Source organism: Fundulus heteroclitus, chromosome 21 (genome assembly GCF_011125445.2).
Source record: "Fundulus heteroclitus isolate FHET01 chromosome 21, MU-UCD_Fhet_4.1, whole genome shotgun sequence".
NCBI lineage: Eukaryota > Metazoa > Chordata > Actinopteri > Cyprinodontiformes > Fundulidae > Fundulus > Fundulus heteroclitus.
The window spans coordinates 10,046,912-10,164,408 of record NC_046381.1 but is presented as its reverse complement, the minus strand read 5'-3'; the positions used below and the strand labels follow the sequence as shown (position 1 = coordinate 10,164,408).

Below are 117,497 nucleotides of genomic sequence, written 5' to 3'. Positions count from 1 at the left end.
TAAAAACACAAGATATGAGCTTACAGTCACATTTTCATAGCACCATTCTTGCAGAAGGTGAGGAGTCCAAAGGAGTACAAACAGTGTATTTGCACAGAGTTAATAAAACATATTGCAACAGTTATTTGACACTTGTTGTGTCTCCATTGCCTGAGAGCTCCCATCTGGCCTGTAAAAAGTAGCATTGTGTATTTCAGCGAAATGTTTTCGATCAAACTAAATGAAAACTGTTTGGTTCCACCAGCTGTTCATAGGTCTACGGCAAAGGTTGGCCATAAATCTTTGCTTAAACATTTTTGAAAACTAACTTTACAAAACTTACCATTTTTTCAAATAAATTTGCAGTTTAGTCACAGGAAAAACTGGAAAAAACACTTTTCCAAGAAGCAAATTATATTTGCATGTGCTCATTTAACATACTTGTATGTGAAGTTTTTTGTGTTTGAAATTCAAATGCAAAATACAAATATGCTAAATGTGCATTTTTTTTTTAATTAAAAGCAGAGTTGTCCACAGTTACTAGCTTCTAAAAAGGCTTTAAATAAATTCTCGTTTAACAAGGTCTGAGGATACAAGAGATGTGTCCATTTCTTATGCTCTCTTCTCTTCAACTAACTTTTTTTTTCTCTAGGATTAAGGCCTGGGGATGGACAAGGTTGAATTGCCATCTGGTATGTCCATGTTGATAGGGCCAGATGTTGTAATTAATGACACATTTTTGGGGTTTAGTGGTAGAGTTCACAAGATTTCTATATAAAACCTGTTTTTTTTTTCTCAAAGTTTTCATGATGCAGTTCCCACAGTATGATGAATCCTCCAGCGTACATAACAGCAGGCATAAGGTAACCTGACCCTAGCCAGATTGGTATCGCTCCGCCTAGCTTCGCCTAGCTTCACTCTGGAGCTAGGTGGAACGAAATACATCTGGTCAGGTTAGGCATAAGGTGCTTGTTCCACATATTCCTGGAGTGTTTGTTAAACTCACACTCAGATCTAGGCTCATTTCATAAAGCACATAAATTTCAGTCCCTGTAAAGTAGGGGTTGTCAAACCTTTTAGTACATGGGCCAAAATTGTCAAGTCAAAGGAGCTCAAGGGCCAAAAATTTAATTATTTTAAACCAAAAAAATTAAGTACATTTTTTGCCTGCTCTACAAAATGCGACGATTTTAAATAAATACATTTTTTGGGCCAACTTCCTTCTGAGGCTGCTTGCTATATGTTATGGGGTTACAGCGTTTCACTTCCTCTTCCTCTCCCTCCACTGTGGCTGTGGCAAGGACGTGTTAGCAACCAAATAATCACAAACTCTGATAACTTCTGCATTTGAAACGATATTTCAGCGGCGAGTCTTTGGCTTTATATGGTTATTTATTCGTGGGTTAGTGGCAACCATTTATTTTTGCTTCTAAGTGGTTTTAAACCGCTGATGCTGCCACCATTCAGAACTCCATAACATTTGGAAATTATAGCCTGCTGCTTGTGTTTGGAGTCTGACCAAACAAATGATTTTCTGCTTTTGCTCTTGACTTGTTTAAGTCATTTCATGAGCTAAATGGAAGGTAATAATTGAAAGAATTATTGAGTAACCTATTGAGTTACTTTCGATACTTTAGTTTGTTTTTGTAAAACAATGGCTTGTTTTGTACACGGGAACTCAATTGAAATTAATGTACCTACATATTATGATTGTTGCGCAACATTTTTCAACTTTTGATTTATGCTTGAGTATTTGGGTAAGTACTTTAATATGTTGAGTTCTGGCTTGAACTTAAATGCACTTAATGTTTTTTTCGTAAAATACAATTGAGCTTACTGAGCTATTTAAATGAAATTGATTGGATTAATTATTCAATGATCTTCTTGGTTGTATGTTGCATTGATGAAATATTGTTAATTGATGCATTTGTTAGAATTACCTTAATTTGTTATTGAACATAAATATTTGGTAAACACTAATATTTGTGGTTAAAGGATAAAAAAAGCTAAATAAAAATGCTCATTTGTCTTTTCCCTACACTTTTTAGGTCAGTTTTTTTTTTTTTTTTTTTTTTTTTGGACCGAAACAATTCAAGTGAAGATGGCGAGCTACCCTGCACTACCTGTGTGGTAATCACTGAACCTGTTTGGTGTTGCACTCCGGAGTCTTAGAGGGGGATTCACATTTTTGGGACTGTTTATTTTTCCTTGTGTTTGAACAGCTTCCATCAAGTGGATGTTGGACAGTTTTCCCCCTTACCTCCTTCTCATTAAATGGATTGCAAATTTTCTTGGGGAGGAATTTTGAAAATCAAATATAAGAAAAGAATGCATGTTCGCAAAAAAAATCAAACTTTTGTTATGTTTTTTCCCTTTAATTTGGTTGTTAATCTTTAATATATTTTCAATTAAAATCTTATTTTTTGTGTCCTTGTTTTCATCTACACATCTGGCTCCTTTAAAGAAACATTCTCTGAGGCTGCTGAATGGTAATCTTTTATAACATAAGGAAGCTGTAGTCAGTTTACACTCCAAGCACCTTGCAAAATCATTGTAGATCTGAAGTTAGTGTTTTTCTCATTTGTTGTATTAAAAGATGGTCATCCAGTCTAGCAATATAAGAACAATATTTGGGTCAGTTGTTCTTTGAAAACACTTGCTGTAATTAGACAATTTTAATAATTAAATTCAAAGCAGATTTGAATGCACTAAAGTCTGCATTTGAGTAACTAAGTGTCATTGGATAGATGTTACAATGACATTAAAGAGAATGTAAAAAGTCTGTTTATTAAAAGATGAATAGTTTGTGTTGTACTTAACAGTTTCAATTGTAGGATTTTAACGTTTCCGTAATAATTTTGCCCTAATTAAAAACTAAAATCATCCATCAGCTTCAGCCGCCCGTGCTGGTGGACCAAATCGATCTTGGTGGTATTTGCATTGGTGGTATCAAAAGAACATCCTCTCTGTGTTAAATACTCTGAGTTTGGTCATGAAGTTAAAGTAGACAAATGCCAGACAAACCAACAGATTCTTCATCAGATAGAGGACGGGTGTGACGAAGCCGAAGATTGCTATGAGACCGACGCGGACAAAGAAGAAGGGTAAGTCCTGCAGAGCGACCCCTAAAGAAGAGAGAAGAGGGGTATTGGGCATGACCACCACACGCAGGCAGGACACAAAGCTGAAGATGTAGATGGGAAAGACCCAGCCGGAGTAGTAGACCAAAGGATGTCCTGCCACCCTCACCATCTCCACCGTATCCATCCAGAACATAAAGCTGTCCACAAACACGTCTGCCCGGGCGTCACTGACACACAGGAACCTCAGAGGACCCGTGTTGGTGTATGGAGATACATAATAAGCTGGACCGCTCATTATTGGTGAGTTTAGTTCAGAGGTCTCCGGTACTCGGGGAACTGCTCCGTTGGTCTCTGCACGCATTCCTGCTCTGGAGTGGTTTCTGTCGTTCAGATGACTTGCTCCGGGCTGAAGAGTATTGGGCGCAGCTTGCCCGTGCATAGGTGGCCGAGACGTAGATGGGCCGGGCACAGCTGACCCCGACATGGCTCGCCCTGACACACCTGGTCCTGACACGGCCGGAGCAACTGGGGAGGCTGGTGTTAGTGGTTCCACGTGAGTTAGGACAGTAGAGGGGATTTCAGCATTTCTTCTCATTTCATTGGCTGCAAAGAAAAAAATGCCAAATAAAGAAACAGTCTTGGAAAAGAAGTCTCAACCAAAAGCCTTATGGTTGAAAAGGAAAATTAAAAACATGGTTATCTCACTGACAAATAAAGGCTCTACATCATAAATATAAAAAAAATGGATGTGATGAAGTTAAATAACCAGTTGATCCTCCAGCAAAACATGATCTGGAAAAGCCTAGCCAAACACTGGGGTAGAAGCTTTTTTTCCCTTGTTGGTCAATAAGCTTGATCAAGAAAGATGCATCTCCCCCATAATTCTATGAAACATGACCTTGTTCAGTGCCCAACTCCATTTCCTACTGTTCTGCTGCTCTGGGTACCCAGGAATTATGTTGTTTATGAAAACTAATTAGTTCCTAATCACCTAATGAGGTGAATTCATCCTGTATCCTATACAGAACCCCCTACCCACAAACACAAACAACCACACACTCTTTTGTGCTTGGGCTGTGTTGTTCTTTAGATCATATACTATATTTCTCTTCCTACAGAGACAGAGGGTCTAGTCTGCCACAAAGCTTGATTTTGGTCTCATCTGACCACAGCAGTTTTTCCTAAATTGCATCTGTATCATATAGATGTTCACTGGCAAACTTCATCCAGACGTTTTTATAGCAGGGGAATTGAACAGCTATCAATTTTAGCAAGGTGCATCATCAATTACTTGTGCTATGAAAACAACCAGGTTTGGCGTTTTTTTTGTAAAAAAAAAAATTGTAAATGCAAACCCAGATCAGACACGGTCCTATCTAACTGATTTAAAACAATTGGGTAATGCTTTATGTTTGTCCGACCAAACTGGGGCATGTGTTCATCAAAACAATGGGCTAAAATAACTACCTTCTAACTTCAATGTCACTTTGGGAAAAGTTCGCCTACTTGGAGTTTCACAGACAGCAAGAAAAACGTAATCATTTCCATCGACAGTATTTCATTTCTCTGAGGGAGCTTCACAGTGTAACCGGTCATCGTTGATTAAACTACCTTCTCATGGAGCTGTCTACCCCTTCAAGGTTTCACATGTGGCCATTCAATTGAATGAAAAGATGGGCTCAGAAATGATTTACATTAAAAGATGGCTCTCCTTCAGTCATCTGCCATGACGGTTACTAACAATTATCAAGTGTTTCGACACCTTAACCGTAACACTCTCCTGATGTCGAGTCAGCAGTGGTGGCCAGCCACTACTCACTTCCTCCTGGCTGCCAGCTCAACTCCTCCCTCCTGTTCCATAGCCAACAAGAGGCTCTCTCTGCTGACTCGCCCAATCTTCACACTGCTCGTCTTTACTCACTTCCTATCAACCCCACTGCTGTCACACCTTCCAGGCTGAATGAGCTGGGAATCCTCTCTGATCTCCACTGGGTACTACTATTTCTGCCAACCCTTGTTCCTGCAGTCCTGAACCAGATCTTTGTAATGATCTGAATTCTTCATAAAGGCCTCCTCATACCCCTCTTCCCATGGCACCGTTAACTCGATCAGAATGATCTTCCTTGCCTCAGTAGAGTACAATACTGCATTGGGTCTTAAAGTGGTCTGAGAATTGAATCCTTCTTGTTAAATCAACCCTAAGCTCCCATGAGTGGTCTGTCTGCAGGAGGCTTATTGTGTTTTTTGGGGTGCTGATAGCTTTTCTCGCTCCTTGATGGATGTTATCTGAGGAGGCTTGATGTTGTAAGGACGCTTCTTTTTCTTTCCTGCACCAAGGTGTCTGTGAGCACTGCCACTTTGTAATGGCGCCACTACTCTGAGACAGGGCTGTCTTACATCCTGTCAAGATTTGTGCCATGGTTTTTTTGGCCCACAGAGCCACATGTTGGACCATCTCTCCTACCCCATCTATGCAGATTCACAGACGTTGGAAGGGCACCATAGAAAACCCTCAGCAGGAAGCAGATCCGGAAAGGCTCAAGTCTCCATTTATCAGCCCATTCAAGCCTCCTCTTGTGAAGTTCCTATCCTGTCCATGCCCCCTGAGATCCTAGCTCTACAGCTTTTGCCTTGCTCTGCTCTTTTTCTACGTTCCTTACTTCTGCCTGTACCAGGGTTCTCTTTTCCATTGGGTTGGCTTTCTCCCAGCTTTGGGGATGGGTCATTCCCAGTCTCTCCTTTCCTGTACATGGAAACCCAATGATATACTTAAGATTGAGGTTTCCTTCTGCCTTACCTATTAAGTCTGAGGCCTCCCTGATCTTGTTTTTATTCCTGCGTCCCTGATCTTGGCGTCTCATGAATCCCTAAAGGTCAGGTAGTTGTATCACCTCTGATCTGATGTACAATCTAACAGATATGAAACTTGGATGAATCCCCAACCACCTCTTGAGATAGTTGATCTTACGCTCCACACGTTCAACTACAGTGAATGTGAGTTTAAACGCTGTCATCATCCACAACAATTTGGGAAGCAAACCATGTTGGTATAGCCATGCTTTGAATTTGCCTGGGTGACCTGATTTTTCAATATTCTTCAACCAGATCTCTGCTTGCCTCTCAGTGCTGCGGACATTGTTGGTCTCCCAATTACTCATCATGCCACCTTCCAAGGTACTTTATTGCATATTTATTGGATATTATTGCAGTACTGTGGTTTAAGACAGGATATACAGCTGTGACAAAAGCAAGAGTGGCTGAGCCCACATGGCAGCACAGGAGTAGTGTAGCTGCTGCTATCACATGTTTTGTAAGAATCCACGATTTCTTCTTTGATAGTAAAACAGCAAGAAGTGCCTTGACTAGCTTACCTTGTTGTGGTATCTCACAACGCCTGGTGCTTACGTTTTAACTTGATACAGTGGTTGGCTAAAACCAACTTTTGGTAGGTGGACACCAGATGTTGCTTTGCCCAATCAGCTCAGAGAGTCCTGCTGAATGTTCCTCCTTTCTCCAAACAGATTCAAATGGAGCAGTCCCAGATTGATGATGTGCAGAACTAGAGTGCTACACATTATCAGTCTGGGTGGCCTGGTTAGGGTTAACGTTGTTATTGTCAAATTGTCCATGTAGTTCCTATTTGCTGGTTGTTGGATCGCAGAATCCATCTACGGCCCTCTGGTTTCCCCTCTTGAGATGCTGCCATTGTGTGATATAATCCTTGGCCTTAAACCGAACCCTGAGCCCTTCCAGGTAGTTGCTTATCATTGCTTTGATGCGACCTGTTAATCACTGTGGATTGTTTTAAAGCTTTTTTTAATTTTACTATTATTAAATAAAATCATTCATAAAAGAAAGACTTTGACACATGGTCACGTGTGTTCTAACGGGACTTCTTTTCATAATAACATTTTAGGTTTACGATTTTTATTATTAAAAATTATTATTTTTATTTATTATTTATTTTTATTTTAATACTTTAAGGCATCAGCATAGGATAAAAGACCGACTAATCTAAGGTTTAGCCCAAAACTATACTTAAATTACTTTCACTATATCAAACAGTCTTTTTCTAAAGACAATAATTTATTTGTTATTCACATTTTATTAAAAAAATCCTTTATATTATTCTAAATAACTAATAGAAAAGAATACTTGTATTATAGCACACCTGTCTTTATAATTGCTCTAAATTTTATTTTATGTTTTAAATGGGGTTCTGAGGGTATATTTTTGGAAATGAGCTCAAAGTCTTTGAGATTGAAAGCCCTCCCTACCATCACCCTAATCTTTAGCTCCCTCCACAGATTCACCGTTAAATTCAAGCCAGGATTCTGTCTGGGCCGCCTTAAAATAATAACATTACTTATAGTCTGAAGAAACATGCTGGTAACATTTAAAGATTACTCTGTAATGGAGATTTACGAGGTGCTTGACGAAAGGGGATATATGGGTATGATATTTAAACTCCAAGTGTTCATGGTCACTGGTGTCTTTGTTTTTGATGTTTGAAACATCCAAAAATAAAGAATTATGCAGTGAGTAGGGCAAAGTACACCCAGGACAGGTAACCAGTCTATCACTGGGCAACATGGAGACCAACAGTCGTGTATATATACACAATCATTCCTAAAGCAATTACAGACCAGCTGTCCTCCTCATGCACCAAAAAAATGCAGGAATTCCTGCCATCTTCTTGTCTCAAGGCAGCCATGCTTACAATGGACCACCATTCAGTCCAACTGAGGACATGTTAAAGAAAACACTTGTAAATGAGGAATAAAAGCATTGAAAAAAATCCTCCAACATAAATAGGAGTCACCCCAGAATTGAAACATGACTGGGTATTAAAGGAGCTGGTTTTGCTCTCACCCTGTCCGGTCAGTCTGCAGTGCCGGATCCTCTCCATGACATCAAGGCAGATTAAGGAGAAGAAGACCAAAGACACGGGGAGCTCCGTAAACGTGTCGTGTTTCAGTTTGTTGTTTATCTGAACCTGGACAAACAGTGAGACAAAAAAAAAAAACAATGAGTTACGGTTAGAGTTAGGGACCTGGCTACAGTCCGCCATTTTAGGTGAACAAGAATGACCGTCGTGTGCTACATCATATCTCATGCAGCTCTGGTATTTGCTTGAGTCAGTAGTTCACACCAATGGGACACAGAACAAAGCTGACAGAGATGTCCATCTTAGCAGAATTTACGGCGCTTTTGGAAAAGACACCGGATGGGACAAGGGCCACCGGGTCACCTCGGACTTTTGAGAAAACGACACAAAACGGCAAATCGGGCATGGACTGTAGCCAACAAGGAAGTAAGAATGCGCCTCATGGACAGATGATTTGACAGCGTGGCCAGGAAGAGGAACCAAGCTGCTTATCAGTAGCTTCTTATCCATTAGGTTGGATATTCCTCCCCTGTGAACTAGAGGATTCTCACTAATCGTCACCTTTGCTCCACTTAAAAGGCCCTCAGACCTACACAGATGTATGTTTTTACCTCTGAGCTGGCGATGAGAAAGGCAAAGCAGGGTAACGTGGACAGGATTACATATACCAGGGCCACAGGCCTCCTGAGAGGAGGAGGACAACAAAAGATAAGAGAGCAGGACAAAGGCAGTCACGGGAGTTGCTAACTCATGATATTTACATGAACTCAAAAGCAGTGACAGGCCTGTTTTGACTCACACCAGCTCGTCCTGTTCCAGTCAGAGCAGCACTTGGGATCCAAACTGACGACCAAAAACAGTCCGGGCACCAGAGACTTACCACTTCTTCCTCCCGACGATGAACTTCTTCTTCGCAAACACCATGTACTTCAGGGGCACCCACACCAGCAGGGCCGTGGAGGTGACGTACGCGATGGACGAAGCCACGATCAGCCAGTAGGCCGTGCTGGTGTCACCGGGGGGCTGCGCAGACGCTTTGACCGTTGCCACGATGACGGCGAATCTCTGCATCACGATGAAGAGCGGCACGCACAGGCCCGCGAACTGCAGCACCTCGCAGAGGGCGAACTTTATTGTGCTCCCCGATCCCATCCTGTGACAGGTCGCAATAAGAGGAGCAAAGGAGGGAGACGGCGGGGGGCTGTCGGCGCAGTGAGGCGACCCCTGCCCCTCCGAGGGCTGGTCAGGCCTCGGACTGCGGCATTGTCTGCCTCCACTAGCATTTTCCACACATCGCAGTCTGAGCTCTCTGCTCTACCAACTGCTTACACTGCACTAGGCATTGTGTACCGCCAGAGTGATGGTGATGTGACTGGCTTGTTTTATATATATATATATATATATATATATATATATATATATATAGAAACTAAACAAAGTTAATCAATTCAGAGATAGGCTTTCATTGATCTCACGTTGGAGAAATTCACTTGTCACATCGGCTCAATATTCAATCAATAGTCAGAAGAAGGTGCCAAGAGTAGGAAAAGGTGCATCAGTTATATGTAGTGTATCTTCATTTACACAGTGGATCAAAAAAGAAAATGAGAAAAAAATAAGGGGTTGTTAGAAACCCCTTTTAGTCCGCTTTTGTTTTTCCTTCGTTTCGGATCGCCCTGAGTGGGTAGTTTTTTGTTTAATTTTGGCCCGCCATCCGTACCACCCTCCACCCACCCTAGGTTGGTTGTTGTTTAGCTTGTTAGGCCGTCCGGAGACCGGCCTTGAGGGGGGGGAAGGGGGGGTAATGTCATGGTTTAGTTTTGATTCGGCTTTTGTTGCCATTGGTTTTCGGGTTTTCCACCTTGTTTTAGTTAGGGTTTGACTTTATTTATTGTTTTTAGTTTCTCCTTCCCCTCACTTCAGCCTTCCCTTCCACTGCAGTTAGTCACACCTGCCAGCCACTAATTAGCCAGACTCATTTCACCTGCCAGCCTCCCTACTTAAGCCTCACTCTGGTGTCACTCCTTTGCCGGTCCGTCGTCATTCTACACCCTCTCCATGCCAGTCCCTCTGTAAATCTTTGTATTCTGCTGCCCGTTCCTAGAGAAGCTTTGCTTTTTGTCCAGATACTTCCTGTAAACTGCTAACCTGACAAGCTGCTTTGGAGAAGCTCTGCTCTGTGCCCTGGTGTATCCTGTGAACAGCTAACCTGACTAGCCACTCTGAGAAAGCTCAGATCTATGCCACGCCACCCAGCTTTACCGGACTCTCTCTCTCCAGCCCCCGCAGTCATCATCTGCTCCAGTCCTGAGAAGTCTCAGGTTTTCACCCTCCACAACTCACCTTCTTAAATAAACTCTCCTTAACTGTGCTCAGTTTGTGTGGTCGTGCTTGGGTTCATGAAGACAACTTCTGACAATACATATATATATATATATATATATATATATATATATATATATATATATATATATATATATATATATATATATATATATATATATATACATATATATATATACATACATACATACATTGGTTATTATGTGCAATAACCAATTATTATTCTTGCACATTAAAGGATGTGCTGGTTATGCGACTAAAGCAAAAGATTAAATATCTTTGTAATCACCTGGAGACATCAGTGGAGTGGAGACCTATGTAGTAATTTTGGTAGTTTGCTTTAATCCACGAATACCAATTCAACAACAGCAAAAAGTCACCAAAACAACAACAGAAAGACAGGTTCTCTTCATCAATGCACTGCCATCTAGTGGCAAAATCACATTCATGTAAAACCAACAGCATTGACCTAAGAAACATCAGTCTTCAAGACATGTTTTCACAAACTCATTGCAGATATTTCTGTCTCTCACTGGACTTGAGGAGTCTGTGTTTCAATGAAAGTATTTTTTTTTCTAAATTGTACAACTTGGAGTCTAAACAGCACCATGTTGAATGGGCCCGACTGTGCTACTTTCTCTCCACGATGCACATGTGAATCTTTTGTGCATGAATGCCAAAATAAACTTCCTAATTTAATTTTAAATTCTGATATGAACATATGTTCAACAGTGAGGAGGACACAGTCGTGGAGAAAGAACAGACAGCTGGATGGCAGACAGGAGGAATGGAGTGAATGACTCTGAGCCTTTAATCTTAGTGTTTCTATAATCTCGTGTGTAACAACATACAGTATAACACACAGAGGCATTAAGAGTACCAGCTCCATCTGATATGATGCTACGTCTCTGCCCACCCCTATTATTCTTTACTTTTCAGTATAAATCAAGCAGTAAAATTTAGGCCTCCGAGGTTTGCTAGACAGAACATTAGTGAACAAACAGAATCAGGAAGACCAGCAGAGATGTGAGGGATAAGTTTATGCATATGTTTAAAGCCTGGTTTGATTACAGAAAATATTTCTCAAGCTAAACATCTCACAGAGATCTGTTCAATGCATCATCTGAAAACAAAATGAGGATGGTGTCCACGTGCAAACAGATATCCACTACTCAGATGTAAGAATTTGTTGACAAGGCAACAATTAGTTTTGCACTCCACAAATTTGGCCTTTATGAGAGAGCAAGAGGATATAAATTGCTGAAAGAACTGGAGCTCTCAGTTCATAGCCCTTCATGGCCCATTTTAGGAATACTGCAAACATGTGAAAATAATGTGATTTGGTCAAATGAGACAAACATTTAACTTATTGATCTACTGTACAGCAGGGACTGGGAAGCCGGTCGGAGCTGATGGGAAGATGAATGGAGCACAATACCGGGAGCCGAGGTCCATCTTCCAGCAGTAAAACCACCCTGAACATACAGTCAGAAATATAACAATAAGGTGCCGAAATACAATTTAATGTCCAGACCTGAATCTGATTTTGGGTCTTTGGCAAGAGAAAGGCACTGTTGCTTACAGACACTCTCCAAACCAATCTGAGCTTTTCTCAAAACAGAACAATAGGCAAATTCCAAAAAAAGTAAAAAACAAAGCAACTGGACTGGTTTTTCGTAGTTGAAGATGTTTTGCTTCCTCTCCGGGAAGCTTTCTCAATTCAAAAAGTCTGGAGTAATGTGGAGTAACAAGCTTTATACTACTGCCAAAACAAAGGCATTGTAATGGCTTAGATAACATGGAAATTCAACCGAAACAGGTCCACCCATTAGTAATGGGCGGTCGTTAAAGCCATTAAACCAGCAGATTGAACCGAAACTGGTCCAGTTCTCTGTAACAAGGAGTCGTTAGGGTTGTTATTGGCCTGTCTTAAAGGAGCAATGTTTTTATCACTCGCATGAGGGTGAGAATTGAGGTGAAAAACTTACAACACAGCTATAGGATTAATTCCGGTCAATCATCACCTCAATCAGCACCTCAATTGCCAGGCCAATAACAACCCTAACAACTCCTCGTTACAGAAGAGTGGACCAGTTTTGGTTCAATCTGCTGGTTAATGGCTTTAACGACCGCCCATTACAAAGGGGTGGACCTGTTTTGGATGAATTTGCATGTTATCTAAGCCATTACAAGGCCTTTGTTAGGCAGTAGTATAGAGCTTGGTACTCCACATTACTCCAGACTTTTTGAATCGAGAAAGCTCCCCAGAGAGGAAGGGAAACATTTTCAACTACGAAAAACAAGTCCAGCAACAATAGGCAAAATTATTTCCAATAGTTTTGGAAAACTATAATTTTTCCATCTGAAGAATATTTTTGAAAGGCACTGTATTTGAAAAAAAAATGTATAACCGCCGTTATTTCTGGTCTCGGCTGGCCTTAAAAGGATTTGCAAGAAGGCTACTGCAGGTAAAATACTGACTGCTCATAACCGACCGACTGAAGCTCTCAAAAGAGAAAAATGTGAAGCATCCCTTTACGTTATTAAAATCCGATTTCAATTACACGTCCTGGGGCCCGCCAGCAGGCCTCGCACTTGTCCCAGAGAGAAAGCCTGCGACAGAGAGGGGGGTCTCTGTGGGTGGATAGATGGATGGATGACCCCACTGCTCCCCACCCCAGCTGTCAGCTCCCTTCCTGACTTGCCCACCCTGCCCCCGGTGCCATGGCGTCCAGCGAGGAGGACGGCACGGTGGAGGAGAAGGAAAACAACAACAAGAAGAGAACGAAAAGTGCCCTCATAACCGCATGGCTCACTTTCTACAACATCGCCATGACAGCCGGGTATGTCCCTTTATTCCACCCCCTCTCTTCCTGCCGCCGCCTATTAATAAGAAAGCCGGATAAGTTTGCCGCTCCCTGAAAAACCTGTAAGCGTGTGTTGCTGTTTATAGGACTGAGCCTGTGTGTGTCAGCCTGAAAGTGCCTGTTCAGCTCGAAGGATTTAGCAGCTGCTTGGCTGCTGGTGTTCATAGAAAAAACATTTTTGCGGAGAAGGGTTTTTTCAGAGGAAAAGACGAGTTTAATAAAAAGCCAGCGGGGAGGTTTTGGAGTCGGGGGTCAGGGAAAAAAAATGAATGAACAGCGGCTGGTTTGAAGTGGCAGGCTGGTGCTGGAGCCGTGTCCAAATAGGGCCGACTGCATGCTGTCCGCGTCAAGGCCCACTGCGAGTCCCACAGTCGCAGCGATAAGTATAGCCGGACTGAGCTGCGGCTGCTGACACTGGACCCCAGTCTGGGACGGCAAAGTGCTCAATGAGCAGATTTTTTTTTTTTAAAAACAACACAACATCTGTCCAACTCAAGTAGGCTGTGGTGTATTTACAATCTGTCGAAGCACTAAAAGCAAACAATAATATTAGTTATTAGGTTATAAGACCAAAATAGTCTCTCAAAATAGCAGGGGACTTCCTGAAAAGTGTTTTTTTTTTGTTTTTAATCCACTCAGGTCATGTTTGTGGTTGCATAGTGCCTGTAGAACCACAAACGTGCATGTATTTCACATGGATCTTGTAAGACAGACCAGAGGTCAGAAATATTTACAGTCCAAAGAACAGGGCTGTAGATTGTATCACACATATTGCTGTACGCAGGTCGTATATCACAAAGGACTGCCGGTAATTCAGACTACCTATTCTAGCCATATATTTTTTATCATTAGTTGTTTAATTCAGTAAAAAAAAAAGTTTTAGAAGGTAGCGAAGTGTCATGGTGGTCAAGTCATCATGAAACTACATGTTTCAATTCCAAAATAACAAATGTTGCTGTGAAGCACGTTTTTAAGGAAAGAAAAAAACTTTTGTTGAGATGGAAATATTAAATTACAGATTATATCCCTAGAGGGCAGATTGACTACTCACATCAATGTTTGCTTTGAACCCAATGCAAAAAGTCAATAACACAAGTGATATAGTGTTGCCACATATATATATATATATATATATATATATATATATATATATATATATATATATATATATATATATATATATATATATATATCTTTTTTCCCAATATCAAAAGGTCCATTTTTGTGTGTAAGTCAGTCTCACTATTTAGTCAGGTACTGGCAGCTTCATGGTGTGGGGATGCAGATGGTCTTGGCGAAGCAAATCCTAGTATGGATTTTCTCTTGTAGATATATAAACCTTTTTTTCAGGGGAGAATTTGGATTAAAACCACTGTGAGAAGATGGCCGCAGGAAGCTGAAGAGGCTCTATGGAGTTGGTTTGACGCTGTAGGAGATATCTCCTGCCCATAGGCATCAGCATCTATTATGTAATAATCAATAATGTTTTAACAAACCTGGACAACAATATTTTGGGTTAGGCAAGTAGTGTTTCAATTTAAACTGAATTTGAGTCACATTACTCTCAGAATACATGGTATTTTTCAATAAATGTTCACTGTCAAAGTTTTAACTCAAAACTAGAAAACATATACAGTAAAAGTAAATGTGCAGAAGGATCCAATTTCTATTCAAAACAGAGGAGCAAGAATTATTTCAATTATTGGTAAAATACTACATTATATGAATGATAATATAAGAAATAAAATAAATAATAAATAAAATTGATTCTACTAAAAATAAAATCATTGGCATCCCCCCTAACATGATTACCTTATCCTCAGTAAGTGAGGCAGCGTTGGAGGAATCTTTAGAACCTGATCGTTGAGTGTTTGAACCGTTTAGTAGAGCTTTCTGAGTGATCTAAAATTTTAGCCTCATCTAAACCTATAACTTGTATGTTAGACCTAATCCCAACCAAGTCATTTAAGGAGGTATTCCCATTGATTATTGCCCCTGTTTTAGACATCATTAATCTATCCTTAGTAAATGGATATGTACCACAGGCTTTTAAAGTAGCTGTTCTTAAACCTTTCATTAAGACACCTTCCCTTGATCAAGATGACTTAATAAATTACAGACCTATATCTAATCTTCCCTTCTTATCTAACATTCTTGAGAAAATAGTTGCCAGTCAACTGTGTGAAGATTTACCCAGTAAAGGCTTCAAGCATTTTGCATGAAATGTCCCCTTTAAGCGGAGAGACAGAGAGAGTTAGAATAAAGCATATACTTTACATTTCCTCCATGTTAAAAAAAGTATTCCTTAACAAGAGTTGATCAGCATACAGTCTTCTTAGACTAAACTGCTTGAATTTTGTTGCATAAGTGGAATAGCTGGTTTTTCCCATCATTCAATGTGAATTTTTTGTCATTGGTCCCTTTAGAAATATTTTAATTGTTGTATCTGCTGTATGGGTTGCATAGTTGCTGTTTGTTAAAACATGTAGACGCTGATCTGGAATAAAGATTTAGCTTTAGTGATACAAGCCTAATTTTTACCATCCCTGAGTCCACCCCAGCTTTTAAATTAAAAACAGCACCAGGTTAGTCGTCTTTGCATTTTTTATTTTACTAGACATATAACGAAATAAGTTTGTACAAAACAAATCCAATACAAATTTATTGCACTATTAATCTACTCTATCAAAAGCCTTTAAGACTTGAGTCTTTTATTTATTTTTTTTGTTAAGCTTAAAACATAAAATTACACCAGATAAATCAACACTATGTTTTTCCATCTTGGTTTTAAAATAAGTAGCATTAATGTCTGACATGATATTTAGGAGACGAAAAGTGAAAATATGCATTGATAAGAACTAATTATTTTACTGTAAGTGTAACAAGATGAACCAGAGTTTGATCAACAGTTATGCAATTAAAACACTACTTAGTCTTGTCCATTGGTTATGGTTCCTATGAGGTAAAATAGACCTAATTATACCCCTTAATTAGTCCTTTACTAATGAACAGTTGAGTTTTCAATTGATATATTACTGAAACACCCACAAACTAAATGTTACAGAGTAGGAAAGTAAGCAACAGATAATCAGACAGAAAATCAGTGTGTCCTTCTTAGGCCTTACAGATGTTACATCCAGCTAAGTTTGAGTCATCTTTGCTCATAGCAGCTATTTTACACGTTGTGGTGGCATTGGTAGGTTCATGGACCAGAAAAAGCATCTGATTTTTCAGCGTTAGTCACTCATCAAGCTTGCTAGAGTACAACTGTGTGGAATCCTGTAGGAAATCTTCACGAGAGGGTTGATGCCACTTTGATTTCCCCACCACATCACGCAGTGTGATGAAGCACCTTTATTTGTCCAGCATTGTTTGATGAATTTGAAAAACAGAGTGACTTACTGTTGAGAGCAGGGATCAGCTACCTTTGAGAAATCGCGAGCTACTGTATTGGGTCTGTGTCATACGGATGGCTACCTGGACTGACCTTTGAACTAGAAGAGTCAGAGCACACCTTAACTTTATGTAATATAAACATGTTTTAATGCATTTACCATTTTAAATCTATGTAAGTACAAGTATTAGTAAAAAGAAAGAGCAACTAAATAATATAACATTTTAGATGCAGCCCAATGGACGGTTGTGCTACTTTTTGAACAGGCTTGAGGGCACCATATATGGTTCTTGGGGGCTACCTGGTGCCCACGGGCCCCATGTTGATGACCCCTGGTTTATAGAATCCTCACAGCATCATGATACCACCATCATGATACACAGTGGAGAGCTGTGATCATTTCCACCACTCGTAGTGTTTTTCATCTAGTTAAAAAGGTTCAGTTCTGGTTGTTTTAATGTGATAAGCCCCTTCATTGGGTTTGTATTCACCGGTATGTTTTGTCGCAGATGATCGTTCCTTTTCCCTGTAACCACATGCTCGCTCATTACGAGGGATTGCTGCAAAGTCAGTGACTCAACGCAATCGGCAAATGGCATTGTAAAATGAATTTGACTGCACCATATGATAGGATTGATCTGGAATTTGTATGCATTTAAATGAATCTGTCTATGTGTTTGGATTGCTTTGATTAAATGCGTCTGGAAGTAAATTGGATCTTTGGTCTGGTAACGTGTATTTGTGAATTGGTGCTATACATATATGTCATCTTGGCTGACTTGAGAAAGTTATTAAAACAGGGTCACTTAGTGCTTTAATATTTACTTAACAGTGTTTTAATAAAGCAATTATCTGTTTAATACGTCTTGATAGACTTTATTCTGACTTTTTTTTGTAAACTAACACATTTTGATTCACATCACCCGATCATAAAACAGTCCTTACTGCGACAACCATGTGGGACCTTATTTCTTATTGTAGATGTTTAAAAATGCTGTCTGTTGTAAACAGATTGTCGACTCTTTGAAGTTTGCACAGGATTAATTGCTTTGGGTTTCTATTTTTCCTGCAGGTGGCTGGTTCTGGCAATCACAATGATGCGCTTCTACATCCAAAAAGGCTCCCATAAAGGTCTCTACAGGAGTATAGCAAGGACGCTCAAGTTTTTCCAGACCTTCGCATTAGTTGAGGTAAGTTGCAACAAAAAGGTTTGATTTACTAAATAAAAGAGATGGTTAACTCTAATTGTTATCCTCTCTGTCACCCAGGTGGTACATTGTGCCGTTGGTATGTGAAGATCGACTTCCTTTTCTCTATTATCGGTTTGATCCCATTTGATACCTTCCAGTATCTGCCCAGGACTTGACTTTCTTTCCTCTGGCTCTGCTGCAGGAATTGTGAGGACTTCTGTGATTGTAACTGGGGTTCAAGTATGTTCAAGGATTTACATGGTTTGGTTCATCACCAGTAGCATCAGACAGGTAAATAGCACGCAGATTCTTTCCAACCAATAGAGAAAAAATTTAATTTCAAAGGCTTCTGTTTGCTATCACATCAAACGTAAGCAAAGAAGCAGCACTCCTTTTTCAAAACCTCTGCAACTCACTCTTTAAGCTTTCTTTGAGGAAGACTAAAATAATAGAGAAGTTGCATGAAATGAAAAATAATTAAGCTCCTTTCTGAACCTTTTGAAGGTGTTTAAGATAATGTTTCTACTTTTTCATTGTATGTGTTAAAATAAAACATTGTTTCATATATTCATTCATATCATAGTGGCAAACATACGGAAAATCACAACTTGTGCCGTGATTGTCCGAGGAGCTCGCTCTATGAGGACATTTTAATCCAATTGTTTCATGGCGCTTTCTTTTGCAGTATAATGAGAATTAACCCCACCCTCATGGCTGTCAAACAATATTATGCAATATATCACTTTTTCCCAGGAAAAAGGAGTTAAATGTCTTACGCTTTTGGCTCCAGACAAATATAGAACGAATATCAGCAAAATTGCTAAGTTTCAGTTGCTCATTGCAAAGAATGTCGTTTTGCAGCAACTTTTTGTAGCAACTGTGGCTCAGTTGGTAGAATATTCGTTTTGAAAACTGAAGGTTGTGGGTTTTGTTGCAGGTTCCAGTTGTTGCTGAGCAAGGCACTTACCCCCTGAGTTGACTGCTGATGCGTGTTTGAATGTTTTGCAGCTGAATGAATGCAGCTATAGCGTTAGGTGGTTAGCAGCAGTATGACTATAAAAGTGCTAAATAAATTCTATCCAATTTAACAATCCAGCTGATGTTGAGATGGCTATTTAATTAGGCTGTCTGCTCAGATTGGCACGCTTGGAGGCGAGCATCGTGACCCACGTGCAGGAATTCTGCAGGAGGCAATGAATCTGTGAATGTCTGGGCCAAGGGGGGTTTACTTAAAAGTTAAGGGAGGAATGTGAGAAAGGAGGAGGAATCGGTGAGCGGAGCAAATGGTTGATGTGATTTTGATTAAAGTTCACAGCAGGTAATTCATATTGGTTATGGAGATGAAGTTGGAGCCAGGGATGGTTTTCAGAGACCAGGTTGAGGGTCCGTGTGGTGACTGGACAGCGCCTGACAAGTGCTGGAGCGTTATGGGACGGAAAGGTTAAGCTGGAGATTAGAGAAGGTTGAGCATCGAGGTCGCCACTTGGGAAGGTTATGAAATAAAGAGACTTGGCCTAGAGGAAGTCTAGACTTGAGAATCCAGCGGGGATCAAAGGCAGGGAATCCAGGACGAAGCTCGAAAGCTAACCTTGGAGAAGAAGATCGAAAATGTTAAAAAACTCAGTAGCATAGAGAAGTACAGCAGATAATTCTGATGAAAGCTGGAGGCACCACACAGGTTGACCCTCAACCATTGAATGATCAGCACCTAGCTCCTCTTATGCACCCACCGATGAGCCAGGCAGAAAGCAGGTACTGCTCAGCTCCACCCTGCCGCTGCAAGGGAGAGAGAAAAACATCACAAACACAACACACCCAGATCCCTCACTCAGAATTTGCAGCCAGCTTCTTCCAGAGGTCTTCAACTCCAGTCCTAGAGAGCTACTGTCCTGCAGGTTCTAGATGTATCTCTGCTCCGACACACCTGAATCAAATGAATGGCTCTTTACCAGGCCTTTACCAAACTTGATGGCACGCTGACGTGGTAATTCATTCATTTGATTCAGCTGCGTTGGAGCAGGCATGTATCTAAAAGTTTCAGGGCAGTAGCTCTCAAAGACCGGAGCCAGAGACCTCTGTTTGAAAAGACTTGCATATCTCAAATGACTAATTCTGGCTTTAAAACAGGGTTATGTTAATGAGAGACATGGGTGGAGCTCCTTTTGTTTCCACAACACACCTGATTGTGTTTGCTAAGCATTATATTACTGGAGGCCCTTTCTCAGGCATCTCCATAAAAAGGACTTTAATCTGTACTTCTAAGTGTATAATGGAGACTTTTACTGTAACTTTTGGTATCTATCTCCAGCTGTCATTGGGCGAGAGGCGTTGTACACCCTGGACAGCTCCACAATCCATCACAGGGCAATACAGGACAAACGAGCACCTAAGGGCCATTTAGAGAAAACAATTGCGCTAACAGTCATGTTTTTGGACTGTGGGAGGAACCTGGAGTACCCAGAGAGAACCCACGTATGCACAAAGAGAACATGCAAACTCCATGCAGAAGGACTCCAGGCCCGGGATTCAAACCCAAGGCAACAGTGCTACCAGCTGCACCACCGAGCAGTAGGATACGGACATAAATACAGTTAATGACTGGGAAATTTCCAATTGATTCTCAGCACTTCCAAATCCAGAATGTTTTATGACCGACAGAGTAGGACTACTTGATTCAGGGTTCCTATCCCACTGGGGATGGTCAGGAATTTCTTTTTGGTAATTTCCAGGTCTGGATTGGCACAAAAAATCTAACAGTTTCATGTCCTACTTAACTCCAGGGTGTGCTCATTATGCCTTATATCACCAATTATGGCTAAATATTCAGATGATTTGGTTCAGCTCACCAGCTGATTTCTCAGTGCAGGTATATATTTGGATGTAAATTAACGGGAATTTAACAGTTTTTTTTCTTTCTTTTAGAATTAGTATTAGTATTTGCCGCCAGTATGCTTAGAAGATATTTTGAAAGGCCAGCATTAACCGCTGTACAGAAAGTTAACCTGTAAACCTGTCTTGTTGAAGATCCAGAATGAAGAAAGCGTAATCCTGTTCCTGGTCGTATGGACGGTGACGGAGATTACCAGATATTCTTACTACACATTCAACCTGCTCCACCACCTGCCGTACTTCATCAAATGGGCCAGGTGGAGACGCCGTCAGCGCCGTTGGCTCTAACGATCTAACATTATTGGGCTGCATACTTTTTGCAAGCATGCCGGACTGATTTGGTAATTTTACCTTTCGGTGTGTTTTAGTCATCAGCCATTTCTCACAGAGACAATGCATGTGTGTTTTTTTTTTTATTATCATGGCATTTCAACTGGACTTTTCTGTCTCTTGGGAACTAACTGCTGACATTAGATAAACTGCATGTGTTTTAAGTTGAACCGTGACCACTTGTGCAACCTAAAATGCAGGAGCACTCCCAGTTGCAGGGGGAAGTCATGCTTTCCTTCTGCCAAATGTAACCAGTCGTGACGTGGTGATCTGCCCTCACTGTAGCTCACATGAAACCAGAGACGTCTGAGGGAACATCAGACGGTGACATTAGTGTTTTGACACCGATAGCCGTCCAAACACGTATATCTTACAGCCCAGAGAGAGAGAGCCATCAACCATCTGGAACAAAAGTCTACCAAACAGGTTCATACCCCTTGAACCTTTCCATATTTTATTATGTCACGGCTACATACTTTAATGTATTTATGTTGCATTTTATGTATTAGAGCAACACACAAAAAAAGTGCAAAGGCGTGCAGTGGCAGCATCATCCTGTGGGTTGATCTTTATTTACCTGTTTTTGTTTAGATTTAAAAAAAAAAAAGCATTTCAGTTATTGCATTTCATTATTTACACACTTTTTTACGATGACCTGTCATTATTTGGGGCTGGAAGACGTCTTTGCAATCAGGATAATCTTTAGCTCTTTCCACATATTGTCAATCATATTCAAGTTAGTGTTCCGTCTTGGCCACATCAAAAGATTAAAGGGGAACATATCATGTTTTTCAATTATTCCTTTTCGTATTGAAATAATTCAGTGGTGGTCAATATAAAGTGGAACTGCAATGCTTTTGTTGAAATTCCTCTTTAATTTACCCCACTCTTTACCCTTTTTCTGAGGTGCGTCTGAGAGCAACTGGTTTTGGTGCTGTCTCTTTAAATCTAAAGGAGGCACTTCACACCCCGCCCCCCTCCAGGTCACAGGCCATTCCGCTTCACCCTGATTGGCCATTTTTGTAGTACGCTGGGAGACAGATAATGAACACCCGATGACTTATCCGCTTGTAGCATTGACTTCATTCAGCTTGGACTACCAAGAAATTAAAACGCCGGATACAGAAGACTAGTAAGCTCGAAGTCCATGACCTTTAGCAGCTCCACAGCAACTACTGTGATGTAATTGTCCAAAAGTCATAATAGAAAACAGAGAAAACTTATCAACTTTTAAAGTATAACCCAGACAGAATACAAAGCTAATCACGTACCTCCGGGAGAGATTATGTTAACATTTTCTGAATTCCCAGAGACTCCAAGTGCACAAAAAATTTATTTAAGGGCTAAAATAGTGGATTTTGCATGATATATTCCCTTCCAATAAAATTTACCTAAATCTGCCAGGTGTATATATCCTTTTGGGCTTAAATGTATCTGGAGACTTGAAGCTGTATTTGCAGGAAAAAGTTGCTTGGATCTACAGACCATTGTTGTAGAGGGGCCGAATGCAAATATGTGTCTCACTTTTCTGATTTCTTTTTGTTAAAATGTTGAAAACCATGTATCCTTTTGCTTTCACTTTGCAGTTATGCACTACTTTGTTTGGAGACCTTACTTTTACTCTTCGTTCCGCCCTTCACAGTCCTATTTGCGAGAACTCCCTGCTTCATTGTTTTTACATCATGAGCCCATCCGACTCTTTGCCTCCATTTTCGATCTGGCCACAACCTTGATTCTCTCACTCTGAGAGACGCTCTCCTCTCCTCCTCCCTCGGCCACCCACTCGCTTCACGTCTGTAAGCGTGGAAGAGCCAGGCCCCCGGAGGAGGGCTCATGTTCAGCTGCTCCCGTTTTTAAGACCTTCTGTTTTGGTCATGGAATGTTCAGCCGACGTTTCTCTCACATCCGCAGAGACGCTCCCCCGAGTCTTTGCTGCCGTCTCCACTGATCTCTGCTGTCCTGGGTCGGGCCGCGTTGTACTAGAGTGCACTGAAGTTGGAACATCGGCTTACAAACATACATAGCGGCAGGACGAGAAACATATCAGCAGCTTTTCCCTGTTTCTGACCACCTGAGTCTTGTAGACGAGTTTTAAACCACCGTTAATGTATCTATATTTTGCTTTCAAAGGACCCAAATTTATCGTTGGGTCTTAATCAATAGTCCTTCGGGTTTTCTAAAAGTTCTTTGTTTCGGACCATCGAACTTTATTGTGCAGCGTGTGCTTAAAAATGAAGTGAGTGGAATTTGGGAAGACAATAGAAGTCAAGTATTGATAACAGATGACGTGTCTTGTGAAACAATTTGTTAGTTGTGTATCTTTTCTCTTTTGACATGTTACATCCCAGAACGTCATTGTATTCTGGCAGAGTTGGATAAGATAGGCTGACACAAAGAAGCACATGATTGGTAATGTGGAACAAAAATGATACACAGTTTTACTGTGTGCCAAGAATTTGTATTCAGCCTTCCTGAGTCGAAGCTTTGCAGAAACACGTGAATGTTATGCCGGCTCCAGTCTTTTTGGCAGGTTTCCGCCAGCTTTGCACATCTAGAGAAAGACTTATTTTTCCATGATTTGCACAATCTTGTTATAGCTTCTCGGTTGGATTTTGCTCGGGACTTTGACTAGGCCATTCCCACACATGAATATGCTTTGATCTCAACCACTGTACTGGAGCTTTGGCTTTACATCTAGGTTTTCTGTCCTTCTGAAAGGTGACGCTCAGCCTGAGTCTCAAGTTTCTTTCTTCAGCCAACAGCTTTTCTTCTGGAATTGCTCTGTATTTCCCTCTATCTGTCTTGACATCAACTCCAAGAAGTTGTTCTGTCTCTGCCAAGGAAAAGAATAGGCACACCATGCTGCTGCCACCACCTCGTTTCAGTTCTGTGTTCGGAAGAATGTGCAATATTTCGATATCTGCCACACTTAGTGTTTTGCATGTTGGCCAAGATGTTCAATGATGGTCTTATCTGACCAAAGCACCTTCGTCCTTCAAACTTTCAATGTTTATCTGGACTTCTTTAAAGCTTTCTTTTTGCCACCTTTACCTAAAGATCCTGTCCGTGGAGTGTACTAATGTTTGCTGCTTTATTTGTTGAAGTTGGAGGGGTTTGTATACCTTCACAAGGCAGTGTATAAAAGTCATCTATTTACACCCAACAGATTAATCATTTTTCACTAAATCATCTTTTGTATTACAAATTTCTAGCTGTCATTTGTTTGGACGTTCCTTTAGTATACTGATGTAGTGTTAATCTTTTCTGCTTTTCATTGATTTAACTAAATAACTGTGTACAAATACTTTCTTAGTGAGCGGCTAAGGGGGAAAAAAAGCTTAAAATGCAGTTTTTTAACAGTATGCTTTCCAATTTCTGCCCAGCAGTGTCAAACTGCTGATTTGCAGCAGCAGTTTTAAAAGCCCTTTGTGTAAATTCAAGTGTTACCATGTTAAATACTCAAAGTGCATCCAGTCACAGTGGGGTTATTGTTGTGAACTGTTGTCTGAGGTCAAATTACAGCCACAGTCTGATCCGGCGGCTTGAGTCGCTATAAAACTGTGCCAAAACCAAATCTCTGTCCTGCAGCTTCCTGTTGAGCTGCTGGTCGGTTCATGTGGGGCACAAATTCTATTCATTATGCTAAAATATATTAACTTAACAGCTTTTTTTTACATATATTCTGACCTGGCATGTCGATAAGTACTACACCAATAATCAAACCTTGGTTATATTTACCCTTGTTGCTGAACTTGTACCGCTGTCTCGTATAACATTTTCTGTCTAAATGCAAACAGAAATGTCTGAGATCTGAAAGGTGTTGTTTACACTCTGTTATGTTTTCTTGAAACTACACGTCCAGAGGACAAACATTGAGGAAAACAGTTTTTTGCAGCTCTTCCATGCAAACAAACCAGTTTTTGGATCAATTTGGATGGAAAAAATAAAACCAAATTGCAACGTATTTAGTATATTGGGCTTAAAGTTACGCATTTCTACAATCTTCCACAGTTTGAAGCTGCTGGTTATAGTAGGTTTGAACTATTGTCTGTTTTTTTGTGAGGATTTGGGGATTATTGGCTCCTTTTTCTGTTAACAGTGACATTCAAATATTGTAGGATGAGGTTGTTGATCCAATGTCAGCTTTGGTGGTAGACAGCAATGTTGAACTCTGTATAGTCGACATTACGATGATCAGGCAACATTTTACGGCTATGGACAGAGGTAGTGAATTAGATGGATTATATCATCATTGTAGTAACTGAATGTGGGATCTTTTGGGTAGAAATTGAACATTTCGTCCTCAAAGTTGCCGTGTAAGATACATAAGGATCTGAGTGAATGTGACAAGGGTCAAATTGTGGTAACTAGCCAATTCCAAAGTTGCTTCCTCTGTGGAGCTTGCATGGTCTCTTGGGGTCAGCATCTCTCTAAACTAGTCCAAAGAAGGAACAGTGATGAAGAGGAGACTGGGCTCTGAGAGGCCATGGATTATTAATGCACACTGTATGGCGATGCATAAACACTGACCCATGCTCTCTTCGCAAAGCACCAACACTGGGCTCAGGAACATCAGAAAAGGAAGACAGGTAGCCTGGTCTGAAGAATGATATTTTTCCCACATCAGGGACAAATAGGTTAAAATGTGTTGACTTGTGCTCCAAATTCCCCTGATCTCAAGCTAATGTGCTGGACAAACACCAGCAAATGTATTATCATACAGAACCGCTGCAAATATATTTGTGCCATTGACCTTGGAATACATTCAGGGGTCTAGACGAGTCCATGCCTCATCATGTCAGAGAAGGTTTGGTGGCAAAAAGTGGAAAAACACTTGTATCATAATTCTATGCCTGATCTCAGAGAATGACTGCTTTCAGTGATCTCTGCCGGGCCAGGTAAACTCAGCGTCTCCAGTTGCCAGATCACTGACGGGAGTATATAACTTGGAGTTAGGTTCTCAGAGGCCAGCGTGTTTCCCTCAACTCCTTGATCCACTAGCTGACTTAATACACAGCTAGTTCAAGCTTAGATAAACATTGGCTGTTCTCCATCCCCGCTAAACATAGCTGCATCTCAATTGGAGAGAGAGAAACCGTGGTGGATATCCATACTGTCATGGAATAAGGAATGTGTTGGGAGCAAAAGGATGGTACATGAATTGATCAAAATGAAAAAAAAAAACAGAGAGATTAACCCAAAGTCACAGAAAAAGTGAAACAGAGAAACTGATGCGGCTGGCTAATCAAGATTTGCTGTAACGTCAATGCATGTCTGACAGTGTCGCGGCATGCCCCTTATGAGAAGACAGATGACGTCCTGGGGTATCGCCTCCCAGGTTCTGACCAGCCCGTCGCTGAGCTCCTGGTCAATCTGAGGTGCAACCTGGTAGCGTTGGCATGATGGCACAAACATCTCTGGAACATGATGCTTCAGAGATGTTTGATTGGACTTAGGTCAGAGGAGCATGGAGGCCAGTCAGTGGTATCAAGGAACTGCCTGAATACTCTTGACACATCAGGCCGGGCATTATCATGTACCAGGACTCACTACACCAGCAAAGGGTCAAACAATGGCTCTAAGCGTTTCATCCTCATACCTAACGGCAGTCAGGGTGCCATTGTTTATCATGTACAGGTCTAGACCATCATGCTGGACAAAGTTGCAGGCAACATAACGTTCACAGCAGCTTCTCCAGACCCTTTCACTTCTGTCACATGAGCTCAGGGTGAAACTGCTCTCTTCTGCCCTGAACCTTTCATCTCCGGCAAATAATGGCTCCACAGTGCCGGGCATTTAGCACAGGGCCTTCTAAAGGGCGTTGGACCCTCAGACCCCCCTTTCTGAGGTCTGTTTCTAGTGATTGGGTCAGAGAGTTTCTTTATTGGTTTCGAGCAGTATTCAATGCACACTATTGTTACTTACAAAGGACATTTTTTCTAGGTAACCTTAAATTTCCAGTTCCACAAATAATCAATTCTTTAATTATAATAATTTCAAAGAAGTGTGTCTAATTTGGTATATTTCGAACATTCCCTTAGTTTGACCTTCCATTAAAAGGCTCTGGAAAGTTTTTTTTGACGGTTTCAGCCTATTGGAAAAGCCTTGTTTAATATAGCTGACTAATCTGATTTTTTTTTTATCAAAAAGCCATCAACAGCATGCAAGTGTGTTCACATCTGACTGTGTGCTTTCCTTACTGTGTTCAATTGCATTTCTCTGCAACTTAAGACACTAACTGAGAGACGTCCTGCTGTTTTCCTGTTCTGCAGATACAACTTCTTCATCGTTTTGTACCCGCTGGGAGTCGTCGGAGAGCTGTTCACCATATACGCCGCTCTGCCATTCGTACGCAGGTCTGGGATGTACTCAATGAGGCTCCCCAATAAATATAACGTGTCCTTCGACTACTACTATTTCCTCATCATCGTCATGCTGTCCTACATCCCACGTAAGGAAATTTTTTTTTTTGCTTTTTATGCCCTGCACCTGCTGGTTTGTAAATGTCGCAAAAGCATGTGACCTCGGAAAAATCTCCACATAAAATCTATTTAAACTGAACAAGACGCACCTAAAGGTTTTCTTGTTGCAATAGCAGCAAAGATTGCTCTACTAGGTTGTTTTATTGACAACTTGTAAAGCTTCTAGGATCATTAGCACTGCTTAGGAGCCATGTTGAACCCATTACTGACAGTAGGCATTATTAATACTAACAAAGGCTGCTGTATACATTGGATCACACTCGTCATTGCAATATCAGTGTATTGCCAGGCCGCAATTGCAAAAAGTACTGTTTGGATGCAGTTTTTTTGGCAAGTTCTTGTATTTCAAATGTCATGCCTATTGATAATACGTTTGCTGAAAGTAGTGGGGTCATTGTCTAGTGATAACGGAAGTCGAGAAAAATTCAGCATTAGCATCGCAATTACATGTTTTCCGTGCAAAACATGTCTAGCAGCACTAGCATAAACGTGTTTTTCAACACACTCTAGAAATGTCTGGAATTTTATTTCAACATTTTCCAGGTCTGGATAATTGTGGAAAAAAACAAAAGGCAGAATAGAAAAATCTGTTTTCTTTTGACCTTTCCCATCATCTAAATATTGTTTCCTTCTTGCATCCTTTCTTTCTTCTAGTCTTTCTTGTGTCCTCCTTTGTTTTCTTGTATCCTTCCCTGTATCCTTTCTCATATCTTTCCTGCTGTCCATCCATGTGTCTTTCCTTCCCGTAAGCTTTCATTCCTTTCTTCCTCCCTCGTGTTCTTTTTTTTATTTCTCAAACCAATCCTTCCTTATGTCCTTCCTTCTTCTAAGTGTTGTTTGTTCCTTCCTTGTGTTATTTTTGTCTGTCTGGCATCCTACGTCTTTCCTTCTTAATTTCTTTTTTCTTTGTTCTTTCTTTCTTTCTTTCTTTCTTTCTTTCTTTCTTTCTTTCTTTCTTTCTTTCTTTCTTTCTTTCTTTCTTTCTTTCGCTCTGCAGTTTTTGTTCTTCTTCCATTGTTGTGTTCTTTTTTTTGTTCCTTCAACTCTCAGATTTTTGTCAGCTCCATATTTAACCTCCTCCCGCCACCCCTGTAGTTTATGGTTATATTCTAAAAATGGGACCAAGGGTTAGTAGCTCTGGAAGTTTGAGTCCGGACATGAAACATGTGTAATAAACCTGATTAATGCAGACCCCATCAGCTGCTCCTCTGGTGACCACCACACAGAACGGGGGGACAGCACCACCGTCAGACGGGACAGAGCAGTTACATTTAAAAATAATGACTCAGGGTTATTACAAACGTGTATCTGTTTAAACAAGTTTTGAACTGGGAAGCGTTCAGCTCCTGAAATTGAATGAATTGGATTGGCTGTGCTGTTTTGGCAAGATGAAGTTGTATTACCATGACTTGGCTTCATGTGACATAGAGTCATGGGCAAAACTCATTACATTGCCTTGCAAAAATATATACACCCCTTGAACTTTGACACAATTTGTCACGTTCAAACCGCAAACATCAATCTGTTTGTGATCGACCAACACAAAATAAAGTATAATTATGAAGTGGAAGGAAAATGATGGTGTGTGATTTTTCTTTTTTACAAAGAAAAATCCAAACAATGGTGCACTTTTCGTTTCAGCCTTCTTTACTTCACAACCCCTAAATAACATTGAGAGGATCATTTTTTTTTTTTTTTTACAGCTGGGGGTATCCAAACTTTTTGTCACGTGGGCCAAAAATGTTAAAAGTGTTTGAGGAGAAAAAAACATTAAAAAAGGGAGAAAAAAAATGAAATAACCTAAAATCGTATTTTTTTTATTTTTTTTTTACCTGCTACACATAATGTGATCATGCAACATTTTATTTAAACAAATGAATCAGATTTTTTGTAGGAAACTGATGCACAAATCATTGGAGGTCCAAAACTTAAAAAGCGCTTTGCACATTTGCCTTATTAAACGATGGTCATCCAGTTTGCAAATTGTTTTGCTAACTTGATGACCGTCTTGATTGGGAAAAAAATAAAAAAATAAAAATGTTGTCTATTGCCAGAATTAAAAGTATAATTTGGGTCACTCTGTCAATTTCATTAAATGAGTTAAAAGCTGATTTTTGTGCACCCAAGCTTACTTTTGAGTAAATGTCATTAGATAGATGGAGTTCTATTTGCTGTGAAATTAAACATAATTCAAAAGGTGTGGTAATTAAAAGATGAAAGATTTATGTTGTATCTTATATTTTCAATTGCAAAAAAGTTTTAATCTGTCTGTGATACTTTTGGTCTCATTTAAAATAAAAAGGGATCCATCTGTATCAACTGCCCCAGCTGGGGGGCCAAATCATTGTTGAATTACAGCTGTGAACAACACAAGACCGGTCCAGGGGCCGCAAATCGCTAACAGGCACCACTTTGGACACCCTAGCTCTAGAGTCAAATGTGAGGTATTCTGTCCATAATTAGTTCATGAAACAAGACAATGATCTCAAGCAGAGTAGCAGACCTGCAATGGTATGTCTGAAAAGGAAAGTGATCCGTGTGTTGCAACAACCCTGTCAGGGTCCAGACCTCAACCTGATTGAAAGGCTGTGGAGCGACCCTAAGCAAGCTGTGCAGGAACAAATGTGCGCTTACCATAATGAGCCCTAGTAAAGAAGAGCAGGCCAAAATTCCTCCACAAAAAGGAGACAGCTTTACAGAAAACTACTACTTCTGGTCATTGCTTATTTTGGTGGGTTCACAGGTTAGTTTTTCATGTAATAGTTGACAAATATTAAACTTTATTTTTCCTATGAGTGTAACAGAGCAGTGTTGCACAAAGATACTCAATCTGCTAATTAGATGTAAAAAAATTAAATAAATAAATTTGTGGAATATCTTGTTATAGTACCCCATTTTTCGGACAATAAGGTGCACCGGATTATAAGGCGCTCTAAATATTCTTCCCAATTGAGTAATATCACTCCGCCCCTTCACGTCCACAGCTCTCTATCCGTCTCTGCCAGGAGGACAGAGTAGCTGGACTACACTGCCCTGTTTCTAACATACGACCAAAATAAACGTAACTTTTATATTTAATTAACTTGCTAGGTTTATTGTTGCTATATAGCGCCTAAAGCCTCCCACATATTCGGGCGTATTGTGTGCATACTGTGGACTCTGTGCTGACTCTCCATTTTACCCTTCATAGTCGAGCGTATTATTGCCTACATTTCTTGTGGCAAATTCCTACAATTCCCACACTTTCTGCCAGCAGGACGAAGCGGTGGAACGGATGGTATAATGTGTGATTGTCTAGCTGAGCCCCTAGAGACGTTTCTTTTCCAGCAGGCTGCCACCTGTCAGGGAGAACAGGGAGGGACTTTGATGCCACGCGTCCTTGTGACCGCCTGCCTGGAGCAGCTCAGTGTATCAAGCTCAGTGTCACATAGAAAACAGTTCGATGTGAAGACTTCTTGCCGCAGAGAAGTCGTAAAAATTTAGCTGTGCACGTACCTGTACGCGCGGACCTCTGCGGAGTGAACTACGCCCGAGTATGTGGGGTCTTCGCATTAATGCGCTTCTAGTTTCGACATTACAGTCAGGCAGTCTTGTAGACATCTCAGGGGTCCCCTGCATTAAGAATGTTAAATTTGCTAGAGCCCCATAAAAAACCTCACCAGCTTTTATTCACGGACAAAAAGGGAGACAAAATGTGAAACCGTGGTACAGTTGTATGTGTTCAGCCAAACTGAGTATGGAATGGTATGTCCTTTAAGCTTTGCACATCTGCAGATGAAAATTTATGCACATATGTCTCAGGAAAAAGGCTCGAGCTCTGTCAGATGGGATGGAGAGCATCTGTCAATGTCAGTGTTCAAGTCTTGCCACATATTCCCACTTGATTCGGCTGCCGTGACACATAAAAAAGCCACTTCTATCGAAACGATTAGTGTGGCGCTGGTTGTATGTTTAGAGTCATGTTTCTGTTGGGAGGGTAAATTTTGCCCCGGTTTAAACTCTTCTGCAGCATATTAAAGATTTTCTTTCAGCATTGCTCTGTATTTAACTCCATCCATTCTCCTTAAGCTCTGATTAGCTTCCTCTGCCATTGCTGAACAAAAATACCCCCACAGCACAATGCTGCCAGTGTTGTGTTTCGCTATGAAGGTGCTATCTTCAGGGTGATTTTCTGTATTATTTCAGCCCATAGCATATTAATATGTTGGACATAAAGTTCAATGTTGCCTTATCTGACTACAGAAACTTCTTCCACACGGAACATCTCTTGTAATCCTCACCACTCTTCCACACATGCTAGATTTGTGCAAGACAAACAACATTATCCTGTTGACAAATCCTGTCACCCGAGCTGTGGATCTCTGCAGCTCCTCCAGTGTTGCCACAGCCCGCTCTGCTGCTTCTCTGTTTAGCTCCCTTCCTGCTCAGCCTGTCTCTGTAGGGGGACAGTTGGACTTGGTCGATTTGTTGTGTCACATTATTTTAAATCAATTAGGTGCATTGGAGACAGAAAACCTGAAAAGAAATTTCACGACAAAAGGAAAGAAAAACTTTTGCAAGGCACTGCATTGATTCAGACGCTACTAGTTTCGTATTATATCAGCCCTTGTGGCAACAATTCTTCGTGGTTTCATCTCCGATCTGTCTGTTTTTTTTTCTTTCTTCTCACAGTCTTTCCTCAGCTCTACCTGCACATGCTGCGGCAGCGGAGGAGGGTGCTCCACGGCGAAGTCATAGTGGAGAAGGATGACTAGACGCGCACCGCCTCATCCATTTGAGCCAGCCTCCTCCCACATCTCACGTAAAAAAACCCTCCGCACCACCCACTCCACCCCACCCCGCACCACATCTCACCTTTTCTTTTTGGCTGCCGGCCTTCTTAACCGCCCAGGACCCGAAGAGGAGCTGATGACCCGCCTGGCGAGCAGCGCCAACGATGAAAACCGGGATAAACTCCCATCTGAAAGGTTATTTGGCAAGATGTTTACAGTTCTGGAGTCGTACCTCAGCTCTGAGAGGTCCGGATTCCTTCCTCCGCCCGTCTCTTTGCACCGAAGAGAAACTGAGCCCACATCGCTTGCGTCGCGACATGAACCACGAGAAGACACGTGGAGGGAAGATTGTACGTTGTGCGCTCTGAATTGTCCCCCCCCTCGGCCCGACAAATTGGTTTTATAAGCAACGTGGCTGCACAGATCACGGTTTAAATTATTTTTTTTAAGTCAAAACCTCAACAATAAATATACATTTAGACAAATGTGCTGCTGCTTTTGTGTATATTTGTTTTACTTTTTTCGTGTAAATTATGCAACGTGAAATCTTAAGCCACACGCCGTCTCACTTCGAGCAAGCACGGCTCCAACTTAAACTCTGTCCGCTTTTGGCTCAAGCTAGCGCCTTGTTTTAATACTTTGATGTTTACCGTGTCCACCAGACTTTCTAGGAGTCTTTTGCAGCAACAAAAGTGTGTGAAACGGCATTTTTTTTTTTTTTTTAGCTTTCTGTCCGCGCTCTGAGTCGCCGTTCTGCGTCCCGTTTGTGTGTTTTGACTTGTCAATACTCATAGGAAGGTAGTTTATTTTAAAGGTGCTATTGTTAAGATCTTTTCAATCTTCTGTGCAGCTGAAGGAGTGACTGTGATTGGAGTTGACCCAAAGCAGGAAAGCAGGATGTGAAATGACTCGAGAAGAAATGTCGGTCAATGACCTGTATGGACTGTGGTTAAAATCGAGGAGGATCAACACTTTTGCTTATCATCTGGGTAAAAAAAAACAAAAGAAAAGAGAGAGAATAAACAGCAAATGTTAAATCCAAATGAAAGATATTTCAACAACAACAACAAAAAAATGTGAAACTAAGTTTTTGTGCAAAACAAAATAAACTCGATTCTTCAACAGCGAAGAGAGTTTGTGATGAACTTCGGCTGATATGGGAAGAAATCAAACAGCTCTTAAAAGTCTGATGGATTTATTGGTGAGGTTTTCCTTCATTGTTCTTAATTTAAACCTGAGTGCAGAAAAAAAGCACATTTTCTACAAGTAGGAAGGCACAACATGTGTTATATCGATATTGAAAAGTCCTGCAGATGCACCAATCGATTGGCCAGAAATATGAATCACCCTGGTTCAATCGGCTCTGGTTTCTGATTAACAGAGTGAATATTTAAAAAAGGATTTCTCCCCTGTTCATTAATAGTATTAAAATTAAGAGTGTGAACATTTTTTGGTCCATGAATGAATCATCCAAAAGCATGTAGAAGTGCATCTCAGTAAATACGAATGTAAGACAGAACTTGAAACTTTCCTATGTGGATTCATTATAGACAGAGTGAATTATTTCAGCCAACTATTTTTAGTCAAATATGATGATAATGGTTTAAATAAGGCCTTTTTTATAGAGAAATATAAAACCTACACATCCATGGGGAGGACTGCTAAGGACAGCGGTCCTGCAGAGAGTAACTTGCATTCTTCACATGGAGTTTAAGCAACAAAGGATCATTGCTAAAGAAACCAGCTGTTTAGTGGAAAGTTTAGTGGAAGGAAAAACTAGTGGAAAGAAGTGCAGAAGCAACAAGGATCACCAGAGCCTACAGAGGACTCAACAGCAAAGCTTGCCGAGATGTGGACACCAGAGCCAAAAATGCAGATCAAATCTACCCGGGATCCCTGAACACCTCAGAGAGCTGAGAACAGAGGACTGAGTGCAGAACTGTACAGAACAGGGACATGCATTTTTTATATTTTGAGTTTTTGTCCATTATAAGTCATAACGATAAGCTGTACGCCATTAAAATGAATGGAAAGGGATGAAGAAACTTTCTGCAATGAATCTGTATGAGTTTCCCTTTCTTAACTAAATTACTGAAATAAATGTAGGTTTTTATCACATTCTAATTTATTGGGATGCAACTTCACCATGATGCTCTTGCTTTTTAGTTTTATAAAAACCAGATAAAGATTTGGTGCAGCCTTGAGGCCTAAGTTAGAATAATATGGTAATTTCTTCCTATTATGATCAATACTGCAAGCTCTATCATAGATTCCGCAGCATCTTTCTCTTGCATGAGCTATGATCCTCAGAACCACAATCGGCTGGTGAGACCTCAAGGAAAACCTGAAAATGCTGCCAGTCAAAAAAAAAAGGCTTGATTGATGCATCTCTAATATAAAAAAAATCTGATTGTGACATTTTCCTAAGATTATGTGTACCTTCATTATATTTCTGTTTAAGTGTAAATAGTACATACACATTCATGAGGTTAGATACACGTTTCATTGAAGATAGCATGTCTGCTGGGTGCTTTCTCTGCCCATCTTTTTGCACATTGTAATCTCTGAAATATACAAAATTACAGTCCTTTTGACCTTTAGAGCCCTTATACTTCCCTATAAAACTTGGCTAATGAAACAAACATTCAGGTGTTTAGTTGTACAGGTACAGGTATATAACATGTTTTATATATTCCAAAAAAAAAAAGAAAAAAAAGTCGCTGATTTTTAACAGTTTGTCCTCCATCTGGATGTCCTGCTTTATTGCACTTGTTGGTAAGGATGCGCTGGCCTCACCCTGGAGGATGCAGTTTCAGAAAGCTGTTTGCTGCTGCAGCCCCTGGACTCCCTTTTAAATTGTCCCTTCCTCCACTCCATCCAGACTGTCCACGAGACCTGGCAGCGAAGCAGAGCCGCACGGACGAAGCAGAGCTGCTCACTGGGCTCCTTCCTTTAACACGATGCTATGATCTTGCTGTAAAAAAAAAAAATAAAAAAAATAAATAAAAACGAATGAATAAGCTTTTAAATTACTGCTGAAGTACAAGCTGAGACGAAAACGAACATGCAGACAGCGAAGCAGACTTACAGGCCTCTGGTTCCTTCTCACAGATATAGCTAATTAGATCTTCACAGATGAAATCGTTCCACAGCCCTTCGTGGATGAGACCGGCGCAGTCTTCCCCCGACTCATGGCCGTGGTTCCAGTTGTCAGGCTGGCCGGGCTTCCACTTCCTGCAGGGGGCAATCACACATTGCATTTACTGATTCACTGTGACTGTGCAGTGAGAGGCTGGTAGAACAGAAAAGTTATTTACTTTGTAACAGAGGAACATTTTTGCACTTTGCATTGGGAGTGGTGAAAAGGATTTCATGTCGCTATGTTTAACTTTCGAGCATTCGTTTATTCTTCTTATATATAGAAAAATAAGCCATCCCGTATTTCTTAAATGCTGCATGCGCTTCTGTTTGTGGGTTATCTAAAAAATATAGACTTTATGAAGGAAAGTGGAAATAAAAGGCTAAAAATGTGCGCAGTGAAAACCTTTCGGTTTGATATATTAAAATGTATTATTAGGAGTTATATGACTATTTGAATATAAATGACAGTATATTGTCAAATGCAAGCAACAAGTCTATGTAAATATTTACTAAGACCAGACAGGAATAAGCAAATGAAATACTGCCCGGAGAATTACTAATCAAAACTACTTTCAACTATTTCGAGAGTTTCTGGCTCATTAACAGTATTTTCAGTTCAGTTTTATTAATATAAAACACATTCACAACACACGTCATCTCAAGGCACTTTACAAAGTCGAGATTCTATCGAACGTTTAAAAAGGTATCAGCGGCGGTTTAAAACTTTTGCACATTACAATGTATGGAGTGAAACCTACCTAAAGCAGAACTTTAGGTCAGAAGATCACTTTTTATATCAAGTTAGAACTATCGGAACCAATGTTTTGATATAAATAATGTTAATTGCCTTGTAAAGATATTTAAAACTTTAAACACACACGCCTATTTGAACATGACTATGATTACTAAAACACATTACAGTAACAAAGAAAAACATGATGATGAAAACAAAGATTAAAAAAAAAACTCTCTCTGAATGATTTAACACTCACGTGAAAGCAGGAAGACTCCCGTCCACCCAGCGCCACACATTCTCCTCTTCCCTGTCCGTCAGGCCCATCCAGAAGTAGCCTTTTCCAGCTATTTGACTCTCCAGCCATTTCTGAAGAAGGAGAGAAAAGGAAAAAAAAAAGCAGCCAGAGTCACAAGTTGAACTCACAACAGCAGCACTGACTGTTTTCCCATCAGCTGACCATATTTTCAGCTCACCTGCTCCTCTTGGTCATTTATGATCAGCAACGTCGCTGATTTTGATTCACAGTCTGCCTTTGAATCGTTAAAACTGAAAAGGCCTTTGGAAAAAAAGTAGCACTTGTTTTTGTATTTCCCCCAACCATCAGGGCAACCTGCAAAATATCAAACAAATTCAGAATTACTCCATGAGAAAAGGCACCAGATTGTTCGCTGATGGCGAACCACGAGGGTTTTGTTTGCAGCAATAATAAACAGCACATGATAGATGGCTTAATTTCTCTGTCCAGCTACTTAGAATATGGTTTCATCATTTACATTCAATTCAGTTTATTTATGAAGTGGCAATGACAAAAAGATGCCATTCTGAGGTGAATTACTAAGCAAACTATAAAACTATATAAAAATTATTTTTATATAGAGATATGTGTAATAGATTAAATCCAGTCATGCTGACAGATTCAAAGTCAACTACACACATTAATTTGATACCAGTTACGAAACAATGCAGTCAAATTCAGTTTATTATACCAAATGGAGATTTTTTCTTTTTCGTAGACTTCATTGATCCACTGAGCTTAAAGCTATCAATGCTCCAGAAGGGACATGTAGCGATAGTGGACAGCTGACCACATGGCAGCATTAACCTCTGCATGCTGAGCGTGTAGATGGTGAAAGACAAGGGCTGTGTTGAAAAAAAAAATACATTTTCCAGTTCTGAATCAATTCTCCTATTAATTCCTAATGGTTGATTCATGTAACCAAATATTGTTATTTTTTTTAAATGCATTTTCCACTGTGAACTTAAATGTGTTCCAGTTCACACTCCACTCCGGAAGGTGAATTTGTTTTGTGATGTTTTTAATAATGCACCAGGTTAGTGTCCAAATAGCAGCTGCAGAAATCTCTAGTGTCTCTGTTTTCTACCCTGGATCTGTTTGGGTTTTCTGCACCACAACTTGTTCGTGAAAACAATTGTCTCAACATCCAGGGAGAGGTTTTGGTCCTTACAGCCGCCATTAGCTACCATTACTTTATTAATTTACTGTTTAATATTAATATAATACTAGCATTACGGCTGGGCAATATATTGAGTTTTTAAAAATATCGCGATTTAAAAATATATATATATATAAGATGAGACTATATTGTTTATATCGAGATGGTTTTTGTTGCATCTTTTATGTATTGGAGTAGGTTCTGTTTTAGCTGTTTCTCATATTTTTCTACAGCTGTTTGTTAAAAAATGTTGATTCAGGGATGCCTTTCTATAATTACTTTATGAATAGAAAAACATATCGAGATAAATATCGTATATCGGCATTCAGCTTCGAGATATTCTTTTTTTGTCCATATCGCCCAGCCCTAACTAGTATCGATATGTTCTTTAACTACACATGTCATATAATTCAGATCACAGCTAAAACTAATTTTTAATACCCGCAAACCAATTTGAGATCGCATCAAAAAGAATCGATTCTAAATCTTGAGACTTGGAATCGTATTGATTCTTGACATTTAAATCGATACGCAGCCCTATGGAAGACCTGAACAAATATCCCTCTGCACATCCTAGCTCACGTCCAATGTGCAGGGTGAGTTTGCAGCAAGTCACTCCAGGAAAGATCTACTGTTATTCGTTATCTGCCTGCTGCTTCAGACAATTAAATCACATTTGGAAACATACAAAGAGGCGAGTTGTACCTGGCAATGACGGTGTTGGAGGAACTGCCTCGTCCTGTTGTGACACGGGTGGAAGAGGCACTATAGGATCATGAATTGGGATTCCTGGTAGCCCCGGTGGTCCCACAGGCCCCGGGGGCCCCACTGGACCAGGCTGTCCCCTTGGGCCTTGTTCCCCAGCTGGTCCAATTGGTCCGCGGAGGCCTGGTGGGCCTTGCAGTCCAGGCACACCGGGCTGGCCATCTCTTCCAGGTAGACCGGCAGGCCCTGGCTCTCCTTTCGCTCCTGGAGGTCCAGCTCTGCCTCCCGACCCTCGCGAGCCTTTAGATCCTGGAATTCCAGGTACACCCGGGAGGCCCTTTAACCCTGGGAGACCAGGCGGTCCCGGTGAACCCTGCCCTCCTCTGGATCCCCTCATTCCCGGTGGTCCTTTTTCTCCCTTCTCTCCCTTTGATCCCGTCTGACCAGGTGGTCCTTGAGGTCCTCTGTCCCCTCTGGGTCCTCTCGGACCAGGCGGGCCTTCAGATTTAAAAGGTTGTGCTTAATTGTTGAAAAACTCAAAAGTAGATCAAAAAAAGGCTTCTTATACTATTATTTCGTTTAGGATGTTTAAACAGTTTTCACCACCCAGTTAATTACTCACCCTGTAAAATAGTGAAGTTCGTTATCAGCTGCGAGTGCTTCGTGTCCACCAGCTTCATCTCCTCCATGACGATAGAGAGGCTGGTGACCTCCTTGTCCAAACGAGCTGCCAGCTCCTCCTGCTGCATCCTCAGACCGGACGCATCCGTCCTCACGTCCGTCACGCTGTCGTTAAGGTTCTGCAGGACGTCCGAGTGACGGCCGATGGTCTCGGAACAGCTGCGCAAGTCATTCAGGTTCTGGTTTATGGCTCCCAGAAGCTGCGTGGTGAAGCTCATGTTGCCCGTCACGCGGTCCATAGCGTCCTCCAGCTCGTCCACCTGCGTCTCCACCCGGTCGAATCTGGCGGAGGTGAGGTTGCTGAAGTCCCTCTGCTGGTCCATGATGCCCCTTAGGGTCTGGTCGTGAGCCTCGGCCAAGCTGCTGGTGTTCTGCAGCTGGCTGCTCATAGACGTCAGCTGTGCCCCCACATCCTCCAGGCTGTCGTTGTTGGCTTTAGCCAGAGCCGAGGCGTTGCTGGCCACCACTTGCAGGTTCTCCATCTTCCCGCGGAGCCACTCCGCGTCGGAGCGGGTCTGCCGGGCGGTCTGCTCCAGGCTCTGAAAGTCATTGCGCATCTTGTGTATCGCCTGGCTGGTTTCATCGACCGACCGCTGCAGGGCAGCAATGAGGCCTCGCTGCTGGGCTTGAGTGAGGTTCAGATTGCTGATGCTGAGCAGCGCCTGGTTTTGCAGCTTCACCTGCTGCTGGAGCTCCCTCTGCAGCCTGGCCGTGTCCTCCTGCAGTCCGGCGATGACGCTGCCGTAGGACCGCAGGGTGCCGTTCATTGAGCGCAGGGCGGCTGTGTTGCTGCTGAGCAGTCCCTGAGTGGCGCCATGGCTGCTCTGAATCTCTGAGTCGACGCTCTGCAGCTGATTCAGCTTGACCTGATTGCCGCGGACGTGTTCCTGCACCGCCGACAGCTGCCTCTGCAGAGCCGAGAGGCTGCTCTTGAAAGCCTGGATCTCTGTGGTGGTGTTCTCCGACTTCTCTTCCGTTTGGTCGTCTGAAAATGGACGTTTGCACAGACAACTGCAGAAATCGCTCACTTTTGTATGCTCACGTAACCTCTCAATAGAGACGTACCAAGTTTTTTTAGATCCGTCTCGACCGCGATTATCTTGCCGCCGTAGTTCGCGATACCTTCGGACACGCTGTCGACTCTTTGCACCACTGAAAAGAAAGCAGAAGCGGCAACGCAAAGGTCGCCGTTACAATCTGATCAAATTGCTTTCAACAGACTAAAGAGAAGATGGCAGGAGGGCCTCCAGCAACAGACATCATCATATGAAGGAGCTCAGAGAAGGAACCAATGAAAATATCTTATTATTGCTGCAGAAATCCATCTGCATGTCTCGTAGTCATGTAATAAGGGTAGACTTTGTTAAAGTAATACCTTGGATTACACACAAGGGGTGTTGTAAATGGAGTTGGGAATTGTGCAACACATGTAGGAAAAGACAAAGAGACGGAGAAGCAATGATTCGGCAGAAATACTGGGTGGTCAGCGAGCTGGACCGAGGCTGGGGCCGCATGGAGGGACATAGGCCAGGGCTCTGGGGGAAAGGGACTAAAAAAAAGGGGGGGGGGGGTCTTCGGTAAACAGACAGATCAAAGACAACCCGCTGGAGACAGACACTGTTGCGGGAAGGCTCTTCGCGCCCCCACAGGCGACACCAGCGTTCATTTCCTCTGGAATGTGTCTGGGATTCCAGGGAAGCAGCCCACTTCTACCACCAGCTTCTCCAGGGGGGACACTTCCTCCAACTGGGAACAGCATGGGATCCTCTACTGGGAGACTGTTTACCCCAGCAGCTAAGAAAACCGTAAGGTCCAAAAGCCTTTTACCAAGACGGGATGATGCTGATGCATGCATAGCTCAACAATTTTATTTGTGGTCCCACAGACACTAATGTTGTCCTGCGGTGCATAGGGTTAATTGTTGTTGGGTTTTTTTTGTTCTCAAATGAGCTAAGACTAGTTCTTCCTAATCTTTTAAAGCATATTTTAAATTGCTGTTCTTCAAATTAAATGCACAGCGTATATCGTGGTCCATACAACCATGTTTAAATAATATAATTAATGACATATATCATTATTTATACATAATGTTTGTATGTGTTCAATTTATAATTTCACTGAATTGTTGGAAATAAATCATTCATTCATTAAATGTTAGTTTTCATTGATGGAAAAACATAGATCATGGTACATGATTTAGAAAAATACGTCCACCTTTAACGTTTTCTCCGTCCTGTGGAATTCGGAAAAAAGACAAATCTGTTTGATCAAAAACATGCAAGAGGAAATGTAAAAAGCTGCAAGTGATTGTGTGAGCAAATTTAAGCTAATCTATGGTTTGTTGTACTTTATGAAATTTCAAAATTTTGTGATTTTGTGTACAAAATCTTTCCCAATACCCGTCTGTTTTAATCCAGTCCATTTTCCTAGAAAGCTGATGGTTAAAAAACGTGTTTAATTTTTCAGCATCACAGCGACTTCAAGTATATGTCCAAATCAACAAAAGAATAACTTGAATTCAGACCATCATAGAGGCAAGTATTAGCAAAATAACAGCACATGTATTCTGTTTTTTCTTGTAAAGTGTCATGAGATCAACATTTTAATGAATATGTTATATCTAAATAAACAGCTTTGATTTGCATGAAGGACCACTTTCTCAGCTGATTAGATTTATTTCTTTTTATCAGGATTTGTAGCATTTATTGATGATGATGATGCTACAAATGTAGTTTTTATGGATTCAGTTTCAGTCAAAAGTTCTGACAATTTTTTTTTTTTTTTTACCACATTATAATACATTTATGTGAGGAAAGATGACAGAATAAATTTAGAGTGATGTAAATAAACTGGCTAAGCCCAGGTTGCAAACACTGCCCGATGACCACATCAACATGCAATTAGGTGGTTAGAATCGTGATTTATATACATTTTTAACCTGTTTATTTGACAAATTTGATACATAACCAGCTGCGGTGAACCTGGCTCAGAATCTCAAGGAGGGGAAACATGAACATGAAGGAATTCACTTAATTTGGGGTAAACTGAACTTAGAGCAACTTATCTTTCAGGGGGAACTGGCACAACACTGCAGATGAGGTTACTTTAAAGACGGTTAGGCCTAAGCAAGAAAAGCTCAAATACCTGATATAACTAGGGCCAAAATTATGCGTACACCTCAGAGATTTACATTAAAAGTAATATTTTATTTTGACCAACATGTTATTCCTGACTGGAAGTAATGTTGACATTTAGGAGTGGCCGAGCCAAAGTCCTGACTTAAATCTAATAGAGAATCTGAGGAGGGAACCAAAAATTAGGGTGATGGTAAGGGGGCCTCCCAATCTCAGTCACTTAGATCTCGTCACTAATGATGAATTGTGAACATACCAGTGGAAACATGCAAAAAGATGGCCAGCATTTAAGGGTCTGATTGCTGTAGTGCCAATAAATATCTTTCCCCATTGATTATTGAGAAGGGTACAATTAATTTGAAGTCCCATTATTTTATAAAATGTAACAAAAAAAAACATAAATTATCTTTTTTTTTAAACTGATACTCCCCTTCAATGTTTTATCATCTTTTTTTCATTTTCTACCTGAGACAAACTTATTGGCAGAATAAAAATAATGTTGCATCTAAGCAGCAAGAGGTGTAAATAATTTACAATAATAATAATTTATAGGTAATAATTGGACTTAACTGTAACTGTAGTAAAAAATATTTTCTGATAACTAACTCTTTATACAACACTGGTGTTTATTATATTTCAGTTTATACAGGTGAAACTCTGATCAAACACATTAGATCTTGCTTCCAAACCTTTGGCTAGTAGTGCCCATGACATCATTGCCCATATGTGGTATTGATAACACCGTTTTAATAGGATGTCCCTCTTAAGGCTCTTTTTGGCGTTTAAATACACTAATCTGCCAAAAATAAGTAAAGAAAGCTTATAATTTGATTGATTTTATACTTTTTTTTAGCTGTCGTGGTTCTGCTTTTGCTGCCGCTTGATGGGTACAATTAGAGGATGACGTACTTTGTTGCCTCAAATGTAATATTCCCGTCAACCTTGTTGTAAAAGTGAGAGCCCAAACATATCATCACAGTTCTCACCATGCTGCCACGAGCTCTGCTGTTCAGTGAGCTCATGTTTACAACGAGACCTCCTGTTAGCAGCTCTCTCTAGCGACCTTCGCCGCAGCCAAGTATGACATGAACGTTCTGTAGCAATGCTTCTTCATACGCTGTAACTCATGACTGGAAATTATGACTTACAAAAATAATAGCAGGAATGGTCTGATGGAATCTATCATTTCAGCGACTCACTGTGCATCACAGCCTTATTGGAAATACAACATTTTAACCCTGATGAATCTGCAATGGAAACTGAGGTGTAGATTCTACAATCCATTTGCCAGAATTGGACAATATGCAACAATCAGACGTGACATTATGACCACCCTCACTGGTGTGTGGCTATGCAGCCCTGTGCAAAACAAACTGTGATGCCATATGTATCTTCTGACACCTTTCTACCAAAACTATCATTCATGTCTGCAGTCATCTGAGCGATATTAGCTCTTCTGCTGGGTCTTGACACATGGGCCAGTTAAGGAGTCCATAACCTTATCAATGGGCCACCACTGTTTCCTCCTTGGCTTTTAATTGATATTGATCAGTGCAGACTATTCCCTTCACTTTTCTATAGTCATACTGTGCTGCTGACTTGTAATTCAGCAAAGTCCAATCAAATGAGTAGGGACAGTATGAAACTTCACAGTTTTCTGGATTTAGTCATTACCACACTGGTGTCACTCATTCTTTTTACAGTTAGAAATCAACAAACGGCTCCAATATAATGATCAGAAGTAGTTCTAGAGGTTATATTTAAAAACGTCATCAAACAAATAATGAATGTCTCAAAAAATAAAAAATAAATAATGTTTTGTGTTTTCTTATGGGTTTAAGTAGATTAGTTCTGAGCAGTCATTATCTTACATGCAGTATTCAGGCCTCTCTGAGTGATGGAGGTCTGAAAAAGAAGGGACTAATTGGCACTGAGAAGTAAATCATATCGGTTTAACAAAAAATGCCTATTTTGGGATAGCTTTTTTTTTACTGTAAAAATAAATCAGTTTATTTTTTTATCTAAAAGGTGGAGTTTTCAATGTTTCTTTCCCAATCGGTGCCTTCATTCTTTTCTCTCAATCTCCAGTTGAAGCAGCCTTTTATTGAGCCTGGTTCTATTGAAGGCTTCTTCCTTTCAATAGGGAGGTCTGGATTTCTGCTGTTGCCACATGATCCCTCAGCATGAGGGGCTGGTGTTAAGCCAACAACTCCATGCAATCAGCTGCATCAAACAAATTTTATTGTCAGACAAAGATAGCGTAAATAACTATAAAATGCAATTTTCAAACGATAACTGTATTTATTAAAGGAACAGAGCTATCAAATCCAAGTTGGTCCTATGGGACAAAGTAATTTCGCCCTAAACCTATAACTCCTTGTGTCATCCATGGCGAGAACAGCAACTATCAAGTATATGAGATAAAGTTGCTGTATTATTTTAATTCACTCCCACTTTGGTCTCAGGAATCCCAGGAATATGTTCCTTTATGTCCTTTTAGGTCAGCAGTGCTTTTGGCGTTAGAACTCTCGCATGGATGCTGATTTTGCACAGTCTCTTTCGTATTCTTGAATCATGAGCACTAACCCTGAGGCCTCTGATGCCTGGAGTGTTTTAGATGTTGTTCTAGGCCACAGATGACCAGTTCACCATCAAGAGCCAGGATAAAATCCAGCAGCACATAGAGCTATTCTGTGTGGCGGTGGAGAGGGGGGCGAGGTTACGGTGGACGTGTGTGCTGTGCTAACAAGCGAAAATGACTTGTGCTATGTAAGGACAGGACTTTCTCGATTAACTAGACTCCCCCTTGTGGGTCGACTGAACTGCAGTAAAGATGGCTGAAGAAGTAGAACACAGGCCTAAGTTAAGAGTTTTTCAAAATTAATATTTTTCCAAAATAAAACATACCCCATAAGCTGTAGTTAAAATAAGAACCTTTAGGGATCAGCCAAGTTGCAGCAAGACACACAGGACAAGGCAAAAGAACCACATGTGGCTCGTATGTGACATTTGTGATGAAATTTAGATGATCTCCTAGAGTAATTTCCATTCCATCTTGTCTCCATTTGCTGACAAATGTTGTTACTGTGAGTTCCTGGAGTTCAAAATGTCTTTCCAGACTGATAGCTATTCTTTGAATTTTATTAGATTCATGATGCATTCCCTTTTGAGATCGTTTGGCCTTCTTCATGTTGTCGTGGCAGGTTATTCTTGATTCTGCAAGTTAGGCAGTAATCAGTCGAAGAAAAACTTTAATATCAGTTATTAATGATTTACCGAGACTACAATTATACTTTTACATAGGTCCACCTTGTTTAATCCCCCCTTTTAAAACTTTTTTTACTTTCAGTCTGGTTATCTTTGTCTGATTTTAACATCTTTTTGATGATCTGAAACATTCAACATGAAAGAAAAGAATCTGTTTACAGTTCCGTATTTCCTAATGGTTAACATTGCTTTAGGATGGTCTTCCTATCCAAGTTGTCTAAAAACTTCAGTTGAATTGCGTTAAAATCCCCACAAATAAACAGGGTTCTCTCCTGCATTTTTGTGGTGACGAAAAAATGCTAGACCTCCACACTTCAGTCAAACCGATCTCTATTGCTACAAACCAGAAGAAGTAATTGAATTCTTGTAATTTGGGTGAACAGACCCTTTAAACCTCAGCTTCAAGAGACTGCCTGTCTTCTCTCTTTCTTTTATTCAGCCCCTTTGTCTCCACCCCACAACCTTCCTCTAGTATTTTTCCATCACCCCCCCAAGCACACACCTCTGGAGAACCTCTTAAAGGCTTTGTTGGGCTGAACTTCCCGATTCCGTTTTTTTTTTTTTTTTTCTTTCCCAGTTCAGAAATCGGTTGTGTAGTCTTTCCAAGTTTGAACTCTTAATGTCCCCGCTGCAGTTGTGCTAAACATTCCCACATGTCCCCTCATTATTTCAATTGGTGTAAATGGTATGAACTAAACATGTTTTAGAGTTATCTCCGCGCCTTGACTGCCTGCACAACGCCGGTTCCCTGAGCTTTGAGCAAAGTCAGTCTTTCTTGTTCCACGCTGCATGTTGTCATGCAGGCCTAATTGTTGCCAGATGGGCAGTGGGTGAACTGAGTGCAGCTCTGGCAGAACCCACTAAAATCGGGTTTTTACTTCGTGCTGCTGAAGCGCTGCTCTGTCAGGGGAACCACAGTTCAAACACACTCCAACCTCCAGATGGTTATGTTAGCGAGATACCCCTCTATGCGCTTAACATCTGTCCATCCCTGACCCATGCAAGCCGTATCAGAGCGGCTCCTCTGTTTCGGTGCAGTTGGACCTCAAGTATGGCTGGAATTCACAGACCTCCACAACAGATGTAAGCAAAAAGTTCAGTATGCTTACAGTATCAATACTATTGTCTGGGATGTTCACTGTGTTACACATCAAAGCACAAGATTCAGTGTTTCATAAGTGACGTCATCAGTATTTAATGTTTGTTTTTTTTCTGCATGCTCTGCTGCCTTGTACTTGCTGTCTTTTTCAAGTTATTTGAATATTTCGCCACAAAAAGTTCAAACATCTTCCTACAAAACTTGCTCTTGTTTTTAGGTCATATTTTACTAGCTTATTTAATTTGATCTGGATGCTTTAATTATTGGTATAGTTGCTGTGTTACTTTTTTTTTTACTAAAACATGTCTCTCTCTTTCTCTCGTAAATTAGATATTGGATCTTAATGAGAAAACCTATAAATAAAAGCTTAAATAAAAATCCATATACCTGACGTGAAAAGGAATGCATCTATCTTAAGATGCAAGCCCCAAAAAACAATAGAAAAGGGGGTGAAAATGGGAAACATGATATGCACTCTTCAGAGATGAGAAAGCTTATCTCACCTTTATATCCGAGGGCAGCGACAGCGATGGTGAGGAGGGTGCACAGCACATAGAGCAGAGCTATGGAGGTCTTCAGTGCCCATTCCTTCTTACACTTTGTGCATTTGGTGCCTTCCTGGATCCCTGGGTGAGAACAGTGGAAACCGCATGATTTATTGTGTTTTATACTGGAGCAGAAATGTTTGACGTGCACATATTGTTGGAGTTTGAAGGTCCCTCGGGGGTTCTGGAAGTTCCACATCTGGATAAACAGCCCTGGGGTCTACATTAAAGAGAGCGACGGTTCCCTCTGGGGCTGGGTGGTAAAGGCGAAAGGCGACACGAAAAAAACAGCCCTCCCCACTGTCTTGTTTACACTCAGTAACATGCTTGTTTCCCTGAACTCACTTTTCACCCAGCAAACTCTCCTTAACTTTAGAGTACTTTTTTTTTTTTGTCCAGCACAAACTCTTGTCCTTTCGCTTTGTTGCGGCATCAGAGTCAAACCAAGGCTCTTCGGCTTATTGGGACACTAGTGGAATATTCCTTTTCGAGGATATTTTTCATAACAGATGAGTGGCAAGATCCATAGTGCTGCCGGGAACACAGCTGTATTTCATTTTCAATTCAGGAAGTGTGCATCTGTGTAAGTGGAAAGGTTGGGAGGGCAGTGTGTGTGTGTGTGTGTGTGTGTGTGTTCTGGCTTTTGTGCACCTGGAATAGCACTTCCTGCCAATTCTTAGATGTACTATAAAGATATCCTTGTCATTCAACATTTAAAAAGAGTCCAAAACTGATCAAGAGGAGCCAGGCTGCCAGGATACAAACCGCACAAACCATTCAGTGCCATCACACATCTATTAAACAGCGTTGAGGTTGCGCTTAAATAGATAACACTTGCAGCGCTGACTGGATTTGCCACATACCACTGGGAGTTTAAATGCCAAAGTTAATAGCAGGACTTGTCCTTATAGGTATAAAGGGACTCTTAATGGTTACTGAGAGTCAGGACTCAGTTAAGTACCCATTCCAGCTGGACGGGAAGTGAAACTTTATGGTGAAAAGTCAGGGGTTGGAGCTGGGAGACACGGAGACAACTTTTTTTGCACATAAATCTTCTGCTGAAGATAACGGCACCTTACCCAACAAACACAGTAGTTGATTTAATGTTCATTTTATTATTCTCTTGTGCAAACTTCAATGTTTGTTGTTTAAGTAATATTTTCTTCTGTTATTGGATAATATGGTGTCACAGACACTGATAACCAATTTATAACTTCTTATGAGGTCAAGGAATTTTTCAGCAACATCAGCTGTTTAAATCTAAAATGATTTAAATCTAACTTCAAAGGGTTCCAACAGATTATACATTGTTATTGTCTATTAAACAAAAACAAAGCAGAAAGTGTAAAGGCCATGCTCATGGAAAGTGCAAAATAATTTGAGGGCAACATCTCTGACTCTACAGGCATCAGCTAGGATGCTAAATGCTAAAATTTGTTGAAGGGAGCATTAAAAAAGTCTGAACAAGTACAGCTAATTTGGAAGGGTAGCCAGTAATAAAATATCTCTCTCTCTCTTTAAAAAGAATGTGAATTAATCACAAGTCTTCTGAAAGAATGTCTTTTGGATAATAAGACCAAAAGTACAGAAGTGTAACCATAATGCACACCTGGCTTGGATACCAAAACATCTTATAGCATCTCATTGTAAAGCACAATAGAGGATGCCTGTTGGGCTTTCATTTGCGGACTAACAACCTGGGCACCTAGCTGTCTCTGGGTTGACCAAGGACTGCTTACCAGGTTATTCTTGAGTCAAACATGAAATCATCTGTCTGACAGCCAAAGATTTACCCAAACGGGGACATCACCAGAACAATGAACCCAAACACATCAGACCAACTGAACTGCTGTGGTGAGACCATGAGAGAGCTGTGGATAGATGAATGTTGGCAAACCTCAACTGAAACAACATCATAAAAATGAGCCAAAATGTGTCTTTCCTTATGTCAGAAAAGAAAAAAGCAGAGCTAAAGCTTCTGCCACTTATAAAGACATTGAAGCCATATTAGTTTGTTTTAGTTATCTTAAAGCAGGACCGTGTAACTTTTAGCCGATAGGGAGCACTGTAACCTTCAGATTTAGTCCCACTGAAGGCCACTGGAAACATTGCATTGTCGCAAAATTAAACAGTCTCCCTCTGTGTTTTGGAATATGATAGCAGACCACTTTGGACCAGCAGGTTGAGAAGTCATCAAGTTACTTGTAAAGGCAAGGCCACATTCCTCCTTCTAGATTATCCCCAGAGTCGGCCATTGAAGCGGAGATGGAGAAGACGAAGCAGAGCCAGGGGGAGAGGGAGAGGGAGGGGAGCTCTAGGAACCATGAAAGAGAAGGACGGAGCAAACACATGCTTAATCATCTGATTATGAAAGGCTGCAGGAACTTCAACAGAGGAGAAGAGCTGACATGGAGGTTTGTAAACTATATTTACTGCATTTTATAATAAGAACCAGGTCCATGACAATCTTTGACTCGGGGATGAGAAAAGTAGAAGCATGTAAGGTTAGCTCCCGTATTTAAGGGGAGCTCAGACTGCTGTCAAGCGGTCACATGACCCATTCAGAGCCAGATCTCAAAAGTGTTTTTGAGAATAGTAGTGTGCACAGGGCATCCATACGCACCAAGTGCTGTATATTGACCAGAAAAATTATTTAATATATCCCAAATTAAGCTAATACTTTGGTTAAAACTTAAATGGGGCTAATTTAAGGTTATAAAATGTAATGATTTTGTTTTAGTACACAGCCATAGAGCCGAAAGACGACATACTTACTGTGACTGCGGTAACTACTGACAAGCTTTACTTTTTATTTATTTATTTAACCTTTATTTGACCAGGAAAAGTCTCATTGAGATTAAAAAAATCTCTTTTACAAGAGCATCCTGGCCAAGACAGGGAGCAGGGTTACATGTCAGTTACAAACATTCATCCGCACATCCAAAATAAACAGTTACAAACCAGTGAAAGTATCAAATCTCAGAGGCAACAGATTTTGCAATACAATAAAAAAGAATCAGTTAAAACAACTACATGCATATGTGAAAGCATCTCTCTCATTTAAAAGACTTTGTCAGTTTGTTCTTACTTGTAAACACAGGCTGAAGAGCTTGTGGAAGGGAATGTTAAAAATGATGAGACAAAATTCCCAGAAACAGAAAGAAGTTCAGAAAGTAGAGCTATCCACTAGATAGTGTGGATTTATGCCATCCTTATGCATTGCCGCTCATCTCAGTCAAGTCTTTGTCGTAAAGCCCCGTTTTGCTGCAACATTTATCAGCAATTGTCTTCTACTAAGAAGACCGTAGAAAATGATATGTTGAATGTTGTAAATGATGGTTCTTCAAGAGAAATCAGAATTGGCTAAACACCGGCAACAGCCTTTACAAAGCTCAAGCAGCAAATCACTGAAAATAAGCAATTACATTTTGGCCACCAGATAGTCTGATGATTGAATATTAGCATTGGCAATGGAAGAACTCATATCAGTCGATCTCTAATGTAAAAGACCCTATGTCTGATCTGTTAATGCAGAAACATGATGGTATAATGAACTATGATACTCCAATGCAGCTTTATAAATAAAATTATTGCCATTCTCCACAATTCCTTTTTACAACCCTGTTTTTCTCTGTTTCCACATTGTAAACATAAGCTCTTCCTCTTTGTGTTCCCGTATTCAAATAAATAAAAAATAGAAATGAATGACTGAAAGGCAATTATTTCATTTTTGGCCAGTATCCCTGATTGTAAACCAGCTCATTAAGGTTTGTTGCCAATTACATCGGAAACAGTTTCTAAAGGCGAGGGCAGGTTTTAATGTACTTTAGGCTCTTCTATAGAAACATCTGCTGCAGATGTGGGTGTGGGGCGAGTAACTCAGCAGAAACATTGGCTGCGAGCAGAAAAGTGGGACTCTGGGAATACAGCCACAAAAAAAATACCTTCATTTCTAAATCATTCATAACTGCTGCTTTGTTTGAGGAGTTACTGCACGCTTCACAGTGATGCATGCATATCGTTTCATCACCTCACAGAAATCAAAGTGCCTCTGTCCAAAGTTGCTGTTTCAGAGTAAATAATCTGACAGTGTTTGTTAAATCTGCTGGAGAAAAACTATACAGAAAACCTTTGCAAGGTTATAAATGAGCTTTAGATGCTGAGTAAAAAGATGGATACTTTAGTATGAAAGTCAAGTATAGGCAACATACAGGTAACTTGTGAATAATAATTAGTAACGCCAGAGATAAGGTCACATTACCAAGAGCTGGAAAATAAGAACAAGTAGAGGATATTTGTGAAAAGGTAACAGCATTATCTCTTAATAGGAAATACTAACTAGTAAAACCAACAGTCAAGAGATCTATTTTAAATCTGGATTAGCTGCAGAGGTCCAAAGCGGAGGCAGGAGAATTTGATAAAAGGACGACTTTAACCCTCTCAACGGGTCTGGGCCTTATGGAAGCCATTGTTGAAAGAAAACCATAAGATGGTCTGCTTTTCAGTTTGCCACAAGACATGTAGGGGACACAACAAACATGTGGAACAAGAACAGACCGGCGTCATGGTGAAACATGGTGGAGGTAGCATCTCCTGGGCGGGTGCTTTTATTCACTAGGAACAGGAAAGCTCTTCAGTGTTGATGGGAGAATCCTGGAAGAAACTTTCCAACAGGAGAACAGCCCTAAACGTACAGCCAGAGCTACAATGGAATGAGTCTCGTCACTTCCTCCATGTGCCATCAGGTTCTAATGGAGACATGAAATGATCAGTTTCCGGATGTGTTCAATGAATTTAATTCAGGTGTGTTGATCCACGAGACATCCAAAATATCTAGGACACCGGCTCTGGAGGACTTGAGTTGGCCACCCCTTGTTCAAGGCATAATTGTAGCCCAGTTTATACTTAAATGTGTTTGAGAACATGTGGCAAGGTTTTTTTTTATTTTAAAAAAGGGACTATGCTTCAGATATTTAAAGGAACAATAAGTAATAATAATGACACCTAGTGGTTAAAATTGGAAAAACACATACACAGTGCCTTTCATGGAGACCATTTACTTAACAGTCCAAAGTAAGTGTGAAGCTCAACTGAATTTTAACTTACACAAGACAGGTCTATGATGTTGTATTCTCTTCTATTTCTGGTCTGCTTCCCTTACCGGCTTCCATGTTTGCAGGCTGCTGCTCTTTTGTCAAAATAAAATACCAATTGTTGCACTCTGTTTGGGAACCCCGGGAACTTTCATATGATTGGCTCAAGAACCAGGAAGTAAACACGGGCTACACTCTGAACCAAAGTAGTTCTGGACCGTACCTCTAGGTTTGAAAGGAGAAAAACGTGACTAAGACATTGTTGGTGAAGAGGACTGACTGTTTATAAGGAATGCTACTTCCTTCCCAGGTGAAAAATGAGAATGACTTAGGTTGAATTTGCAGTAAATATCTTACTTATAGCAGGAGAAATGTTTTAAAAAAAAAAAAAAAAAAAAAAAGATTTAGGCTCTGTTTGCAAAGCCCAAAAGACTTTCCCCTATAATTGCAGCAGAATGTTTTTGTACGCAGTTTTGAGTCACTGGGACTGAATCTGTATGCTACAGTTTTTAGCTTTTCTCTTGAAGAAAGATTTATTTTCCTTCCACTTCACAACTATACACAACTTTATGTTAGTCTATCACATAAAATCCCCCCAAAACTACATTCAGATTTTTCGGTGGCATTGTGACAAAATGTGAAAAACTGACAATGTTTTACGTGGCACTTTGTTTGTCCAAGGTTTGATTCCAGGTATAAAGTTATGTATAGCTAGCTTATATGAAAAAAACATTTTGAAGTGACCCATTCCCAGCAGTCATTTATTTATGTTTTTATAATTTCTCAGGAAAGGAGAATAAAAAGCCTGAGAGAGGCTGTGAGAAACCTCTGCAGTTATTTAGCGTTGTCATAACAGCTGACGCTGACCTGTCTTCTCTCACCTTGGCCTGAACAGGCAGATGCAATCAGAGCACACTGACCACGACTAGAAAAACAACCGTGGATGATGTGGCCACAGGCTGACAGCCACACTTTTACTCCACGGAGAAAAAGAAAGCAAAGCTTTGGAAATAAAAGGTCTTTCCAAAATGAGGACACTGTAAGAGTTGGTTCTGAAACGTTACTAACCTCATTTTGTCACTGCGTTCTTTGGTTTTAATTGACTCACTGTTTTTGTAAAACCACAATGTTGGAATGATTCATTATCCACCTTTGTGATGTCAAAGTGGCTCCAACCCCAAGTCATTCATCAGCCTAATTTCCTAAAACAAAGGTCTACCCAAACATCAACCCTATGAAATGCCAAAATAAAGTCCATGAGGTTACAATGATACACGAGCCTCTTACATTTAAAGACTGTGTTTATTTACGGTAAACAGCAGCAGGAACACTATAGAAACCAAGGAAGAACACAAAGCTGTGTGTTGCTTGGGTCACAGAAACTGTGATTTGGACTAAACACTTTCCAGAAAGCAGAGAGCAAATCTACTAGGAGAGTAGTAAAGAAAATTACACCTGGCACCAAACAGAAAGAGCAGTTTAACACAAGCTGCAGCGGTGGAAGAAGGGTTTATGACTGAAGTGGAGGTAACGACAGCTGAGGGATGTAAAACTGATGGATGCATGATTAAATGTCTATGGTTTTTACCATTTCTAAGCAGTATTTGAAAGAAACAATAACAACGTTTTATGAATTTTGTCTTCCCACTCCATTTTGAGTCCATTTGACTTCCGGTTATGCACAGAAGCAGTACGTAATGCATAGATACGCTTTGTATGACTTGGATGGAGTTTGCCCGTACTGTATACATGTTGCAGTATAGATCTGTGTACATTCATGTAATTTTAGTTGGTTTCTTTTTGTCATTTTCTTTTCGTCAGTATGGGATGCACTCTGCACAGCTGGAGATAGGCACCAGCACCCCTTGCGATCCCACAAGGGATAGACGTGTTAGAAAATGGATGGATGGATGGATGGATGGATGGATGGATGGATGGATGGATGGATGGATGGATGGATGGATGGATGGATGGATGGATGGGATGCACGCTGCATAAGTGTGTGCATCATGTGCCATATATGTGTATATTGTCTATGTATGGTTCGAAATAAATTACCCTAACCAAACTTCTATAGCTCCATTCTACTTTCATTTTCTGTCTAAACCTCTCATTAGATCAATATGGATATTTCCATTCATTGTGGGCATGAATAGTATAATAACTTTGGACTTTTAAAGACAAATTTCAACCATTAGATACTATTGTTAAAACAAGAATTAGGTAAAAATGTTTATATTAACTGCGGCTCTTCTCTCAGCCGTACAAGTTCAGAATTACAGATACAGGCTCAAACATATGTATACCTTTTGCAGCCATCACCAACATTTGGACATGATTCTAGTTAAAGATTTGGGCGCGCTTGTGGTGCAGCAGGTAGCGTGACCCAACTACAGAGGCCTTAGTCCTCGACGCGGTCGACCCAGGTTCGAATCTGACCTGTGGACCTTTGGCGCATGTCTCTCCCCCTCTTCCACCCCCTTCCTGTCAGCCTACTTTCAGAAAAAGCAAGCCACTAGAGCCACAGAAAATCCAGAAAAAAAAGGAAAAAAAGAAAGATTTGACCAGTGGTCTAATCAGAAAAAGAAGAACCCACCTAAATTAGTTGGTTTCCCAGGACAACGTAGACTTGTAAACTATTATTTTTATTTTCATCACAGGTGAGATCAGGAGCCTTTCCACAAGATTAGCCTGAATTTATCCATTTCATTTATGGGGGTTTATTGAGCTGCAGGGACACCTGACAGTGCCTAGGTGTCCACCGTATGACTAAGTCCATGACCCTTTGATTGAAGCTGTTCAAATACAACCCAAGGAACACCACGGCTTGTCTATGGGCAGACTTTGCCTAAAGGAATCTTTTCCAGTAATGATGCTTGCACTTCTAAGGATTTTTGTTCTTTTACATCTGTCACAGCACATTGACAGTGTTTCTGTTGAAGTTTCACAAAATGTGCAGAAGAAAACCTTTGACACTTAACAACAAATCTGTTAAGGTAGGCATTCAACATAGCATATAGCCAGAGCGTAGCACTTTTCATGCACAGTAACTCGATAATCCTGACATCTCAAATTACTAGCTCCTTTACCAACATGCAAGTATATTGTCTGACTTAATGGTTAACTTTAAAGGCCAATTAAAAATAAATCTTTGTTTGTAATGACAGAACATATAAATCACACAAGTCAAGGGATTTATACCCTCACAACCTTTCATGACAGTGCAGCCATTAGCATGGGGATTGAATAGGAATAAAAAAAATTGCCCATGATGAAACAAGTAAAAAAGTTAATATTGGAAGGATGTTTACAGAATACAAAACTGAAAAGTGAAATCTGCATAGTAATAAGCCATCTGGAGTCAATATTCAGTATAAAACCCTTTTCTGCATGTATACCTGCAAGTTGTTTTAGGCGTACCTTACCAAGCTTGTACATCTAAAGCTTGACATTTTGAGCCATTTGCCACTGCAAAAAATACTCAAGCGCAGTAAGATTGGATGGGGAGGGTCTGTAAATGTCAGCTTAGAGCATTGTCCCATATTCCCAACTAGATTTAGACCTAGGGCACTGTCATGATGGCATGTCAGGTAGTGTTCAGGTGACCCTGGGAATTGGCTTTAAAAGGAAGATCCATCCACCTGTTCTCAGTTCAGATATCACCCCTCTAATGTCACAAGCTCTGATTCCCCGTTTGTCAACCTACGTTCACCTCAGGTGCCGTAATGGCTTTTTTCTCTGCCATCCCGGTCATGTCTCCAGTCCTTTTGTAACAGATTCCATTACAAATCCACTTTTAGCGCTCTCGGTGTTACAAAAGCAAACCACACGCTTCTTCCTACCCACTGCCAGGTCATTACCCTGTTTGGGTCCGGCCAGCGTGCCATACGCGTGCTTCTTTCTCAGTAGTGTGTGCCTTGAATCTCACTGACAAAACCTGAATATGCTTTGCTTTAAACCATCCCATTGTAAATCTGACTGTCCGTTTACGATCCTGGACCCTATTCTCAAGTGTTTTGCAGCCTCTATCAGGTTTTCTTCAAGGATCATCCTTAGTTTGGGTTAATTCATCTTCTGCTCAATAATGGCCGGCTTCCCTGTCCCTGCTGAAGATAGGCAAGTTGGAGGGGTGGTGGTGAGGATATTGAAAGTCCACTTCAATTCCAGTCTGAATCTTTTATTTTATAGTTTCCACTTTAAGAAAGCCCAGTTCTACCCTTATCCTTTGGAAGCAGTATTGTCTATTTGCTCATTCATTGTATTCTCTATTTGCTCATTTAAGTTATTGTGCTCTGCTCCCAAGAAAATTTTTAGATGAGTCATCTAGTGATGAGTCATCTAAAATTGTGTAATACATAGATCTTGCACAAAGCCCTGCCAAATCCCAGCGTGTTTGTTTCCTGTTGTTATTTCTCAAAGAGCTGTAATATTTCAAACCATCTGTCCTTCATTACTCAGATGTTTTACAGGATCTCTGACATACTGTAATCTGGGCCAAGTTGTTTTACAGTCAGAAGGTACATGAAGGCCCAGTAAATGAGTCATCTACAGCTCAAATTTCTCAGTGGGATGTTAAAGTATTTTGCACAAGATCCTATGTACCCCCCAGGTCCTTGGGTGAGTTTATTCCCAAACAAAACATTTCCGTAGTCCAAATTGCCCCCTAAATTAGCATATTTACTGAGAAAATTATATAGTTTTATATCTTGAGACACAAATCAAAAACCAACTGTGTTCCTGGGAGTGTTTTGCTCTAATGGAGGCAGCAAATGGAAATGTTGTGCATCCATGCTAAACACCATCCACTGGCAATACATTTCTCTCTCGCAGTGGAGGTCCTGGCTTTGAGGATACTTCCCTCGAATAACCGTTTAACGGCATGGGAAATACATCACATCCTTTCACATACCCACTGTGCTCACTTCCAGGTTGTACCTGGAAAGTGACGCCACCAGACAAAGGGCAGAAATGAGGCCAATGTTCAAGGGCTCTCTCTGAGTTCATCAGATAGTTTTGCTGCTTTAGAAAACCAACACCATCCCAGCGTCTTGTGTGGGCTGGTTCAGGCTCGGTCTCTTGTATTACATGTGATGGAAAACATACGCCTCCATTACATGAGACAGTCAAACATTAAGCCCATGTCTGTCAGTAAATGAGGGAGGAGAAGAGGTGAAGACTGGGGAGCTAAGTTGAGTTACAAAAGGATGAACTTGGGAAAAAAGTTAAAAAAAATAGAGAAGGAAAGCAAATAAAGATGTAAGAGCTGGAGAGAGAAACAGATGATGGACAAACTGTAAAATCCATTCACTTCTGTGCAAAACCTTAGCCAAGAATCTCTCCAGCACACAGCCACAAGACAGAATGACCTTATGAAAACTGAAAAATGAAGAAAAACGTGGCGCCTCTCTGATAGATCTGTCAGTGTGCCTCAAACAACAGAGCCAACAAAGGTACTGTGCAGTAAAAGTGTGAAGCAATCAAGGTTGCAACATTGTACAAGTCCTCCAAAACCTAGATCCTAAATGAGTTGTTCCTGTCTGGCTGTGAATTATGTAATAGAGCATGGGGACAGCGATTGTCTACAGTTTTTGAGCCGCCAACGTAGGGAGACAGAGAGTAGGTGTTATGGGTGGGTGGTACAGGCAACCTCCTAATATAACCAACATCACTGCGGTTGCCTGCTAATTTATTATTGCCACATTCATTATACAGTATGTGTGTGTTATCACAAGAAACGACCGAATCGAATAGTTGCTTCATAAAAGATTTGTTTGTCTTTGTTTAAAAACTAAATCAATTCCTGGCGCATCTATCAGACCTTAATAGATTTATAAAATATGACAATTGATAAATATTAGACATGTTGTGAAAATTAGTACATTGCCTTTTACCCTTTAATTTTAAGTGAGCAGAGCCGTTGTAGCTCTTGCATGAACTGTGACAATCACTCTGTTAATTGAAGTAGATTTGATAAAATGCTATCTAGATTTCCTTAAATGAAACAAAATAAAAACAGAAAAAATGCTACTAAGGCCTGATGGGCCACTGGGCTTTACTTTGCATTATTCAAAGATAGAGACTTGCATCAAAATTGATACAGGCTGACCCAATTCCATCTGCCCAAATTGTTGCACTTCTTCCAGCAGGAGCTCACAGAGACACCCAGCCTGTCTCCTTCAAGCAACCACTCACCTGACCGAAATAACAAGCTCCTGCTGGGAGTTTTAAGTCTGCTCACATGTAGAGAACAGCCAGAAGAAAACATGCAACCCTCTTTATAGACAGATAAGCACAAAAACATTGTTTGCAGAAACTTTCCCAAGCAGACATACAAGAGAAACAAAATGCTGAACAGCGCTATATGCTAAGCTAACAGTACAGGGGACATACAGAGAAACAAAATGCTGAACAGCGCTATATGCTAAGCTAACAGTATGACATGGAGGTTTGAGAGCAATACAAAGAGGTTGGTAAAGCTCCTGTATCTGCAACAGTGAAGTAGCAAACATCCCAGGCAACATAAGCTAACGCTAGCTGTTATTAGCTTGACTGACATGGACAGCCTTCTAACCGGGTTCTCTTGGTCTGAACTCCCCCTTCATGATGCACAGTGCAGCACCATGGCAAGCTCCGCCCTGTTATGGTGTGGATAAATCAAACAAAATGTTCATCAGCTGACAGCTTAGTTGAATAATAAATAGTGAAGCAACAAAACAACAAACCAGCACAGCCTCCCCACACCGACTCAATCTACTCCAATACTCCTCCCTTTAGCTATGAAGGGACTAGAAGCAAATGTTCCAGATAAAAAGTAGGGACCCAAATTAACCTACTCTGCTGCAAATTATCAGACAACATGGGATGAATTTCCACTGTTATGCTGATGACACTCAGCTATCTTTATCCATAAATCAATTACTTTGCTTTCAGGCATGTCTTGATGACATCAAAACCTGGATGACTATATATTTCCTGCTTTTTAAATTCTGACAAAACAGATGACGTAATCTTTGGACCAGAGTCCAAAGATTACATCATTCGCTATAACCATATAACATAGAAAGGATTCCTGGATCAATGTGTGCTTCTGTGCTTTTTACTGCATCTTTTCTTTTTCTTTACTTTTATCTAACGGACAGTCTGTTTTTGTATTAGTTGAGTTGTTAAAGATATATGTTAAAACACATTTTGTAGATCTGAAAAACCCAGCACTTAAACAATGGTGTTTACACTGACATCCACTACTTGTATCTAGTTCAACTTACTTCATTAGAAGTGTACAAATTTAAAGGCCTAGAAAGCCATACCTTTTTGTCAATCTTGTATATTAAAAAATATCTTAAGACATCCCAACCCCTTCATAGAATTGTAAAAACTTCAGGGACCGGGTCGAGTGTTACAAGGGTGGAGTAAATGGGAGACTGTATTATGATTGCTATCATAATAAGGTTGTATCTCACCTTACCAATTAGATCATTCCTCTGTAAGCTTCTACAAGTTACAGAACATATTTTTGTTCTAACTTTTCTGAATAGCTTATCTAAACATTTGGGAATAAAAAGAGAAGACAATTGTGCAACATTGTTTATTGCCTCATGGTGGCAGTTTAGTGTGGATGATATGACTCACCGTCATGGGTGCCATCTGTTAGAGAACAGCACAATCACTCAAAAAATGACGTTATACGTCAATTACGCCACCCAAAAGGCTTTTGATAGCTTATTTGCAATTCATTTTAAATTATGTTGGTCCCCTCACTGTGTTGTGTACAAATAGGCACTGGATGAAACCATAAACATTTGCAACACTGCTGGCTAATGATGCTAAAGTTTGTATCTAATTTCCAGTTTCCAATCCACTGTATTCCTGTAAGTGCTGCTTGAGGAGTTTGAAGTTTTGGAAAGCTTTGATGCAACGATTTTGGTAACTTTGGATCTCTAATAGCTTAAGACTACACTGAGTCATTCAGAAGTCTGTAAGTTGAAATATATGCTTTTAAGGAATACAGCAAGGGGCGTATCCCATAGTGAAACATTGAAAGAAAATGCTATGAGTGAAAATTTAGGGGAGACAATAATGCCATGGACAAAAAGTCAGCTCTACAATTATCTTTCCGTGGATTAGCGCTGTAATGTACAAAGCCTTGGCCAAACGTTTCTGTCTAACCTATAAAAACGGCATAAAGCAGCATTACAAGACATCCTGCAGGATAAAGCCAGTTTTGTCTTGTTGTTATAAGGGTGGTGTACAGTAGGCTTATCACAGCTTTTTTGGCTCCTGTTGAGAAAGGCTGCTGAAGTTGACCTGAGGAGAACAGATTTCACAGCCATTCATCCAAAACAACAAGCTAAAAGATAGCAAAACTGTCTCCAAATCCAAAGTCAACACTAAGCCTTGGAATTGGAGATCTCACATAGATGTAATAGTAATCCATAAAACACCTTCCCAACTAAATTACTGCTATTGAGTTTGCATGAGGTTGTGTAACCAAAAAATGTGTCCTAGGACATAAAACAGCTGACATGAATGGTAAAGAAGACTTGAAGAATAGTTTTTTGGTGGCGTCTCTTCAGCATCCACCAACTTTCCTGTATCGCTTTCTCCGCTCCCTCCCACAAACTCTGAAACTCAGCACTTGCTGCAGTTAAACAAACAGTTCGTCTTTCCAGAAAATTTCATCAACAGAGGAGCGTGGAGTGAGAATGGCCTTACTCAGCTTGGAGATTTGGGGCCCACGGAGTAACTTGGGTTTGGGTTTCAAAGAAAAACATCAGCGCTAAAGCACTCCAAAAGTTCTAGTCCTCGAGTAAGTGTATGTATGTGTGATGTTATTTGGCTTTCTGTGTGTGGCCCACTGCTTAATGACCATCACATTAGCATCCAGAACTTGATAGCCTGACCCCACTCGACTTTAAAGGAAACATGACACCATCAGCAAAGGGAAAAGTTGGTTTGAACTGACTCCAGGATAACAAGAAGGTTTTGATCCAGCATTCAAAACATTCAAATTCAAAGGCCATTTTCGAACAATCACAAATTTAAACCTTTACTGAAATCACTTATGTCCCACTTAGATCTTCATTATATCTCAAACAAATCTAAAACGACAGAGACTGTGATCTCTAATAGTTAAACCGTGACTTTAAACCCGCACAAGCACAAAAACAGAATTTGTGGCTGGTTCCGTCGGTCCCTGATCATGTCTCCCGCTGTTCGCTTCAAGTGCCAGTCAAAACGTGGAACCCGCTACAAAGACCCCCAGTGCTGGCGGAACGCTGGCGAGCAGTTCAAAGAAAAACAAACAGCTAAATGTCACTTGTGGAAGAAAACCAGAAATAAAACAAATAGCGTGACGTCCTCCCTCTGATGAGCAGCTGAAATAATATCCCCCAGAATGGTACTTGGGCTATAGTTCAACTTTAACTTTTTGTAAAGAACTTAAAGCTCTCTAAACATGACAATTTACTAACTGAATATACTTTTTGAAATCTACAACTTTCTCTTTTTCAAAGATATTGCCCTTGTGTTAAAATTGGCCTTGAACATATAAAAGATGATTTAAAAGAACATTTTGTCACTCTAAAAGTGAGAATCTTTGTAATGTCAAAGGTTACCTTCAGCTTTGGACTGAATCTACCCCAGCTTTACTTAATTTATGAAACCACATGATGAATATATTTTGTAGGACTTGTTTCAAGCACTTTAAGAGAAAATATGATGATTGCCCTTATCCTACTCCTTACCACAAGGGCAAAAAAATTAAGACATCTGAAAATACCTGAACAAGACATCTGTCTTCTTTAAATCTATAACTTTTATCAGTATAACACATCCGTGATGGAGAATTGACGACAGTGAGAAGCTTTTGCTTATAGTGCAATAAACGCATAAATAAAACTGCCCTTTTAAGATATCTAGTGAATTGTTTCAAGGGGAATTCTTGCACAATAATATGTAAACGGTAAAAGATACTACAAAGTAGTTGCAAAATCATTTACTCAAAAGTCCACTCTTTTCCGTCAGTGAAAGCCCAACCAGTCTTCTTAACTGACAAAATCTCAAACACCCATTGTGCAAAAGAGACACTGTCTTCTACTGACATTCAACAGCACCGAAAGACCCAGCAGAACCTAGAAGGAGTGATTGTATGTGGATCTCTGGAAGAGATGAGAAGAATTTGCTGGTTTTTCAAACTGACCCCACCCAAGCGAAACTTGTCGCCACATCAACCACATTCACCACAGACCCTGCCACCTGGACTTAGTCTTTTTACACGGACATACGTTTCTTTCCAACCAAATGTTCTTTAGTTTCTGCCCCTGGGGTCATTTGTGGGCAACGGCTATGCAACATTATGGTCATGGTGGAATAAACCGCTCTGTGATTTTAGGGTTTTCTGCAATATCATCCGACAGCAGCAGTAAAATACGGATAAGGCTGCGGTCTGGTTGCTGTCAGATGGTTGATGGGCTGCTGAATTTTAAATGTATTTCAGATAAATACTCTAAGGTGCCCAACAAAAGTAGCCAGCTTTTATTTGATAGACCAACACATATAATCGTAATAAAGTGAGTGAAATAGGATGCATGGTTATAGAAACGTTCTGCAAATAAGAATCTAAAAAGTGTGGTATGCATTTTGTGTTCAGCCACCTGCACTCTGATACTTCAGTGCAACACCCATGGTAACCCGGGAGGAGCTGCAGAGATCCACAGCTCAGGTGAAGGAATCTGCTGGTGGGACAACCTTTAGTTGTGCATTCAACATTATTTTCTACTTTACGGAAGAGAGGCAGAAAGTAAGCTGTAGTGGGAAAAACATTATAAGACGTCCTGTTCAAATTTTCCCACAAGGCAGGTGGGGGACACAACAAATATGCGTAAAAAGGTGCTCTGGTCAGATGAGAGCAAAATCGAGCTCTTTGGCTTACATACAAAACAGTACATGTCATAGACAACTGAGAGTCAACCTGAATACACCTTTCAGCATCATGGCAGCATCACGCCGTGGGTTACTTTTCTGCAGCAGGGAAGCAGGGAAGCAGGTCAGCGTGAAGAACTGGGGGTAAAAGCTTGTAAGCTGCTGCTCTCAGATGCTCTTCTTTCAATTTGCTATTTGGCAAAAAAAGATTTTTAATAAATTTTAATCTATTGTTATGCTTTATGGTCTGCATATCCTTTCTGGCCTGGGGTCACCTTTGAGAACCCCAGAAGAAATTGGACAGAAAGATGCTGCCATTTTGTTCTGTTATATAAAATCCCAACAAGGTTTGAGTTTGTAATGTAACAAAATGTGAAAAGTTTAAGGATTATTAATCTTGTAAGGCACTCTTACACAGGAATAAATAAATATATTGACTGCTGTGAGAGTTATTTTATAAATAATCATAAAATGTTATATATTGTCTTGCTAAAAACACGGCAGTACCCTAATTTCTTGAGGAGGAAACTTCAGAATGAAAAGAAAAAATGACAGGTATGAGGTGCTCAGAGCAAAGATTAATTTTAGGACAGAAGCATCTTAAAAAACCTGCAGAATCTGCCTAATTTACCAAAAGGTACATGTTTTCCAAATGGTGTTGAACCTCCAAAGTCAAACAAGTCAAAATTTAAATAGGAGCTGATCAATGGAAACATGACATCTTCATACAGCACGACGGGTTTTCTTCTGGGTGGGCCCTCCAACATATGTGGTCTGATGCTGGTATGTGGCAAGTCGGTGTGAAAGACAACAAACCATCCTGCTGCAGGAAGAAGAGCCCGTTCAGACAGCCACACTCCAGACGTGAGGGCGGCACGCTCCTCCACTTCCAAGCAGTCAACATGAAGACTCGCGAGGCAAAAGGAGCTGCCTGACATCTGGTTTGTGAATCTCTTCTTTACACACACACACACACAGTCAATATCGCTCACTGATAACAATAATCAACGCCTGCCAACGAGATGGAATTACTCCACATCACAGTTTGTTTAGAGTAATTAAGACGAGCCGGAGGAGAAACCTCTGCCAAAACATCGGTGTTTAAAACCTGTGAGTTTCAGGAATCGCTTGAGAAGAAACTCATTTGCTACCATTATGGCTAAGAGTCCTGTTGTTGCTGTGGGATTTTTGGCTCGCATAGAAATTGGTAGAGTTTAGTTTAGGGAACAAAGAATAAAAGAATTTGAGAACCAGATCAGTAGCAGAGTCTATGACATACATCTTTGGAAAAAAAAGGTAAGATTCATGGCTGAAATAAATTTATGAGCCTTTGCAGAGAAATATTGGCAGGCTGATCAAGTAAAATGCAATTCCATTCATACCACGAGAGAGACAAATACAAAAGCCAGAACATTACTGCAAGGTGTTGAAGATTAATTGCACTAATATGCTCAATTATCTTCTGATTTAAGCTATAAATGTTGATAATTGATTAGGATATTCATTAAACCCAAACTCAAACTTTGGATGAATTTACACAGGACATCTGGTAGGCTGACCACTCAAGAGCCGTGCAAATGTTAAAATCTGACACCGTCAACAAGATGATTAGTCTGTATCACCTCAGTTGCCCTTTTCCCTAATCAAGTATCATACAGATATCTGTATTATATGTACGGGTATCAGTTCTTTGAGAAAGGCCAGCCTCTAAGGCAGTTTTCTTAACAGAGGTGTGAATGTAAAAGTCAGTCTGTTATGGTTTCAGTAATACAGTTATCTCCCCTTCCTTATTTAACTTAACCACCAGACTCATGAAGTTGTGTTTTTGCGTGAGAGTATGTACCGAAAGTTCAGCCAGCATAAAAAAGCCGGACAGTAAACGTAAAGCTGAAGTAGCTGCTCGAAAAAGCTAATGGTGCTAATGCTAGCTTAGCATGTAGCACCATTCCCCATTTCGTTTTTCTAGTATGTATCAGAAAGTTCCTCTGAACACAGCTTCTGCGTTTATCTTGTCTATAAAGAAGGGTCGCATGTTTATCTGGCTGTTCTCCACATTTTAGGAGATTTAAAAACTTACAGCCGCAGGAGCTCATTATTTGGGTCAGGTGTGCTTGTGTGGCTGCATATTCAAAGCCGTATCTTTGAATAACTCATTATTTAGTATTGATTATATCGATACATCGATTATTCGGACAATTCTACAATCCAATCTTTGGTATCACTGTCACTATGTATAAAAAACCTATTTGAAATAAATGAACAACCTATGCCTAGCCTGGCAAGAGGCCTGGTGACCCGCCAGGCTGGTAATATAGTGGGGGAAACCCTGCATTCTTTATTGAAACGTTTTCTTGGTTATTTATTGAGCTGTGTTGTTTCTGGGACAAACTTATGTGAGGACAAACCTGGCTGGAAATTGCGTAGAGTTTACCATGCGGTTCAGAGATTTTATTTTGTATTTTCCCCAAGGCGGATGTGTTTTAATTTGCCAACATGTCCCTCTTCCTGTCTGACTCATTTCTTCTCAGATTGCTCCGTAGTTCGATGCAGACACAGTTGCAGAGAAACGCAAGCGGCCTGCCCAGCAACATTCACTACAACCAGCTGTTACGACTTCATGCGATTGTTTCTTCCGCCGCATCAGATGCTGGTTTGGATCCCACGTGTCTCAGCCTTTTCCCTTGCACGTATCTACAGTGAGAGTAGTAAATAAAAGTGTTTATGTTTAAACATTTTCTGAAACTGTGACAAACATGTCTCGACAAACACCTGCATATATCTCGCCACAAAACAGCAAAGATGACTGCAAACGAGGAAAGAAGCATCACCGACCGAGAACTGACGCAAAGAGTAGCGATGCTGGGGTCATCTAGTCTCTGTCTAAAGAATTAGATGCTATCTGCACATCAGCTGGTTGTTTCAGAGACATGCCAGGAAAAAGCCATTTCTGACCCATCATCAAAACATAAACATGTGCAGTTTGCTCAAAACTACTGGGGCCTTAACTTGACCCGTGGATCTTCGCCAAATGACGCTGGGGTGGAGGCAGAAAACACATCATGCTCTCCTGAAGTGAATCAAAGAAGAAATCTATGAAAAAGTACCTCATACCTGCTGTTAGGTACGATGGAGGATCTATGACACTTCTCTTTGAAAGATACTGTAGTGGTAGTGGCTTTTATTGACAGTAGTCAGACAGGAAGACACATGGGCAGGATTTGAATGCCATACGCCTGCATCAAGGACTAACAGCCTGACTGAGGATGTTGTATCGTTCTTTCCCTTTCTTGTCCTCTTTTTTTCACCATTTCTCCTTTTTTTCTCTTCTATCTTCTTGTTTTAGTGTCCATATAAAATAAAATATTCCCCGCATAAATTATAATAAAGCTACTTGCATGTATAAATCAAACGGAGCACTACGGCGAAAGCGGTAAAGCTCCGCTTGTGAAAGTAAAATTTCTTGGGTTCTTTTTGTCATTAAGACAACAATTCGTATTGCCACATTGCCAGACAGGAGACTATTAAAAAAAAACTAACAGCCTACATATATTTAAGGTGCTTTGACAGCATCATAAACTCTTTGAAATACAAGGCTGCTATACGTAGAAATCTGGTACCCTCTGCCACAAAAGTCCAAACGAGTCATCACTGGATCTTTTAGCAGGATAACAGAAACAGAAATAGCTAATCAGACACAGAATCAACCTTCTTACTTGGCCAACTCAGTCCCCAGACTCTAATGCTATGGAAAACCCACAACAGTGAGATGGAGAAACGTGTCAATCAGACAGAAGCCAGGATTCTGGATGATCTACAAAGATTGTGCAAGGAGAATCAGCCAAACATTGATATATATATATATATATATATATATATATATATATATATATATATATATATATATATATATATATATATATATATATATTGGTGACAAATTTTACATTTTAGTTCAGAAAAGCCTGGATACATGTTTAAAATGTGTGCAAATGCAGACATAGTCTTACAGGAACCATATGACACTAGCCTAAAGGATTTCAGAGCATTCCAGCAAACGTTATATGACTTTCTTAGTAAATTGGGTCAATGTCTAAAGTCCTGCTAATATGCATCATTTAAACAACCACGTTAGCTGCTATTTCTCCAGAAACATAACTGAAGTACCATAATTGGGAAGTTGGAAACGCTGAACAGATGGAATCACAGGACACAGACCTTTGAAAACAAAATGTTCAGAGACGCTTTTCCATCAAATTATGCGGAACGGTATCAGGTATGCAATCTTTGATATAACAGAAAGCCAAGCATGTTTTTATACAGTGCAATTAAACATGTATGTATGATAAGAACCGTGGAAAGGTGCCAGAAAATAAAACACAGTGAATTCCATCTGCCCTCAGTCTCATGCACACATGGAAAATGTGATAGCCATTATACAGCTGACAGGGTCTTGGAGCCGAACGAGCGGTGTTCCTCTCTGCTTCAACTCCCTTTCTGCAAACCAGGAAGCTGTGGGTTGATTTTGGCAACCCTCAGTTGCCTTTTTTCCCCCCCTTCCTTTCATTAACATCTTGGAGTGTCAGTGCCAGATTCTGAGATTTTTTTATTGCTTACACTAAAAGAGGAAAAAATTAGAATCCCCAAACTCATTGTAAAGTTGCGCCTGTGTGTTCTGCAGTCAGGAGGCTTTTGTGAGCACGGAAAAGTACCAGTTCGCTTAACAAAAAGCGCAACGCTGTGTGTTGCTCTTGAGCCTCACTCACACCACGCTCCGGGGAATACAAGTGCAGGAGCTAAGGTGCAAGCGTGTTTAATGCAGAACAGAGAGGCGCAGTTTGCCAAAAGCAAAACGTAAGCATACTAACAGAAACGCAGGTGTCCTGGCAAACCTTCTCCTTGTTTTTGGTGTTACTTAATTACTCATTCATGGAGTCAAACCCAAGGGTTTGAAAGGCACTTTATGGAGGCCTTGCTGAACTCCTAAAACTCTCCCCTGACATCCGTAATGTGGGTCACATCAGGGACACCCAGGTTATTCTGGAGGAGGAACACAAAGACATCGCTGCTTTAATTCACTCTTAACGGTGAGTTAGAAAAGCGTCTGACGCTCGAGCGTCACAGGCCGCATTGGAAACAGCAGCTAATTAATAGCACACGCACTCGTCTGGCAAACACATCACCGAAGAGCTCTCCGTGTCCAGCACCTGGAGTTTTGTACTCTTCGGCCTGATGAGGCCATGTCAATGAAAGAAAGATAAAGGGTGTTGTAAGACGTAAAGGTTTATGGGACTGCTTGCACCTCAAAAAGATGTTAACCCCCCCCCCCCTCCTTAGGGCGTCCAAGCTGTCTTTAGAAATTTCAGTGTAATAAACACCAACGTTACATAACGAACCATGAAACATAAAACAACTCAACCTGGGGGTTTTAGGTTTCGCTTGGGTCTGGAGAGATTTTACCATTACATTTATTCAGGTTATAAGTTTTATTATCTGCAGCCGCGGAGTTAGAAAGGCCAGCAACATTCTCCCTCTATTCTTTAGGAATCAAAGGATGTTCACAGGCCAGAAGGGTTATACGAAGTTCCTCCAACGTGTTCTCAGTCTGCCCTAAGTCCCGAAAGACTTAATTAAATGCTCAAAACACCTCAGCTGACTCCTTTCAGTGTGGAAAAGCAGTCCCTCCTCGTCTTATCTCTGATTGAGCTCAGGCTGCGTTCACCAGGGTTGGCCTGCTGGAGGCCCTCCAGTAACATTCATCCCAACGTAATGTAAAATAGCAGCATCAACTTACATTGATAACGAACAGTAAGGCAAACGTCTCAAACTGTCAATCAGAGTAAATCAAGCCCAGCGCACAAAATTATAGCACTAACATTTAGAAAAAACAGTATAGGAAATGTAATTTTTTTTTAAAAACAGTACAAAGTTATTATCTACATCCTCCTACTGTCCCCCCTAAGAGACACTAGGCCCGTTTAACACTACACCTAAAAACCCAGCCATGCCGAGACCAGTCCGAGCTTGGATCAGTTAACCGAGATAAGACGGCCGTTTACACACAAGAGTTATTTCGGTTATCCCAGTTCCTTGGTTGCTCCTCGCCTCCTAGTGACGATCTGCGGTACTACCGTTCTCTGGAATTGAAGGCGGGACCAAGCAAATCAAAATGGCGGCACCTGTAACATTCAGGATGTTATGGTTAGACATAGAGTTGGCTTTTGGGACGTGGATAAGACAAACAAACGTCTAATAAGGATTTACAGACGCAGGAAACAACAACAGACGCTGAGGTTCATTGCGCTGCTAAGCAGAATCATCTCACGTTGCAGTATTGATGTTTAAGGTGGGACCAACATGACCAACATAAACATGGCAGCGCAGGAGGACGCCCGCGTGGCTGCTGCTATCTGTTTTGTCAGAATACACAATGTCTTCTTTGAGAGAAGAACAGCAAGAAGTGCTTTGACCAGCTTAGCTTCTCATGGCTTCTCGTGACGTCTGCGGCTTACGCTTTTTTTGATACCATGATTGATTAAAACCGACAATTGGCGTTAGGGGAACAAACAAGAGGGGCCGTGTCATGCACAGTGGGGAGCCAAAATAAAAAACTGAGTGGAGCACTGATTAGAATTAGATATGTATTTGGCATTTAGAAAAAAAATACTAAATGCCAAATACATATCATTACACACTATTGCACTATTTTTGAGGGGGAAACACTCCTTGATTGATTATGTGCAGAACATAGAGTGCTACACATTATCAATCTGACTGGCCAGGCTAAAAAGGAGTCCCTCTGCGGTGTAGCAGGCTGAGTGTGTGGCTTTGATATGAGAGACCTGGGTTTGATTCTTTGTGTCAGAAAGGAGATCTGGCACTAAAAACTCTGCCAAGTTTCTGTGCAAGTTGTAAAGATTGACTGTGGTGACTCCTGACTCCAGATCAATTAGTTCAAGATGAACATCACTGGGTGCATGAAATGATCCTGAGGTGCTGGGTTATGTCTGTTTTTTCTCTGCTGTTTAGGTTCTCTACTTGTAATTTTTCTAGTTCAATCATTTTGTTTTTTTCTTTGTGTATTTTGTATTATCTCTGGTTTCTTCCCCTCTTCTCAGATCCTGCTTATTATTTCCAGCCTCTCTGTTCCTCTGCCTTCATTGAGCTCAGCTGTTCTTGAGTTTTATTTTCCTTTTTTTTTTTTTTTTTTTTACATATTTCTACACTTGTCTCCCTGTGTTTAAGCTGTCTTGTTGTCCTTGTACAGTAGCTGGTTCTCCCATTACCCTACCGGTGTCTTTTCCATTCTACTGCCATGTCTGACCTCCATTACCTGTGCCTTTTGGTAAGTTTTGGATTTATCATCATAGTATCCTTGTTTTTAGTGTTTGGCTTTGCATCTGCAGTTCCTGTCCGCGCTTTCGGACCTGCTAAAGCCTCGCAAAATGTGACACGTATTATCCACACTACGTAAAAGGAGAGAAAATCCTATGTTTCAACTGTTTTAAAGTCTTTAAATCTTATTGAAATCTCACCATGCATTGCTCCTAACATGAATGAATTCTTGTGTGGAGGTGATTAGCTGGCAGTGTGGCTTCCTGCTGAGTTGGCATGTGAGTGAGAACGCTGCCCTCTAATTGACTTGAAAGAAATTTCAACTTTCTCATGAAAGCTGTCACCAAGCGGTACACTTTGTGTGCAGAGGCCCTTGCCTTACAGCTAAGTAATGAGTTTATTCGTTAGTGCAGTCACTTGAACACCAAAGGCCAGATCTGCCATCCAGGGTGCTCCTGAGAGCTCTGGGATGTCTGTCTTTCTTTTCACAAATCTCTTAAATCCGTCCTCTTCAGTTCTCTACTCTTTTACGCGCCTTGCCCAGGTTGAGTTTTCTCACCACGGTCTGGCAGCCTATAGCTGCTTTGAAAGGTGGCGGAAAGTGTATTTAAATCAGCTTAATAACGTACGTGGAAGATGTGAAGATGCCCTCCAAAGCAGGGCAAAGCAGTGAAAATGGAGTCAGAACGGTTGCTCCGTTTAGTTGTTTGTTTATTTGGTGAGGATCCTTGAGGATCTTCAACAGTTTTAGCGTCGTTGCAGACATGTTTCCTGTCCGATTTGGACAATCGGTTGCAACACCTTCCAGATTGTCCCATTTTTGTCCCAGCATGGATGCATTTACTTAGTGAGTGTCTCTCACTGACCGCGTAGCTGCCAGCTCGAGCGTCACCTCAATGTCTGTCGCTGATCCACATACGGGGCAGTATCTCGGACATCACAGTTCTCATCAAGAACAAAATCAAAAGTCACGTCAAAATTGTCACCTGTCTTTTGCAGCTAAAGTGCCGGATTCCCCACGTTATCCGCGATCTGTCATGTTAGGGTGCACCTTTAAAGAGACAAATTTGCAAATGCGTCTTTTTTCTCAGGGCCAATTAGCGATGCAGACTTAATCAAACACTCTTCATCAAACTCCCATCAATAACTGACTTATCTGACCCTTACTAATGAAACCCTGGAGGAGTGCAGCTTTATAGAATAACCTTTGTTGGTTTTGAAGTTTAGCTTGCAAATCTGACGCTCCTGGCGGTTCTGCATCAGTCAGATTCTTGTCCTGTTTTTTACTGGTTCAAACTGTCATTTTAAAACACCGCTTTAATACTCTCCACACACTAAGCACACAGTCAATTTCTGTAAATCTATAAGTCCATGCCTTATTTAAAAAAAAAAAACTGCATTCTGCATTAGTTTTTCTTTTTACGTAATGTTAGCTGACATCTTTAAGTGCTAAGACTGAATCTTTTGAAAGCAGTTCAACACATTTGCTGAGGCACATAAGCGCACCAGTAACGCTAAGGAAGGAAAAGTGGCCTTCAAAATAAAAGTCTTATCATAGCATTTTGTACATTTACCACATAGTACTAAAATTTGCACCTATACGTCAAAGTGACGCAGGCTAGTCAAAGGTGTTCAGCGGGCCCAGGGGCCGTAAAATTCCCAGGTCTGCCATAGAGAGTCCTCTCTGCTCATTCCAGGGAGAAATCATTGCTACCATTAAGTCTGGCTTCTCTGCCTTAGTTTCTTCCCATGGTTGCACCGAGCCAATGCTTCTGAGTTTAACTGCATATTTTTGCTAGACGGATCCACTAACAGAACTATTGCTGCCATTAACTTTGTTTTTCTTCCCTGTAGAAAGTACTATGGTTGTTATAATGTGTTGTAGAGTGGGATTCAAATAAACACTTCTATCTGGAAATAATTTAGTTTTGCCTGATCATCTTCAAGAATCCCAAACAGTTATCTCTTCACAACATTGCCTGATATCCTCCCGACCCATTTAACTACTCCCACTCAACTACTCCTTGTTCTTTGTTTTTAACCAGCTGCCTTTTTTCCGCCTCTCACTTTTATGTCTTTTATTTTGTACGGGGATAAAATACCGTGGTGCCAGTACCCCTTACTCATCTTAAATCTACGAGATATGCCTTTCTGTTCTGGGGTGTGAGATACTCCCAAAAAGCACATTTGGAGAAATCCTTCCTCCCGTTTCCCGACATCATCATCTCACTGTCCGCAGCTTTACTTTCCAGCAAAAACAAAGCCAAGCGTACCGAGTGAAACTGAGATGTGAACTCGCTGTCAGACATCTGACTTTATTTATTTTAAGTCACACTCATTCATTGTCCGTGGGTGTTGCTGTGGGAGATTAAATTTGTACCGTCTGCCTGCATTTTTTTTGGGCCAGCTCATAAAAATCACGCACATTTATTTTTCCTCATTGTCCTCCTGTCACAATATTAACGTATTCCTGCTCTTTAACATGATTTGGGGAGTTCCCGGGGCTCTCTGTGGGTTTCAAACAATACTTTTGGATCAAAGGGTATTTAGGACAAACACCAAATTGGTTCAGAACTGAAGGAGTTGACAGATATTCCCTTGCTCAGGATACCCGAACGAAATAAGCCAACCATACTGTTTACGTTTAATGTGTTGAGTGACAAAATGGGCAACATGTGCAAAAAAATAATCAGAAACAGGTGCTAAAAATACAACAAAAAAAATTTTAATACAAAAGTGCCCCTTTTTGTCTGCAAATTACTAAAGTAGTGTGTCTCTGCATGACCACTACATTGCCAAACATTTGGGACGCGCCTCGAAATCGTTGATTTCAGGCTTCGCAATCACTCTAATGGCCAAAGTGTGGATACAATCCAGCACCTAAGCATGCCGACTGCTGCTAAACCCAATTCTTTTTAAAAGAACTGACCTCGTTCTGTCGCTTAGTCACTTCCAGTGAGGGTGCCACCTCTGCATAAAGTCCAGGTTTCTTGCTACTGGATATTCTACAGTCAGCTGTTTGTGTTATTCTAACAAAATGGACCCGATTGACAATGACAGCAACTCAGCTGCAAAAACCTGGCCAGTAAAAATCACAGTTTCAGACCGATATGTTACCCTTAGACTTCTTTTTAAAGAGTTTGTCTACTTCAGAAGCAGCGGGACCAAATTAGTTTTAGTACAGAAGCATTAGTATTGTAGTCATTAAGTAAGATGCCTGCATTTGCCAGTTTATGTTAGCAAGACGTGTGAACTTCACCAAGAAATGTGAAAATCTTCGTAAAGAAAGAAAATAAATCAAGGCAAATTAAGTTTACCCACATGCATCATTAATGTCTTTGCTGAGGTATGCTGACACTGAATTTTCAAAGCCAATGGAAAAAAAAATGGTGGCGTGGCGAACGGTGAAAAGGGGAATTTTACACTTCACAGATGTATTAAGTGCTCAAAAGCAGCCAAAGGAAAAAAGAACATGAGAATAAAAAAGGAACCACACAAGAGAGCACAAAACCCCGATCCTGGCAGTCTGTGTTAAAATTTCTGAGAAAATTACAAGTTCCCCATGTTAACATAAGCATGTCTGAATCCCCATTAGTCAGGAGGGATGAGGTGACGGGTGAGGTGTCAGTGTGAAGCCGGGGGTACTCCCTCCAGCTTCACAAAAAAAAAACAGGACTGATTGGAGCGGGTCTGTGCTGACACAGCTGGTTCGAGGAGCAGACACCCCCAGATACCAAGCTCGGTTCCAGGTATGTTCCAGGGCCTCGCTGTAGAAACCATAACAAGTGCAGGAAATAGATACAGTGCATGCGGGGTTCCACGCCAGCCACAACCCTCCCGAGTACAGCTTTTCTAAATCCACACGTGTGGGAACAGGAGACAGCGCCACGAGTGAGACCTCCATCAAGACGTCAATGCACATTCCAGAAGGAAGAAGTGACGTTTCTATTTACCCGTTAAAGAAAGAGCGTTTGTTTTTAACTTAATAAGCCATCTTGCAACTTATCCTAAATTAGTTTTATTCACCTTGACCCTTAACGCGATACCCTTTTTGGACTGCTACAGTGCTCTGAATAAAAATATTCTGATTTAAAAGAGACATATCATGCATTTCAGTTCTTCCTTTTCACATTGAAATCATTGAAGTGTTGTGGTCTATTACAAAGTGGAACTTCAATGCTTTAGTCTGAATTCCCTATTGATGTAGCCCCACAGTCCCCCTTTTTACCCCTGTTCTGATGTGTGTCTGGAGTATGCTGGGGGATGGCGTAATGAACAATGAGATATTTTGACACGGCATCCGTCAGCTTGGACTACAAAATCTCTCCAAGAAATAAAAATGGCAGATTAGCAAAACTGATTAGCCAGATTAAGATTGATTAGAAGACGTAATGGAGCAGAGTGTAGATTGAACAGGATGAAAAAAATTACCCAAAAAGAACATAAAGATCTCTACGCAGCTCCTGGACAAACTGCGTTCAAATTTCCTGGATTCCTAGAGAATCGGTGTACAAAATAAAATGTATTTAACGGCTAAAAAAGTGGATTTTACATATGTTCCCTTAAATCTAATAGGTACGGAAATGCCTCGATTTCACTAAATTTTCAAAGCAAAACAGGTTGTTTTAAACTAGTTCCCTGTGAATAAACTCCAGAGTTGAGACAGAGTAAATAAAGCACAAATAATCACATCTGTTCTCTGTAATAAAATGTGTCTGCCTTATGATTTCTTTAGCATTCCCTTTCTATTTTGGGTTTATTTATTTGTCTAGGCTTAATTTTAATGTTTCACAATGGCAAAGGATGCCAGACAGTGTATGTATGTTTTTAACCTTTTGGCTTCCATGTGACTTTGTACTGATCTCTAATTGGATAGTTAAAGATTTATGTGTGACTTATGAACTGACTGAATATGGGATGAGAATGAATCTTTCTATCAAACCTTTAAAACATTTTTCGTTGTCTGCATTTATCTCGGCTTTAAATCGTTCTTAGTCACTAGATTTATTGTAGGCTTGTTCATGTTTCACTGAGGTATCTTGCGAATTGCTTTCTGCCTTGCTTCAAAGGAACTTTGATTTAACAGTGTTGCTTTTGAACGTGCAATATGAATGAAGTTGACCTCGGCCAACTCCAGAAAACAGAGGACCCACTATTCAACAAAGCTGACAACGGAGCTGTGCGTGAATATTCACAAAGGAATACAGATCCATGTTGATTTGGTGGACAAATAACTTCTGTCGTAGTTTTTCAGAATTTGCTTTTCCCAGATGTAAACTAGACAACGACTAAATAAAAGCTCATAAACAAATAAAAAATACAGTTTTGCTTTAAGTCTGTCGTTAAACACGTTTTTGTCTCATGTACAAATCCCCAAAAGCAATGTTTATTAGCGTAAAAACTGACTTAACTACAAATAGTGGACCAAACCGACTGGATGTCGAGCAGAATATGCTCAGTGTGAGCAACAGCCAAGGTAGGGAGCTATTCAGCATGTTGTTTTGGACACAAGGGAAATGCAGCATTAAAGAAAAGAAGGCTAAACAGACGTCTAACAAGGAATTCAAAGTGTTTACAGCACATGCATGTTGATAAATCGTTCGTCTCAAAGACATCAATTCTTCTCTTTGGGTCCCTGGACAGTCCGGCTGCATTCCCACTGTAAGCGAATCACCAGGTTTCACCGGTACCGGTACGTTGACCTGAGCTTAATTGGGCAGGAAGAGTTTAGCCAGAGCTCAGGTAGATTTGTTTGTGTTCGATTGGCCTTCAATCATCAGACCCTCACAGGCAACGAAATACATTTCAACCTGCGCCGCGTTTAAACAAATCATGCCTGACATCACCTTGGCAGGCAGGACTATGGGATAACCATATGAATTTGATCAGCTTATATATCCAACTGTGTGTGTTTTCGAGTGAGCTGAGAACGTGCGTGCATGTATTTGCGTACATCTAGACAATGTACAAATGCCTTCAGGATGACGACTGGGTAAGAGAGATTTGGAAACATCTCATTGTTTTTTAACGAGTGTGTGTGGGTTCTATGTGAGTTCAACAATCTGGCACGTCAGTCTGCGCATGAGTAAAACCGCTGGCAGTCCCAAATGTTACCACTAAACATATTTCATCACCTGGTCACATTGTGTTGCATGTACTTGTGTTGACGTAACACACTGCACATTTTTCATAGGAGCTATTTGGGAAACTGGGAAAACCGCCAGACTGTACTAATGTGTGTGTATATATTTTATCTTAACTAAATAAAAGCCATGTCATTAGGCTGCTTTTTATTACAATACAGATGAGAGCATCACGTCACAGAATTAAGGAGCATGACGTATTTAACAGAGTTGTTCTAGAAGGTGAGTTCTTTGGACGTGTTACATAAATCTGCTTTAAGCGCGGCCTCTGCCGCAGGCTTAGGAGCAAGAAGGTTCTGCAGACTATAGCTGTTCCTCGAGTTGCACAATTCTGGACAAAGATCTCAGAGGTAATTCCTGGATTCTGCAGAAGCCACCCCATCCGCCCAAGGGTTGCAGTTCTAAGTCCCCTAATGACACCACAGAGTTTAGTGATAGCTAGGAGTCCTCTGTGGTCCGTTTTGGTGTCACTTTCTCAATTTACACTACAGAATGGCTGTTATCTTTTTGGTTCTGCACCAGTTTCAGCTGTGCTAGAGAGGAGGATATAACTTGCACCCAATATTGTATATATTGAAAGCATAAACCATGATGTCAGGTTCTTTTTTTTCTACTGATCACTGTCAATAAATCCTATCATGCAGTGATGTCTAAACTTTTAGTCAGCTAGCTCAAAATCGGCAAGTCAAAAGATACATGAGGGCCAAACAGATTGCAAAAATGGTATGGGGATTTGTTTTACCTGTTTAAGTATAAACTAAGCATGCAATATATGAATTATACAAATAAAGCAGTGTTTTAATATTAACGGTAGATAAAACACTTTAAAGGGTTATGCAATTTTGTATGGGGTTGATTTAAAAAAATGTTTTTTAAATATTCAGTTATGCTCTTTCTTCCTTACCATGCATTAATTAAAGCATAAAACTCTCTCATTATTTTGGTTGCAGAGAAACCAGTTTAACCAACTTGGGGGTGAGAGCATTTCTCCCCAGTGGGAAGCACATATCAGGCCAATTGCTTTGTGCAAGGTGTCTGACTGTACAGCTGTATTTATTGTTGACAAGGCTGTTCATTTGGAGCATTTTGGTTGTAGCCGGAACACAACCTAACTTACTTGGAGCACTGCTAGCCGGTGTAGACATGGTCTTGGCATAAGGGTATCCTCAGAAGTCCTGCGTGAAGTTCTCCAGGCACCATGTGTGCTTGGGGCCAACTTCTGCTGCCAGCATGATGAAAACCACCATGACCTTGCTACAGCTTTGCTCTACCTTAAGAAAGTTGGGGAACTTTTATCATTGATATTGGGGGCATACTACCTTTTTAATATGCTCAAGGTCTCCCCAATACCTTTCAAGGATAATCCACATTCTGGCTTATTTTTATAGTTGATGTGTGATTAAAAACCCAGAGTGAATGGGGAGTTCATTTTTCTTTCATGTGATTAGTGTAGGACTTAATTCTGTCCACGTTCAGGTGGGAAATTCAGTAAAAGTAGCCAAGTTGTCTGTGAGATGATTAAGTGATTTTTTTTTTCTTTTTCTGATGCCTTACATATATTTATAACAAGTACCTATAATATAGTTCCACATACATTTCCAAAAACACCCCATGCTGCTATAGCTCTTAGATAAATAGACTATAATCTATGAAACAAGACAAATCAAATGGGAGTGCATCAATGCCTAAACACAAGCAAGGAACTAACCTAAAGGTTTTGACTGTAAACCACTTTCCACATGTTGACTCCTCATATTTTTTCAAGTTTATGCCTTAGTGACTACCAAAAGTAAGTTCTGGAGTTCTTTATACAATGTCCAATATGTACACCTCACAACAGGACCTTCAGGCATTTCTTTGTCGTTCATCCACATAAAACCGTCATGAATTCCAGAATCAAGACATGACTTTAGAAACTAGAGACAGACTTAAAACGTCCGAAGCTTTGACGTGTCTCAACATTTTACACACCATCAGGCTGCAGAGAGACTGTGATGAATTAAGACAAAGCATGCAAGGGGGAGCCAACAGCTTGGTTCCCCGGGAGAGCTGACGTTACAGCACTAATAGTGGAAGAATGAAAGCTTGTGATGGTTTGCATGCATGCAGCGGTGTTGTGCAACAAAGCCTCTGGAGGGGTGAGGCAGACCCTTGGAGCCAGCTCTCCCAAACAGCTGCCCTGTCTCTAACAGGGCTCCAAGAGTTCAGCGACTCTTTTCCCCCCCCTGCCCATACAAACACGACGGGTTCGTCTGAACAGAGTTATAAAATGAGCTGGGTCCGGCTCCCCTCCACACAGACCCATGCGCGGGACTCACACGCGCTCACAGAGAAAGACAAACAGGATGCCCTTACTCGGATGACCGGGATGAAAGAGATTCTGCTCCAACACAGTTTAAATCCATCTCTGCTGGTGCTGAGTTAAGCGTGGCTGCCTTACGGGATCTCCGTCTGAATGAGTCGTGCTAGAGTAACACCCTGCATGCAGAAACACAGAGGCTTCCAAAGCAATGTTGAATTAATAAAACTATGATGGAGCTTTGTGCTCTATCTGCAACAAATACGATATTATATGTTTTAAAACTTGGAGAAAAGGGTTTACGTCACTTATTTGAAGCGACACGTTTCGATGAAGGCAGGAGTCTGTCCACCACAGAAACCTCTCCGGGAACCAAAGTAGCTTTCTAGAGCTTTACACAGTTTAGCTTTAACAGGTAGAAACAGATTACCAGGGTAGGAATTCACCTCAGAAGATGGTCCAGTTCAGAAGTATCGCTTCTGATATTTCGCTCACCCTTTGAGTCGGAGCATAAGAGTGGAGATCGGCAAGCGTTTTGAAAATAAGTAATGAAGTGGGGAAAGAATAATGTCATAAATTGTAACAACTCAGTAGTTATGACAGTGGAACAACAGGTTATTCTTTAAAATGTGAACTTTTGCATGGAGTTTTGAGTGACTTTGCATAAGGTGGAGTGAAGATGCTATGACAGAATAATTGATTGAGGAACAACTCTCCTAACAGCAACTGCAGTAGAAACACACGCAACACAGCCCAGGTGATATTTAGGGTTCAAGCTAATGAAGGTCAGACAAAGCAGGTCCAGGATAGCATAAGGAAACGCACTAAACTCCTGAGTGGTCCTGAACCATTCAGACATTTGATTGGAACATGAATTGTATGCCACCTCAAAAAAATCAGATTTCAGAAGAAAAAAATCAGAGTTGAGTATCAAGACCTGCAGAGGGAATATAGCCTTATTGTCTGTAAATCGGATAATCTAATCTACCATGAAATACTACACCTAACTAGGGATGTGTGATATATCGGCATTCATATCGATATCAGTCATTTCTTAACATACCGGTATCAATCTGATAAGTAAAACTAGGCATGTCATTAAGCAAACACTCTGCCTTCTGTTCATCAGAAGTTTATGTGTGGTTTATGTCACACTTAATGTATCCTTTCTTTGTAACTTTCTCAAGAGCAGTTTAGCGCAAGCAACTAAGCATGTTAAACTATCTATTGAACCAAACTGACCATTTGGCAACAACATGAAAGAAATCATCATGCCAAATCCTCAAAAAAACACCACAGCCATAACGGAATATGATCCCTGGTTTCTTTTCTTCAGGTGGAGCAAGACCTTTTGGAAAGGTGGGTAAAATCGTGCATGGTTTCAAATACCAGCTTTGACCCAAACATTCAGGTATTTGCTAGAAAGCGGAAAATTAAGAGGTTTTATTTTTCAGCACCACACTATGTCCAACCATAAGTTACAATCAAGAAAATAAATGCTTCAGGAAACGGACATTAATGTTTTGTAATGGCATAGCCAAAGTCCACAACTAAATTTGACAAAGAATCTGTGAGATCAACTACAACTAATTTGGAAAACTTTTTCAGTGAAGGGACCAAATATTACGATTTCAAGATGTTGGATGCTGACAGACTCCAACCAAAGAAGACTGAATGCTGAAACTAAATAAAATTGTATAAAAACACATTAATAGTTCTAGAATGAGCACATGTGTGCAATCAGGCAATTGCACCTCTTTTTTTTTTCTTTGCCAAAAAACTTTATTTTGTAGTTGAATTGTACAGGATAAAGGGGACATTATGTGTGAAAGCAATTATTAAATTATTTATCATGGTCTTTTTGATTTGCACTTATAAGAGACACTGAATCCAGGGAAAATTGCTAGTGAACTTGTGTTTACACTGTTGTTTCCCCTGCTTTTCTAACTTCATTTAGCAGCTAGCTGTGCTGCAGTGCTAACACTAGTATTTATGTGAACAGAAATCACCATGTGAGGTTCAGCTTCAGCTTTGGTAAATTCATTCATGTCTTCAATTAAAACATCATTGCAATGTAACATGTATTTTTTGCTAAATGCACGGATTGGTGCTTGGGTACAGTTCTTGTTAAGTTGCTATGACCTTCAAGCACCACCAGAGGGGGATTGCAATACTTAAACATTCCCCAAAATAACAACTTTAGTTTGCGTAACCACTTTTTTCCCTCCTCCAGCTGTTTATGTGAATCCTGAACTTAAGTGACTCAGCAAGTCAGAGCGAGGACAGAGTTTGTTACGTTTCTTGATCCGGTTAGTCTTGTCAACAAGTGATCAGCCTGCGGTGAGCTGGACCTCACAGACATTCAGCCACATTTTCGCATTTAACTCAGATGACGTAATCATCAGCATTTGTCTCAGATATCTCTGGAGATTCAGGTATACAACAATATTTGCAGCATGCTTGTAAACATGAGGGCAATTGGATGTTAGTAGCTGCTTAAAATCAGAACCGGTTAAGCCCACACACTTCGTCCCCCATTACCCAGGGCAGTTTATTCGAAAGGCCATAAATGTTTTATAATCAGAACTCCAACAGTGCTGGTTTCTCTCTACTACAACTTTAAGAACAACAAACTATAAAAGGAATCAGTTCCCACTCACCGAACCTCTTGTATCCATAAGACTGTACTTCCTCCTCGTCTCCAAAGTCGTCTGGGTGACATAATGACAAAATAGGGGAGAATTAATAGAAGTTCATTGACATAAGAGTAGCTAAATAAATCAGAAAAACTCAACAACATTCAACTGCATGAAGCCAAATATTTATATTTTTATCTTCAAATTCAATATGCTTTGAAGGAATACAGAGCCATGGATTTAGATGGATTTATTCTGACTTCTTCTCTTTGGGTTTGTGTGCGTGTGTGAGGTTCGGTGGTCCCAAGAATGCAACAGGCTGTGGTTTCTCTGGTTTGTTGACAGTAAACTCTAATTACACTCTGCTACACTACAGTGAAAACTGGAGTGAAAACATGGAGTGCATCACACGTAATGTTAGGCAGATGGGGCTGAGGGGAGGAAGACTTGAGTAAAAAGTGGGCAGAGGTAAGGCAGGTAGGAAGGGACGATCTGGGAGGTCAGAGGGAGATCAGATGAAGGGTTGTGGATAATGACTGGATCACGTGTTTGCTAGTGTTACTTCGTTGTCCAAAGTTATCCAAAAGTTGTGGGTTTGATTCCAGCTTCCTCCTATCACATGTTGGTTTGCCACTGGGCTATATTTTGTTTAAAATCAACAAACCGTTAGTTTTGTCAGCAGGAAGTAACAGTTCAAGGTGGAACAAATGTGATATAATAGTGTCAAACACAGCTTATACATAATTAAACAGGGTAACTGAGCTTCCATGACAATAAACAACTTTGTCATCAGCGTAGAGATGCATCAGGTACATTCCGCCCCAAATTAGGACGGCAAATAGCAAAAAGTGTTGGTTCTAATGCAGACAACTTTTGTGATTTTGAGCTAACAAGAGGAGCAAACGCAGAGATCAACACACTGCTTTCAGCCAGAAAGATCTTTTGAAAACCAGCCAATGGCTGGTTCTGTAAGGCCTTTACCAAAGTCTACGTCATTACAGATTAAGAGTCACTCTGTAAAATGTTTTTGACAAATCTATAAAAGGTAGTGCAGCACAGCAGTGCTTGCTATACAATGCTTCAGCAAAGTTATTGAACGGTTTAGCTAAAGCAGTGAGAGTACCAGCATGTGTCCTGAAACCACACAATCAGCTGATTGGGAGACAGAACATTATTAAAGTATTTTTTAATTAGTCATTTTACAACAGAAACCACAATAAGTAATATCTTTGCCATGCAACAACCTACTGACCAAGATTTTAAAACAGTAGAATTTGGACTTCTTGCTGTTACATATAAATTCGAATTGCAGAGAGAAAGTCTGGGTTTCACACCAACCCGATCTCAAAATTCAATATGGCTGCCTTTCACATGAAACTGAATGATAATTGCAATTAAAAACTATTTATTTTCGCGTCCTATGAGTTATATCTGAATGGCTATTTCACATACACAGAACTATGCTGTCTTACTGCAAAATTGGCAACAATGTTTGAAAGTACAACATGCAGAGGCATACATTTTTACCTGCTCATGTAGTGATAAGAGTGGTTTGCCTAGTTACTAAGCATAGCAATTAATAAATCCTATATATTTTTATTTTTGGCAAACCTAGAACTAGACCCTAGGAAAGGTTTAAGTTCCAATGGCCATGTTAAAAGGAGCCCAGCATACTGCAAGCAGCCAACAGCACCTTGCTTTCTTTGTTTAGCTGCATGGGGACAAGCATGTCATATAAACACATACTAAACACTATAACTTTTGTAGCCTCTGCTAATTTGCACATCACCTGCTTTATTGTTGTCTGCCTCAAAATTCTCTCCATCAAACCTTTCTTTTTCAAAGTTTTTGATGCAGCAAAGTCGAATGTGGTTGAACTCCTTAACTACAATTAGGGAACCAGAGCCTCAAAAAATGGACCATAACAAATCCCATATTTTCTTTCCTTAATTTCCTGCAACAGCTTGTACTAATTGTTGGTTCATTAAGTTAAAATTGATGCACTGCAATTGTACATGATTATACAGTCGAAACTAGATATTTACATACACTGTATCCTTTTCCCCCTTCACTGTACGGCATTAAACAAGACCAAATTCACTTTTCAGGTTTTAGATCATTTAAAAACACCAAAGTTATTTAAATTACTAAATGCCAAAATAATGAGTTAATTGTTTTTGGTATTCTTCCACAAGAATCTCACTATAATAGCTGCTTTTAATTTGGGTTTTTGTTACCAGAGCGCGATTCCTTCCCTGCTGAGTGGACTTTCAGCTCATGTCTGTAAAGGAGTTGTTTCACTGTGGATAGTTACACTCTCTTACAGCATCTTCTAGAGGTCTCCTGCTTTATATCGGTGGCTTTTTTACACATTTTATGCCAAAACAAGCTCAACCGTGGGACACATAACCCTGATCTTTCCTGCACAACAGATGATGGCATGTTCAGGAAACTCAGGGGTCCCAGACTTATAGGTCCACAGTCCTATTTGTGATATCTTAACTGATTTATTTTGATCTTTCCCATGATGTCATACAAAAAAGTAAATAAAACCAGTAAGTCTGAGCTGATGCCTTTACAGTTCATCCATAGTTTGTCTCCATTTGACTCAAATCCCGTGCATTAAGCTAAGAGAACTTTCCCAAACCATATATAATCATTTGGGATTTGATAAGTGGTTTAGAGCCATCTTAATGTGTGTACTTTGTAAAGAAACGAGTAACGTGTAAAAAGTTAGTTTGATTTAATGTAACTCTGTTAGACAAAAATGTCCACGTGTATAAATATGTGGATTTATCCATTCAGTAGTTAGACAAGTTAATGGATGCAACAGGAATGGCTTAAAAAAGACTATTTACCATAGAGCTGTCACCCAATCATATCACAATCACATGTTCAGCCTAATTTAAACCAAGGACGTCTTGTAAACATGCATGCAGCAGTTGTGCTCCACCTCTACCTTTCATGGCGTTTCAATAACTCGTTGAGGTCTGTAGAAGCGAAGAGGATCCCGGTTACTTTGTGCGCATCTCCGCATCCAGGGCGAAGTTGTTAACTTTGTTTTTCTCTCTCTCTGGCAACAAGTTTCTCGGTTCCTTTATACGCTCCGAGAAGCTATATGTCTGAGCTCATGTTCGGTTCTGCATTTAAAATCCCATCGTCTCTGTTGTTCTGCTCGCTGGGGTTCAGAGGAGTTCTGGAAGCTGCGTGGATCATCCAGGAGTCTTATTATCCTTCAGCGCTGCGCGCAGCGGTGCCGAGCTGTCCAGCTCAAGCAAAGTTACGGAGCTGAGCAAGATATTCCACTGCTGCTGTTTCAAAATAAAGCAGAATTTAAAGATACCGTGACAACGACATTTTATTTCAGTTTGTGAATGATATTGAACCCTTATAGGCTACATAACTTCTTAATGGATGCTTTTAACAAAACCTAATTATCCATATATATATATATATATATATATATATATATATATATATATATATATATATATATATACTGAAATTTAGTGCAATTTACTGTGATTTTTCAAGCTGTATGCATACGAAATTTTGTTCTGTACGCACTTTGTGCATACAAAATGACAAATAAAGTTGTCTAAGTCTAAGTCACACACACACACACGATATCACATGATATCTATATCTATATCTATACATCTATATCTATCTATTTATCTATCTATCTATCTATCTATCTATCTATCTATCTATCTATCTATATATATATATATATATATATCTATATATATATATATATATATATATATATATATATATATATTATTATTATTATTATTAGATTGGCAAATTACTGCTTCAGTGCTACATGCCAAATTTTTGTATATTTCTATCAGTATATCAAAGTCTTGATATGTGCTTTTATTAATTCTGTGCTTTTTTAATTCCATTGTACAACTTATGCATTGATAAGTGTGTTTTGTTTTTAGAAAAAAGTGTCTGAATGTATCTGAATTTTCTGGATGACTATAAATGTTTCATTTTAAGCAATGCTGTTTTGTAAAATTGTGAAAACGCTCCTGTGCTGTTAAACTAGCAACGGCTGTAGTACTGCAGACCGTCCACCAGAGGGCATAAGAAAAGCCACTACCAACTTTATGATTGGGATGGCGTTAAGAGGTTAATTTTTGTTATTTTGTCGGCCTCAACAACAGAGCTATTTAGCTATAGACAACATTTTGCCTGCATTTTTATTTATTTTTTATTTCTCTTCACCTGCATCTGGGGAAGGAAGCACTGATGGTTTATATTTCTTTTCCTCTTTGGGTGAGAAGCCTTTGTTTTGGCAGCCAAGCCCAGCTTTTCTATTTCCGGTATTCCGCACGGTTTTCCCGAGAACTTGACCCCCCCTCACTGGTTGCCTCCACAGAGTCCGGTCTCCTGCTGCAGCGTCTCCTCCTTTCTTAGGACGGGGTTCCGAACCCGGGACCCCGTGCAGCGTGATCCAGCCGGAGATGAGATTAAGTTACCCGCGGGTTGATGGCAGTCATGTCCCGCGGGTGAAAACCTGGTACCCATTACCGAAGGGTTTCAAGGACGACCTTTCTAAGGAGTTCCTGTTTTTGCTTTGCCTTGTTTCTGTCAGAGATTAAAATCGAGACAAAATGTAATACAGCCTATCCTAAAATATTTTAATTATTGACTTTATGTGCTTAAAAAAATCGATACATTCTTATAAATAGCACATATAGATAATTAAATGCTATGTACACACCACATGCAAATTAACCACTAACATTTAAAAAAAAAAAAAAAAGCAAGCTTTACATTTTACATACAGATTACTCTTATTACCCAATAATAAATGCCACTAGATTATGTTGTCAGTGGCAGACAGACGGACTCCCTAAATCAACCGAAATTAGCCCCCCGCTCACCAGGGTTATAAAACCTAATGTCCAGCAGAAACCACTTTCCTGTAATTCTTCCAGGTGCTGTGATAATTCCAGCACTTCCTGCGTCTGCAATCTCTCCGGCCTGCAGATGCAGATCAGTGATCAAAGCCTGACAGCCCAGCCGCTTCCTTGGAGGCACACAGGAAGCAATGCAGAATGCACGATGTTGTCTTGCTGGTAGACTTTTTTTATTGATGATAATTTGTATTGATTGGTTCATTATAGCAAAGAATTTAGAAAACACCTGCACTAAACTCTTCTGGACTGTAAAAGCAAGCCAAACGTCCAATTCAGCTCAGTTTCCCCTCTGTTGTTTGTATAGTGCAACCTTCAACTTTCCAAATACGACAGTGTGTGCTCTATGTTAGGTTTCAGACCCTCCGCTCAACGACAAATATGCTAATGGCTTGTTTTCCTAAAGGCTTGAAATCTGTTATTCCGCTGTCGCTTGTAATTGTAGCAGCAGGTTTGCGTTAAGGCTCAAAGATTGTGTTGAGCTGATAAAAAGCAGCTGCAGGGTCAGGTATCTTACAGACTGCCTCCCGCTGGCTCTCATTCAAGGGCTTGGGATCTCATTTGCTGGGTCAAGGCTTTTCAGCGGCGGATTCGGATTAAAACAAGACTCGGAAGACGCACGGGAATTCCACATTTACCACGCAGGCTTACATGAGAGGATATTATGAAGAGAAGTATGTATGTTTGAAGTATTGACGCTGCAGGCCTGAATGACAGGAAGCAGAAAAGCGATTTTAAAATAGGATTTTTTTAAGGTATTTAGCTCCAGGTTCCCTGATCTCAGTCCAGTTAACCCTCTGTGGGATGCAGCTGGGGGTAAAAAAGGTCCAGAACCCATATTTTATAGATTTTAAGAGCCCAACAATAACCAGATTTCCATTCCTTAGGTTTTGCAGCATGACAAGGTTGTGTGTGATGTATTGCTTCATGTTATGACTGCACAATGTTACTCTGACCAGAATGCATTTTTTTTACGTGGTTAGTTGCAAAACTCCACCGGCATCTGAATTCCCACGCACTTCCTGACAAAAAAATAAAAAAATCAGGCAATGGAAGGATTGTTAAAATGGAATCACACATGTTGAAGGTCTTGCAAGGATATTAAACGCCTTCAATATTAAATCAAATGGATAAGTGGACAAGTTGGTCCCATGTCAGCGTGGGTTTGGCACTCCCTCGAGCGTGAGTACACGGGCAATTTGCCGGGAAACGGAGTCAGGGAGTGATTGCGCCTGAACCTTACAGCAAGTCAGCTCACACCTGGTCTTTGAAATCTGGCCCAGTGACACTAGGTCAGAGTTGATGTTTGAATCCACACAAATTCTATTGTTCAAATATTAGGGATCCCTGCAGGGCATGGCAGGACGTCACACTTACGCAGGTATTCCAAAGACACATGTCCCATTCCAGTCGATGGACTCTGAGCAACACTTAAATGTAGAGATTGTGATACCAACCCGAAGACCTTGTCAACACAAGGCCAATGAGATTGCTGCACTCAAAGGAGGCCCCGCTAACTTAGTTAATAAAAAATGGTTCCCGCTATATCCTCAGAGAACGGAAAGATGATGCTCTGCTTGTGTAGCGAATCTAGCTCAGTGTTCAGGATCAGGTCTTGCTGACAGATAATCATGATACTTGCCCAGTGTGTCTGGGTGATTGACGTATGCTACAGCCACACTTGCTAGCCCAGAGTTGCCTTCGAAAAAGGACCTATAAATTCGAAAACTTTCTTTTTGAATATTTAGGGGAATTCAATAACACCCAAGTATCCTCTAGTGTCCAAAACTCCCGCGGCATCTTCTCAGATGGAAACAAGCAGCACTGCCTTCAAGGGGTGAGCACATGAGGAGTTGGTGCGGACGGCACCGACTCCTGTGGCAATGTGGCAAACTTACCCGTGTGCGCATGTGCGCCCGATGTAAACGTGACGTATTTCCGCGTTGGCGAGTGGCAGAAATACATGAGCAAAAGTGCCGGAGATCCCGATACAACCTTTTCTGCCCGAAAAAATAAGAGCTCAAAATTGTTGCTTACTCAGTAACTTTTCAACCGTAATCAGAACATGGTGCAAGGCCATCCTGAGCACTTGGAAGACAAACAAACTTGTATAATACTGGTTTGTTTTTGGTAGTTTAGCAAAGACAGAAGTACTTCTTCTTCTGTGTTTTTTTAAGTGAATTTGATAACTGCGCATGTCAGAGCGGTCATATTCTGAATAAAACCAGGTGCTTATAAACACACATTATGATCACATTACAGTTTTTATTGATTGCTTTGACCTGTTTGAAGAAACTGGCAACCTCTCAGTTTTCACCATCACCATCTCAGCAGAGCAAAAGACACCTCTTGCAAATGAGTTAACCCATTCTCATTGGTTTGACACATTTTCCCCACCCTTTTGCAAAAACAGTTAACGCAGATGTCATTCATGCAGTCCAAACTCCATTGCTTTAGCTGTGATAGCAAAACAGAAACCATATGTCCCAAGCTCTTAGAAACTTCTTGATTGGAATCAAATCACTGAAGCACCTGACTGACACTTCTTTACACAATTTTTCAATTTGCAGTCAGTTTGCAGGCTTTACGTAAAAGGTGCCATGCTGTGTGTTGTTCTTTGCAAGCATGGATGTTCTAAGGCAGATGAGAGTGAGAGTAAGAGGTAGATGGGTCAGGGGAAGACGATTATGAGGAAGAGGAATCTGTGTGCGAGGTGGCGGTGTAGCTGGAAGGGCTCAAGTTACAGATGAAATTTGGGCAACTATGATTGATCATGTGGTAAAACATCGTCTTTTACTTAGAGGGGGCTGGACAAAGAGTCCAAACTTTTCTTAATAGAAACACGGTTGCATTCATTGAGTTTTTCAACGGGAGAGCAGGTATTGCTGCTACATAGCATATACATCTCTATCTATTCCTATAGAGGAATTCTTCAGTGCAGGGAGATGGAAGGTTTATGATCACCGCCCCTATGAGCAGATGCCCTTGCTCAATGCAATGACAAGATATAGATGCAGAGGCATGTCAAGGATGGATCAGGCAAGAACATTTTTCCCTAGATGCATCACAAGGGAATATATTGAGTGTGATGAAGATGAAGCCTTGTGGCCTATTTGTCAAGAGAGAAGAGACTAGAAGAGACAGGCAGCTCTAGTATCTTCTGTAGGAATATTTCATTTGTAGCCACAATCTGAAAAAAAAGGAAAAAAAGAATGAATAATCAATAAAATTTGGATCACAGCACATGTGATTCTGGATCCATTTTTTGCAAGAAGGCAAATTTGACTACAAATGACACTGACATGTAAGCTGCATACAGTCTTTGGCTACAATGACCAGCAATGCTGCAATGATTCACATTTAGTGTTGTATTTTATTGCCCCTTGTGTAATGAATGATTGGAAGGGCTCAATCATTTGTGTGCAGGTTGTGTTGTTTGAGGGCAAAATTTGGTTTTGGTTCATATTTCAAATGTTTTGGCAGAGTTGGAGCCTTTTGCAAACAAAATGTGTAATTTTGACCATTGTTGCCACTGTTTAGGCCTGCGTTAACTGTTTTCTAATTTTCTTTTAAGCAATAAAATAAAAAAAAATCATTAGTTGTGAGCAGAAATTCATCATCATTGACAGAGATAAAGGATTAAAATCATCAGTCTGTGTAGCTAATCTACAAAATGTGTTTTATGTTGTGAATTCAGTTGAAATAAATTAACTCTGAAACAAATGAAGTGAACTATATTAACTTTTCATTAAAGTTCGAATGTATTAAATATGACGGTACATAGTGAAGCCCAACAAATGACAGCTCACAAATATCAGTAAATTCAAGATCGGTGAAAGTTAAACAAGTTGTTTCCTTGTCGCTCAGTAATGTGTTTTTGTTGGTATGCTCGTGTGGTGCCCTCTAAAGTAGAGCTTAGCCACTGTCTGAGAGAAAGGAAGTAGGGGCTGGGTCTCAGCTGGAGGCCGGGGCTTACCGTCGGTCTGTTGGAGATTAGAGCGTAAAGTTTAACCTAAAGAAGGTCCTGCAGTCTCTTACAGGCAGGTATGTGTGGGAGAGAGACATGTAGCCTCGTAACTGTTATTAATGCCGGTATTACGCTGATCTCCAGGTATGCTGCACACATAATGCAAATACATTAAGAGGATCTGTGCTGCTGAGTAGCTCCATAAAAATAGAATACCCTTCGAGGAGGCAGACTCTCCCACTGTCATCCATCCAAGTGGACAGCCTGCAACTTTAACTCTGGGGTCTGGTACATTCCTCAAGGTAAAAGTCTGCTCTACTCTACTTCTGGTTTCTGTATTGCATAGAATCTCAGGCTCAGTTCCTGATTTCAGCAGAACTTGACAAAATAAAGAAATAAAGACAGTTAGCACTGGCGGTTTTCTTCCTCGTTAAAGATGTAAAGCGCCAAAGCTGTAGCCAACAACAGGCAACAGGTGCTATAAAGGAAACAGACTCATCAACTTTTTTTTCCAATGAAGAGTTCATTTTAAGTTTTGCAATTTTATGGCATTTTACATTTTACAAGTATTATCAAAGCTTATTATTGTTTGTAACGTCGCGTTGCTGTATCACTCAGAAAGAATCTATTTAACTAGCTACGCTATTAGCTTTGCTGTGAAAATGTCATGGACACTCATAGATTAAGATTATTAGTCTTTAATTATTAGTCTCATTTTTTGCAATTCTTTTAAAGAATTACAGGCATTCCTGTCACGTTGTAAACACTTCATATTCTGAGTGCAAAGGTATAAGAAATGGGGCCACCTTGTGGCCTCTTTCTTAAGAGTCCTGCAATTGCCAAATGCATAGAAAAGCCATACTTGCCATATATTTTTTTGTGAAGTTTATAGCGTTCACAAACCAACACTATTAATTTACAGCAGGTATTTCCACAGTAGCCAAAATTTAACTTGCAAAAATGAGCTTTGGACGTATGTATGTATGTATGTATGTATGTATATATGTATGTATGTATGTATGTATGTATGTATGTATGTATGGATGGATGGAAGGTTAATTCCACAGTAACAGGTAATATTAAATCATTTGTCTTGTCTGATTTATCTTTTGGGATCAGGTTTGTTGGGACGGGGTATTATCTGAAGTATATAGGATCAGGACTGCGAAAGTCTGCTCTGTGATACAGCAGAACTGTGTCCTCTGCTTTATATATATATATAAAAAATAGAAATTCTGCATTGTTCTTGTTTTAAAACAGGATGAGGAGACTTCTAGTTCAGATCCTGTGCATCACTGAGGTTTGGCTGTGTGCTGCTGATTCTCTTTCTCTGAGTGAAGACAACCTGAAAAGTAAGGTCTGCAATTACAATAAATGACTCTGAGAAACAAAAAATGAAGGAAAACTTGACTGTGTCTGTGATCTGTGCAGAGCTGTCTGCAGCCGGCGAGAGGTATGTCAACGAGGGGATAAACAAATGTCTAACCAGAGTGAAGCAGGTGAAAGAAAAAATGGAGAAAGAAGAAGAGAAGCACAAAAACCTGATGGAAGCCCTGAGGCACAGCGGAGATAAGAAGAGGGTGCATTATTCTTAATTATTTACTAACAAAAGTAGTAGATATTAGAAGCAGATTGAAATTCACCTGCTGATTGGCTGGTTGGAAACTCAATTGTAAAATATTTTTTGTGATCATTGAATGCGTCATTACTAAGCACTGACAGGTCCCGCTGACAGCAACACTCTTCAGTGTAGAAGTTGTCACTATGGGAAGAAGACTTAAAGCCGTCTATGTTCTGTATCAGTGAGGTGTTTTTAAAGGACGTAAGGGAAAGCACAAAAGGTGCAATTTGGAATGAGCAAAAATTGAAGACCGAAGAGTGGTAAATTGCAGCAAATTTGTGATCGGTACATTTCTGTGTTTATTTGTGATCAAATTAGGACTGGACAAAATATATTAAAAAAGCATACCGATAAAATAGAAATCATATTGGTCGATAATTATCAACAAATTCAAAGCATATATTTTAAGTGCAGCTCTGCTCATTTTATGCCGTTGCTTAGTGACCAATTTTTAGATACAGAACACACAAACACTGAATTCAAACTCAACCCTTTATTCACACAAGTTTTTACCAAAACTGTATGTTTTTAAAAATGAAAACATAACACGTGCACTCTGAACTCTTTGAAGGGGGAGGAGCTTGGTGAGGGTGTGTTCCTGGGTCTGCGTTGTGATTGGTGTCAGGAGGATGTAATGACTGTAATATTAATCTACACGATAGGCTAGAATGCAAAAAGAAGGAAAACTGTTATTCTAATAAACTTTTTATTGACCCCTTTTTTTCTATCATCGATATACGTCTATCGATTGATATGTATTGTTATTGAATTATCGTCCAGTCCTAGATAAAATGCACTCATGATAAAAAAAATTGTTTTAAATTTTTGTATCTAACAAGCTTTGACAGAGAGAGAATGTTACAGTTTCATGCCTGTCATTTTGCATTCTTATCAAATCAGATTCATATTTTCTGCCTCTTTGTGGCCACAGAGAAACCACAAAGCAGACAGAGAATCATGAACGCGTTAAGCACAGCTTGTGGAGATAAATTAACTGTCTACAGATTTATGTTTTGTGGTCATTTCAGAAGAAAAAGTCTGTCTGTATGCCAGACTTCTGTCTTATTAAGAGGTATCTTTTGGGGGGGGTTACTTTAGGGGGCCATGCAGCTGGCCAGGGAAACGGAGCAGAAGCTCGAGGAGGCCGAGCGGCAGTGTCGAGATTTAACCAAATCTTTCTTTGTGGAGTGTCGGCCTTGTCTGGAGGACTCTTGTAAGGCCTTCTTTACCTCTACATGTCGTCGTGGCTACGCTTCCTTCACCTTCAAGGTTTGGTTTTACTTTTAAAAAGTCTGACCCAATGATGCAAAACTTGTGCTGACCTGAAACGTTTCCCTTTATCTACAGGTTGAGGATTTTTTTAGGGAAATGGCCTCCCAGATTGAGGCCACAGAGCGGAAGAATTCAGATCAATCTTTCTCTGCTGAGAACCAGATAAAAGAGGATAAGACAGACATGGAGCTGCTTCAGGCCGAAGCTTCATTCGCTCAGATGCTGTCAAACATCAGTGACTTGTACGACGACAGCATCGCTCTGGCGAAGAGGATGCAGCATGTACTTGGACCCTCCTTTCTTGAGCTCCAGTCAAGCTCTCTCTCAGCACCACAAGACGGGTCTGGGGATGGATTTTTCAAGAGTTTGGGTTTGGATCACATGTTTCACTCAGCAATCGCATTTGGCAGGGATGTGATGGAGGAATTTAGCTCCACGGTTGAGGACGTCTTTGGAGAGATTCAAGAAGCTGACGAATATTTTCATCACTCCAACAGAGGTATCTGACACCTTCTGCTGCACTACAATATTTATTTACTTTATGTGAACTGAAGTGACGAATCCTTTTTGCTGATGTCCAACGATGCAGAATCGCTCTCTCCGTTTGGGCAGCATCCAAGTGGGTATCTGTGCAGAGCGCTCCGCAGACAAGCTTCAGAGTGTTGGCAGCTCCAAAGCTTATGTGAGACCTGCAGAAACAATTTAATAACAGGTAAATTACATGTCTTTTCTCACCACATTGCCCAATGTTCAATTGCCAAGTTCATTTGAACTACATTTAAAAAATAACGTCATGTTTTATTCAGTGTCAATTTCTATCACTGTAAGGGATATAAAAATAACACATTGTACTATATTATTTTGCTGATTTAGATTAATATACAATGCTGCCCCTTGATATTTCCCTTCACATTTTGTCGTATCACAACAAACTTAAATGCATTTTTACCCAGTTTTATCTGATACACTAACAAATGTAGAGCATGAGGTGAATGGAAACGATAAATGGTTTTTCAAAACTTCTTATAGACTCCTACAAAACTTCTTACAAAATTGCTACATATACACTTTTTTCAGACAACTACACATGGAAATCATTTGGGCCAGCCCTATGTTTTCTTTGAATTAGTTTACTAATTAGTAAATTAAAAGAGGAAAACACTCCCAGCATTGAAGCACGGTGGATGTCCCTTCATGCTGCTGGGCTTCAGCGTTGCATCAAAATATTTTAATGGGATCTGAAATTAGTATTTTTTTAAGCATTTCAAAAATTGTAATACAATTTAATTTCATTCATTTATTGAGTTATAGAGCACTTTAAAATATCCATTAGGAGCCCAAAGTTCTTAACAATAAAATGATAACATTCAAAAAGATCACATAAAACAAAATAAAGTTTAAAAAAGAATGTGCCAAGCAACACTGAAGGTTTTTCTGAAATTTGATTTGCGTTAGCAAAAGACCCAGCTCGGTGATGTTACTAAGGTCCAAAGGATGTTGGTTCCAGTGCCTGTGTGCCATCACTAGAAAAGGTCGGGTTACCCCAGTGTTTAAGTTTAGTCCTTGGAACAGCTAAGAAAAGCTGACTGGCCTCAGGACCTTATAAACACTAAAAGGTTTAGATAAATAAGGAGGCATGAGGCTAATATGAGATTTAAAAAGTAACAATAACTGTTTAAAATCAACTTTAAACAAATAGTGAGCCAGTGTAAAGAATATAAAACAGGTAGATTGTTAAAATAACAGTCGGCTGCGTTCTGGACAAATTGAAGGCAATTTACGCTTGACTGGGAGACTCAGGCTTTGGGAGTATTGCAATAGTTGATTCTTTAGCTCAAAAAAGCCTGATCGGTCTACTCCAAGCCAGGACAATACAAAAAAGGCTTAACTTTGGCTAAAACAGAAAATCATGTCTTAAGTCAATTTGATTTTTCCATGTGACAGCCTTATCAGAAATTTCCCCTAAATTTTTACAGTGTCCTTATTAAAAGCCAAAGCACTAGCAACTGAAGTGATGTTGTCAAATATGTATCTCCTATTTTCAAAACAGAGAAAAAAAAAGAAATTCTGGCATAACCAGTTTCATAGCAGTAAGGTAACCCAGAAGACACTGGAGAGCATTACTAGAACCTGGCTTTAGTAACAATACGCAGACATGTAAGGTAGGTCATCTCTGTAGCAGTGGAAAGAAAACTTGTGCTGAGTGGTAATAGCCCCAAGTGGCAGTTTATAGAGAAGAGGCCCAAGAATGGAGCCTTGCAGGATCTCGCATGAAAGAGGAACACTAGAAGAGTAAAAACGAATATATAATAGCAGAGAATGTACTGTCAGATAAGAGGTGAACCACTTTAGTGCTGCACCAAGGATACCAACATAGTGGTTCAGCCGAGACAGGAGAACAGAGTGATCCACTGAGTCCAAGGCCGCTGTGAGGTCTAACAAAACAAGAACCTCAGGGGTCCTGATCAGCAGACACAGTTATATGCTTATGTACACTCAACAAAAACATAGACGTAACACTTCTGGTTTTGCTCCCATTTTTTTATGAGATAAACTCTAAGATCTAAAACTTTTTCCACATACACAATATCACCATTTCCCTCAAATATTGTTCACAAACCAGTCTAAATCTGTGACAGTGAGCACTTCTCCTTTGCTGAGATAATCCTTCACACTTAACAAGTGTGCCATATCAAGATACTGATTAGACACCAGGATTAGTGCACAGGTGTGCCTTAGACTGCCCACAAAAAAAGGCCACTCTGAAAGTTGCAGTTTTGTTTTATTGGGGCAGGGGGGTCTGGGAACCAGTCAGTTTCTGGTGTGACCACCTAAAACCTTATAAAAAAAGCAATCTGTCTAAAATGACATAAACCCGAGAGATCAAGGTGAGGTTGTGCTTGAAGCGATCTGCAGCATTAAAAAACAATTAGAATGGTTCCTAAGCTAAGACTAAAGTTAACAAAAAGGCCAGGAAAGCTGGGCCAAAAGTAAGAAAAACAGTTTCATCAGTTTAGATGAGAGACAGTCAAGAGAGCATTTCATTGATCTTGTATCGTCGGAATCGTTTCTAAAAAAAGGAAAAGACACTGGATCAATTTGTTCAAATACAGCTGAAGCAGCAGGAGCCACAGAGAGATCTACAGCAGAGGATGAGCCAACGATGCATCTAACAGATGACAATCTGTAATCTTTGGACAATGATTGGTCTCACAACATGTCATCTCAAGGCACTTTACAAAGTCTAATTCAACCAAATCATCCAGACAGATTGGTAAAAAAGATTCCTAAGGAAACCCAGTAGATTGCACTGAATCTTGAAAAGCAGCATTCACTCCTCCTGAAAGAGCGTAGAGCCACATGGACGTGGTCGTTCACATTGTTGATGGCTTTGCAGCAATCCCTCATACTGAGCATGCATGAAGCAATGTACCTCATGCATAATAACATAACTACTGTTAGAAATGATGTCCATCGTTGGGCATTGTTAAATTTTAATGATGGCAAAATCTGTGTTATAGTTTCCAGAGATGTTTTAAATGTTATGACCCAAAGATTTAAGTATACTGGTTTTTTTTTTTACCTTGATTTTATCCTTTTCATTACCGTTTCTGCACACAGAGTGTCCCCATTTGCAGCAGCTGCACTCTGAGATGGAAGAGATGCACACCCTGCTGAATGCCTCCCGTCTTCAGTACGACAACAGGCTGCATTTTGTCCACAGACACACAGCGGACACACTCAGGTGGTTCTCAGACACGAGGGACGAGTGTGGCTGGCTCAACTGGATGGCCAACGTCTCAGGGCTTCAAGACAACATCTTCAGGGTGATCAAAGTATGTCTGCAGAATACCAAGAATGTGTCAGTTGCAAAGTGGTAGCTACTTTTAACTCTCTCTTTCCATGGATCGCTGCATCAATTCTGGAAAGACTTGTCATTTCCAAAGACTCAATAATACCTTTATGTTGAGATAATTTGGCTTTATATGTAAACATCTCAAAGAGAAGCCACGCACTGTGCAATGAGCATAAACATGACACAGTCAGATTTTTTTTATAGTAAAACATTTCCAAAGATACTAATAATTGTTTAAATATTCCTCATCTACAGAAACCTCAAAAAGCAGTAAGTATTAAATAGTTGGGTAATGAAGTTTCACTCTGATAACTTTTCAGGTGAATCTTCAGCAACAACTAAGGACTGACAGCACCGGAGCTGACAGCAGTGTGGTTGTGTCCATACTGGATTTGGCCCCTCTAACCGTATTGGTCCCAGCAGATCTGATGGTGGAGGATCCTGCGTTTGTGCAATATATAGCTCAGGAGGCTCTGACACAATATAAGCAGCAAATAAAAGGTAACCATTTATTCTTCAATTCCATATAATGTATCATACATTTATACCTCATTGCTTTCAAAAGAAATCCAAAATGTTTTTTCATCTACAGGAACGAAATGACCACCTCCACATTTGAACCTATTCCTTTTGAAGCTGAATAAACTCTGGAGTCCAGTCTCTTCATTTTGCCTAATTTGAAGTTTATGCGATAAATAAAAAACACGAAAAGCACTAAACCAAATTGGGAAATCTTTCCAAAGTCTTGGCATTTAATTGTTACATTTTGAAATGTTTTACAGTAAGATTGCTGTCAAGTACTCTGTGCTCTTTGAGTTCTTGCCCGACTTGAAAACGGCATGCTTCAAACAAAAGGACGCTGGGACAACACATTCTCACTTTAGTTGATCTTTTTAAGCTCTTGTAGAGTGAGCAGGTTGAAAACCTTGAATAGCAAAAGATATGAATTAAACATCAAAACCAAAATTACTACATTTAAGAATATTTCACTGCTACTAAAAATCTGACAAAATACCTTTAATAAAGTGGCAACTGAATTTGCTTTTAAAATAAATGATATACAGTTCTTATATTAACATTTCTCCTCAACATGTAGATGTTAAAATGACTTAAACAATCACACAGTGTGCTATTTTAACTGGAATGCAAGTTATTTTAGTTTTAACAGAAGCAATGAATTAATCGAGCAACCAAACATTTAAAATGCCTTTTTAACCATTTAAATAAGAATTTGTTTTATTAATAAATCAAATTAAATGTATTGACCTATGGTATCTTATGATGTTGGTTTATGAATATGAGTACTAGCTTAAGAGAAAATGTGTGCACAGACCAAATAAGTGTACTATACAAATAAAACCAATATATACAATAGACTGCGGGAATTGATAGATTTTATGTCATACTGTTTACTAATTAAATAATTTGTGAGAAAAAACAAGTAAACCGCAAGTGCATTCACAATTCTATATTCAAAAGCTTCCTATGCATTTGCAGGCCTGACAGTAGGGGTGGTAGGGACCTCACGTGGAGCTCTTCAGTTTTATTTTGAAATGTACGCCGTGCATTTCCAGGCAAGACAGTGAGGGTCTGCAGCCAGATGCCTCTCATTTATTTCGGTATTGCCCATATACTAAGCATTTTTGGAGTCATCTTTCTTTATAGATGATATTTACCATCACTAGTCATTATGTTGGGAAAATGTATTATTTGGTGACACTGATTATGACAATAAGCTACAATCTCCGTTTTTTTGTAAATAAGCTGCTTCTTATCATTTCAAAATTTCTCATACATAGATGTGAGTTCTCCAATCACAAGCCAAACTTTGCGGAGTTGATTCTGTATGTAAAACACTGTCTCTTCACTAGAAGACAGTACAAATGGGAAAGCATTAAAAATTGCTCATCTCTTTTAAAAAAAGTTGACTTTATTCCTATAAAACTGATTGAATGTTGTTACAAACCCTTGGCATTTTTTAGTTGTGGTATAGTCAAGCTGTATTATGATGTTATTCTTGTTAGGTTTTTTTATTCAGTTTTTATTGCTGTTGTTGTGGGTGTTTTTTACGTTTCTGTAATGCTTAATCTGAATAAAGATTAAAAAAAAACACAACAACAACAACAACTTCCTTACATAGACACATGAAAACGTCAGAAGACGCATAAATATATTTCTGGCACAAATGGAACCCCATATAGGGTAGGGTTTGCGTCTGCGCGAGAGAAAGAGAAAAAAATGCCCGGGAAATTATGTAAAGAAAAAAAAAAAAGCGGGAATCAATTGAGACATTTTGCTCTGATCTTGCACTCGTCAACATGCCTGCAACCTCTGAGATGCACGCCGGAGAAAGGCCGCGGGAGGAGACGCCAGCCGCGGCGGAGGCGGCGGGGAAGGAGAAGGGGGTCGGCTTTCTGTGCGACGAACGCGGGTACCTGAACTTAGTGGAGTACATCATGGAGAACGGTCGCAAGAAGGGGGACCGAACCGGAACAGGAGTCCTGTCTGTGTTCGGAGCTCAAGTCAGATACAACCTGCGAGGTACGGGTCACAGCTATTGCTTCTGCCTGTGCAAACAGACGACTAAATTAGGGATTAACCAGCGAGGTGTAAAATCAAACCCCCCAATGCAAAAGCTGCACAGACGTAGAGGCGGCAGCATGATAAAGGAAAGTTCACTGTGTTTCACAGCTGCAGCCTTTCAGGACTCAGCTTCAATACAGCTGACCTGAATATCAGCTCAGTAGTAGCAGCAAGACCCCCGTAGCTTGATTGCATGCTTCGCGTTTGCCTCCGTCGGGCCACCGTAGTTGAGCCATTTTGGAGCAGCTGAGGAACACATGTAAATGCGTAGTGTATGGTGAGGTGGTTATGCACACAAGAAGTGCTCGGGGATTTATTTTCGTCACTATTTGGTGGTAGAAAAATAACACCTCACATCCCCCTGAACACATGGCACCCCACTGGGAAACATGGAGCTGGTACCATTATGCTGTTTTTTTTTTTCCTGCAGGAAAGGGGAAGCTGGTCAGAGAGCTGATAGGGGTCGTTAGGGAGCTTAAAAAAGAAAACAAAAGAAAAAAATCATCTGGAGATGGAAATAAATAAAAAGTGTTGGAGGCTTCAAAAGATGAAACTGGGCAGCTCTTTCTAACCTCATTTAACAAGAATATGACAACACCCTGTGCTCCAATAGAATACGTTTTAGATCAGGAGCATATGCCCGGTTAAAGACACAATATAGAGGTGTCGGTCAGTCCCGGGTACAAATTAGTCAGTCAAATTATGCAACAAATTATGACCAGTAAACCCACCTGATTCAAAAATAAATAACTGTATGAGAACTTTAATACAAATGACATAATTGTGTGTTTTTTTTTTTTTACATTTCTGCATCACTATTAGTCAGCCTAATGTTATTTTCTTTGCAGACAAGTTCCCCTTGCTGACAACCAAGAGAGTTTTCTGGAAAGGCATCCTGGAGGAGTTACTGTGGTTTATTAAGGTAAAGCCGTTGAAAAAAAAACTCCCCCCCTCTGTTTTTTTTTCTCTCTCGGTTTTGTAACGGGTTTAGGTAGTTTGTAATAACTCCTTTTGTACGCAGGGATCAACAAATGCCAAGGAGCTGTCAGAGAAAGGCGTGAAGATCTGGGATGCCAACGGGTCCCGCGCCTTCCTGGACAACCTGGGCTTCACAGAGAGAGAGGAGGGGGACCTGGGACCTGTGTACGGCTTCCAGTGGAGGCACTTTGGCGCAGAGTATAAAGACATTCACACAGGTACTGTATGTATGTTTATAATGCTTATAGCATGGGAAAGCTATTTTAAACTTTCCCATGCACGTTTGTTTGACCCATAAAAGTTCACTAAAACGTAGGTCAAGTCAGCTTTATTGTCAATTTCTTCACATGCTCCAGACATACAAAGAGATCGAAATTACGTTTCTCACTATCCCACGGTGAAGACAAGACATATTCTAGGTACTGTAGAGATGGTCATTTAAAAAAAGAAATCAAACAGTTGTTATACACCGCAGAAGCCAATCCAAGTCAGCAGGTGGCAGAGTTGTACAGTTTATAGAGCTGAACTGGCTGATTGCTTTGGTTTTTGCTACATTAGAACCCTGTTATAAGCCAATCACTTATAGAGCAGTTTTATTTAAGCGAAATGTCTAAATGTAAAATGATTTCCCATCGGCTACCCAGTCCAGGAACTGTTAAAGAAACCGTCATCTCCTTTTCCCACAAGTCATACCACTAATTTGGGCTTCCGATATTAACATGAACCTACAGAACCGTGCCATCAAGCTAGCGAAGCGGAACCACACTAAGAAAATCCAGGAGCTTTTCCATGACGCCAGCGACACCAGGAGCATGTGGAAAGGCATACGGGCGATCACTGAATACAACACGCCCTCCCCCCCGGTGGGTGAAGTTGATGCTGACTTCTAAACGGACTAAATAACTTCTTTGGGAGGTTTGAGGCACTAAACAGCACTCCAGCATTGAAGGCAGTTCCCCATCAGGAAGAGGAGGTCCTCCGCCTTAACACTGCCGACGTTTGGAAGACTTTGAGAGTCAACCCGCGGAAGGCCCCAGGTCCCAACAACATACCTGGGCGGGTGCTAAAGGAGTGTGCAGGTCAGCTGGCTGGTGTCCTCACAGACATTTTTAGCACCTCGCTGGACCAAGCCACAGTGCCAGCATGCTTTAAGTCTGCATCCATCATTCCGGTGCCGAAGAAACCTCAAGTCACCTGTTTCAACGACTACCGGCCTGTTGCACTGACTCCCATCATGATGAAGTGATTTGAAAGGCTGGTGAAAGAACACATCGTCTCCAGTCTCCCCCCCAACACTCGACCCGTTCCAGTTTGCCTACCAGCGGAACCGCTCCACTGAGGATGCCATCTCCTCCGCTCTTCACCTGAGCCTGGCACACCTGGAGGAGAAGAACACGCGCGTGCGGATGCTGTTCCTGGACTTCAGTTCAGCGTTTAACACCATCATCCCACAGCATCTGGTGGAAAAACCAGAACATCTGGGCTTCAGCACACCCCTTCGCAACTGGCTGCTAGACTTCCTCACCAACAGACCTCAGTTAGTCCGGGTCGGACAGAACACCTCTGATGTCATCACCCTCAGCATGGGCTCCCCTCAGGGCTGCGTCCTGAGCCCCCTGCTGTTCACCCTGATGACACACGACTGCGTCTCCAGGTTCACCACCAATCACATCGTGAAGTTTGCAGACGACACAACGGTGGTGGGCCTGATCAGAGACGACAACGACCAGGACTACAGAGAGGAGGTGGAGCAGCTGGTGGGCTGGTGCAGTGACAACAACCTGATCCTGAACGTAGAGAAGACGAAGGAGCTCATCGTCGACTTCAGGAAGAACTGGCCGCACCATGCTCCACTGCTCATCAACAGCTCAGCTGTGGAGGTGGTCAGCAGCACCAAGTTCCTGGGGGTGCACATCACGGACAACCTCACCTGATCTGTGAACACCACGTCACTGGTGAAGAGGGTACAGAAAAGACTGTACTTCCTGCGGAGGATGAGGAGAGCCCGCCTGCCCCCGCCTATCCTCAAGACCTTCTACAGAAGCACTATAGAGAGCATTCTGACCAGCTGTCTCTCTGTGTGGTGTGGCTGCAGTGCCATCGACTGGAAGAACGTGAAGAGAGAGGTGAGGACAGCAGAAGGGATCATTGGGGCTCCTCTTCCCTCCATTAAGGACCTTTCATCACAGCGATGTGTGTCCCGAGCCCGTAACATCATCAGAGACCCCTCACACCCCCACCATGGATTGTTCTCCCTGCTGCCTTCTGGGAAGAGGTTCCGCAGCATTCGCTGGGGGTCCACCAGGTTCTGTAAAAGCTTTTTCCCTGCTGCCATCAGACTGTTGAACTGCTGAAGCTAAAACTGGACTCTGTATCACATGTGTCCTGCATTATTTACATTTCAATTGCTATACTGTGAAATCACTGCTGCACTTTATCCTGAAACTATCCTGCAAAGTTACTTTATTCTGAAATCCACTGCAATTCACTGAAATTCTCAAGCTGTATGCAAACGAACTTTCGTCCTGTACGCACTCTGTGCATACAAAATTACAATAAAGTTTGTCTAAGTCTAAGTAACACCACTACGTATGCTTTTCTTCAAATTGCTAGATTTCTAAATTACTAAAAAGAAATTTCTGATAAAACATGAACCCAAAATAATTATGTGGACTTTGTAATTCAACCACCAGAACCCTCCTTCGCCATTCTCTTTAAGGTAAGGGACTTTGTCCATTAAAGGTAAGGAAATTACTCTTTGAAACACTTGAGATGTGTCCAGAGGTCTAAGTCCAACACATCTTAATCAAATGGCTAAAATATGCCCCCAGCATGCAGTCAGACCCCCCAGAGTCTTTCTAATTATCGGATTCAGGTGTATTGAAGCAGATAGATCTCTAAACGTTGCGGGACACCTGGAGTTTGACGCCTGCGCTTTAAAACGGAGAGATGAAGGTGCATCGTCGTGTCTGTGTTCAGAATCAGAAATGACAGATTCATGTTTGTTGCAACAATATAGTACGCAGGATGAATTATCAACGCTGGACAGATCGACCGAATGGCAGTTTAGGCGGTGTGTGCTGACCAGACATGACATCATAGTGACTACTGGGCGGTAACTTCACCCTCCACTATTAGGCGGAGGGTGAACATTTTGTCCTCCACATTTCTGTTAGAGGGGAAAAAACGGGCAAATGTATGGCTTTGAGTAATTTTGACAAAAGGATTTAATCGTGATAAGAAGGCAACTCTGGGTTCGATCTAACAGACCGTAGTTCAGATTGCTGAGGAGATCCCGGCTGGTTTCAGAACACAAGGTGCCTCAAAGTTTGGTAGCCACAGACCAGGCGGGGTGCCCGTCCTGAGCCTTTTTGTGGCAGAAGAAAACCCGATAGGCATCAGAACTGGAGCACGGAGCGCCTGTCACCTAATTAAGCATTCCTATTGCTGCTCGTTCGACAATCCCTTAAACCCGTTCGGCTTCTATCTCTTACTTTGTTCCTCGCCTGCAGCCTCTTGTTTTGGCTCTTCTTCATCTCACCGTGTTGCTTCCAACAGATTACTCTGGACAAGGCGTGGACCAGCTGCAGAACGTCATCGACACCATCAGGAAAAACCCAGAGGACCGGCGGATCATCATGTGTGCCTGGAACCCCAAAGGTGAGTGTAGACTGCTGGCGGTTTTTGAAGCATCTCCTTCTGGTTTTAAACATGCGGTGCGCCGTCTTGCAGACCTCCCGCTCATGGCCCTGCCCCCCTGCCACGCCCTCTGCCAGTTCTACGTCTGCGATGGGGAGCTGTCCTGTCAGCTGTACCAGCGCTCCGCCGACATGGGTCTGGGGGTGCCTTTTAATATCGCCAGCTATGCCCTTCTCACCTACATGATCGCACACATTACAGGACTCCAGGTACGGCCGGCGCTACCGCCTCGTTCGCGTTAAGCCCACAGATGTGCCGCCCCTCGCCTCACCCCTCTCGTTTCTTGCAGCCCGGTGACTTTGTCCACACCCTGGGGGACGCCCACGTCTACGTCAACCACGTCGACCCTCTGAAGGAGCAGGTGGGTGTCACTGGACCGGGTCAGCCGCAACATTTCTCTTGCTTTTTCTTTGATTTTTTTTTCTAATTCGTACGAGCTTGTCTGTCCCAAATGCGCAGCTTCAGAGGGAGATTCGGCCTTTTCCGAAGCTGAAAATCAAGAGGAAAGTGGAAAGCATCGATGACTTCCAGTCGGAGGACTTTGAGATCTGTGACTACAACCCACACCCCAGCATAAAGATGCAGATGGCCGTGTGAAACCTGAAACGACAGATTTGTTTTTCCCAGCTTCGGTTGTCCTGTTTGCCTTTTTCAGTCAACCTGTGGGTTCACGTGAGACTTTGTTTCACATCTTTTGGGTCAAAACTGCTTTATCTGTTGCAAAAAGCATTTTTCCTCTCTTTATTTGCACTTGACTGTCTTTCTTCTCTGTATTTTGACTGTTAAATTATCAAATTCTATAAATAAAGAACTTTGTGATCAACCTGAGTCACGTAAATAAATCAAAAAAACCTTTGTTTATGCCGTTTAGATTTCAGTTTTGCTAAGTAGGTGCTCTTTAATCGTGAAACGTTGAAGATGGAACGTCCTCATTTCTGGATTTGTAGTTTCCAGACGTCTCCGTTCGGGTACTCGTGTCTCCTCACTGATGACTCCAGCATCTCACAGGAGTAGCCTGGATCCTAGAACCATAAAGCATCACAAATGTGCAGTCTCGTAAAAAATATTCACACCCCTTTCCACCGTTCCACATTTTGTCAGTTTGTAATCTCAAACCTAAATCTATATCATGCAACACACGAGACCACAAACGCATCTTGAAAGGGTGACATGCCTTTTGTATTCAGCCACCCTCATTTTTGGTGCATTTCCAGCTGTGGGTCTTCTGGTCATGCCGCTAGCAGTCGGAGATCTTTGGACATTTTTCTTTGCGAAATAGCTCAAGCTAAGTCCAAAAGATGGAGGGCACAGATTCTTATTTTGATTTTAGGGCTCCATCTGAAAATGTCTGATAGCTCCTGTTCCTTGACCTTCCATAGTGTCAACAGTAAGAACCCTCATGGGTAGGAAAGGAGCTTTGGACTGCTGAGACGATTCTGGACGGCCTTTAACTTGCATGTCATTACGTGACGAAAACCCACACAGATGATTCTAGTCAAATCCGGGCTTACAGCCTTGGCTTACAAAGTGTGCACTCTCTTCTCTCTGGACATTTTCTTTAATTTCCGTGAGGTGGACTGTGTTTACATGTCATGTTGCGCAAAGGATTGTGGGGTTCCTTAGCACCGCTAAGGGACATTGTGAGTTTGCTATGCTAAATTAACTGTAAGAGGAAGCATGCAGGTTCCTTTTCCTACCCCCTTCCTCACTGAGTGCACTCTTCGGACAGTACTGAGCATGGCGACCGCTGACGCTCTTCCGTTTTTGGCATTTTTCAGATCTTTGTCTTCATCACATAAGTCAGCCCACATGTATGTATGTATGTATGTATGTACAAATGTATACAATGTATATGCACATACATACGCGTAGGTGCGTATGTAAGTAGGCGCATAGATATATGTATATATTTAAGTACATAGATATGTTTATATATATATCTATATATATATATATATAGATATATATAGACCACTAAGAATGGAAATGAGACATCATATGCCCATTCCTATTTCCTTTTTTGTATTTTTTGGTATTCTTTCTGATCCATTGTATATATGAAGATTCACTGTATATAACTGAATGCACCTTCCCTACTCTGCACCTTCTTGTATGAGCCGATGTGACGAGTGAATTTCTCCATTGTGAGATCAATAAAGACTATCTTATCTTATCTTATAAAATCTCAATTGAATAAATTTAAGGTTCATGCTTAAACAACACAAAATGTGCTAAAGTGAATGATACTTTGGCAGGGCACTTAGCAGTGAGATGTAAAAGATGTTGGTTTTGGGGGGATTACCTTGGGGGGCATGTAGCGGGCGTTCCTTATTACCACAGGACTGGCGAAATGTTCGTGGAGGTGATCCACATATTCACACATTCTGCGAAAGCACAGGAGGTTGTTCAAATGTCACGAGTTGTATTCATGCCAAGTCACCAATCAAACCAAAGCTCTCACCGGCCGCTGAGATCCGCCGACACGCAGATGTAGTCAAACAGGATGAGATGCTGGACAAGCTCACACAGGCCGACTCCTCCGGCGTGAGGACACACGGGCACTGAAGAAACAAATAAATACACGGCGTCGTTATAAAATGATGGATACCCCTGACATGATGAAACTGGAGGGTTAGCTGTCCTGTTAACGCCGGTCTGTCACAACACGTGGCTATGCTGGAGGTTTCCGTCTGTTAAAGGGGAGCTGTTTCTCTCCATTGTTACCATATACTTGTGACGAGGGATTTCTGCAAAGTCAACAACTTGATTGAACTGGCTGTGTAACCTTAGACTTTTTTTTCCCCAATTGGCATTAAATGAGCATCTCAGTTTGTCAGGGTTCAGTTTTACCCACGTCACCCTGGACAGTTCCAGAACCTTCCATCAGTTTCACCTGCCGCAAGAATCAAGCCAGAACTCATTCCACCTGTCCAGCTTCCCATATAAGCTCAACTCAGCCAGCTCTTCCCTGCCGGATTGTCTGCATAGATACCTCATCCTATATGGCAAGCCGTTTTAACATAAATTCGGTTTTACTGCCCTTACGTTCGAGATATCTCAAATTGTTTTATGACTAGACGTTTTAGCAATTTAAGATATCTCTAATTGTATTTTGACTAGTCAAAATACCTATTCGAGATATCTCTAATTACATTCTGACTAGTCGAAATGACATCAGATTTTCCATTGAGTTGTATGGAGACGTCAATTCAAGATATCTCGAATGAATTACTGACTATCTGAAATACCCATTTCAGATATCTACAATTAAATTACGACTAGTCAAAATTACAATTCAAGATATCTTAAATTGAGTTTTGACTAGTCATAATTCTAATTAAAGATATCTCAAATGCCACCATAATTCAAGATATCTTAAATGTATTTTTGGATAGGCGAAATGCAGTTTTGACTAGTAAAAAATAAATTTAAGATATCTTGAATTGTAATTTTGACTAGTCAAAATTCCTTTTAAGATATCTTGAATTGTAATTTTGACTAGTCAAAATTCCTTTTAAGATATCTCTAAATGAATTAGAGATATCTTGAATTATTCAGCTTTTCCATTTAAGATATCTTAAATTGACATTCTGACTAGTCAAAATGACGTTACTGATATCTTGAATTACGAAACGGCTTGCCATATGTCATCACACAGGAACCGGAGGCGTGCGCTTTTGTTTTCAGAGAAGCTAAAGGAGGGTGCTGTAATGCTTTGTGCCGTCTCGCATGTGAAAATCAAGAGCTAGCTGGCTTTACCATAATTCCCAAGAGGCAGATGCTTTACCACAGTATAAAAACTGCATCTGGTTATTAACTGAACTGGCCCGGGCTGAGGAATACTCCTTATTTCCAGCTTGGACATGAGTCGACAGTAGCGCTTTCAGCTAGCCGTTTTTCAGTGCATTGTGTGCGTCGGCAGCAAGTAAATCCGAAATGCTTTGCAAATTTCTTAAGCATTCTTCAAGTATACTATTTTCGCCCTCTCTGCATATCCCATACTTAAAAAGCTCTTTCTATATTGTGGCATTTTCTTACAATTTTGTCGAAAACAGCCAGCGCCATTGAATGTTCAGGCAGCTTTGGGCAGCTTACAGCCAATAAGGGGCTTACACGCAATGTCTTATTTCAGATATCTTAAATTGTAATTCTGACTAGTCATAATTACGTTCGAGATATCTTAAATTACGTCTACGGATGTGTGACGCTTTCAATGACGAATCCGGTGACGTAATTTGAGATATCTTGAAAGGGATTTTGACTAGTCAAAATGTAATTGAAGATATCTTGAATTATTATTCTTCCTAGTCAGAATGTAAATAAAGATATCTTAAATTACCATTCCGGATAGTCAAAATGTAGTTTTGTCTAGTCAAAATGCATTTTAAGATATCTGGAATGTAATTACGGATAGTCAGACGAAACCGAATTTATGTTAAAACGGCTTGCCATACATCCTAGCCTTGTGCTCCCTTCGTCTGCCAAGCTTATGTTCCCTGCATCTGCCAGCTTCAGCTGTGTGTGGTTGAATTTGGGTTCAAACTCCACAAAACCTGACCCAGTTTGACTGTATCGTATTAGAATTTGATTCTAATTGAATTGAACTGAATTGTGTTCAATAAAGTTGAAAGTGAATTCTCCCTGGTTGAATTGTAAGCGGTCCTGACGTTATTTATTGGAAATTGCCGCTACACGAATCTACTGAGCTATCCAGAGTAGGGGTCTCTATGATGTATGGTTGAAGAAGGTCGCCCTGCTTTCACCTTTGAACTTGTGGGCCATCAGCAGCACGGCCAGGTTCTCGTTGACGCTGCCCAGCCGACAGCTGTCTATTTGAACAAACTGCAGTGCTGAAGCCTGCAGGAACTGCTTGAACATCACCCTGTTGTGACACTGCAGAAAAAAAAAGCCCACTGAGTTAAGCCGGCTGAGTGGTCTGGTTGATGAAGCGTACTTTAGGTGCTTGGAGAACGTTTTTAACGCCGACCTGCTCGCCGGACGCCACTCCAATTCCAAGCGGAGCCAAAGCCTGAGACGTAGAATTGCAGAGATTGTTAAGATAATGGCATAAACATACAGTGATATTCAATAAATTAGAATATTGAAAAGTTAATTAATTATTCATTATTAATTTCAGTAGCTAAAGTCAATAAGAAACATTGTTTCCCCGCCCCCCTCCAGCTAATAACCAGCATTTAAAATTAGAATATTCCATCACACCAATAAAAAAAAGGAAATTTTCTCATGCAGAAATGGGGGCTGAAGGAAAAGTATGTTTAATGTTGGCATCTTTTCAAAAGGTACTTTTAAATCTGGCAAACAAGCCTCTTAGAAATGGATGTTCTAATTTACTGAATATGACTGTATAAATAAACTGAACAATTGTGAAGTACTGATCCAACATAACCAGATTTTTGTAAAAACAACAGTAATAAAGCCCAAATTAGATCTTTTCCAGAAGGTCTTGGCCTCTGCTGATATTACATTTTAAAGCATTGTAGATATTATAATTTATCCCTTAAAAAGAAAGTTTAGGCTCTCCTGTTCAAATCTGCTCTTCTAGATCTGAACTGCCTTGCATCTGAATGCACAAGGCCATTGAAAAAAAAAAAACATCTTTCACCTTGGAAATTGCTGCATGACCCAGGATGTCGTCTGGAGACGTGGGCTCCTCGATCCAAAGAGGTTTGACCTCAGCCAGTCTGGTCACCCAGCTGATGGCGTCGGCTACGTCCCATCTCTGGTTGGCATCGATCATCTAAGAGAAAGACCGTGTTCACATTTAACGAAACGCTTGACCGCAAGCTCAAGGGCGATTACAGCCTCACCAGTGTGTTATCAGCTCCAATCATCTGCCTGATGAGACGACACCTCCGAATGTCATCCTCTAGGTCTGCGCCAACCTTCACCTTAAACCGGGTCCAACCGTTTTGAAGAGCATCTGTGCAAAGCTGGAGAAAAACATCATCAAAAAAAAATTAAAAAAAATAAATACCCTGATCTGAGTGGAATACTGCAGGTTGTGTTGAACAGTCCTGTGACCTGTTTGAGCTGCTGGTCAGAGTAGCCGAGCCATGCGCAGGAGGTGGTGTAAGCAGGATAACCCTGACTCAGCATCTCTTCCTCTAGTAGGTGAGAAAAGTCATTACACGGAATAAAAATGAACCTTTAGCAGGTCTCGTTAAGGCTGTTTAATTTGGCTAAGAGTGCTACAGGTGAGCAGGTTTTTCAATTAGAGGTACATTTAGGTGTGGAATTAATGGTTCTTCTGTTTGCTCACCTCTCTGCTGCTTTCCTCCTTTTGCTTTCACAAGTATGTCTGAAAAAGGAAAGGGAAGCGAATACAGCCTGCTAGTTTACTTCAGTCTTATTTGGGAAATACAGTGCATCTATACAAACTACGATAAAAAAAACCCCACACACACAAAGAAGAGGGTGCACAAGTTTAAAGTCGAGTAACTACAGGGTTAGGTTTAGTCTTTTTTGGAGGACATCCCAGAATTTTTATTCTAACAGATTCGTCCATTTCAACTCCAGTTTTGATGCGTGTTTAAAACCATAGTCCTGTTGAACACCCAACTTAGTCGAACAATGACATTTAGAGGGAAGGAACCGTTTACTTTGATCCGGAGAACTTCAGCAGCCACCGAGGTGCCAGCTTTGGAAACCTGGCAAAACCGGAAGTTGCTGGAGTACCAGTGTCCCCGCGCATACCCTGGACAGGCCAGTAGTCCATCACAGTGTAATTTTTAAAAAACGGACACAAAGTGTGGTCAAACTTCTTACCAGGATTATACCAGAAGCTTCTTGATGCTGAAAAAGATGTCCAGTTTCTCTACAGATCATTGTGGTACATTTAGCCCATTCTTAACATGGATCTGTTTAAATCTATTTTAGCGTGTATGTATAATTTTGACCTTGTTTGGATTAGAGAAAATCTGAAGCTAATCCAAATTTGTGAATCTGAATATTGTTTCTAAAAGCAACGAAAGTTGCTGGTTGCATAATCCTTCTGAAATAAAAACCCCCAAATCAGTGTAAACTTCTTGCTTCTGAGTGGATGTAAACTTCCGACTGGGACGTTAAGTAGTCTTAAAAATTTTGTCTCACCGAGGGCTTCCTCCTCTGTCAGCACATCGGTGATGTATCTGAAGTCAATGCACGAGATGATCTGTTTGGGATCCTGAATCGACACACGACACAACAAATGTTCCCCCGTGAACACATCCGAGATGTAAATCTCATCTTCCTGTGACTCACCATGTCGACGAGCAGCTTCCACAGAGGCTACAGGGAAACAGTGACAGTGGGTTGTGAGCCTTGCTCTCCTGAGAGAAACTGTGAATGTTACCATCGGAGCCTGACACGAAGGTCCCACCTTGCCCTCCGCCCGAGCCCACAGGTCCCACACAGCGTTCAGGACCGCAGCAGTAGCCAGGTGGATCACCCCTTTCTCTGGGCCTAGCTGCCAAGATAACATACGGCAGAAGCTATGGTTTAATGTAAGCTATACTTGACAATGTTTGATCTGTAACAGGAAAATAGGTTTTACAACAGAAGCAAATATAGAAAAGGCATGAACTAAGGATTTCTACCCCGTCGCATTTATTTGTTTAGTCTATTTTGTCCAAGACAAAAAGATTAATGGGTCGACCATCTGGAAAAATCAATGACTAGTTATTTATCCGTCTGAAGACAGCTCATAAGTCATGGTTTTCTTCAATAAGAAGCAGGCAAGACTACCCTCTGCAAAATAAGCATGTTATTTTTGTATTTACCTAGTTGTTTTTTTTTTTAAGAATAAAATGTCTTCAAATGCCTTCATTTGAGCTGCTAATTGGAAATGGAGGATTTCCATTAACACACTGTGGGTCTGTGATAATTTGTTTCCCCTCAATCTTTTTTTTTTTTGGCTCACAGCAAATGAAAACACAAAATCATAACGAAAAAAAAATGATTGCTATACTCCAGACAGTTGTCCAGCAGACAGACCCTCCACAGTAACGAAAAGCTGCAAATTGTCATTGCTGGATGTTCTCCAATCTGATTGTTCTCAGATTGCCATATCAATGCATCTTAGTGGTAAGTTTAGTGGAAGGAAAAAGTCAATGTCGACTAGAACATTCTGAGGCACTTCATGCTTTCCTCCACTGAGAAGCTTCACGAAGATGCTGATTTAATTTTCCAGCAGCATTTCTGCCAAAGGTACTAAGACCCGGATTTATGCTTGATAAGCCAGAAAACACGTCTGATCTGAATTTCTGAGAGAATCTCTTGAGTATTATCAAGAGAGAGATGAGAGCCAACAATGCAGACAAGCTAAGAGCCGCTGTTAAAGGAACCAGGGATTTGAAAATAAATCAGATATATTTCAAAATATATGAATCTTGGACTTATAAGAGGTTTTAATAAAAGGATTAGATGATCTAGCACACAATGTTTAAAGCCCAGTTTGTGAACATTGATACTTTTATTCTGTTGTGAAAATAATAATAATAATAATAAACAGTCCAAAAATACAGGGCTTTGTTTAGTAGTTTCCTTAGATCCAGTTTGGGGAACATAGTTCCAGTTAACATTAAATTTAAAGTTTTTCAGAATTCAAAAGATAATAAAACAGCCTTCATTGATTATGGAATGAGTGAGTCAAAAACAAAATATTGATATACTAAATAAAGATAAGTAATGTAAATACAAGTACATGTCAAATCACAAACGTTTATTAAATGTTGTTTGATTTTGTCCTTCAAAACATTTTGGAAAACCAAACAGATTTGCATGCTCCTTTTTTCAGAGCTTTTAAGACTGTATATAATACAGTATTGCATATATGCATATCCTTGCAATATGCATATCCTGTGCATATTTTATAATATAAAATATGCACATGATCGCCTCCATGCCACGCTGCACTGACAGATCTTGCTCAATATTTTAATTTATTGAAAAACTGAAGTTTTCATTAGCTATAAGCTGAAATAATCAAAATGAATAGAAATAAACTCACTCTGTGTGCAATGATTCTGAAGTTTCGCTTTTCAATGGAATCCCTAACACATTTTTTTATATAAAAGGCTACACCAAAGACTGCTTGGTTAAAGCATCAATCCACAATGAAATCACTAAAGTCAAATTTCCTTCCTGTGTTTCAGATCTGTCCCGTCTTACCCATCTCATTTGGCCGTCACTGGTCAGCAGGCGGTAAAACCCCCGAAAGTTGCTCACAATGTCCTGCAAGGATGTCCCAACAATCAGTCCTGCCAGAGCCTGGACAGCACACACCACTGCAGGATTTCAACGGGAAAAAATACTGCATTAGAGTGCATCAATGTATGCATAAAACAGTCTACCTTCCATGACATGAAGTAAATCTCCTGAATATTTACTGCAACAGAAGCCTAAGAAATCTGCTTACTGGCCACAAGATGACACTGTGGGCCTTTTCTGGCCCTGGCATGGGAGAAAATAAATGCTTTCTTGAAACAATGCCAGGAATTCACCTCTCCAGAACCTGTCAGTCCCTGGGGGTATTTAGAGGCTGATTTTTAGCCAGCACAGGGTGTCTTTGGTTTGAGAATTATTTAGACTCTTCTCAGCAATCAATGGAAAAGTCGTTAACGGGATTTAAGTAATTAAACCCCTCTTATAATTGCTATGAGGCTTTTTGCATGTTTCCACTGGTATTTTATCAGCTATTTGATGATGAGCTCCATGTCTTTGGAGGTTGGAGTACCACATAGCCATTACCCTAACATTGATCTTCCTTGAAAGATTCCCTATTAGAGCCAAGCCAGGGCTCTGGCTGGGTCAATTACTTCCAGTCAAACAAAAAAATAAGACACATCGGTGAAAACGTTACATTAAATCTAAATCTGACAAAGGCATAACTCATTTTGAGCTGATTTGTTCCCTGGGCCAGGGACAGATCTAAAACGGGGACAAAATGCCTCGGTTAACTTATCTTAAAGGATTTGTTAGGGGTAACCAATCAATCATTCAACCAATCAATTGCCTTTACTATCGCCAAGGGGGTTATTGTTGTGCAGCACAGTAGAAAAAAAAGAGATATAGTCAGCCTGACGAAACGGCATACTTAGATATATAACCTCATTTTATAAAATCAATAAGAAATGGTTATCTGTTTGTCCTACACTTGTGAAAAAGATATGTGTTCTCATGGATAGTTGATTTTATAGGATTTATTAGACATCTGGATACCCCACTTAAAGGTTAGATTTTTGTCCAAAGTGAAATCTATGTTGCAGTTATAGGAATTCCCAAAACCAAATATTCAAATATCTTGTTTCCTGAACATATTTCTAAAATAGGTGTGTATAAGATTAATATACTTTTCATATTACACTATATTATCAGATAATAAAGGTGTTTTATATATATATATATATATATATATATATATATATATATAGAAAGAGAGAGAGACATTTTGCATTTGTATGCATTCGTTTTTGTATCCTACGCTATTTACGTGTTTTTGTGTTGTCTTTTCAGCACTATATTTTCATATTCTTCAATTATGTTTATGTTGTGCCCACGTACAATTTTCATCGTCGCTTTTCTTTCTTTTTGTGCAATCTGTGTGGTGAACCATGTCGAAATGGAAAGAAGTTTACGAATCCGAGCTTTTCATATGCGCCTGAATGCACCACAGGGTCGACGCTCCTTCCACGTGAAGCCGAGCTCTTCAACTCTTACCGATCTCGGTTCCTTTCCCCAACGTGAAGGTGAGGCCGAAGCCTTTCAGCCCGCTGTCCGTGTCCAGGACCACGTACACGGCTGAGTAATCCGGGTCGGTGTGCTGCAGCGTGGGCAGAAAACAGGGCCGAAAGGTTTCAGTCTCTGACTCTAACTGGACCTGAACCCGATCTGACCAATGTTTGTGGAGAAACCTCTCACCATTGCATCTGAGCCGTGCTGCTCCAAAGACGTCGGAAACCTGACGTCCCTTACAGTCAGGTTAATGATTTTTTGCAACATATTGGCACAAATGAAACACTTTCTGCTGCACTGGCTCTCCCTGAAGTCACCTGCAGACTTTAATCCCACCCCCCACTTCCTCACTGTCATTGGTAAAAAAAGAAAAAAGAAAGAAGGATACGATTTAAAGAAACACATCAAAACTTGTCTTGAAAAGGTATTTCCTGTAAAATCAAGTCTTTATTCCACAGATTATTCCCCACAGATTATTCCCCACAGCTCATCTCCCCAAAATGCATTTTGATTTTTTTTAAAACGTACAAAGCCCTCTTTTACAAGCTCTGTGCTCACTTCTCATCTTAATACAATCCTGCTGAGATCATAAAAGGGCAAAAAACTTTAAAAACGTCCATCCAATGTCGTAAATGTAGTGTTTGCGGAGTCCCTTTGGTCACATAAACAGGCAGGTCCAAAGGTTCTTTAGCAGTCACAGTTTGGTGGATAAAAAATGCTTTGCTCACTTCAAAACAAAGGCCAGCAAAGGTCTTCTTCGTGCCTGGCTGGAAGCAAAGTTTCATGTCACAAAGCCACAAAGTCCAGCTTTCTTCACCAGATCTTCATTGTAAAAAAAACAACAACAACCGATGTGACGATATACAGAGCGGTTATAGAGAGAGATTATAATAACCAGGACACAAATAACTGCTTGGCCGGGCCTGGTGGCACACACAGATGGAACGTCTCCAAACGGCGTTATTAGACAGTGAAGGTGTGATGCGAGGAAATGTATATTATAGAAAGTATGAAAGCAGAGCACAGAACACATACAAATGACGTTGAGCGGGATTTACGTTCAGTTTTATCACCCTAAAAATGAATAAAAGACATCAACCCCCTGAGAACATCTACTCACAAAATATATTATCATCGTTTCTAAAGTTGCTAATATAATAAACGGTAGGAGAGGAGCGTCTTTTTTTACAAAATCTATGGCTCTGGCTTAGAATTTAATCACAAGAATTTGGAGAATTTACGCCCATAATAATAAAAGTGATGATAAAAAGTTGTCCTTCGATACAGTCAGAGACCCACATTGACACAAATATTGCTCTAACAACAACACGCAACAGTCGTCAAATAGACTACTTTCATACGCCAATTGGACATTGCAATAATGCAAATCGTATGGCAAGTAATGGTGAATACATTTAATAATACTTCTATTTCTATTTACCGACGTGCTCATGGAACCAATGGTGGGAAAAGGTTTAAACACCAAAAATAATCAATCCAATCATAATCCAATCATTCCAGCAAACATTAATTAGTTTATCATTATAACTGCGAATTACAGTTCATGTGATCACATTTTGTCCCAATATCGAAAGACAATACAGTTATTGCTTGTTCAGGATTTTAGGGGCACGGTTGTTTAGATCGATGTATCACTTGATGAGAAAACTCATTATACCTTTAACTGCATCAAAGCAAAAAGTTGTTTTACAAGATTTAAGTCAGTCTGAGTCAGGACCACAGACAAGCATATTGTTGATAAAAAAAATAAGACATCACCTACAGGTAACAAAATGTATCAGATCAGGGTTATGATAATGGCACCCTTCAGACACCTTGACTAAACTCTCTCTCTCTCTCTCTCTCTCTCTATATATATATATATATATATATATATATATATATATATATATATATATATATATATATATATATATATGAATACATCACAGCCTACATCTATCTTGATTATTGACAAAACTGCGTTTGTGCACATGATTTTGTCAATCTCACAAAGTTTTTTTCCCCAACAGTCCAATTGTGTTTCAATCTTTACAATGACCTTCCCTTCATGACAGCGTTCCGCAGAGGGCAGCTGAAACACAAGCCATAACATTTTATGATGTTTACAGCAAAATGCTGGGTTCACGAGACGGAAATAACTTCTTCTGTATGTTTTGACCACGCATGATTAACCGGGACCTCGCCGAAATATGTTATAACTCAAATCATCAAAGAGTCCTATCAAAACAGATAGGAAAACTAGCTTACCATTTCTGCAAACCGCTCAACAATACCAGTGTAGACCCTGTAATGCTGATGAAATTCAGTGCTTTATTTTACTGCATTCTACATCAACCAAGCGTTTTTGTGAATAGAAATGCCCTCGATGTTAAGATATATCAACCTGGGACTCAGTATGGGCTAAAATCTAAGCTCTAAACTATTTATTTTCCT

General features: G+C 40.5%; 6 protein-coding genes across 6 annotated transcripts; 3 read left to right on the top strand and 3 right to left on the bottom strand.

Moving 5' to 3' along the window:
- Window positions 1–2,806: 2,806 nt before the first annotated feature.
- LOC105918112 (transmembrane protein 236) lies at window positions 2,807–9,327 on the bottom strand. The gene is made up of 4 exons (XM_012853124.3): window positions 8,831–9,327; window positions 8,562–8,634; window positions 7,935–8,058; window positions 2,807–3,665 (listed from the first exon to the last, which is right to left on the bottom strand). The coding sequence occupies exons 1-4, from the start codon at window positions 9,100–9,102 to the stop codon at window positions 2,929–2,931; spliced, it is 1,206 nt and encodes a 401-aa protein (XP_012708578.2). The 5' UTR covers window positions 9,103–9,327; the 3' UTR covers window positions 2,807–2,928.
- A 3,649-nt stretch (window positions 9,328–12,976) lies between these two features.
- hacd1 (3-hydroxyacyl-CoA dehydratase 1) lies at window positions 12,977–33,394 on the top strand. Its single transcript, XM_012853185.3, has 7 exons — window positions 12,977–13,136; window positions 17,627–17,744; window positions 17,823–17,841; window positions 17,947–18,035; window positions 20,769–20,890; window positions 27,236–27,414; window positions 32,117–33,394. Exons 1-7 carry the CDS (start codon window positions 13,018–13,020, stop codon window positions 32,197–32,199), a joined length of 729 nt encoding a protein of 242 aa, XP_012708639.1. The 5' UTR covers window positions 12,977–13,017; the 3' UTR covers window positions 32,200–33,394.
- Window positions 33,395–34,376: 982 nt separating this feature from the next.
- LOC105918164 (collectin-12) lies at window positions 34,377–84,641 on the bottom strand. The gene is made up of 10 exons (XM_012853187.3): window positions 84,362–84,641; window positions 81,427–81,477; window positions 46,938–47,060; window positions 40,000–40,086; window positions 38,876–39,919; window positions 38,254–38,751; window positions 36,568–36,704; window positions 36,351–36,460; window positions 35,306–35,451; window positions 34,377–35,191 (listed from the first exon to the last, which is right to left on the bottom strand). Exons 1-10 carry the CDS (start codon window positions 84,366–84,368, stop codon window positions 35,181–35,183), a joined length of 2,214 nt encoding a protein of 737 aa, XP_012708641.2. The 5' UTR covers window positions 84,369–84,641; the 3' UTR covers window positions 34,377–35,180.
- A 5,648-nt stretch (window positions 84,642–90,289) lies between these two features.
- Window positions 90,290–97,787, top strand: LOC105918165 (clusterin-like protein 1). Its single transcript, XM_012853188.3, has 9 exons — window positions 90,290–90,602; window positions 91,561–91,652; window positions 91,732–91,880; window positions 93,020–93,190; window positions 93,269–93,692; window positions 93,783–93,905; window positions 96,815–97,029; window positions 97,370–97,550; window positions 97,642–97,787. Exons 2-9 carry the CDS (start codon window positions 91,562–91,564, stop codon window positions 97,650–97,652), a joined length of 1,365 nt encoding a protein of 454 aa, XP_012708642.2. The 5' UTR covers window positions 90,290–90,602; window position 91,561; the 3' UTR covers window positions 97,653–97,787.
- A 1,494-nt stretch (window positions 97,788–99,281) lies between these two features.
- Window positions 99,282–105,137, top strand: tyms (thymidylate synthetase). Its single transcript, XM_012853191.3, has 7 exons — window positions 99,282–99,590; window positions 100,481–100,554; window positions 100,654–100,828; window positions 104,169–104,270; window positions 104,343–104,518; window positions 104,599–104,670; window positions 104,769–105,137. The coding sequence occupies exons 1-7, from the start codon at window positions 99,368–99,370 to the stop codon at window positions 104,904–104,906; spliced, it is 960 nt and encodes a 319-aa protein (XP_012708645.2). The 5' UTR covers window positions 99,282–99,367; the 3' UTR covers window positions 104,907–105,137.
- Window positions 105,138–105,161: 24 nt separating this feature from the next.
- Window positions 105,162–115,382, bottom strand: enosf1 (enolase superfamily member 1). The gene is made up of 15 exons (XM_012853190.3): window positions 115,227–115,382; window positions 115,026–115,128; window positions 113,478–113,593; window positions 111,688–111,774; window positions 111,570–111,596; window positions 111,420–111,492; window positions 110,590–110,628; window positions 110,352–110,434; window positions 110,138–110,260; window positions 109,933–110,067; window positions 109,297–109,338; window positions 109,073–109,202; window positions 106,771–106,870; window positions 106,612–106,693; window positions 105,162–105,331 (listed from the first exon to the last, which is right to left on the bottom strand). Exons 1-15 carry the CDS (start codon window positions 115,305–115,307, stop codon window positions 105,239–105,241), a joined length of 1,314 nt encoding a protein of 437 aa, XP_012708644.2. The 5' UTR covers window positions 115,308–115,382; the 3' UTR covers window positions 105,162–105,238.
- Window positions 115,383–117,497: the final 2,115 nt, after the last annotated feature.

Bases quoted from the DNA above. Each gene is read 5' to 3' on its own strand.
- LOC105918112 (XM_012853124.3), bottom strand. From the start codon at position 9,102: ATGGGATCGGGGAGCACAATAAAGTTCGCCCTCTGCGAGGTGCTGCAG. The intron at 8,059-8,561 runs GTAAAAACATAC...CTGTTTGTCCAG, and splicing joins TTCTCATCGCCAGCTCAGAG to GTTCAGATAAACAACAAACT. The intron at 3,666-7,934 runs GTGAGAGCAAAA...TTTTCTTTGCAG, and splicing joins CTGCAGACTGACCGGACAGG to CCAATGAAATGAGAAGAAAT.
- hacd1 (XM_012853185.3), top strand. From the start codon at position 13,018: ATGGCGTCCAGCGAGGAGGACGGCACGGTGGAGGAGAAGGAAAACAAC. The intron at 18,036-20,768 runs GTAAATAGCACG...GTCTTGTTGAAG, and splicing joins TCACCAGTAGCATCAGACAG to ATCCAGAATGAAGAAAGCGT. The intron at 27,415-32,116 runs GTAAGGAAATTT...TTCTTCTCACAG, and splicing joins CATGCTGTCCTACATCCCAC to TCTTTCCTCAGCTCTACCTG.
- LOC105918164 (XM_012853187.3), bottom strand. The intron at 40,087-46,937 runs GTGAGATAAGCT...CTTTCTTTTCAG, and splicing joins CGCTGCCCTCGGATATAAAG to TGGTGCAAAGAGTCGACAGC. The intron at 38,752-38,875 runs GTGAGTAATTAA...TTAAATCTGAAG, and splicing joins GAACTTCACTATTTTACAGG to GCCCGCCTGGTCCGAGAGGA.
- LOC105918165 (XM_012853188.3), top strand. From the start codon at position 91,562: ATGAGGAGACTTCTAGTTCAGATCCTGTGCATCACTGAGGTTTGGCTG. The intron at 91,653-91,731 runs GTAAGGTCTGCA...TGATCTGTGCAG, and splicing joins GAGTGAAGACAACCTGAAAA to AGCTGTCTGCAGCCGGCGAG. The intron at 91,881-93,019 runs GTGCATTATTCT...GGGTTACTTTAG, and splicing joins ACAGCGGAGATAAGAAGAGG to GGGGCCATGCAGCTGGCCAG.
- tyms (XM_012853191.3), top strand. From the start codon at position 99,368: ATGCCTGCAACCTCTGAGATGCACGCCGGAGAAAGGCCGCGGGAGGAG. The intron at 104,271-104,342 runs GTGAGTGTAGAC...GCCGTCTTGCAG, and splicing joins GTGTGCCTGGAACCCCAAAG to ACCTCCCGCTCATGGCCCTG. The intron at 104,671-104,768 runs GTGGGTGTCACT...CCAAATGCGCAG, and splicing joins TCGACCCTCTGAAGGAGCAG to CTTCAGAGGGAGATTCGGCC.
- enosf1 (XM_012853190.3), bottom strand. From the start codon at position 115,307: ATGTTGCAAAAAATCATTAACCTGACTGTAAGGGACGTCAGGTTTCCG. The intron at 110,261-110,351 runs GTCACAGGACTG...GTTTTTCTCCAG, and splicing joins CTGACCAGCAGCTCAAACAG to CTTTGCACAGATGCTCTTCA. The intron at 106,694-106,770 runs GTGAGAGCTTTG...GTGCTTTCGCAG, and splicing joins TCGGCGGATCTCAGCGGCCG to AATGTGTGAATATGTGGATC.